The sequence below is a fragment of the Seriola aureovittata genome, chromosome 18, assembly GCF_021018895.1.
Source record: "Seriola aureovittata isolate HTS-2021-v1 ecotype China chromosome 18, ASM2101889v1, whole genome shotgun sequence".
Lineage (NCBI taxonomy): Eukaryota > Metazoa > Chordata > Actinopteri > Carangiformes > Carangidae > Seriola > Seriola aureovittata.
Window position 1 is genome coordinate 8,767,859 of NC_079381.1, and position 144,179 is coordinate 8,912,037.

The following is a 144,179-nucleotide window of genomic DNA, read 5'->3' on the forward strand; positions in this document are numbered from 1 at the left end:
AGTAAAAGTGACTTTTGTGTGTACTCTATTTCTGTCTCTCTGTCACTGTGCCTTTTGGTGTGAGTGTGTGTAAAGGTGTGTGTATGTGTGGAGCACTGTGGTCTAAGTGATCTCAAGGTGCTATCATGTTTGTTTGATGGAGGATAATCAAATAGGTAATAGAAACCAGCCTGCTCTCATCACTATTGATTCATTTGCTGCACACATGGATGCAAACAAACACACACACACACACACACACACACACACACACACACACACACACACACACACACACACACGCGCGCCCGATACTCTAAAGCCCCTGGTCTCTAAGAGGAGATGTGTGATACTCCCACATCAGCTATCAACAACCTTTCATGTTTTAATGGGTCTGTTTAACCTAATCCACACTAGCCTCCATCCTTCAGCCCCACCCCCACAAATTCTTGACATCAGTGGCAGTCCAAATCCATACGCTGAGTCCTTCCCTGGAAAGTGTTTGTTTGATGAAAATCAAACCAATAATCCTACAAAAGACCCATCCTCCACCACAAGCTTTCTCTATTCTCTAAATCCATGAATCTGAAGCTAAGCCAAACCATAAAGAGGTGATTGAGACAGAGAGGGAGGAACACACAACAAGACTTTCACTCCAAATTAAACTATGACAACAACTCTGAATAATCAGATGAATTTATTTATTTTTTATGGGCTGCTTTTGATGGGGCTGAGCAAATGTCAGTGTTTATCGGTGAGAGCAGACATGTCTCACAGATTTCTCATTGTAGTAAACCCAAAACATAATGATGGATAACCAGCCAGTCATCACTGCGATGATGGAAAAAAAAAAAAAAAAAAGCCAATGATTATTTTTGGAGACACTGGCTATTTTGAGTCCTTCCATTATTCCCAGATCCACAAGGCATGATCACTTGTTGTGTTATTGAATTTAATGTGGACTGAACACTGTGTAACAGGTGCTTCTGAGAGAGGAAAAGAAGGAAAATTGCTATTAAGCTTTTTCAATACAAAATCTTAACATGAAAATTTAAGTAGCACAAAAAACCCTGCTTGGGTGGCAACAGAAGTTTCCGAACATATCTACATGTCTCGATGCCTCTGATGTGCTTTTTGTTGATTTGGATGAACTGACCTTTTAATGATTTTAGCCCCAGATTCGCTTTTCCTCCGAGCGCAGTGTTAATGTTTTACTCTATGTACCATGTTTCCCACAGTTTAGCTGACAAGAACCCCTGAACACACAAACATTTATTTGCATTTTACATCTATACATTTTGCATGTGTCATCTGTTCATGTGACGAAGTAAAGCGCCTGTTGTGTTTCTCTTTTCAAAGCGCATCATTTAATTTTACACGAGCGTCATGTTTCCCTGCTCCATGTGCGCCTTTGTTCCCTACATGCGTGTGCCTTTGTTCTCTGTAATGTGTATTGTTTATCCGTGTATCTGTATGACAATGATTAGCTGTGATGGATGATAGTGACCCAATAATTGTGACAAGGACACAACATTAACATTGAAGCAGGGACAATGGCAGTGCAGCTGCGTGGCCACTGCATTATTCAGACAGGATGGATGGATGGAGAAGAAGGGGAAGGGGAGAAAATGGGGGAGTGGGAACGAGAGGAGACAGGAAGGAAGGATGAGATGAGTTGGGATGGGAGTGGAGCTACATATAGAGCGATTTATGGAAAGAAGTAGAGAAGGGGAGGGAGGGAGGGCAGATGGATGAATAGAGCAGAGGGGTGTTTGTAATGGAGGAAGCAGAGAAGGAAAGATTTGGGATGGACCAACAAAAACAACAGGGAGGTGGATATGTCTGCAAGGGTTGTGTTGTATCTGAGTGGCATCAGTGCGGGTTAACTGAAAGCATTGGATAAATGGAGGAAAAGGTGCCACATACTGTATATCTGAAGAAGTTTACTTAAATAGTGTATATGACTAAAATGTATCAAACAATTGATTCTGTGAATGTTTGGGCAACAATGGGCTTAATCTACTTCCTACGGTTTATGGTTTTGACCATAAAACAATCTGATATTTATAGGATACAAAAACTGCACACCATGTGATTAAACCAAAGAAAATAAGACAAAACTTAGTATGGTTGTCATAGTGATTTTGTAGATGCAGGATCTGACAAAACTACACATTTTTGGTTATTGTCTAAAATGAAGGGAAGTCAGTTTTCAAAGTTGCGTATTTCCTTTTTTAAAAAAATACACCTGCTCTGATTTTGTGTCACTGTCAGATTCTCAGACAAAGAAAAGGACTCGTTGGTGTGATGAGCTACGGCCACTCTGGCAACTCATTATTTCACCTATTCACCAGCGGTTGGCCGACACCTCAGGAGATGTATTAAGACCACCACACACACACATACCACCCAGCCCCGCACCTTCCCTCCCATAGAAACTATTAGGAGAAACACTATGGGGACACATACATAAAGGCTCTCATTGCCAGAGTACTGATCTGTAATCACCGCTGTCTTTTAACAAGGAATAAGACAAACAGGGCCCCGAGGACTGGTTTATTGATCGTAAAGCAGTATCTGTTCACGTTACTCTGCAGCGGCAGGAAAAGTTTGAGCTGAATGTAAAATATCATGTTTACATTGCTGTCTGGAATTCAATTTTATGTGTTTTTATCTGTTTAAATGGCCAAAAGAGACTAAGTTTACATGATATCTGGGAGAGAATTATAAGTAGTCAAACATGCTTATAAAATGGCTAACAGTTACTTACTTTTTGGTGTTATGGACAAGGTTAGAGGAGTTTTGGCCAAGGAGGTCAGGAGGTTCAATATTGCAGCTCCTGTTTTTGGTCCTATCATGGTCTATTTTAAGTTTTGCTCTGTGTTAAAATTTGTTCCGTCTTGCCTTTGGTGTCAGCGAGCTGATAAAATATGCATGGTTTGGACTTTTCACCTTTCCGATTTTTATTCCTTGTATAAATCAAAGGAAAATGGAGCCTTTTATGGTTGGAGCTCATCCATGTTTGATGTGCAGCCAGGAGGGAGACCTAGATAATAGAAGCTATCAGAGACATACAGCGCTCTGAGTGTGTGTGTATATGTGCGTGGGCGTGTGTGTGCGCATGTGCATGCATATGTGTGTGTGTGTGTGTGTCCTTTTCCAGATTCTGTTTCATTCCCAGGCATTAATGGACTTGAATGTATTACGACATACACTTTCAGAAGGTCTGACACTGAGCTAAATGGGTTCACACGCACATGCACACACATCTACACGTGTGTATTTAACGACCGTATTAAAAAATTTGACTGCAGTAAAATGCAACAACATGAGAGAGAATCAGCCACTGCACCAAATGAGGTCAAGCTGTCAAGAATTTCTTTTTCCATGTCAGACAGATGTTAAAAAGCAGAAAGACATTTGAAATGTGCTCTGAAAAGTACTTGTCTCAACCTTATACATCATTCATTCATTCCTTATCCATTCAGACAAATTCCTCCATTCAAAGTAATTCAAACATTCATTGATTTTTCTGCCAGGGAAAACTACAAAATAAGACAAAATATACGTACCTCTAGGGGGAACATCACTAAGGGAGATGCAAAAAGTGATCAAAGTACAACCAAGTGATTCATCATGAGCTGTGGATGATGACTGATCATCTGCAGGGATTGTCTTTATAGAAACTTCACTCATATTTCCCTATGTGCATTTCGTCGTGGCCTTTGGCAGCTCGATCTCGCTGTGGGAGAAAATCAATAGTCGTTTTAGGAACATGACTTAATAATGGCTTATTACATACTTAATGAGCCCTTCTGGTGGAGAGAAGGTCAGTCTAAGAAACCCTTCCTTGGAGATTAATGTTCATTTGCAACTATTTTGCATTAGCTAAATACCTTTTGCCACCTCGGGTAATTTTTTAACCAACATAACAGCGAAATCTTCTGCAAACTGTTTTGAAATGTTATTTAATTAAGACTTTGGTGTTGACCCTGTCACTTAAAGATATATATATATATATATATATATATATATAGGGATAGAGCCTATGAATAGCAGCATATCTGATATTCCTGAGGGAACCTTAAACGGGGCCTTGACACCAAAGGTGGTGGGGTGGTGGAGGAGGCGAGGTTGTGAGCGGCAAAGACTGCAATGACAGAAGAGAGTGACAACATTGATAAAGTGGTTTGAATATTATTCAACTAAGATGATCGTTGGATGACAGGAAACCACAGTGTGATGACGAGATAAGGCTGACAGTTGTCTTCCTGCTTGAACTTGTGCTAGAAACTTAATTTCCTTCCTTACAATATCTGCTTGGGGTAACTAGAGTATTGTTAAGGTAGTTAAGGAAATTGTCTTCTATCTTTGAGATTTCTGATGGCATCCAAAAATAATGGAGGTGAATAGAATAGCATGCTGTGTTGCTCAAAGCATTGAAAAATTATATTTGACCTCACTGTCAACAGTTTGTAGTCTGACTGTTTCTTTGGTAGAATGTATTTGCAATTAAAACAGCATTAATACCAGAAAGGTACTCAGGAAGCACAGACCTCCAAGGCCAGTGTGAATTACATAAACAAGACTTCACAGAACAAAAATTCAAATTCAAAGTGAATGATCTGGATTTAATGGGGTCTTCCCTGGCCCATACCCAATCCCTCCGACAAGTGCGGTGGAAATCTGTTCAGTACCTTTTGTGTAATCCTGCTGACAATCAAACAAACCAACAAAAACACAACCTCCTTGGCAAAGGTAATAATAGTACCTCCTTTAAACTACTGTGGTGACAGACTTTCAGATGTGGATCTGCATGAGTAGATGCTTCTAGGGATAATGAATCTTGAATATAGAAAAACTCAATGTTGACTTTAAGTATAAAATGAAACATGAACACAAGCCTCAGATGTTAAAGTGAAACACTTAGTATGTCCAGCTATGTCCAGTATGTTGTTCACATATTACGCTACATGATGTCATACCACTGTGCACACTGTACATTGGCCAGTAAATGTACCCTGCAATTCAAATTCAATGTATAGACATGAAAATCCAAGGAGACAGGGGTTTAAATGAAAGCCATTTCATTACACATATACATGTATGATGCATTACACGTATGTGCTATTAACAAATGTGCAACAGACATACAGGGACACTGACTGAGGGAGAAAAATTGTCACATGCTCAAATGGTAGACACACACACATACACATACACACACACACACACACACACACACACACACACACACGCACACACTTTTACTGTATATTGAAATACAATATCCAGGTGATGCATTGCAGTCATTAGTTTGTCTATGCAGAGCACAGTGAATATTATGACAAATGGGCTGTTTTTCACAGACACCATGACATTCTCACAGCCATTAGCTCCAGTTTATACATATCTGAGGAAAACCCCAAATTGTACTTCACTACAAAAAGTGGTGGAATTGCAACCGAACATTTTTTCCGCTCTGTTGTGAGGTGATGAATTTTGACTGAACTCAAATGTGAAAACGTGAGCCTAATCATCTTCACTACCAACACTTTCTGGGATCAAACATCTTGTTAACCACTGAGATGATTTGAAATGAACTAAATTACATTGAACTGATTGGATTGTAATGAACAGAAATGAACCTATTACACTCCACCAAATTTAACTGAGCTGATCTAAACTAAAATGAATTGAATTAATTAAATTTGCAGATTTAAATCTTCTGAATGATAAAAATAAATAAATTAACTACTTAAAAGGGCTGTGCATTTCTAAACAGGCAAAAAAAAAAAAATTAACTTCACAAATCAGAACTGTTGCGTCTCGATCAAACTGTGAGAAACATCTGGCGCTGCTGTCCCTCTGGACTTTTTCACTGTGGGCTGCCGCTGCTTTGCATTACTGTATTCTACATGTTAAACCCAGTCAGAATTATGAGTAGGTAAACTGTGCAAACATCACTGCGCGGTACAAGGTTAATAAACAATCTTATGTGGTTCGGCATGCGGAAGCAGCAGTGTTGCCATGGATCTGATATAAAGAAAAAGGAATCTCTAATGAAGCCTTCAGTCCAGTTATTTGTAGGTGTTTTAGTCATTTTTATTCCTCACATGCTGAAACAGAAGATCCTGCATCCAGGACCAGTGTTGCCACACTGCAGCACTATGGCCACTATTCATAGGCACATATAAGTGCCTTAATCATTATAAATAATAATAATAATAATATATAAATAAGAGATTACATTAATTAGTGACACCCCCCATTACATTGTGTTTGCATTACATAAAACAATTGTGCTAGTGTAATTTTTGGTTATTAACTCAATTAATTTTGCAGCTGTCAAAGTAAAGCAGTTCTTTGTGTTTTCAACATAAATAATTAAGCATTAAGAACTGTGGTCTGAGTTACAGAATTTGATCAGTAACTGTAATACGATTATTGAAACTGAACCATGCATCTTTATTACAGCAAAAAATAAAGTGGCTGCGGTTCATTTGTAACATGTTATCCCCAACACTGTTACACACACATTTTTTACTCATGCACAAGTGCATGCACAAATGTATCCATGCATGGCGGGGCTGATTATGGAGAATGTATGGCAAGCAGACGCTGCTGAGGATAATTCAGTTCCAGCTCTCAGTGGGTAATGTCAAAATAATTATCAGAAGAGACAGCTCAGTGGGCAGGCAGCACCTCTTCATTATGGAGCAAGGTTGAGGGGGCTAACAACCTCCAAAATGTGGCACTGCACACCATACAAGGTTTGACGTGAAACTCCTCAAATCATTTTTCACTTTTATCCTTAGTTTTTGCTGCTCTTCTTTTTTTTTCTTGCACTTCTCTTCCATGATCCTTTCATGCAAAGTATTATGTCACAGCAGTAGAGCTCGGTCTCTTCGACTTTTCCTGGAGCGTTCACTGTAAGTGTGGATTTTTGTTTGTTCACCAGGTACAGTCAGTGCTGTTGAAACAAAGGCGTCACCATGTAAAATTGATATGTGTATGTGAACAAGGCTCTAGGACTTTTTAAAGATTCAAATACAGATAATTCTTTCAACATATTCTTAATAAAATCTAACCAATTTCTATGTATATTTTGGAGCTATGTATAGGGACCAAATGATGAGCTCATGGACTAATAAATGTTGTGAAAATCCTGTTTTAAAGAATCTTGGTTAACAAAGGATAACACTGACCGACTGGATCATGTGATAGAAGGATATTTAAATATGATACACATTATATATCTTTAAATTTTAAATAAATATTAAATCCATCTGACTTTGTCTGAGTCTTTTTTGACATGTTAGCAATAATTATGACATATTCTTCTCTACATCATAGAACATGCATTTTCATAAGGTCATTGCAGTTGATTTCATCACTAAACATGGAAAATGGGTTTGTGAACATTCAAGAGAATCATGAATGAACTTGTGTTGGATAAAGATGCTTGAGAAAATAGGAACAAAGAGTGTATGCCAAGTGAAGTCATTTAACATATGTGTGTGTGTGTGTGTGTGTGTGTGTGTGTGTGTGTCTGTCAGAGTGACAGACCTCATTAGACCAGAGAAATGGCTACTGAATGTGTGTGTGTGTGTGTGTGTGTGTGTGTGTGTGTGTGTGTGTGTGTGTATGTGTGTCTGCAGTGTGTGCAATGTATTGTAGTTGTTATTAATATATTACCTCCCTGTGTCTCAGGTTAACTGCATTTTCATCTCACCTTGACCAACCTTCCACACACACATGCATGGATGCACCTACACAAACTTAAACACACACATAGAACCATTGCACCAGAGGGATTTCACATTAGGGACATTTCTGCTCACATGATTGACTGCTTCGAATAAAGGACCTTGGAAAAACATCTGGGCAAGTGACAAATACGTCCCTCTGGCTGCTTTTAAGGAGACGCAGAGAGAGAGAGAGAGAGAGGGAGGGAGGGAGTGAGAGAGAGAGAGAGAGAGAGAGAGAGGAGAGAGAGAGAGAGAGAGAGAGAGAGAGAGAGAGAGAGAGAGAGAGAGAGACAAAGACATAAGCCAATGTGTGTGTTGTGTTATCTCCAGTCCTACACAAAGACCTGCCAGACTGCTACCGCTGGCGAGGTTTCTCTCTCTCTCTCTCTCTCTCTGCGTGTGTGTGTCCTTGCCAGCCACTTGACATCACACAGCCCTCTCATGGCAGGCTTCTCGGATCAGTAGCAGAATGGATAAGGCTATTTACCAGCAGCTTATTTGGTCCGGGTCAGACCTCTAGTAGCGGTTTAATGGGTGTTGAGGGTGGCTGCTGCACGGAGAGAGGACGGCTTTATCTGTCCATGTGCACCTGGAGCTCACATCTGCATGAATAGTGATTTAAAAAATTACAAACTAGGAGGCAAGGAAGCGGACGTAAGAAAAACATAATTCCAGGAGAACATGAGGAAAGATTAGTTTTTTTTTCATCTTGAAAGTGAAAATTCGAACTTATATGAATATCAATATCATCTCCTAAAACCTGCCCACACTGAGACTCATTTAAAATTGACAGATTTCATTTTCTTCAACTCATCATATGCTTCAGTGAACATGCTACATAAACATTTTCTGTGTCTCAATTTGCATACTACTATTACTGCACTCACATGTAGTGTAGCTGCTACTGCTGCTGTGCAGTTGCCAGAAATGACGATCGCAAGATGTTACTGTGATTGTTATTTGACAAGATTTCCGCCGGCTTCGTTGAGCACGTGACTTAAATATAAATGTTTTTCTTTCCTGTGCTTGCCCCCGTTTCATACCACCTGCACTGACGGTGTGTCCACCTGCACTGATGGTGTGTCCACCTGCATCAGCCGCCATTTTTCACAAGTTTGAAAATACGTTGGTGGTCCCTCCCGTTCTGCTACGTTGCCAAGGTGGTGACTGTTGAGGTTGAGAAGTGTCGAGCATTGCACACTCAACGTTTTGGCCATTTTGAGTGCATTTAGGTTCTTAAAGTGTGACTTCGCTTATCCACTCAAAACAGCAAATATGTCAGTATGGAGGTATGTGAATTGAGATACAGCAATTGTTGAAACACTGCTGGGAAGTAAGTGGTGTAAGATAAATAAATATATCCCAATATTTCCCAAGTATGTACTGTAATTGAGATTTTAATTCAAGGAAATTATTCTAACCAAACCAAATTTTTTTTAATTTTATATATTTTTTTATAATAGTCTACACAATATCCAAGCATGAACTCTCAGGATAATTCCTTCTTGGAAAACGCAATAAAAATGTGAGGTGGCTGTAACCCCATGAAGTTTGTAATTTCCCTGCAAGTTTAAAAGGGCTAGGTCAAATCTGCTTTACAACAGCAGTGCCATTTTGAACACCCAGCCCACTAGAAAATCTGCTCCAGCTTTTTGACTCTAGCTTTTATGTTGGGCTCTTATGACAATTTCTTTCTACAGACAAACCAACTTCATAGAAAAAATATAATAATCAGCACACCTAAAACAAACATCCAAACACACAGTACTACAGTACAGTCCAAACACATAGAGAGAGAGAAATGCATGCATATACCCACAGACATTCCTACATTCTCACATGCTTACACAAAAAACCCATAGATTCCCAGACGGCCACACAATTGCACCTAAACTGACAGTTAAGGTTCTGCTGAAGGTCATTCATAATGATTAAAGAGGCGTCTCTGCAATGATTTTCAAATGACCCTTGGGATGCCTCGACCACTGACACCTCTTCAAAAGAAAATTACTTTATTGTGCCCTGGGATACCTGACTTTAGACTGACATAGTGACAGTCTAATAGACAGCGAGAGAGTAAAGAGTGGCAGACTGGGAGAGAGATGCAAAGGCAAAGCCAGACAGGAAGACCTAATAGAGTCGCAGACTCAATGCCATGCAGATATGGAGATGTACGGTACAAGCGTGTAACAGCCAAGCAGACGGAGCCGGTCAAAGCAAAGAGAGGAAAACAAGAAGGCGGGTATGTGAAGACACACATTCATACATACAGAGAGACAGCCAGGCTAGCCCGAAGCCAGAAACCTGTCCATCCATCCAAGAACAATCCCAGTCAGCACCAGTGGGAGTATGGCCCCGATGCAATCTCAAAACACACACACAACCACACACACACACAGACACACACACACACACACACACACAAACATGCACTCACACACCCTGCAGCTCTTTTCTTCAAGCCGCTGATACAGAGGTTTTGGTAATAGCCACGGTGATGGTGTGATGGCTAATTTCACCTTCATACACTTTATGTGTGTGTGTGTGTGTGTGTGTGTGTGTGTGTGTGTCAGTGTAGTAATCACCTTGAGCCACGCAGGCAGTGGATTCCCCCAGAGATCAGATAGGCCTGATTTGACATCATCACACACATACACACAAATACACCCATTCGGTTAGGATATTTACATACAAACTACTGTAGCAGCGGAAGAACTGAGCGTCACCTTCACACATGATTCAAGGTTATTGAGAGAATGATGAAAAGATGTGTGAATTAGGTGGTTTTTTTTATGTATTGCACACGGGATTAAGCAGATGATTTTCTATTTTGAAGCCTCTCTTTTAAAGAAGAAATACTAATGAATGTTCACTACATTCTGTGCATGTTTTCTGTCAACAATAGTCTTTTATAACACACTAATTGTTAGCAAGGCTCTGACATTATTGACTCTTTTGTATAAACATGGTCACACAATAATATGAGCTGCTGACATCAGCAACTAATTTCACTTCATCTGACAGACGCATCATTGCCAGGGCTTGCATCATCTGGTTTTAAAACATCATGCATTTTACAGAACCTCACTGCTCATTATCACTATAACCCAGCAATGAACTGTAGTCTACTTGTATTCAGGCGCGATGCACCACTGACAATGAGTTTTACCAGTTAGCTCAGCACAAGAATGGGAACACTGTTATTCGGGGCGACTTTCTTTTCTTTTCTCCCTAGATCAAAAACTGTCTCTGTGTTCATTTAGCCCATCCATCTGTCTCCATCTATTCCTCCCTCCCTCTTTCTATCAGGACAAAGAGAAAAACTGCTAACTAGCTCCCTTGTTACCCTGACAATTGGTATCTCAACCAATAAACCATGTCTAATTGCATTGCTGGGAAACATCTTTTAGCAATTAAATTGTTTGGCTAAAGTAGCTCATTACATAGAACCAACAAGGGATATAAACATAGACAAAAACAAACAAATTTTTACAAAGTACATTACAATGAAGTTCACAGCTTGTAGTTTGTTGTGGTAACTGGTGAAGACAAACAGCACACAGCTGTTTGGATAAGACATGTCATTACTAACTGAAATATATTATTTCATCCTTGTAAAATTAGAAAGTTTGCGCTCTGATATTTGTCACTCAGGAAAACTCAAACATGCATGGCAAAACATGCAAGGACATGAAAAAACGCCAGCCATGCTTGCAGCGTTTTGAGTTAAATGCTAATGTCAACATGCTAACATGCCCATGAAGACAACAGTATACAGATGTTTAGCAGATGGAGTTAACCGTGTTAAAATCATCTTACTGTGTTAGCGTGCTAACATTTGCTGATTAGCACTGGTGTTGGGAGGTTTGAAGGTCGTTTTGTGAAGCGTCGAGGGCAACGAGTCTGTACGAGGGCGGGTGTCAACAGTAGCTGAGTCGAGTTGAGTTTGTACATGTTCATGGCTTTGAAGTACTCAACGGTGTCAGCAGCTAGTGGATACAGCTACGGTTTCCTGAGAGGAAAACACGCCAGTCAACACTTGCACTGCTTAAGGCAAGCCAGTACTGAGGTGAATTTGTAACACTATGTAGCCCTAGGTTGTTTTAATACACCCTGGCCTTATTGTAATAATAATTTGAGATGGTAAAAGTTCATATTGTGTTTCAAGATGAGTGTATTTTGATTGAGGTTTTGAGTTTGATATGAAGAATGAGTGTATCACTTTAAATAGATAGGTTGCAGAGTAAATACATGTGCTTCTGTGTGTTACCTTGTGGGGGAGAGAGCACAACTTACCTTGTTTATTTTATTTTAAAGGTGATTGGCTGTTTGTAAAGTCATGTGATTTTGCTGTGTTGTAATTGGAAAAGGGGCGGGACAAATAGAAAAAAGGGAGCGAGAGCGCAAAAGAGACGAGGAGCAGGAGGAGAGCTGTAGCGGCAGAAAAAGAAGAAACGGGATGTAAAAAGAGTTGTAAAAGTATAAGTTTTGGAGTTGTCGTAACAGTTGAGGCTGTAGAAAATAGAGTCTAAAACTGAGAGACAATTGTTCATGTGAAGCGCCGGAGGAAAAAAGGTATTTCTCCTGCTAGCTGCAAAAGTTCGTCTTCAGGAGGAGCTTTAGGAGTCCACCTGCGGCCATGTCTGTTTCCCGAGGGAGAAAGGACATTTTTCTTCATGTCAGCTAAGGACCACTAGTGGAGGGAGCGAGACGGTTTGGTCTGCCTGGTTGGTGGATCTGGAGCATGCAACCTGCGAGTTTTCAGCTCGGCTACTGCTTCAACTCGGCTAGTGTTTCTGCACATCATTCTCTTCCCGCCACCCTACAGACACTGTGACTCGAACTCTGCTATAAACTGTGAGTATTCGCCATTGTTTTTGCTCGGCTAGAGTGAAGCGGCTACCTGTTTTGGCCTCTACGATCCCGAGTTCCTACAGGCCTGCAACGTGGGGTTATTTCTTTACTTGACATTTTTGCCGGCTTGTGTGAATGTGAGAGTGTGAGTGTGTGGGCCCATTAGTCTAACCTATTATATTTCACTGTTAAACAAAAGGTATTTCATAGATATGTGTGTTATAGGTTGAATTAAAAACAAAGGAAATATTTCATTATACTGAGATAAGAATTGTTAAAAGAGTAAAGGTCATTTAAAAGTTGTGAAAGTATATCCTCCTGGAGGGTCGTTATTTTCGTTTTAGTTAATAAATGTATCTAATGTGAGAGAAGTTGTTTGTGATACCTAGTAGTTATAATACATAATTTATGGTAAGAAGTCCAGGTAAAAAGGAAAAGAGTTTAATTTTGAGTCACTGATTTTAAAGGGCTTAATTAAAAAACACAAGGGGGAAATAAAAGTAATGAACACAGGCCCTGCCTATGGTAAAGGTAAAGAAAGGGTTACATAAAATGGAGGCACCGCTGGGATATTTCCCTGTAATTTTTGCCCTTTAAAGTAGTATTTTTCTGACTAGAAAGAATAAACATAAGTAATATTGACAATGAGCGCTCCTGTTGATACCCAGTTGGCATCTGAGCTTAGTAGCTGGTGCAGTGATGCAGGCTTAGACTCAAACCATGCTTTTGTATTACATGACGTACCTAATGACGCTGACAAATCAGCTATTGAAGGTGCTGCTCTCATGGTGAAGGCTTTCGGAAGAGTGAGAGTGAAAGACAAACTAAGTGACACGAAGACAGGCACCAGCCTAGTGCTCTGTGAATGCAGTGAATATATAAAGCCCGACAGCATACCTCCCTATTTGAAACCAGAAAATGGAGGTTCATGGAAAGTCACTCTCTTTACTGCACCTGAGAGCCCTGATGATGATTTCCTAGACAAACTCAACAAACTAATGGCATCTCAGGGAAAAAATCTAAAGGATATTCATGCTTTGATACCTCCAGAGTCTCCAAATGAGAATTCACCGGAATCTATCATCCGAGCTGTAGGAGACCTGCTTGGAAAGACCATGAAACCAACAAATGAGAACAATGCATTTCGACGCCTTCGGATGTTCTCTGGTAACCTTCCCACACCTGCTGGTGAGGAGAGTCTTGATCACTGGCTTGAACAAGCCCGCCTGATGATTGAGGAGTGCGACTGCTCAGCTAGGGAGAAACGAAAGAGGATTGTTGAGAGCCTAAAGGGACCGGCTTTGGAAATAATTCAGGCTGTTCGGCTAAACGACCCAGATGCTGGTCCAGAATGCTGTATTGAGGCTTTAGAAAGTGCTTTTGGAACACCTGAGTCTGGTGAAGATTTGTACTTTGCTTTCAGGAGCATGTATCAGCAGCCAAGTGAAAAGTTGTCAGACTTTCTGAGAAGGCTTGAACGCTCACTGACGAAAGTAGTACAAAAAGGAGGTCTTCTTCCCCAGAGAGCAGACCGCGCACGCATTGACCAAGTCATCAGAGGTGCTACAGAATCAGATATAATGCTATTAAATCTGAGACTGAGAGAACGGAAAGAGAAACCCCCCACATTCTTAAAGCTACTAAGTGAGATTCGTGAGGAGGAAGAATATGAGATTGCACGACGCAAGCTAAACACCACAGTAAGACAGGTAAAAACCTGTGAAGAAATGACACCCAAAGCTACTGACATCCAAGCCCTAAAAGCAGAAGTCAAAGAGCTACGTGCTGAACTTGGTGGGTTAAGGAACAAGCAGCAAGAGGCATCCACTGAGTTAAAGTCACACTCAAATAAGAAAGCTGCAGACTCCAAAACCGACTCTGGAGAGGTGCAGATGTTAAGGCAGCAGGTGCAACAGTTGCAACACCAGTTGACTGTATTGTCTGTGTCTCACAGTTCAGGGACAGCTGATCCTAAACACAAAAATGGGAGAGCCAGCAGAGCAGAAAAACCTAATGCAACAAAAGACTCAGAAAGCTACTTTTGCTATAGATGTGGAGGAGATGGTCACATTGCCACACGCTGCATGGCTCCTGAGAACCACTCCAAAGTAATTCAGAAATTACTCAGTGCTCTTCGTAAAAGTAAGGAGGAAAAAGGGACACCGAAGGGTTCAGCTGAAGCCAAGGAGGTTGTTTCAATCAGGAAAGGTTCAGTTGACACTTCTCAATTGAGTGGCTTACCAGAAGGGCTGGTTGGTCCAGCTCAGATGACTACAGTGAAAATTGAGGGACAACCAAGCAGAGTCCTCTTAGATAGTGGCTCTAGAGTCACAATCATATTTGAGAGCTGGTATTCCCAGTTCCTCTCCCATGTCCCCATCCAGCCACTCACAAACCTCGCTATATGGGGCTTGAGTAATGACAACTACCCCTACAAAGGTTATGTGGCAGTTGAGCTGGAGCTCCCCCTTAAATCTAGGGGAGTGGAAGAGAAGGTCTCCGTGTTGGCTTTAATATGCCCAGATCCACAGAGCCCCGATCCAGTTCCTGTCATCATTGGCACCAACTGTAAGAAATTACGTGCCTTACAAAAACATTGTGATGAAATTGACCAAGGCTGTGTGCACACTCTGAGAATAAACACTCTCCCAACAAAAAAGCCCCCATCATCTTTAACCTCCCCAGCGGACATTGTTGGTCAAGTCAAGTGGCAAGGACCTGGGCCTCTCACAATCCCACCCGGAGGTGTGCACTATGCCACATGCAAAGTGGAGCAGTATCATCCTATGGAAAAGAGTATTCTCATGGTGGAGGCTGATGAAACAACAGGCCTTCCAAACGGTGTGCTGGTGCCGCCGGTTGTACTGCCACCTTCTGCCATGGACGTCAATGGTTTCTCATTACTGCTGAGGAATGAAACTGAAAAAGAGACAACTCTCCCCTCTGGAACGGTGCTTGCTCAAGTGTACCTTGTGGACAGTGTCACTGAATTAAAGAAGAACTCGACTCACACAAATTCCATTGACCCCAAGCTTTTCAGTTTTGGAGAGTCACCCATCCCTGAAGCATATAAGACTCGGTTGGCCACAAAGCTTGCGGAGAGAGTTAATGTCTTCTCGCTGGAGGAGTGGGATGTGGGTCTAGCAAAAGGTGTCACACATAGCATTCGATTAAGAGATCCTCGTCCATTTAGAGAAAGATCTCGCAGAATTGCGCCAGGTGACATTGAAGATGTTCGGTGTCATCTACAAGAACTCCTGGCAGCTGGCATAATCCAAGAATCACGTAGTCCGTATGCATCTCCTATTGTCATTGTACGAAAAAAGAATGGCAAGGTGAGAATGTGCATTGACTACCGACTGCTGAACTCCCGAACCATTCCAGACCAGTACACTATGCCGCGTATAGATGATGTGCTTGACTGTCTAACAGGGAGCAAATGGTTCTCTGTGCTGGATTTGAGAAGCGGTTACTACCAGGTGGAAATGGCTGAAGAAGACAAGGAAAAAACAGCCTTCCTTTGTCCCCTGGGTTTTTTCCAGTTTGAGAGAATGCCTCAAGGTATCACGGGTGCTCCAGCAACCTTCCAGAGGTTAATGGAGAAAGCTGTTGGGGACATGAACCTGATGCAGGTTCTTGTGTACCTTGATGACCTCATAGTGTTTGGAAAAACACTGGAGGAGCATGAGGAACGCCTCCTCAAGGTCCTGGATCGGTTGGAGGAATTTGGTCTCAAGCTCTCCATTGACAAGTGCCTCCTTTGCCAACCCCAGGTTAAGTTTTTAGGACACATAGTCTCTGCCTCTGGTGTGGCGACAGATTCTGAGAAGGTATGCGCAGTCACCCAGTGGAAAAAACCAGCGGACCTAAAGTCCCTACAGTCCTTTCTGGGTTTCTGTGGATACTATCGACGGTTCATTCAGAATTACTCTGCAATAGTCCGCCCACTTACAGAACTAACCAAAGGATACCCCCCCACGCAACAAAAAAAGAAAGATATCAACCAGAAAAACTATTTCAAAGTTTCTGAGCCGTTCAAAGAACGCTGGACCTCTGCGTGTGATGATGCTTTCCACCTAATCATTGAGAAACTTACAAACGCACCAGTCCTGGCTTTTGCAGATCCAACCAAGCCCTACGTTCTGCATGTCGATGCAAGTCTAAACGGGCTTGGGGCAGTGCTGAACCAAGATTATCCGGAAGGGCTACGCCCAGTTGCCTTCGCCAGCCGCAAATTGAGCCCATCTGAGCGCAACTATCCTATTCACCAGCTAGAATTTCTAGCATTGAAATGGGCAATAGTCAATAAGTTTCATGACTACTTGTATGGGGCCCAATTCACAGTACGCACAGATAATAATCCGCTCACTTATGTATTGACAACCGCCAGGCTTAATGCTGTGGGATACCGGTGGCTAGCTGATCTCTCCACTTATAACTTCAGTGTTCAGTACAAGCCGGGTCGTGAAAATATTGATGCTGACTTGCTCTCAAGACATCAGCGGGAGACCGAGGATGGATGGGTAGATATCCCACCCTCGGGAGTCAAAGCTCTTTGTCGTCTGGTTAATGTGAGTGACACATACGAGCACACCCTTAGATGTGTTGACCAGCTGGGTGTTTCCCCTGAAGCCATTCCAGATACCTATGCCTACCTCACTCAAATAGAAATAAGTCCGCTTGAACAGCTGTCCATCAAAGAGCTGATAGCGGCGCAGAGCTCAGACCCGGACATCAGTGTGGTAAAGGAGCAAATCGAGAAGGGCAAAGATGTTCTATCCTCTAAACATTCAAACTCCAATGTTTCTCTGATGTTAAGAGAAGGCGCTAAACTCAAGTTAAAGCGTGGCCTCTTGTTTAGAGTCATTAAAAGATCGTCAGGAAAAGATGTGAGCCAGCTGGTTTTGCCTGCTCAATACCGACCTATGGTATTTAGGGCCATGCATGATGACATTGGTCATCTCGGCATGGAGCGAACCACAGAGCTTATCAAGGACCGTTTTTATTGGCCTAAAATGGCCTCGGACATTGCCATGTACATCCAGAACTGTGGAAGGTGTGTAGCAAGGAAGTCAATCCCAAAAAGAGCTGCCCCTTTACAGCAAATTACAAGTACTGGTCCTTTAGATTTGCTCTGTATGGACTTTCTTGCCATCGAGCCTGATTCCAAGGGCATAGCAAATGTGCTGGTCGTCACTGATCATTACACTAGGTATGCTCAGGCATTTCCTACAAAAGATCAGAAAGCTCTAACTGTAGCAAAAGTCCTTGTTGAAAAGTTCTTCGTACACTATGGACTGCCAGCTCGCATCCACTCCGATCAAGGTCGGGATTTTGAGAGTAAGGTCATAAAAGAGCTCTTAACTATGCTTGGCATCCGCAAATCAAGAACCTCGCCATATCATCCTCAGGGTGACCCTCAGCCTGAAAGATTCAATCGAACTTTATTGTCCATGCTAGGGACCCTTGATCCAGCCAAGAAGTCAAAATGGAGCCAACATGTAAGCTTGCTAGTGCATGCTTATAACAGCACAAGAAATGACGCCACAGGGTACTCGCCCTATTTTCTAATGTATGGCAGAGAGGCCAGACTTCCAGTCGACTTGTGCTTTGGTGTTGGATCAGAGGATGTTGATGGTCTACAGCATCACCACTATGTGGCTAACATGAGAGAAGAACTAAGGAAAGCTTACCAGCTAGCAGTTGATGCAGCATCCAAAAACCATGAACGAAATAAGAGACTGTATGATATGAGAGTCAGAAATCAGATCCTGGAGAAAGGTGATCGGGTTCTGGTTCGGAATCTTGGCATCACCGGAAAACACAAGCTGCAGGACAGATGGAATTCACTCCCCTATGTAGTCCTGGCCCAGTTACCCAATCTCCCTGTGTATCGTGTAAAACCAGAGAGGGGGACAGGCATTGTGAAGACTATGCATAGAGACCACTTGCTGCCTATTGGTTACTTAGTGAGGATGTCCACTCTACCCGAGAGGAAAGCACAAATGAGTAAACCAGTGACTCGGGCACAGAAAGCAAGCAAGGACAGTGAAAGTCAGACACAAAGATCAGAGCCTCTCAGTCCAGAGGACTGGAATTCAGAGTCTGAAGGAGAAGAAGGATATTACTTGCCCCAGTGGACGCTTGATAACTGCATGGGAACGCAAGGTCTGGAATTTGAGCAAAGAGATGTTGTAGTCTCACAAGACACTGCTGTTAGTGCTGATTCCAGTATTCATGAGTTACCTGCAGAGGAGGACACTGTAGTTGAATCTCAGGAAGCAACAGAGCAATTGAGAGAATGTTCACCTTCACTCCGAGACTCTGTGGTGGACACAGAGCTAGGAGAGGGAGACGTCCCTGTACCTAGCACCTCGGCTGTGAGTGTTGATTCCTCCCTTGACTCCCGTGCTAGAAGAGAGGTGAAACCTGTCCTACGCCTCAGCTATGACCAACTCGGAGAGCCTACAGACAGACCTGTGACTATAACTTATAAAGGCATGGTGATTCAAATTAGCTTTGATACATAAACTAATTGGAACACTACAAGTAACTTTTCCACACTACTCCTAAATTCCATTTTGGAAGTCATACACATAATTCTAGTATTTAAAAGCATTGTTGATAAGTCTTATGAGGACATTCAGACGTTTAAATGGGGGAGGATGTAGCCCTAGGTTGTTTTAATACACCCTGGCCTTATTGTAATAATAATTTGAGATGGTAAAAGTTCATATTGTGTTTCAAGATGAGTGTATTTTGATTGAGGTTTTGAGTTTGATATGAAGAATGAGTGTATCACTTTAAATAGATAGGTTGCAGAGTAAATACATGTGCTTCTGTGTGTTACCTTGTGGGGGAGAGAGCACAACTTACCTTGTTTATTTTATTTTAAAGGTGATTGGCTGTTTGTAAAGTCATGTGATTTTGCTGTGTTGTAATTGGAAAAGGGGCGGGACAAATAGAAAAAAGGGAGCGAGAGCGCAAAAGAGACGAGGAGCAGGAGGAGAGCTGTAGCGGCAGAAAAAGAAGAAACGGGATGTAAAAAGAGTTGTAAAAGTATAAGTTTTGGAGTTGTCGTAACAGTTGAGGCTGTAGAAAATAGAGTCTAAAACTGAGAGACAATTGTTCATGTGAAGCGCCGGAGGAAAAAAGGTATTTCTCCTGCTAGCTGCAAAAGTTCGTCTTCAGGAGGAGCTTTAGGAGTCCACCTGCGGCCATGTCTGTTTCCCGAGGGAGAAAGGACATTTTTCTTCATGTCAGCTAAGGACCACTAGTGGAGGGAGCGAGACGGTTTGGTCTGCCTGGTTGGTGGATCTGGAGCATGCAACCTGCGAGTTTTCAGCTCGGCTACTGCTTCAACTCGGCTAGTGTTTCTGCACATCATTCTCTTCCCGCCACCCTACAGACACTGTGACTCGAACTCTGCTATAAACTGTGAGTATTCGCCATTGTTTTTGCTCGGCTAGAGTGAAGCGGCTACCTGTTTTGGCCTCTACGATCCCGAGTTCCTACAGGCCTGCAACGTGGGGTTATTTCTTTACTTGACATTTTTGCCGGCTTGTGTGAATGTGAGAGTGTGAGTGTGTGGGCCCATTAGTCTAACCTATTATATTTCACTGTTAAACAAAAGGTATTTCATAGATATGTGTGTTATAGGTTGAATTAAAAACAAAGGAAATATTTCATTATACTGAGATAAGAATTGTTAAAAGAGTAAAGGTCATTTAAAAGTTGTGAAAGTATATCCTCCTGGAGGGTCGTTATTTTCGTTTTAGTTAATAAATGTATCTAATGTGAGAGAAGTTGTTTGTGATACCTAGTAGTTATAATACATAATTTATGGTAAGAAGTCCAGGTAAAAAGGAAAAGAGTTTAATTTTGAGTCACTGATTTTAAAGGGCTTAATTAAAAAACACAAGGGGGAAATAAAAGTAATGAACACAGGGCCCTGCCTATGGTAAAGGTAAAGAAAGGGTTACAACTATTTATACTATTTATACATATACGACAGGCATTTATTTCGGTAACATATAAAAGCCCAGTAGATGGGAGATTGCAAGAGCTTTTGTGATGTTGGACTACAGAGTGCAGGTATACAGCCGTTTCCTAGAGGCAGTATGTACCAGTGTAAACTCAGTTCATATTAAACTTGCAAAAGCCATCAGGGGGACAGATGGCCAGCATTAACTATTACCAAAGTAGCCTACAGCTGTGATTGAAAGGAATATTGTATTGTAAAAAAAATAAATCCAACAAAGAAATAAAAATAAATGAATGAAAAAGAAATTAAATATATGACCTGATAATTACATTGAATAAAAAAAATTAGTTCATCACCAAAGTTATTTCAATTCAACCTGAGGAAGTTTGAAAATTACATAGCAACCCCTCCAACAGCTGTGCAAATGTCAGCCTCAATGAGGTGCTAAACGAAAAGTCAGAGAATCACCAAAGTCATGGATTCAACCTCTGGTGACCATCCATTCGTTGCTGAGATATTTCCCTCTGGACTAAAGGGGTAGAACAGTGACCAACAGACTAACCTTACCACCACTAAAGGCATGATGTTAACATGCTAAAATGGCCGAAGACATTGTGTAGTGCATTTTTTTGCTGTATGTTCTGTCTCATGCACTGGCACTGCTACTTAGGTAATCAGATAATCTGACATCAGGAGTTGATTTTTTAAAAGTTTTATTGCAAAAATATAGAATTTGATAACACACTACAAAAACATCAACACAAACATAATACATGACAGTCTCAAAGACAAACCAATAGCACATCAATAGCTAAGTATTTTTACTGTGCTTTCAATGAATCACAAAACAGTTATTCAATTGTTTAAAACCTTATGTGTGAGTTACCGATAAAATGATCATCGTCTTTGACATGGGGAAAACCTAATAACTGCATACCTGCTTTTGTATGTTGACACTTTGAGTGAAAACTGCATGTTTTTTTCCCTAAGACCACATGTGTCATGTCCCAATGAATGTACCTATTTTCCACTTCCTGAGAAGTTAACTATGCAGTTGCAAAGTGGGCGGAGCCATTGGTAACAGAAGTATCTTTCCCATTGCAAATTTGCATTTGAAAGTTTACTTTTTACAAAAAGGGTTTATTTGCCTCAATGTGATTTGTCAAATGGCACACAATATTACAATTCCCACACACCTCATTGTTATGATGAAGATGTCGGCTAAAGATCAGTTCAAACGTATTCCAAACATCCTGGGGCAACCAGGAACAAGACTGTGGATGTAGAAAGTCTTGTAACATTATCTTTATCTGCACATTTGCTCTTTGAGCTGATGATTCAACTGACAAAAAAAAAACCAAAAAAACCATATGATCTAAGTATCTGAAATTCTCAGACTGCTAGTTAAAATTATTATCACTGACTAAAGAAAACATTAGGACTGTTGCTATTGAACCCTGGCCCAACATATAACCCCGCCCACTTCTCTGCTTTATTCCTGGAGTTTTTCAAAGACACCAAAAACATGTTTTTCATCACGATTAAGTGTCTTCAAACCAAAATATCAGGTATCGGGTATTGCTTTTGTACATTTACTAGAATTCAGTCAAACCAACGATTTATGCAGTGCTTTGATGGAGCCAATTTCAACAAACCCCAATGTAATACGCAAGAACTCTCTGTGTATATTGGTGTAAATGAATGAGATTCCCTTCTTCTGAAAATCCATTTCAAAGAACAAAGTTGTTGGTTCAAATGTTACACCAAATGTGTCATGTATTTTAATTTGACTTTACAAAAACCGTTCCTGCATACACACTTCACTGCATGGCTAATGGAGTTCCAGCTGACAGTCATTGTAGAGTAACAACACATCAATAAATCTTTGCAAGTCTTTGCTGGTTTGCTGTGCTTTGTTTCTTCCTGCTAAATGAGAATTACTTTATAAGACATGGCCAGGATAAAATCATGCCATTTCAAAGGTGAAACAAATCAATACCTGTTTTTAATTTTTTTTTTTTACTCATCAGTGGTAATGCTGAAACGCCACAAATACTGTCAAGACAAAATGTCTGACGGAAGTTTGTTGACATCGAGGGCTAGTGCTATTGACCTCCTGTATAAAATCTTATCATCTGCTCACTGTCCTAAAAGATTCCTGTAAAACCCTGTGCTTGCGTTCTGAAGGTGTATAGTTGTGCCGTACACGAGGAAATGGTGCTCTACATCAGTGATGCTTTAGTTTTCCATATATATAGCTTTGATTTGTTTTTAAAAATATTACCAATGCCTTGTGCTTAACTGTCAAATTTTACACCATGGGAAGCATTGAGAAAATGTAGTGATATAATCTGCATCAGGGCACACATTAATTATGGCAAGTATATAGTAAATTATTAAGAAAAACTTTGACGCTAAAAAGTTAGTCATCTATAGACATTTTAGTCAAACAAAAGGGCAACAGATTTCTCATAAAGTGCAAATTAAATTAGTTCCAACATACACATTGTCTGACATTCTTCTTATTGCCTGTAGATATTGTTGGCAAAAAGTAAATACATACTGTAGAAAGTTGGGGCACGACAGGGGCATAGCATTTTGGCGGGGAAGGAAATAACGGTGCTCAAAAGATGAGAGGCACTTATAAGGGTGTACTTTTCACCAATTGTTCATGCCCCAGGCATAGTTTTTTAAGTTAAAAGTTTAACTGAAAAGAGTGGTTGTAAAAAGCCAATAACATGAAATTTTGGAAGGATCAAAACACTGTGAAACATCATCAAATGCCTGTGGTATTCATACGACTGAGGAAACTTTAATTGAAAACATGCTGGGTAGTAAATTAAAAGCACCCAGTCCAATTACTTTCGCTGTACATGCCTTATATTGTCTACTATAAAAAGTGCACCATATTACTGATGCATTTCCCCCCAAAATTACAGATCTGCATAGCCACAATAGTCCACATATATACATGTTTTACTGCCAAAAGAATGTGTTGCAGTTTTTCAGACAAAAATAAGAGCTGCTTCAATAAAAAAAGTATGCTGTGGTTCAAAAAAAGGTACAAAACCACAGATTGAATGTTCCAAATGGCAACTGTTCTACAATATAGCATATTAATACTTGAGCCGAGCCTGCAAAGTGATAAATGTAGACTAAAGAGACTATGCAGATATTTATCTGACAAGCAAATCTTCACTCTGTTAGAACACTTTGACTTTTAAAAACACATACTTGTGGTGAATATCAATTGTGACCATTCCCCACTCGCATTCTTTTATGAAACCAGTCAAGAAGTATGATCTTGATCTTGACACCATGCGGGAAAAGCTTGAGCGCCAAGTGAGACGACTTTCTACCAGCAGATAACCAGGCCTTTCACTTACTTACTAGTTGAACTCAGAGGGAGGTCTGAGTGTTTAAAAGACAAACATGTTCTCTAAAAATAGTGAAATACCCCTTTAAAACCTTACATTCTTCTTGTGTGCTTTTCTATGCTTTTCATACAGTCAGGTGATGCCACCTCTTATAAAACTAACTTTACAATCTCATTTCATTTCCGCTCTTAACGCCACAGCACTAGCAGTACACTGTGTATAACCAAGAAAAATATTAGCATGTCATCTGAAAAGAGGATATATATCTAATGTCAGAACTCAGTTTCTGCTTTAGGTGAACACAATGGTGAAAAGGGTCAAGTTTTAGCAATAAAGCACTGAGTAGTGATGTATAACATACCATACCAAAGAGAAGTAAAGCAAGGGCTTGATCATTGACATCATTGTATAAATTTAAACCATACCATACACCAGAGGTTCATATATCAATCCCTGTGCATACTGCTCCTGCTTTTGGAGAGGCCCACTGAAAATATGTATAGGTCTTCACCAAAACTTGAAATGAAACACAATCACCAACAACATAATATGAATATTTGATCTGTCTGCATACCCATTCGGGCCTTCTTAGTTGGAGACAGATGTGCTGGTTGCCCCCACCTGACAGTGGCCCATGTCCAAGTAGCAGGAATGCTGATTTAGAATAATTGTCACTATTTACTAATGTATACTACTCTGAGATGCTTGATCAATACCAACCTGTCCACGTGATGGTGGACAGAAGAACGATGCTCCCTGCTTTAAATATATAATACATTATATACATGAAAGACGTGTAGGCTGAGCTGCTCAGTAGTCCAAGAGAGTATTATGACGAAACACAAACGGTTTACATCATTTTTGCTCATTTCTTTAAACAGGTATAAATAAATAAATGATTATCAAGTTGATCAATATTGCCTCCTTATTTTCAGCAGTCCTGTTAGAGTGAGGTTTATTGTGGTGTGGCAGATGTGTGGGGCAGGCAGACTCTGCAGCATGGTGAACTGAACAGACTGTTGAGGGTTCTCTGCGGTACCTGAAGGTTATTGGTTCTAAGTGAAGGCTCCATGAAGATCTGAGTGCACTCTTGAGTGAAGGCTGCATTGGAATCCTAGTAGAGGTTTCTGGAGAATCTGAGTGAAGGTTCCATTAGAATATCAGTAAATAGTCCCATTCCTTTCCACGAGAATCTAAGTAGCAGTTCCATTAAAAGGTTCCACCAGGATCGACTGAATTCTCTTGGACTTCCATCGGATTGAATATTTCATCAATCCTGCTAAATGTGCCTTTGAAAATGATGTGATATTTCCATTGGAACCTGTGTGACTGTTCAGTATAGATGTCCGATGTTGCCCGTTAGAACCTGGGTGAAGGTTCATCGGAATCTTAATGAAGGTTCTCCGGTATCTGGGTGAAGGATGCAATAATGTCTGAAAAGAAGGTTCCAGTTGAATCTCAGTAAACAGTTCTGCTAGACTCTCAGTGAAGCTGTGCGACTGATCTGCGATGTTGCTAGAACCTACATGAAGGTTCCTCAGAATCGGACCGACATTTCCATGAAAACATAAGTGAAACATCAAGTATAAGAAGGAATGGTCTGAGTGAGTTCTGTAGGAACTCATCAAGATCTTCGTGGAGATTTGTACAGATTTTACAGAAAAAAAAAAAAAAAAAAGACCAGCTGAGACTCTTATACAATCTGCAGCTTCATTCAGAAGCTGGTTTTAAGGAGCAGAATGGTTCTATTGCCACATTCTATCCATATTTGACAGCATTTACATATCAAACTATAACAGTTTGATGCTGCGACTGAGCATTGTATTCTCTGTAGTGCTATACATTCAGCCAGAAGAACAGATGTAGAGAGTATCTCAGAGCCTAAAGCCTCGCATCTTTTCACTCTTTTCTTATAGGCTCAAGACCCAATTATTATACAATGAAAGTTGCATTATGTACTCTTGTCTTGCATTGCTTTGAAAGGCTAATGAAGTATATGGTGCTGAATATGAGTCTGGACCTTCCATGAGTTGTGTAGCTGGATTACACCAGTCTTGTGGCATGTAGACCTGCCTGAGACAGGAAAACAAAGCCCTAAGCACATCAACATGGCAAAGCAAAAATTGAAACTAAAGATTTTGCTCTTGAGCCATTATTACATGTTTACACTGCCTGAGAGTGGTGTTCATTTCAATGACGCCTGACGGAACTGTACTTCCAGAGAAAACTGCCAGAGAATAAGCCAGTCCTGTTCAGATCCGCTGGGCTCAGATCTCCTGAGACAGGCTGAAAAATTTCAGTTTGAGCCCGCTGCATGAAACTCCCGTGTTTGTGATACAGCCAAAAAGTGCTGGTTGCTCTCAGAGCCAGATCTGCAGTCTATGTTTCACGCCCGATCTGAGAGAATCCAAACAGTGCACAAGATATCAGAATCCCCAAGATTCACACAAATGGAATAATTAGAATGAAAAGTCTTCACTTGGGTTTAATGCAGTTCGGTTGATTTATCTCACCACCATCTTCCCTTCGTCTAGCACCACTCAGTTCAGTTCAGTTTGGTTTTAGCGCTGCAATGTCAAATATCCCGAGTGACACCACAACCGAACTCCACACACAAGAACCACAAAAATGTGGATCCTCCAGCTCAGATCCATAAACACTCGGTGTCCTTGTCCGTAGAAAGTGCTAAGCCGCTCTAGGTCCAACAGTAAATCGTCACATACTAGGTCCATATATTGTGTGCATGTGTATATGTGTGCGTGTGAGTGTGAGTGTGGGTGTGCGTGTGGGTGTGTGCGTGCCTGTACAAAATGCGTCAGATGTTTACAGTAGAGTTGGTGTTGTTCATATGGACTCTCATCTCCTGAATACTTGTGATGATTTTTTTCTGATGTCCGGCCAGATTGACGCCTACTCTCCGCAAATCCCTGGAAAACAGAAAACAAACAACAGACCCTTATTTATCAAACAGTCACCTACCAAACACAGAAATGTATGGTTGCACTTAAACTTTCTTTAAAAAGATGCTTCTATATAAGGTCTGTTTGTATCGTCACAAACCTCAGTCTGATTAAAGCACTTAAAAAAACTGTTAGAATACTAATATAGTAGTGTTTGTCATACTCCCTGGGTTAAGTATTTTTTGCAGCTATCTCTGTCTTTACTCAGCTTCCCAGTTCTATTAAGAGTGCTGGATTTTTAGAACATTTTTCACAGGCTTGCAACCCTGCGATAAATCCTGCATTCTCATTTTTGCTTTGCTCTTCACGACATTTAGTGACAATATTCATTGCTCTTCAAACTGAAAAAGAAAAACACTTATAATAATGACAATCAGTTCAGTTTTGTATGTGCTACAGGGAGGGCCATTAAAACTATGTTGCATATTTGACTGTTGCCATTTGAGTCTGGGTCAGGTTATTTTACTACATTTTGAACTTTAACTGGTCAGACCACCCAAAGTATTTGTAAGGATGACATTCTAGTGAAGAAATAGTCTACAAAAAATGCTGACAGTGAGGTCTGTGGCTTATCCTGAGTAACAGGAAGATTTTGCTGTTGAAATGTTTTTTAATATAATGTTGCACTCCTGTTAGCGCTACGAACAAAATCCCATTTGCTGTTATTGCATAAGGGTGAGAAATCTTACAGATTGCAAATCTGAGGGGATAAAACCAAAGTTATCTGCGTGGATACATGTTGTGACGCCTGCACACGTTTGCATACAAGTGGCCTTACTCTGATGTCATCTGAGCCACTGTCTCCAGCGAAGAGTAACCTCCTTCAATGAAGAGCTCAGTGTAACGACCCATCTTGATGGAGTCAAGCCACTCCCCTACAGTCTTTGTCCGGGTGCTGCAGTCCCCCTCCACACTGGCATGCTCCACTAACAGGTTGGAAACCCTGTTACGTGGAGAGAGAAAAAGAACAGTACAAAACAGAGTGGGACAGCGATCAGATTAACGTGCAAGATTATACGTGTATTTTCTCAAACACTATCCCTCATTGTTGGTGTGTTTCACATCATTATCAGAAATGTAAAGAAATGGGATTCACTGGGAGATCGACTGCATTTTGAAGCTCAGTGTTTAGCTCCTGACAGCTTCCAGTGAGGCTTCATAATGCTAGTTATGCACCATCACGCAAAGCTCTTTGTCATTCAGCTCACTTTTCATGCTAAAAAATAGAGCTCTCCATGCTATCAAGCAGAAATGTTCATGCTAGCAAACAATATTCTCCACGCTATAGCTAGAATGGACTGTCATGTGGGACAAGAGCTGTTGGTGTCCCTTTAATCTGAATAACTGTCATATGTTATTGCATGGGCTGTTAGATATGGCAATGATTCATTAAGTGGGTTCCTGTGTGTGCTGGTGTGTGTGTAAGTGGAAAAGAGAGAGGAGAACGAAACATCTCACATTATTTCATTATCTCTGCAAAGAAAATAAGCTAATGACGGTGTCTGACTAAACGTGTGCTTCAGAGCACTTAAAACAATTTCAAGCCATTATACACTAACGCAATGAATGTGCATAGTGGGCAAATACTAACTGAATGTTCAAATGTTAGGATAATCAAAGGAGACCCCACTGAATACAATTCAGACTAATGTGCAATTTTAAGAAATTCAAACCACTTTCATTTATTTCTCTGCTCTTCTTTGCTGGTATGCAGCTGTCAGAAACGACGTCCTTCCTGATTTAATTATGCGTCCACACACTGAACGATGATGAGTCTATTAGCTTGCTGTGCTGGGTTTGATTTACTTAAGAAAGAATGGGTCAATTAAAACACAATGCATTTTCAAGACTGAAAAAATGTCGCTGAAGGTTTCATGTCCTTGGTCGACACACGTCTAAATTTAAGAAAATGTTCATATTCATGCGTAACTGACGGTCATCTATTCTTTACATCCAAAAATATCAGCTTCTGTGTTGGCCTTCAAAATCAACATCGGTCAATTCTGGAAGTAGATTTTCTTTAAAAAAAAAAAAAAAAAAGTAGCGAGTTCAAACTGTCCAAACACATACGTTGTTTGTTCTGTGGTGTGAGTTCCCACCTGTGTGAAGAGTTGACCAGCTTTTTTAATGAGCTTGGGTTGCGAATGAGTTTGTCTAGTAGACAGACAATCTCATCAAACTTGGGGCGGTTGCTGCGTTCTCGCTGCCAGCAGTCCATCATTAGGTGGTACAGAGACTCAGGGCAGTCCATAGGACCCGGCAACCTATAGCTCTCCTCTATTGCTTTTATTACCTGCAGATAGATAAAGGGAGAAGTCAGTCTTGTCAAAAGCCATGACGGGGTACAACACCTCAGGAACAGTCTGAGGGACCCAAAAATCCTTACTTTAGGAGTAGTAGTAGTAGTAGTAAAAAAAGGAGGGAGATGGAGGGAAAGAGTGACAGAGTAATGCCCAATTAACACTGGCAGTATGAAAGAGTGAGGGTTAGCAGCTGGAGACCAGTGACAGCAGAACACAAAACACAGGACATACAGACTTAAAACATAATAAAACACATTACAAATAAGATGCAAACCATTGGCTAAAACCATTGGCTTAAACCTGATATACAGGCTCACATAAAACAATGTACATCAGCAACAGCATAACACTGAACCTGCAACCATCATCACCCCATTAATGGTTAAAACAATATTGTCATCATCACCATCTCACCCACCAATATTACACGGAAGACTCATCATCAGCTGAGTCCTCCTGAGCATTTAACCCTTTGCTGGCATAAGAGCCCGAACAGCTCATATAAACTGAATATCTGAAGCATGTATTAAAAAGTGGAGTTACCGAGTCTTGCTTAATGATTCGAGCTGCTTTGACAACGAGAGAATGACGAAAGTGTGAAAGTGACAATGAGACAGGGTGTGGAGAGGACACAACTTTGCTTTGACACCTAGACAAGTAATAACTTTTCCACAACGGCACCGTGACAAATTCAGCTCGGCAATGTTACTTCTATTTTGACGACTCCAGAGTGAGATCCTGAATTCTGATACTCGATCCAGGGATGCTCCTGCTCTCTATCTGACCCTAGACTACTAACCTCCATGAAACTGGCGCACAAAAACGAACCCCCTCGCGAGGATAAACAAAGTAAAAAGCTTTATTTGTTTACTTAATATGCTGCATAGCCCAGTTAATCATTTCCTCAAGTAACAAGATGCAGCACTGAATCACAGAAATATATTTTTTTTGGGGGTGTGTGTGTGTGTGTTTGTGTGTGTGTTAGTTAGATGAATAATAAATAAACCCCGGCTCTTCTCTGTCGGACCCTGCAGTGGAAAGCAGGCTCGAGTTTTCAGCCTAGTTCTGCCAGTGCAAGACACTGCAGGGAATTGATTTGTTGAGTTCACGACAGCCTTTACTTGTGTCAAATTCACACAAAAGACAGACGTGATAGTGCTCCAGTACACATGCGTGCATGAAAGCACACGTACGCACACCAAAGAGAGTAGCGCAGCATCAAATCATTGCAGGGTGCTGAGAGGGAGAAGAACTACACATAGCAGACTGGCAGGGAGGAGAGATCAGAGGAAGAAAATGAGACCTGAGAGAAGGAGAAGGCGAACGAGAGGCAAGAAAGAGTACAGAGATTGCATTTTTGAGAGACAAAAGAGAGGACGGGAGAAAGAAGTGAGGAGGAAAGGGAGAGAAATGGGAAACAGAAGGAGAGAGCTTTGAGAAAGAGTGTGAGAGCCTGCACTTTCTTGCGCAGATCAGAGAAAATCCAGCATAACGCTTTCAATTAAACATCAAACGCCTTCTCCTCTCCTCTCATCCTCCTCTCCTCTCCACTCCTCCCTGTCTCTAGCCTTCTCGAGACAGACAGCCTAATAACCAAAAGGAGGAGGGAGGGGTCTGAAGCAGGGGATGAAGAGGTCACTGGAGGGCTGTGCGTGCATATGTTTCCTGTGTGTGTGTGTGTGTGTGTGCGTCTGTGGGTGGGAAGCGAGTGCATGTGTGTGGTGTCGGAATCAAATGCTACATTCTCACTCATCGCCATGTGACACGATTGCAGATCTCTCCATTAAAATGACCTCCAGGCCGCACTATAAAAGAGGTGCTACCCTCTCCTTCTGTTTTCATCACCCTCATCTTCTCCAACTAACTTTTTCTCCCTCTCCTCTCCAATGAACAGATGCATGCAGGTCATTTTGGTACTTGCTGAGTAGAGCTAACTCACACTTATGTATAAGTTAACAATTTTATATTTGGCCAAATATTTAAAAAATTACAAAAATAAAGGTGTAATTGGGAAATCAACGTTTGCATTTTGTTCAGAGGTGAACTAAAAACTTTAAAGACTTATGGGTAATCTATAGCTGAGGCAAGCTGGTTATTTTCCCTGCCACATTTTTCTGCTTAGCACTGCACCTCCATGTGTATTCATCTGTTTCACTGTTTTGCTTATGCACACCTTTCTCTACATCCCACCGTGTTCACTGTTATTGTCCACACTTTGCAGTAATAGATTTACAATAATAGGCTTCCTACAGAGCCTTCTCTATCACAAGTCCATTCAGCTTCCTGACACGTATGTTTCCCAACATGTATATTTTGCCTACATGTCTTTTTCTTTTGATGTCACCATCTCTCTAAATACTTACCTTATACTTAAATGACAAAAATATCAGTGATTTTATGCTGTTAAAGTATAGACCTACATTTACAGTATTTTATTCATCGTGTTAATTGTGACATATGTATGGCATACCTCTATACTCTTAAAAACAGTAGATTACACAGAAATGCTTTAAATAGGTAAACATGAAACAAATATCAAGATACCCATCATCAGAAATCTATCATGGGCTGTGTTAACATACTGTCTACTTATTCTCAGGCTGGCCGAAGGTTGATGATGATATTTATCATAAAGCTGCTGTCTGCTAAAAATGAAGCTAGTAGCTGGGTAGCTTAGCTTGCCTCAAAGACAAAGTAAACAGTGAGAAACAGCTCTGCTGTGAGAAAATCCACCTGTCAGCACCTCTAAAGCTCACTAATTAACGAATTAACTCTCATTTATTTAATCCATACAAAGACAAACTAATAAAAACCTGTGTAAAAGTGTACAAACAACAATTTGCTGTTTTTGAGCGTTAATGTGCTGGACTATTTCTTGGGTCTGGGCAGTTGCCAGGCAACCAGTCCAGGAAGTTACTGGTTGCAGCCAAGAAATAATCTGGCGCATAACCCCTTCCCAATGTAAAAACGGCTAATAGGCTAGTCGTTTTCACACCTTGTGTACACCTTTATACAAATTAAACAAACGGTATAATATGAGACAAACAAAGTATTAAAAATATCTACAATACCATGACAACTGAGCAAACTCCACCCACTGATGAAGATAATGTGAAATGATCAGGCTCCAGAGCAACAACTACATTTACACTGCATAATTTGCATGAAAAACATAGTTTCACTTGGTGGTTGAATTGTGAATAAATCAAAACAAGACAAAAGTTATAGGATGGACAAAAGTGATTTCATAACAATGTCACTTCAGACTTACATCTTGATTGGACATCTCCCAGTAGGGCCTCTCTCCATATGACATCACTTCCCACATGACAATCCCGTAACTCCACACATCGCTGGCTGATGTGAACTTCCTGTATGCGATCGCCTCTGGAGCTGTCCAGCGAATGGGAATCTTCCCGCCCTGTGACAAAATAAAAGAACATTTAAGAGGTGACAGTGGATTCAAAGAAATCTGGTGTAGAAAATTTAAACTCTGTGAAGGCTGAAATACTTTCCACATGTTGAGCAGCTATAGAGCAGATATAAATAACCTTGATATGTTTACTTCGACAACAGCTCAGTGCCACACTTGTGCAAATGACCTTCCGGTGTATAGATACAGCTGCAGTCATTCAGAAATTTTACTTTTGTTACACAAAGACGGAAACCAAGAACAGACCTTAATTGAGACACTTCTGCCACATGTGGTCCAACCCACAATTACACTAATGAACACCAATTTAGCAACACATTCATTATACCAAGTTTCACTTTCTCTTACAAATTTCCTGCCCTAACTGTCGGGGGGCCTGAGATTCCTCTTCGCCTTTTCCCCGTCTTCATTATTGCGCTTTCATTGCAAAGATAGTAAAGTTCACAGGATGACTGCTGAGTTCCAGAGGAAAATGTGTTTTCAGCTGATGAGTTGCGAAATTAGCTTGATGCAGTATTGATGAACACAGCAGCAGGATATCTCAGGGTCTGATTATTTGAAGGGTGTGAATTATGTTATTCTCACTGCTCTGTCAGGGAAAGAGAGCCAGGCAGCACGACAGAGAGAGGGAGAGAGAGCGAGAAGTGATGTGGCCTGGCAGTGAGAGGTGAGTGACAGGATATTTGGCGCTAAGGCAGCAAGACTCGGTGCTAATTGAGTGTTGCGGAAACTGAGCCGAGTACTAATTGGCCCTCCTCCTGCAGGAAGCAGCCCGTCTCTGGTTGACAGGACGCCACTCAGCTTGGGACACACAGCTCAATTTAAAACCCACTGCTGACGTCTGTGCGTGTGTGTGTATGCAAGAATGTGTATTTGGTTTGAGCAAGACTCTGTTGTGTAACACTTTCCCATTTAATCCAAAGTTTAAAATACCACTATCGCTGTGCACACAGAGAGATACACACTGGATTAAATATAAATGCCTTCAAAGACACAACAGCTTGTCCTCTAGATGTACCTTCCTCTTTCTCTCTCACTCCAGTTCTGAATCACAATAAGTTGATTAATCGCTTATAGCTGATTGAAAATTGATGACAATTGATTGATTACTTAAGTCATTTATGAAGCAGAATTGCCAAACTTACTACTTCAAGCTTTTAAATATGAGAAATTGCAGATTTTCTCTGTTTTTATATCATTGTAAATTGAATATCTTTGGGACAAAACAATTGCTTACACACAAACATGTGCAGTCTTACCCGTGTGGTGTACGCAGCCTCCGGGTCATCCTCCAGGACTCGGGACAAGCCGAAATCAGACACTTTACATACAAGGTTACTGTTGACCAGGATGTTACGAGCTGCTAGATCACGGTGGACATAACCCATGTCAGACAGGTACCTGAATTTGTCAGCACAGAGGAGACGATTAAACACTTTGCCCTAATGATGTGCTCAGTAATGCATTGTGTGTTTGTGTGGACTGGTATGTATACCTCATGCCTGATGCGATGCCACGCAGCATACCAACCAACTGAATTACAGTGAACTGACCATCATTCTTCTAAAGATACAAAAAGATAAACAGGAGAAAGACATTATAGACATTTATACAGTCGATGTGAACAGTGAAAATAGGAGGATGGGGACAGAATGGGAGATAAAATATCACATATCAGGTAAAAATAATATAGCAATATAAATATGAAACCATATATGACTAAAAAAGATATAATTATTATAATTTCACCCATATTTGACATAGGATCTTAATCTGCTTTGGTTGATAGCCAAAAACACCCAATATAACTGTTGTTGATCCATGACGGCCTTTATGCGCTTTCACCTATGTAGGCAATGCAGTGGTTACCCTTAGTGTCTACACTGCATTACAATTATGTATTATGTATGGGGTACTTCTGCAATGTTGTTTGGCATTAAAAATGTCTGGAAAGTTTTTTACTGAAAATGTGGCTCAGGATAGTTAAAGGAGCTATTTGTAAGTTTTGCTATTGCTACATAACCAACGTTAGCTTTAACAGCTATCTACTTACCACTCTGGAAGAAACATAAGGAAGAAAGAAACGTTATTTGCCCAGAGCTGTCTCCAGTGGTTGGAAGCAACCTTCTTCTGTAGTTTCCATTTCTATCACTTCTTTTCTTCTACTGAAGTTAGCATGCTAACCAGCTAACCTCGGCCTAGTCGGCCCATCTTGCCACTTTCCGATACCGAGTCAGTGTAGTGTGCAGTCTGTCCTGAAGAAGTAGCGCTGTTCAGAGGATGTATTATAACCTCTTGTATTATAAACGCAAAGATGGATGAAGCTCTTGACGAGTTGGGTTAGTAAACAGCTGTTAACGCTAACATTGGCTATGTAGCAATAGCAAAACCTACAAATAGCTCCTTTAATGATACTTCAAGATGAAAGTTCAAGACATATAACTTAGTGTTCATCCTTTAAGGTGTGGAGCCTGCTAAACTAGGTCAGCTTGCAGGATAATACAGAAAAGCAAAAGTGAGAAGATATGTATGACCTCTGCAGCGAGGTCGCTGCAGAAGTCATACATATAGCTGAGCATTCTGCTAATGGTCGCTGAAAAGTTGTCCTGTAGCATGAAAGCCACACAGCCCCTGACAGCCAAAAAGCCAATTACTGTAACCTACAGTGTAGCAACAAAAACACAACTGTGCACACCCAACTATGTCAGTTTTGTGTCAGTGGTGGATTTTGAGGCTAAGCACATTATCACACCTTACTCTGATTTACTTCTAATTGCAGGAAATATAATTTCCAGCTAATTATCACTTATGTCTACAGTTTCCTCAATCTAATATCAGTAATGATGGTCATCCAATTATTGTTCTCCCTGTCCTGTATCACCTGTGCAGCTTCGTACCTCAGGTCATCCCTCCCATGCATTCACATGTGTTCTTGTCGGTGGATCTCGTGATGCACAGACCCAAACCGAAATTGAGGATTCCCCTAATTCAAACCACGGCTCTCTGCTGCTCTGTGTCACACCATGTTTTATGAAACCACTGTCTCTGCTACAGACTCCAGCACAGCCGTTACTCCCTCGAGCAAGTCACAGCCACTTTCTCATTCTTTGCTCCTAGCCCTGACTCAACCATCTCTTGTGGGACCTTCAAATTTCCATACCCCTATATTCATAATTAGGTCTTTCAATATCCAACACAAAAATTATGTTAAGGCAAAGGTACTTTGCCAAGGACAGACTCTTGTTTCTCTCCACCATTGCATGCTGATCAGTAGGTAGCCCCTTGAAAACCGGCCAAACTTGATTCAAATCACAACACTGACCAACCAGCCCATAGTGTACAGTTTTTATACAATGTAAAGATTCAGCGCCAGTGCAGGACATAACGTATGCAGTTTGCATCCCATCACAGACGAACAACTTCAAAAAAATAGAATACATGCCAAAATCATGATAATCCCCACCTTTAACCACACCATAACCATGCTGTGGTTGCCATGCACAAATGTAAAAATTTAATTGGTGATAAGGTATATGTGTACTCTTGCTTTTGTGGTGCATAAACAGCTACCAAAGGCTGAATTTTAATGAAAAAAGAGAAGGTGTTGTTGACTCAGAACAGTAACTAGCTTTTTACAATGCTAATGAAAAAAGTAAAACATAGTGAGCGCTTTTTCCCTGCTATTGAAAACCCCTTCCACTGTGGTCCCTCTTAGTTTTCTCCGGATGACAGCTCTCACTGTTAGTTTAAGCCTCAGCTCCTTCCAATCCAAGTGCAAACTATCCAATCTTCCTGTCATCCTTTCTCTATATTTCCACAGGAAGACATGTACTATAGATGTAGCTGTACACTTCTCTACCTCTCATGGTTTCAACCTCAGTTTCCATCAATGCTACAGCTAATTTTCCCATCCATCCACAGCAGAACATCCCACTTACATGTGAAATGAGATGTTAAGCCAAAGATGTGCGTTATGAGCCTTACGGAGCATTGTCCATAGCTGTGACGCCTAATCCAGGAGCCAGTCCTGCCCCTGGTTTTCTCATGACTGTGTCATTTATACCGGCCTCAGTACACCAGCCATCCATGTAATTACTTCACAGGGTTTTCTGTGCTGCTCCGCCTGATGGTCCCCTAGCTCCTCTGCCTCCCCTTTGCCATCCACGATCACTCCCCGAAGCACAGAGGACAGTCATGTCAGCAGTTTCCACAGATGATATAGCATATCTCATCCCTCCTTCCTCTGTCTTTTGTCTCACAGCATCCTTTCATTCCACACAGTCTGGGTGAGAACATCCTGTGCGGGTTTTTGATCTTTTCCAGTCTGCATCACCTTTCAAGCATGCCTTTACCTCCAAATACTATCATATTGCTCTCCCCTTTCCCAAACTTCTATAACTTCTTTTCTGAAACATGCTTTCACCATCTTGCACCTGTGTGACCTTACTTTCTTTCATCTCTCCATTAGCCATCTGCTGCAGGAGTTTGGCCCTTTTTTCATGCAGGATTTAGCCAACTGAGCATCATGCCATTGTAAGCAGTGAAGAGAATGAAGTGCTCTGGAGAGGCATCACTTAATTCACAGATTTGCCAGCTTCCCTCTTCATTACAGTCCACCTTCTAGTGAAGTCCAGATTGTCTAGACTGTGCAGAGATGATTCAAGCCCCGAGTGCTCAGATGTCTTTCATATTTTCTGTCAAACGATCTGTCACAGAGCCGGGGCTACTCAACATTTCAAAATATGAAATTTTAAAATCTCAACCACGTAGACACACTCAGAACAGAGCCCTTTTGATTATTCTGTATTATTCATTGCTGCTCCCCTCAGTGTTTTATATCATGTATTGAGTAACTTTGCTTTCCCCTTGAGCGATGTCCGTGTAACACCACCCAAGATTTTACACAAACACTCATAACTATCACATATTGTTCTTTGGCTAATTTCTGCTTGAATGTGTAGAATGATGAGCTATTGAATTGGAATAATAACAGGGTTGGTGGACATATCCTGATCCTCTTTGCCCACAGTCGTGTATCTCCATTACAAACAGCTCTGAAAAATGTATTTTCCCTTTCCAGAAGATTAAATGTTTTTCCACCTCTATGATAATTGTCCTCTCAGTTTGGCATATCAGCAAGTAGCAGCTCTCCACTCTTGTCTGTTTGCCACTTACTTCAGTCCACAGAAGTAATTCAGTACAACAATGATCTATGTTTGAGAGCTCACTCCATTTCCTTTTAATAAAGCCAAACATCCAGTTTAAACATTCCCTTTGATTGATTTTTTTTCTTCTTCTTTTCCCCTCCCAACCCATCGCTCCTGTTCTTGTCCCCCTCCTGTCCTACCTTGAGAAATGTGTCCAGTGATCCATTCTCCATGTATTCAGTGATTATCATCACTGGCTTGCCTGAGAAGCAAAACATAAGAACACGCTTTACAACAAAAACTAGAATACGCATTAATAGACACATCTGAGGATTATATTGAACAATAACTTGGACGTTACCTAAACAGAGGGTAAAAGGGGGAACTCAAGTTATAAGCTTTTATAAAATCTAATCAAACATACAGAATATTACAAAATTTGTTAACACTATAACAATGACTGGCATAAAGAAGTGTGATCTAAGTGTAACAATGGCAAATCAGACAAGATAAATTCCAATGCAAGCAAAGAATATAAAGCGATATGGCCTTCTTGGGTCTCATCTTTTCAAACTTAGTCCTGCTTTCATCACTCTACTACTCTCACAATCAGCTGCACTAACTGTTATTTTCATTACTGATTAATCTGATGATTATTTCGAGTTATCAGAGTTCTAGTAGACAAGTTTGGTCTACCAAAATAAGTAAAAGTGTCCACAACAATTTTCATGTTTGTTTTGTCCAACAAACTGTCCATTTGGCATTTTTGCATAAAAAATGACTTGATTAGTAGAAAACAAAGAAACATCCGTCAGTATATTGCAATACAACTCAGAAGTTGAATTTTCTATACAATCAACAAAAATGAGCATTATAAAATTCATTAATGTAGTACTTATGATAGGACAGTTGTAGTAGATTGTATCAGTTTCAGCTGGTGTAGCTAATAAACTGGGAACTATGAATAAATATAAATATAAATATTATTCTCATTACAAGTCCTGATAGCCAGTTTGTTATATGGCTGTAAAATACTAATTAAAACAGCACTGCTGTAGGATCTGGTTATCTTGGACGATGAACCTGGCTGATGTGAGGCTGTTGTATGCTTTTCAGACACGTCCTTATGAGCTGATTATTGCCAAATGAAACATATTGGAGATTTCTGAAAAATATGAGACTATTGTGTTATTGTAGCACTTGAATGATGACTCAACTGTATGTGCAAGTCAGGAAAAAAAAATCTGAACAAGGTCAAAGTACAACTCAAAGCAGAAGTGAGCTTGATAAACCTCAACTGAAGCTGTCAAAGCTCATGTGAATCTAATTGATGGCATATAGCTGAGTTTGATGGATGTTGAAAAATTCTGACAAAGTGCAGCTTTCAGACTGAAGAAATCAGTCTGACAAGTTGACTTGAACTTGACAAGTTGAGCTTGAGATTCCTGAATATGTTCACAGCAAACCTGCCATATGAGTAGTAATCTGCAATGTGACATGTTACAAATCCTATGGGAAGTACTTTGAACTCTAGACAAAGAGCTAAAACACAAGTGCCAAATCTGACTAGATACAGACACGCTGATGACTCACTCTTGGTGACCACGCCCTCCAGACGGATGATGTTGGGATGGTTAAACTGGCCCATGATTGATGCTTCCCAAAGGAAGTCGCGTCTCTGCTGCTCTGTGTAGCCTGCTTTCAAGGTCTTAATGGCAACCTGGATCTCTCTTTTCCCAGGCAGCCTCAGTGGTCCGCTGCACACCTCTCCAAACTCCCCTGAGGTGAAAAGACAGAGCTTGAGTTTGGCCTCAACACCTTGACCTGCGAAATTCTTGTTGAATGGTAAAATAACCCTGAATAGATCATAGTGTTTTTCTATTTGCAACGTTTCTCTGCTGCCAAACGTGGTTTCTTGCCGGTAGCAGGTGGTGGTGATTGTCGCTTGCAATCACTGTCTTTATAATAAAAGAGGTTATAATACGCCCTCTGACCAGCGCTACGTTTTCAGGGCAGATTGGAGGCGACAGTGAGTTGCCATCGGAAAAGTGAAGTGGAAGAGGCCAGGGCTAGCTGTTTAGCATGCTAACTACAGCAGAATAAAATAAGTAATAGAAACAAGAGTAAACATTGGTGTTGCTTTCCTCCACTGGAGACAGCTCTTGGTGAATAAAGGAATAAAGTTTGATGCTGAACAGTGTTTCTTTTAGTCTATTAAGTAAACAGCTGTTAATGCTAATGCTAGTTGTTGATCTATGACTTAAGTGTTGATCTATGACTTAATATACTTATCTTACCTGACAGAGAATATTTTTACTTTGAACACCTGCTGCCTTTGGTTCTGCATATTTGGATCAATGTATGTATAAATAGTGGGCAAGCATCACTCAACTCAATACTCAGTGCTCATTATCACAATATATAAGTAGCTACAAACCATAAAGAGATGTCAGAATGAAGGGCCTATGTCATTGCTGCACAGCTAGAGCGTTTGTGAGGCTAACAAATGCTGCAAATCAACATGTTTGTCAGCAGAGCACAAACACCATGTATAGCTGTGTGAATTTTCTGGCACAGTGTTTGGCTTGATTGACTGTTTGTAAGCGTGCCTCTACAAAATGTCATGCAATTATGAATGTGACAGATATATGCAGGTTGAAGAAATTATGAGGCACTATGGCAGAGGTAATGAGATAAATGGTTAAATCACATACAATATATCAGAATTAGTCTCGACTCATTACTGTTGTTATTGTATACCGAGTGTGTTCTCACAAAGGATTTTACCTGAGCATGCTTGACTGAACAACTTCACTTCAGTGGTTCAGAGCAGAGCGAACAATAATGAATTCTGTGATACATTATTTTGTCCAAATCAGCCTCAAACTGATGCTCAGCATAAGAATGAAGAGTGTCTCTTTAAAGCAGGCACAGTGAGTTGACTCACCGGCGCCGATGATCCTCTCGATGGAGATGAACGAGACGTCAATCTCCTGGGCAAATTCATGCACCGCCTGGTTGGGATCTTCATAGGTGAGGGGGTCAATGTAGGTGCGCACCCCCGGGAACTTAACTGCAGAGGCATATGCATGACATCATTACCATTTAGATGTCATTTTAACATATTAGCATCTAGTCAGTCTTGTATGCACAGTGCAATGTATGCATGCAAAACAACTTAAAACTATTAGTGGTCTCATTCTCTATAGCTACCTGGAAATGTTACAAATTCTGCTACAGTATATTTAATCATTAGTGAGACAATGGAAATTTGACAATTGTTTTTGTACATGCTCTCAACTGTTTTTCTAAGGAATTTACAGGATTATTTTCCATCAGTGTGATAAAACACCTTGTTCAATCTCATCTGGTCATTCACTTTATCTACAAACAGGCTTTCAAGTAAATTTCTAGAAATCTTTCTGTATAATGATACACAGTGGCTTCAGAAAATATTCAGACTTCACTTTTTGCATAGTTTCCTGTGTTGTAGATGTAATTGTAAATGGATGAAATTTGCCCACCTATTTACTCAATAACCCATTATGACAAAGTGAAAATATGTTTTTTAGATTTTTTTGAAAATGTATTCAAAATAAAATGTCAACTTTTATACATATACTGTATATTAAACCTACAACATAATAAAGTATACAAAAAGGGGGTCTGAATACTTTCTAAAGCAACTGTATGTAAATAATATTATGTATACCATAATGGAAGATTTTATTCAAATTTTCAAGCCATAATCAACATCATTTCTGAATTTCTATATTAACACAACAGCAATTATAGTTGTTAATTATGTTGCTGTTATTATTCACTTAATTAGTCACTTAAATTGTTGTTGCTGATATGATTAAATACATTGAACCCCTGAGGCCTTTATGATTATTCTACCTTTTAAAAAACATCACCCCTACTGAGAGTACTTAACAAATCTACTGCTTCTTAAGAACAAAACACAATGATTCATTCCTTTAAATATCCTAAAAAGACGATGCCATTAAGTCACTTTTGTGTTCATAAAGTAAAATTAAAAACATATTTTTTTCAAAAATATCTTCTTTCATGGTATAAATCAGTACGACAGTATGCCACGCATACTGGCAAACTTGGTATTTCTGCTGACTTCCCAGCAGCTGATGTTTCCGTCAAGGTCGGCTCCGGTGCCAACAGATGGATAGCAAAACTGTGGCCAAATATATAAAGCTGTCACAGCCTATAAATCATCAGCGTCCTCTACCAAACTTGCTGCCATGGAGAAGGTTTGTAAGTGTGTCATTCAAAGAGTAGCTCCCAGTACAAAACACTGTCAGCGGCACTGGTTTACACACACATGCACGTGGACCCTACAGGGATGGACAAACTCATACAGACGTGACCGCTGCCTGAACCCTCTGCTGTAAATGTAGTGTAAACTTTGGATGAACTTGCCCACACACACACACACACACACATATATATATGCATACACATAAACAGAATAGTTTTGAGCTTTCTAAACTTACTGTGACCATTGTGGAAGTGCATCTTCTCCTCTTCAGGATCCTGTTTTGCTTTGCTGTAGCCGCAGCGCCTGAGAGGGAGGAGACCAAAACACATTACTATCAGTATCATGCCACAGTATTGTTATATGTTGTGTATTTTTTGCAGAACATCTTACAAATACACTTTCTTCAATCACACAAACTGATGACTTTCACTGCTAAAAATGTGGAACAAATTAGGCTGAATCGCAGTTCTGGTGATCAGAACCCTTATTTTTTCTTAACATTCTGACACATGCATTATTTAGCAAAGACTGTAAATAATTTTCCAATTTTTAGCACAAAGTAGCAAAAAATATTTTATGGCCTTTTGCATTTTATCTAAAAAAGAATCAAGCGGTGACATTTACGAACAGAGACAAGAAAAGGTGGCAGGCAGAGATCATGGTAAAGATACCATAGAATGGTATGGACACAGTAAAGCAAACGGCGGCCAACACAAGACATAATCACAGTTGGATCGAAGTGCAAGATAAGCTTTTTATTTCCTCATAGGATCTGTTAACTTACATTTCAAGGTTTTCAAAAAAATATTGCTGAAAATGCTGAAAACCACCAGCCTTTAAGATGAAAGCAAAGGGCTGCAGTTTTCAAATAGTATCATTTTCCAAGAAAGCACTTGTCAACAGATCAACTCTGACTTCTGACACGCGAGAAAACAGTCTTGCACTTTTCGATAAAGGCCATATCCAAAATGAAATATTTTTTGTCAAGTTGCTACAAAAAGAAAAAAGACCTAAGAGAAAATTCTTTAAACTACTGGATTTTGTATATATCAGCATCAAATCCTATTCTCTTATGTGCATCTGAGCAAGCGTATTTGTGTTTCCCCTTATGGCCAGAACATGTGTTATGCTGTATATTGTGTGGATGTGTGTGAGTCTAGGCCGTGGTGTATGTCTGCATATGTATGGGCTCAAAAAGCTTCTGTATGTCAATATTTAGACGAGGAGCATCAGAGGTAATCACAGATAACCCAGATTAAACGGGGGGATTGATTTAAAACTTGATCCTATATGAAAGCAAACACACACACACACACACACACACACACACACACACACACACAGTCAGAGCAGACAGATACAAACAAAGACACAAATGACTATTTTTTTCTGAGCGGTAAAAACACAGATTTAGTAGGAGTCAATAATTTTTCAGTTCTTGAAGACAAAAAGTGCATCGAAACATGAAAAAACACACACACACACGCGCACACACACACACACGCACGCACGCACACGCACACACACACACACACACACACACACACACACACACACACACACACACACACACACACACACACACACACACAGGAGTCATGTCCAAGTCTTTCTCATCATGGTTCTCTGTAGGAAAGCCAGGCTTGGCTAGAGGGGTTTGGTATGGGCAGCTGGATCGTCAGGGGGAGGGGAGTCTGTCTGTGTGTGTGTGCGTGTGTGTGTGTGTTTTGCACATGTGTGTCTGCCTGAGGGTGTTTAGTTTTGCCGGATCTGTTGAGTCAAGAGGTTTGAGCACGCTCAGTGCCCAGCCGGCCCTCCAACTTCCTGCATGTGTGCGTCTGTGTGTGTGTGTGTGTGTTAACTCATGCATACATGCATCAATGCGTATGTGTGTGTGTGTGTCTACATGTGTGCTGCGTTTGGATGTCTATGCATGCTGGCGTAGTCTGGAGGGTCATGCAGTAGGAGGGGAGGTGGGAATACAGTGGATGGAGGGGGTTGCTGCGCTTGTGTCCCAAATCGACCACTGGAAAATTTGGCCTTCCTCCATCTCTCCTCCCCCACACAACACCAGAGTGATCCTCCACCCTCATCCGTGTTGGGTTAAACCAAAATCACCACCGTCTTTTTCTGATTTGCTTTTTAATCCTTAAACCTCACCAGTGCTCCCACTGTCTGTTCATGAGCTCAAGAGCTACATATTCACCGTCTTTGTGAATACATTTTTAATTAAGGATGAACTAAATTACTAAAATTAAGCCCTAATAGTTGAAGGGATGTACAGTTCAGTGAGTGAAGACGCAACAAAATGTGTGTATGGATGAATGAAGATGATTAAACAGATCCATGGATGGATGGATGTAAGCATTATTACAAATATGTAAATGGGGGGTTGGTACAAGGACAGACATCAGAACATGGATATGAATCTGAATTCACACTGAGCTTTATGAAGCTGCTCTCAGCTTTGTTAATTATGGTTCAGTAAAAGGACATGGACATGGAGTATATAGCCTGTAATTAACTTAATGAGATATGTTTCTTAGGGAAAAGTGTTTAACAGAGTGAAAATCAGGTCGAGTTCAAGAGTCCAAGAAACTTTTACAGACAAATAAAAGAGTTGAAGGGACAAAAAAATCTTATAAGAGGCTGAATATTTGCTCAACAACTAAGGCCAGGGAATACGTGCTTTGCATGTATTTGAATTCTTTCTTACTATATATTTACATTTGTGTATGGCTGTGTGTGAAAGTGGTATCAGGAAATTGGTTGTACCAATTACAACTCAAGGTGATGTGAAGGTCATATGAGCCCAGAAGCATGTGAATACAGTGTATACCAGTCTTGCCAAGAGTTTCAGCCATCATTGAATATACAATAGAGGTTATCATACACTCTCTGACCAACGCTACTCCTTCAGGACAGACTGGATGCAAGAGACTTGGTATCGCAAAGTGATGAGACGGGCCGATGGATTTCTGCTAGACTGACAGCTGCTGCTCACATTGGCTATGTAGCAATAGCAAGGACCTACAAAAAGCTCCTTTAAGGAGAATCCACTGACCTGAATGCATCAACCCTAAAGCTATAATCTAAAAAGCAACCCTTAATAATGACCTATTACAAAACTCTAACCTCAAGCCATGAGTCTAATCCCATAGTGCTGCTCAACAACACAGAAATATATGGGTCAGGAATGGGATTTGATATTTGTCATTTTTGTTAGTCAGCAATAGGTCAGAGAAGGATAAGGTGAAGTCCTCATACTAAGCTAAGATATCCATCCACTTTTATACAGATACACACGACTGATGTGCTTTACAAAATGATAATAATTTGAAAATAGAATACAAAATCTTAGTTTCACACATAGAGCATATTTTTCTCTTGTACAGAACGGTTCCTAAATAAATCATGTTGGAAACTCCTGTCTTTGTTGAATGTAGTTTGTTGTTATTCCCTTGGATTGTGCAATTAATCTCATTAAACTTTAATCTCACGGCCCAATAATAACATACTTACCCAAAACATGAGAGGATGAGGGATGTCACCATTCACACATCAATGTCTTCCAATAATTCCCAGTCAGAACCAAAGATATACAACTGCTCATATGTTCTCTACTCATGTACCGTCAGATCAGTAACCCAGTAATTTAATTTAAATCATTCCAATGACACTTATAATTCAACATTATAAGTGTTGCATTAGTATTTAGTAGAAATTAGTATTTCAGTGTGCTCGCTCATCCGCCCATTTTTACTTTATGTTGGCGCAGTTGGTGGCATTTAATGTACTGTGGATACCCACCTGAGTTCTCACAGCAGAAAGATGTGTGTAGGCATAGAGTATGCACCTGCATGCGTCTCTATATGCTCTACGTGTGTTCCTGGTTGTGTTTATGTTCTTTCAGGTGTGTATCTATTTCTTACCGTCCACTGAGCAGGAATCCAGCTACCACTGCCAGTAGGACCAGCGCCAGTGTGATGGCCACCGCTACTATCAAAGCCTGAGCACGCTCACTGGTAGCAGTTACTGCCAAAGAAAAGCGATAAATAAAGAGTTAGACACACACAAACACACACACATAGTGTACATGCACACACACAAAAACACACCTGGCATCTGTTGTTGATGCAGCCTCCAAAAGCAGGTGGGAGTCACAAACAAGCTGAAACTTTGTTGTAAATGTAATGCTCTCTCACACTCTCTCAGGCGTACTCACAGTAAGGGCTGGTCTGGAATTCAAAACGCCGGCTAAATGCGCCGTAGCCTGCCGAGGTCCTGGCTCGCACCTGTAATACATCATTCATATATAAATCACATCTACAATGAATATCACATCATATGTTTAAACACATTCATATGTTACACAAGACTTTGATTCGGCAGCTTCTTTGTCTTTTTTCCTCTTTTAAAACTCAGAACACACTGAAGTCCTTTTTTATTATTCCCACAATCTTATTTGGATATCCCCATATCCCCATTTGAGCCCATGTTTCACCTGGAAGATGTAGACTGAAGAGGGCTTCAGGCCCTCCACCACCATCTCGGTCTCCTTTGATTTTATGATAGTGTAACTGGAGTCCTGCTCCTGTAGTAAGAGAAAGGGAGAGAGGGTTACTGCAATTCATTCACATGCTTTACATATGTTTTTGTTGCCTTGATTGGACTAGTTTTGTTGCTGCAGTAATCATTCTGCCAAACTTCGTTCGCGTGTGTGATCTCTTGCCTGCGTCTGTGTGTGCACTTGCATTTTTCTTTTTTCTTCTGCACATTTCTGCCGCTTAGCTACCTGCAGCCTAGTGTGTGTGTGTGTGTGTGTGTGTGTGAGTGTGCGCAAGTGCATGTGTGTGGATCAGGTTTAAACACAGCTAAATGCCCCTTTCCATTAGCCAGAGGCCATTAGCTAACCACTGACCACAAACGCCGCTCTGCTCTCCTGTATACTTTTATTCTGACCTTCCCAGAAAAGAACACATCAGAAGATCAAGGAGAGAAAAGAGGAAGGGCATGAGAACAATGATCTGAATACAAGCATCAAATTGCTGCATCTATCCAATTCCAACTTAGAAAAAAACAAAAAAACCAAACAGATAAAGCTCTGTCATATGAGAGAGTCATGTAGAAGGAGTGGATCTGATTTAAAAGGCCACAGTTCTTTAAGGCAAACTGAATTTATATTCAGCTGTATCTCTGAGGGTCAATTTAAACAATGTTGGTCAAAAAATTTCTGCAAATGCAATAAATTAAATATGTGGAGCTGGAATGAGGCAAAAATCAATTACTGGTAGTGGTCCCTTTAGCATCATCAAATTCTCAAATGCATGGAGATATAGATTTCCAGAAGATTTAAAATGCAAATCAATGATGTTTGTAAAAAAATGTGTCAAGTTTACCAGAGGCCTTAAAATAAAAACTTTCATATGCAGCATTTGTTGCATTAATACAGTTGCTCAGTAATCATAATCTTCACAATTAAATTGCAAAATTTGAAATTGCATGATTTGTAGATCAATACAGTATAATTTCTGTTCTGTATATCAAATACACCTAAAACAATACACACAAATTAGTAAAAGATTGCATGCAAAATTACTACCTCTATGCCAAAAAAACATACAGTATATTCTATATATACTAAATATATATATATATATATATATTTTTTTTTTTACCTTTTCAAAATACTTGATCTCGTACTCCAGGATGATACCGTTGGGACGATCAGGCTCTGCCCAGGAAAGGGCAATGCTGCTCTTCTCTGTGTGACCTTTCCTCACCACACTCACTGGGGACGGGGCTGCGCGCACACACACACACACACACGCACGCACGCACGCACGCACGCACGCACGCACGCACGCACGCACGCACGCACGCACACACACACACACACACACACACACACACACACACACACACAAAGACATAGACACAGTACAATTTCAATCTACATTGATTTACTTGAAAAGTAACAGCAGTTAAACATAATGCAACCCAGTGCACCTCTTTAACTGCAGTATTTACCATGACTGACATGAGATCCTAATAAACAGTGATTGAACACTGGGGAAATGGTTGTTGTAAAGTCTGCTGGCTACAATCAGCATCTATGAGACAGCCGTCTTTTGATGACACCTCATCCTTTGATGTTAACATGTACACAGCTGACTGTAATGCTTGCTGTGATTGTTGTATGTTATGAAATATTAAAGTGGAGATGAATTGTCAAGGAAGAACCCCCCCACCCCCCAAAAAAAAAGACCAAAACTGGTTTTAAAGATGGTGATGTGGAGAGGTGGTTTACCACATTAGAATTCCCACTGTTTGTTTACATTGGTCTTTGCTGTCGTGTTATTCCTGTAATGCTGGGTAAGGAAAAATAATAATAACAATCTGACATTTTTTTCTGTTATATTTTCCCCGGGGTTTCCTTTTTGGAATTCAAGTTTGTTTCTTACAAAAGTTCCTCTGAGGTTGTTTGGCTCAGTCCACTGAGCTTTCATTCCACAAGTGAGACTATTTTTGATTCCAAAGCAGCTCTGCCTCTGAAAAAATGTCTACAATCTGGCAATAAGGTGCAAAACTGTTGTTGATTATTACTATAGTGTGATTATACATATTAACACCTGGGAGAGCAACCACCATTCCTTTAAACTTTCTCCCTTCAAAGTTTTCATGTTTGGCTCTATGTCTGAAAACTTCATCTTTGGTCTTAGGGTGTTGTTTGGCACTTAGTAAAGTTTCTATTATTATTCTAGTGTTTTTTGTAATTTATTCTATAAGTCCTGAAGTCAAGTGAGCTCTGTTGTGTGAGTTCGCATCAATCATCGAACCATCCTGTTGTAACCTGAGCTCTTGGCCCATCTCTCAGAGGCACAGTTGGAGAGTCTCTGACACATAAAGAGCTTTTAACCAGGCAAAATGCTCCCTCAGGCAATTCTGTGTGTGAGTGTAAGCCTCTATTGCAAATGCTAAACACCGTTTAGGTTTCAATAGCCTCAGCAGAACTCCACAGGGAATAAATCATCGCTACAAACACAGTAACTGTATCCTGAGTGGATGGTCGCACAGAAGTGTTATCTGCAACATCTTAAAAGCCTGAAACCAGAGACCGAATCACACTCTCTCACACACACACACACACACACACACACACACACACACACAACACACACACACACACACACACACACACACACACACCACACACACACACACACACACACACACACACACACACACACACACACACACACCACACACACACACACACACACACACACACCACACACACACACACACACACACACACACACACACACACACACACACACACACACACACACACACACACACACACACACACACTCAATGCTTAAATGGTATAAAGGCTGGGATGTGATGATAAAAGAGTGGACCTCTTTTCCCAGCAGCTTAACGGGTAACAATACACAAAACTCTAAGTTTAAATCCTCCAAAAATGGCTGCAGTTTGCCATGCTATATTTAATTAAAAGTTTGAGGGTGTCATATGAGGTTTTACAGATTGTAAAGCCCTCTAGTGTATGAATTCTGGGTTATATAAGTGAACTTAATATGACATTCCACGAGTAAACATATTTATAATATTTGAACTAGGGCTCTAGCTATAAAATATATCTTAGAACTAATTAATCTGCTCTTTTAATTAATGATTGTCCATAAAAAAAAAAAACACTGATCATAATCCCAAGCTGATGTCTTCAAATTGCTTGTTTTGCACACTGCAGTCTGTATTCATCTTGCAGTGATTAAAGAATAGAGGAAACCAGGAAGTTATATTATATATATATATCGGAGAAGCTGAATTTTTTTCTTGATGAATGACTTGGAATTCCAGTGTAACTCTGCCGTTTCCCATACATCTAACACACGAGTCAAGTCACTTTATAAACGTCACTTTACAAAGTAGAGCACATTTAAAAGCAACCAATGCCGACGGACTGATTTCCTCTGGTTCCTTCTCAGCCTTTACCCTCACTTTTCACCAAACACCACAATCTCATATATATATATATATATATATATATATATGAGATTGTGGTATATATATACTGTATGCCCATATAGCTTACATGAACACCCAAAGTGGCACCCTTCACATTCCTAAACGGTGTGCAACTCAGCTGATGAGACTGAGCAAACAAGTCTTTTAAAAACCTGACAGGTCTGAAAAACGCCAAACGCTGGGAGAGAATGGGAGGTGATGAGGAGAGGCAAGGGGTGCTGAAGGAGGAGGAAGAGGAGGAGGGGATGGAAGACAAGCGGATGGGTTGATAAAAATGGAAAAAAAAAAGTGAGAGATGAAATATGAGAGAGAGGGGGAGACATGTGAAGGAGTGTAGACAGGGACCCAGCAACACTTTCATTTTAGCAACAGTGTAGACATGCAGTGGAATCACAGTTCCCAGTTTAAACACTTCCAGTGTGTGTGTTAAATCGGTTAATGAAGACCTATATAACAGTAACACAGAGCACGAATGAACATAAACGTCTGATAATTTCCGTCTCTAAGGCCTTTGCCTGTTTTATCCATCAATCTGTAGCCGAGGAACATCTTCTATTTCAAGAGGAGAGAGGTCAGAGAAGGTTGTTAAAGATGTTCAGTGGACGAGTGCAGCCCTTCAGTGTAAAGACCCTGGACTCAGATAATACCAATGCTATCACAGTGTAGAACATAAGCTTCTCAGACCGCTATCTGTCCGAACCATCACCAGAATCAATACACGCCTTCAACTATCTGGTTTTATTATCCTTTAACCACCCTCAGAGAATAACAGAAAGATAGACCACTATGTGAGAGAGGAGAGGAGGCAGACAAGAAAGAGATGGCTTTATTAAGGTTGTAAACTACCAAACCTTCTCCCATTTTTCTTTGTTTGCAACTTATCATCCCCACCTGCCGGCGCCATTACATGTCATTCTCAAACCCTTCCTACATTTTCAACAGGGACAGCTGTTCGGCTGCTTAACGAGGAGCCCATCAAGCACCAACATACAATGTGTTGCATTCCTATCAGTTAAACAAACTCATATTTCACTTCATAAAAGTCATGACAGGGATAATGTAGAAAGTACAGGGCGTCACCGTGGCCTAGGGCGTTGATCAGGAATATGTCCAGCTGGGGACCTTTGTTGTCCTGTCATCTCTGCACTGTCTTCTGACCACTGAATGCATACAATTCATAAAAACACCTTTAAAAGAATAATGAATGCACACATTCAACCAGGTGGAAGGAAATCTTCGTAGAACATTATATTATTGTGAAGTGAAAAAAAATTATCTTTCCTTCTTTCTTTTTAATAAATCATATTTTTTGTTACTTTACTTAACTATGATCCCCTTGCATATGATGAGTTCCTTTCGTTCTCCGTTGTTCCACATGACAAGTTTAAATGTTTCGGTTTCTTCTGATAGCTATCCAGGACTGTGATACATCAACGGTCTTAACTCAGGGCCATTGACAGCCATTCTAGATGCCACCAAACCTAAAAATGAAGTCCATGACGATATTCTTCCCAGCCCGCTTTCTGTATCCTCTCTCCTCTGATCTACTAAACGTCTCTTCCTCTTCAACCCACTCCAGGTTCAACCTCCACTCCAGCAACCTCCCTATTTCTGTACAGCATCTGTGCCTAAAAACAAAAGTAAGACACACAGCCTCAGCGCCAGGCTGTGCACTTTACCACCCACAAGGTAATGTAGTACGATTCATTTGATTAATAGCCAACAACAGCAAAAAAACAATGTGTGGGAGCATTTAGTGTGCCGTTACCTCGCAGCGCTCCCACACTGTGAACACCAGAAAAAAAAAATCAACGACCAGGACTATAGACATAATAGAGCTGAGCGATCACAGAAACACATTTAATGAATATATTATCATAAAGCTTGGGCTCAGTGTTGTGTGATTATTGACCATTAATAGTCAATTCAAGCCTTCACAGTGGTAAATGAGCAAATACTTAAAATGTGGACGCCTTTGGATTGAGGGGATGGTTCTGTAGTGAGTTTGGTGATTTCATTTTCATTTATGAATACATTTCTTCAACTTCATAGTGGTTTTGTAGCGAGCTATCTCATCAAAATTATATGCATTGGTGTGAAAGGCAACATCAAAGCAGTGTGAAATACATGACTTGCCGTTTTAAAAAACTGTTGCTGCACCAGACTGTGAGCGTTTCTGAACTTCCAGCCTCTCTCTGAGCCTCACCTCATTCCTTTACTTCTCAAAACCTCTGCATCATTTCTCTTCCACCGCCTGTCTTCTCTACCTCCGTCCTGTTGTTCCATCTTTCCCTTTCCTCCTTCTCGCCTGCCTTTCACCTCTCCTCCTCACGAGTACCAACACTTCATTATTCAGCAGGGCTTCACAGGGACACTGTGAAATCACCTTTTTCACGGATCCCTTATCAAGTGTGACACTTCCCACACATCAAACGGCAGATCCTCTGACTCCTTTCTCTCAGTCTCCGTCTATCTGAGTCTCCCCGTTGCCCCCGTCCCTCTGTACTTTTGTTTCGGTATCTTGTCTTTGCCTTTTTTTACCCTCACAAGCAGAAGCACGGTCATAATACACAGTCACGTACAAGCGCAACACAACAAAAAAAGGCAAAAACACAGATGCTTTCAAAGCTGATCAAAGTCCTCATTGGATAATTACATCTGCAATGCAGAGGAGAGACCGGATCAGAGCATATTAAGCTGTTCATTACAATTATGGCTTCAGGATTATTGTTAGAATGATTCTCCTCGTTACTTTGTTAAGTCAATTTACATATATGACCTGCAGTGGGTGAAGTTCTCCCCATGCTGCAGTGAACACAACCCGATGGGAGACACAGGCTGTAAACAGTCAAGTAAACTGAGTGCAGTTTAAGTGCCACATTACATAAACAGTGGTTGCTTAAATGTTGCATAAAGAAGCCACAGCTCAGGCTTTTTCTTAACTGTTTGGCATTAGGAGCCCTTTCAAATTGAGCAGCTGCTACTTGAAACCCATTGTCACATGTTGCATATGCCAGTAGTGGTGAGGAGAGTGATTTCCTCCTCTCAGACTATTTCAGATGAATCAATTTTGGAGGCCAAAAGAGGGAGAAGTATCTGGTGCTGCAAAGATTTGGGAAAAATGAGAGAACAATGAATATGTAGTGTTTTTTTTTCGTCTTGACACTTCCTTCATAGATGTGGTTTGTTGAACCAATGGGATCGAGCAAGTGCTTCTTCATAGTATATAAAAATAACTATTCAATTCAATAATCACATAGAGTTCACATTTAGACTTGGGTAAGTTCCTATGAAAACCTTCAGTACCTTCTTTTATTTCAGCTGATAATAACCCAGGTAAGAGATCTAGTCTTGCAGCTGTAGTTCTTTGATGGTGAACTACTTTACTGCATATCTTTGTCAATATGATCTCTAGAGTTTACTGTAAATGAAAAATTTGTAATTTGGTTCATTTGAATACTTAACACATTTTCATGTGAACACTCATGCTTGCACATATGTTATGCAATCTGCACTCCAGACATTTTTAACCGCCATCACTGCTGTTACATCTGCTTCAAAACCTGTAAATCTTACCAATATTTAGTGGTTATTCTCCTCTCACTTTTTTTCACTGAATTGATGCATTAGCTTTAATTACGTCTTTGATCGATCGCTTGTCTGTCCGTCTTGGGAGAGGAATCCTTCCTGAGTTGCTCTTCTTGTTGTTTTTTTTCCCCAATGTTTTTCCCTGTTCAATAGTTCTTGGGGAAGATTTTCCTCATCTGATTGTAGGGTCTAAGGACAGAGGGTGTCATATGCTGTACAGATTGCAAAGCCCCTTGAGGCAAATTTGTGATCTGTGATATTTAAATGTAATTTGACTTGCTGCTCTTAAAACAACCTGACCTTTAAATATGAGTCATACATTTTTCGAGAAAACTCAAGTGATTTTAGAGATAAAAAAAAAAAAAAAAATGTCCCCACTAATTTTCCCCGTTAATTAAGCCATTCAAGGTCATCAGTAGCTCAATGGCAGAGAGTTCAAATTAGTTCGAAATAAATGAAGCTGTTAACTAAGCACGCTGTTCTAAAGTTTGCTTTTTCAGTCACGGTTCCCAAATCCAGGAAAATAAATCTTATTTGCATTTTTTAAATTCTACTTTGTGTACATTTGTTTCCCAGTTTTTCTTATGCAACATACTTCTACTGGTCTATTAGTCTAATTAGTACAGCACTTCAAAATAGCTTTATAAGTAAGTGAAGTTTTGGTTTATTGATCTGCTGATTTCTTGCTTTTTGCGCTAGTATCTGCTCTCAACATGTGCTGGATTTCCAAATTAAAATAAAACGCACAGCCTGTGCCACATCCATGCCAAAGAGCAGCACATTTTTATCTGCCCGCGCCTCTGCCAGTCATGTGTAATCTATCGTAATCCCTAATCTCCACTTGGTCCAGTGACTGTCTAACTTTAATCCAGCTACAACTCCAATAAACTGAATGCGAGTTGTGTAGTCTGGTGTAATCCACTCAGTCTGCTGACAGCAACAGTGACAATACAACTGAAGGACCATCAGCGCTCGCAACTGTCAGACAACCATCTGCCTCTCTCTCTTTCTCTCTCCTACACAAACTGTACCCGTACTATTATTATTACTACTACTACGACGACTTCCTACTATTCCTTGACTGCCAGTGAACCATCTGTTCAACAAATCGGAACAAACGCGCTCCTTCAAAACTGTTTTTCCTCTAGCCTTCCCTCCAGATGGAACCCTTAGGGAGGAGCACATTAATCTCATATTTTTCTTCTCATTTCATTACGCTGTGTGCTACCCATTTCATTACAAGCAAATAAAATAAACTACACAAGCACATACCTCCCGTAAATATAAAAATGGGCTCCCAAAGCAGATATGAATTCTAATCCCCATTTAAAGAGAAGCTAACAAAGCATCACATATTTACAGCTATGGGGTGTAGTGGGGCTCTTTCATTGTCCAATATTAGAGCGGTCTTTTATGTTTGGCCGCTGTGCTGCTCGCTTTGGTGCTGTTGGTTTAGTGTCTTGCTCGAGCGTAATTTACAGTTCCTCACACATATCCTCTCAAATGTAAAAAAAAAAAACCACACCTTTTTCCTTTTTCATTCATAGTCAAAAATAGTACTTCCCAGCTTAAAATGAAAAACATGTAAACTTGCACGTCTTCAGCCTGATTCATCACTGATAAGCTTGCGGAACAACACCTGCTACCACACAAGACATCCGTCTCACAACAGCCTGAAAATCAAGAGCTTTCATTCTGTCACAGATTCCTGCAAATCTTGTTGATGAAGAATACTGCCTAATTGAGGGGACCAAGCTGCTTTTTCAATGACATTATCTGGATGCAAAGGCAAAATAAATAAATAAATAAATAAATAAATAATTAATTTAAAAAAAAGCCTTTCCACTGAGCAATGTCCCTCATTCACTGCAGGGATGGCGCATGAGTGAAAATTAATACAGCGACAGATTTGTTGGACAAATACTGTGATGATTTGATCATCTGGTGTGTTTGGTATCAAACCCAAATATTCGCGCCTGGTATCCAAGGTGCAGGTTTGTCTGTGGCAGTTTCAATAAGGAGGGAAGGAAAAGTGGTGACAAAATGGTGGTGATTCCTGCTGTTGGGAACATTCAGAATAAGTTTGAATACTGTGGGGGGAAAACAAGAAGACAGCTGTGACAGGACAGCTGTGGCGCTGATTGGAGCACACATTGGGAGACTGTGATTGATAAAAAAAAAAAAAAGAAAAGAAAGCTTTTATTGACATTTGTGACACATCTGGTGCAACATACCTGCCTGATTGGTTGTCACATTAAGTGACACGTACTGCTTCGCGTGGTCTTTGGCCAGCTCTGACACCCCGTTGACAGCCTCCAGCAGGAAGCTGTAGTTGGTGTGCGACTGCAGGTCGGCCACCATCACCGAGGTGTTTGACAGGCCGACGCGGCGTGGCAGAAAACGTACGCTGGGGCCACATTCCTCTAAGCCCCTTCCGTCTGGCAAGACCTGTCGGCACAGGATGTTGTAACGCACATCCTTCCTGCCACCTGTCTCCATGGGGACAGACCACTCCAAGAATACGCTGGTCTCATTGACATTGGATATGGCGTTACGTGGAGCAGAAGGAGGGCCTGAAAGATACGGAGAATGGTTACAAATACATGTAGTGACATCCTACAACAGCATCTTGATGACTGAAAAAAAAAAAAGGTATATCCTCACGTGTGCAGGCCATATTGGGAGGGTCAGAGTCAATCTTATAGTATCCGTCCTCACAGCTGCAAGAAGTGGCTCCCGTCTGCCTGGCCACACTGTGAGGCGGACATTTACTGCACGCCAGAGACTCCAGCAGCGAGCGGTAAAACCCCACTTTGCAGACTGAAAGAAGGGGAGGAGGGTGAGGATGGGGGTTGGATAAAGAAGAGATGAGATGATAAGAGGAGACGTAGCAACAGGAAAGGGAAGGGGGTCATGGGGAGAGAGGTGAAAAAAAATAAAAAAAATGGGGGAGAGAAAAAGCAGGACAGCATGGTTAGTACCCTTAAAAAAAAAAAAAAAAAAAAAAGGAGGTCAACATCACAGCGGTAGAAAAATTTCCCTGGGTGGCTGTGGTTGTTTTGAGGTTCTTCATCAGAGATACTACTGTAGTTGCAGAGTTGGAATTAAAAGAAGCATTTGTTGCCTAGTTTTTGTCATACATTTGTATTTTTTTTCTGCTTCTTTTGAAGTCTGATTTTTCTTCTTTTATCCCTCTTGGGATTATTTCTTTTATCCAGCCAGTACAACCCTGCTCTCTTCTTCATGTTTCCTTATCTCTACCAAAAAAAAAAAAAAAAAGAAGCTTGCTTCTTCCTGTTGTGGGGGGTTTCCTTCTTATTCATAGTCTTCCTTCAATTCAATTCAGTGATCTGTAACCAGCACCTGATTGAGAGTTTGCACTTGCACCTGCTGCACAGTATTGTAACCCACCCAGCCCCATATGTGCATCACCATAAACAAACAAATACAGCAAGCACAGAAACAGATGTAATCTCTCTTCCTCACACACAGACGTGGACTCAGGCGGCTGATCTAAGTGGGGCAGGTAGACAGGAGGGTGGCACACTCAGAATGTTAACGCGCAAAAATACATCACAACCTCTGTCACCATGGCTGCGCCCCCAAGCCAACCAATCATTTACTTATCACAGTATCATTTTTGCCCTGAATTCGCTGCTGCACTCAGACAGATACAAACAGACACGTGCAATAGGGAATAATGGGATATTGGACTTTCGATAAGCACAGATCCATAGATGGTTGAGTCCAAAGACAAATTTCTGTTATTTATTGTTAAGGAGATGAAAAGAGAGGAGAGAAATAATGGATACGAGGAGAAGTGAGGACACCAGAGAGTGTAGAACAAAAGAAAGGAGATGTGTTAGGTCTGTGTTTGTCCTCTAAGGGCTCGAAGGTTTGATGCTGTTGTTTTCACCAACTGTTTCTCAACATAGCTGTGGTGAAGCCCATTCTGATTGCAACTGTGATTAAGACCGACATAATTAAAACTTCAGGTAAGCGGACAGGGGGATAAAGAACAGGGATGGAGAAAAATACGGGAGTGTAAAAAAAACAACAAAAGGAGATAATATGGGAGAAGGGAAGAGAAAAGGAGGAAGAAAGCAAAGTTTACAAGGCGAGATGGGGAGAGAGGATGAAACAAAGGAGGAGAGGGGGGGAAGATTTGTGTGTGTGTGTGTGTGTTTCAGACGTCGGGCGGCGGTGGCTCTGATTCACCTTGACGGAACCTTGGCCCGTTGTCATGGAACATTAGGCCTGAAAAATTCTCCCTCTGCCCTGGATCGCTCTGTGTCTCACCTCTGCTTCTCACACGCACGCACGCACGCACGCACGCACGCACGCACGCACGCACGCACGCACGCACGCACGCACGCACGCACGCACGCACGCACACACACACACACACACACACACACACACACACACACACACGAAAAAAGCCATACATGAATGTGCTTGGCATGTAGGATGCCGCACAATTATGCCACCTAATTATGAGTTGAGGGCTCAAGACAGATGCTTTTGAGGCATTCATGAATCTGGCCTAGTTTTGACTGAGCAGACTAAAACATCTGATGACATAATTCATGCTCAGCAGAGCACAGACACTAATGTACGCCTTTAGGGTTTATTTTATTCAGATGCGACAAGATGGTAGAATTTTTTATTTTTTTTCCTCCAGTTTCATTTTGTTTGTTCGGTTTTGTTATAAGGGGATAAATGTAGAAATTAGGCTTCATACCTATTTTATCGATGGTTACTAACAAAATCCATGTTTTCTAATGAATTCCGATTGAATTCACTTTACCCGTTGCAGCCTATAACGATGTACTAGTGGCGTATCACACTCTACACGTGGGTTCAGCATTCAGGGCAGTAGGACACACCTGATCCTTTGTCTGCTTCGTACACACAACACATTTCTGGTTGCATACAGATTTATTGCCGTTGTCTGGCGTCTAGCTCTCCTTGACTTCATCTTCCGAACCCCCCACGGCCAAATCGATAAAAATGTGGTGGCAGCTCATTTCACGTATACCGACACACAGGCTCACACGCACAGAGTGAAGTATGGCGGAGACGAGCAGAGAGGCAAGAAGAAGTAGTGGCGAATAAAAACACTGCTTTGGGTATATTAATAACTTCAGATAGTACATTCAGATATGATGCCAGTATAACTATGATATACCTTTATTTATTTATTTGTCTTTTTATTTTTGGTTCTGAGCTCTCACCGCCTGGTGTGCCTGTGCTGCACTCCCCAAAGATCACCCGTCAATCAAACAGTATGGTGTGGGCACAGTGTGGTACTATAATGGCACCTTACTTAGATTTCCTGTTGATCAAGTTTTCAGTTTTTGTGTAGAGACATTTTTTTTTCGGTTTTATTTGTCTGTTGGCCGCAGTCTCTGTCAGCTGTCACTGCTGAGGATAACTGCTCAGCTTTTCTATTTACTCCACACAAACTTGGAACACATATCTGATAATGTTCACTCCAGGATCCAGGAGTTACAAGGCTTTTTGTCAATAAAATAGAAAACATATGAACTTTACTTTGGCATTTGTAATATGCAAAATAAAACTGTATTTATTAGCTGAAAAAAGGTTGCTGTAACCTAGGTGGAAAGACAGACAGCGAGCGAGCCAACAGACATGAACATTTGCATAGACAGACAGGCATTTGCTGAAAATGTGGCGTCAAAGATTAGATGAAGTGTTTTGATTAAATTAAAATAATGCATGGAAATGTCTTCCCCCCTTGAAGTTGCAAATGATTATGAGAATGATATAAACATTTGCAATTAAAATGCGCAAATTGGTGTGAACAAAAAAAAAAAAAAAAAAAAAAAAAAAATCCATTGCATACCACTTTAATGAAAGTCAATTCCAGTTGACTAATAAGCACCAACAGTGTAGATGGTAAGGTATTTATTATCATTAATTCAAGCTCATTTCCATTTAGGATAAATAGATTATCCATGCTCCATGCTCTACATTCATGCTCATCAGGAAAAGTGAACACGCAGAACATGTGGGAATTAACTACATGCATGTATTGTTAGATATAACATGGCAGCATGAGTGCAAATGACTACTTAGTTATATCATGTTGCGTTTTTGACTGTTGTTGCTTAATTATGTGTCTAAGGATATTATCACACGCATGCGAAAGAGGCCATGAAGGTCAGGGCAGCCAGCTGAAGGCTGGAACTGCGATAAAGCGATTAAAATGCCACAGAGAGGAAACAAGAACATGTATGTTCAGTGTGGAATCGTAGAGCAAACCACAACTTGAGGGCAGCCTGTAAATCCAACGATGTGGCTCAAGACAAGAGCAAAAAAACATGCATGTTGACTGAATGTCATTTAAATGCCAACTGGATTATGTACATGGGATTTGGTGTTTGTTGCTTTTATTTAAACTATAAAATCTCTGGTTTATTACCATAGTGACACTTACATTTTTACAAACCTATGCACCCTTACAACATGACCAATGGCCAAGACGAACAATGAACATAAAGCTATTTGAGGAAACTAGATATTTTACAGACAAAACAGTTATATTTAGTGATTTATGATGTTGTATATTAGCCATGCTAGTGGTATGGCTCTACTGAGGGTGAACCCTGGTGGTGATTTGTCTGGTACCTGCAATTGTAATGAAATTCCCCTCAGCCTCACCTCAACCAAGAAGCGAACATGATAACCATTACCTGCTAAACATCAGCATGTTAGCATTTCACTGTCTCACTGTGAGTATGTTAGCATACTGATGTTAGCATTTAGCCAAAAACAGCACAAAGCCTAAGTCCAGCCTTGAGCAAGACTGTAGACTCTTAGTCTTGTTTAAAGATTAAACAATGAACATAATGTCACATTTTCTTCCCCAAATCACATGGAGCAACTATGGTCAAATATGTGCTCTTAATGGACAATTTTCAATTTCATGCATAATATTCACGTTTCTAGATTTTTGGTAAAATGTGAAGTCTAGCTCTAAGTGTGGTCAGGAGTATGGCCGGTACCCTACACCACAACTTTTAAGTCCACACAGGTGATCGCTCACTTAATGATATACATGCAATTTATTCGGTTATTAATTTTTTACATTTGATTTAAGAATCATTCTTCTTCATTTGTCTTGTTAGTTGCTCTCCAAAGAAGACAGGCATGTGGATAGATGTGCGGATCAGGTGCTTTAATGGTTTAATTGTCTTGGAGGGGCACACCCACTCATGAATACATCGTTATAACCGATTACACACACATACACAGTCAGACACTCAGACACACACACACACACACACTTCCTGTGGTGAGATTAGTTATGGTCATGGCTGGCTGACTGAAATGGCTCATTCCTCATTGTGAATGCAACCTGAATAGACGGCGTTGGTGGTATTAGAATGTGTGTGTGTGTGTGTGTGTGTGTGTGTGTGTGTTGCCCTTGGGCGAGCTGTCTTTCTGATGCCACGCAGCTCTTAATGCACAGCACAAAGGGTAAAAGGTAATTAATATGCAATACACACTAATGTGCCCATATGCAATTGTGTGTGTGTGTGTTTGTGTGTGAGGTTAATACGTAATTAATATGCATCACACACTGGCATCCCAGGCAATTAAGGATCCAGCGGTGTCCGCTGATGCTTCTTAACGAGCGTCCTCTTTAATTGGAAACATTTCACTGTAAACATGTTGATTTATATGACTGGCTGTCGTTTGGTGGGATTAAAGGGAGTAAGCGATTAAGGCAGAGGGAGAGATTCATCCTCGTTTGGGGGGGTGGGGAGTTCGGGGACGGTAACCACCACATACTCTGTAACAAGAGAACATTGAAATTTGTTTCTATGGCCATAGACACAGGATCCAAATATTAAAATACATTCCTACTGATAAGACTCATAAAACTCAGAGGATCAATAGTCAATTATCACCGTGGGAGATCTCTTACAAAAGAAATGTGATGGAAAACTCAAAATGGAGTAGTTTTACATTGTGTTATTGCCACATTTGTTTCACATTTCCAGCACAATGTACTCAAAGTATCAAATCCACACGTGCACACATTATTATTACCATAGATCCAGAATGTCAAAGAGAACTTCAATATTCAGACAAAGTAAGAAGAAAAAGCCCAGCGGCTCACACTGTTGGTTGCACGTGACATCCACTTATATCTTCATCTTTCCTGTCACTCTTCCAACTGTACACAGATTCAGCAGGATTGACATAAATGTAAACTTTGACAGAAGAAACACAAAAAATGGTGAGGCTGATTTTCAATACTATGCCTGTGTTGTTAACAGATACTATTGTGAACTAATAAACCAGCCGAGGAAACACGGAAAATATCCTGTTCCTGTATTTGTCCCACAGCGAGCTACTGGCCTAAGGAAGATAAACACTCTGTGTGTGTGTGTGTGTGTGTGTGTGTGTGTGTGTGTGTGTGTGTGTGTGTGTGTGTGTGTGTGTGTGTGTGTGTGTGTGCGTGCATGTATGAGGGTTTCATACCTTCAAGTATTATGTTTGCATTACTGTGTTTGTGTGCATGCCTCTTTATGTGTGCATGTGTATGTGCTGATGCATGCTCATATTTGTGTATGCTTGTGTGTGAACACAAACAAAGTCGAATGATAATACCATAATAATATACAATCAAGTGAATGGGGGTTTCCTGTCTGCTGGATGACAGTGGAGGTCATTGTCTAGCACCCATTTATTCTCACAATCAGACCACAAGCAGAAACCAGCAGGTCAAGAAGGTCACAACAGCGGTCCTTCATAAACCAATTTATTGGACCAGTGAAAGTCTAGAGGGGAAAATTCAACATTAGCAATACATCATAAAGATAAATCAAGTGTCAAGTTATGCTGACCATATGTGTTGGGAAATAATTCAACCAAGTGAATAACTATGACACAAGACTACATATTATATTCCTATTCAGCATTTAGTTGACACTCATTTACTTGGAGTCCCCAGCAATGGAGCAACAATTGTGACCAAAAAATGCAAGCACCCACAAATTAGGTGCGCAAGGGTCAGGATCCGAGTGCTATTACAATACTCCTGAGACATGTGATCTCAGCTAAAGGTGCAATAGGAGACATGAAGTGATTGTGCATGAAATTGGTTGTAAATCTAATAACATTTCTTCTGAGCGATTTAAATACACGTATGCATGGAAGAACATTCACGTGTCTGTGTGCACATTCATGTACGTTTTCTGATGCACGAGCTGTGACAGTAAAAGTCCGACTTTAAATTACCCAGATACATGCTGATACACTTCTGTATGAACTTAAATCCCATTCCCAAGGGAACATTGTTTTGATTGTTCTTTTTAATCAGTCAGACATTACAAATAATTATCATCAGGTAATTAGTTCATTTATTTAATTAACAGTTGTTTTTCCAGGGCTCATCTGCATTGTATTTCTGAGAGAAATGTATGGATAATCCTGGTGTGTGTGTCCCTGAAGCAAAGTACCTAAATGTCAAAGTTTGACTTTGTAAATGTGTGTGCATCCAAAAATGTATCTTTTTTTTCTAAAATGAAGAAGGTGTCAGTCAGGTCTACAACATATGTATAATGCATATATGCACAGTTTTGTTAATACCAGTATCTGTGGGATTAGAGACAGCAGGGAGATGTGAAAATTCATCTCTGATCTCATGTATTTCTCCACTACCACTTTTTTTTAGTACAACAAAAAAAAAAAACATGTCAACAATATGCACCTGTCGTTAAACTGCTATTGTTCTGTAAACTGCATCATATGGGAAAATCATCACCTGACCTACATGCACTAGAAGTGTCCATATCTACCAGCACAACCAGTCATACAAGACACTGCTGACTGGGCCACTGGAGACGACCAGGCTTTCATGGAAAGAAGCTGGCTCTGCTGAATGAAGCATTTTATGAATATTTCACCAACTGCAGGATTGTGTGTGTGTGTGTGTGTGTGTGTGTGTGTGTGTGTGTTTTCTTCTACTTCTATCTCTGTGAGGACATTGAGAAGGGTGTGAGGGTTTCGACTTGGTTTTCGGGTTCAGAATCAGAATCACTCAGACTCAGATTTGAGTTCATGTTGGGGCAGTAAATGGGGTTATGCATCTATTTATGATGGTTGTGGCTGGAGTTAAGAGTCAGGTGTTGCACTGTGTCATTAAGGGTCCTCACAAGTATAGAAAAGAAGACGCGAGTGTGTGTGTGTGTGTGTGTGTGTGTGTGTGTGTGTGTGTGTGTACGTTAGCAGGGGGAAGGGTAAAATGGAGGAAGCACTTCTGGGAAAGTCAGTTTACCCAACAAGCACTCAGGAAGCACTTTAGTTGTCATGACAGCATCACCACGTTGAGATGATGGGGTGATGGAGAGGGGGTGGGGAGAAAGATGGAGAAAGGGAGAGATGCAGGAGGAGGGTACAGAGTGAGAGAGTGTAGAGAAAGAAGCCTGTAGCAGTTTCCAACTGAACAAGATCTAAAAAGATGAATTGTCCGGTCGATTCGTATTTCGGGGGATGATGGAATCAGAAAGGCTTCCTGCCACTTTTCAGCACCATCATTCACCGTGATGTTCTGTCTCAGGAGCAATTCAGGGATGCCAAAACATCTATATTTGTAAGGGTAACTGAATACTGTTTAAGTCCAACGGTAAAAATTTAAAAGACACATAATAGTTAAAGGGGTGCAAATATCTTGACGTGTGATGCCATTGGATCTTTTAGGTCCGGTGAGTTGTGAGGAAAATTTTGAGTCTATGGTTTTTGCCGATTTTTGCTGATGTTGTATAGCTAATAATAAATTCAATATATACAGCCAAAAAGATACATGATATAATCATTATGACATAATGAGAAGAATGGCATGAAAAAAATGTGTCACATCCATGACATACAAAATTATTATTATTGTTTTTTTTTTTACTGTAAATTCTGTAAAATGTTATGTAGCAAGGTAAAAGAAAAACATTCTTTAATACAATGATGATGCACATTCTGAGTTGGCTATTCTCTAAATTAGCTATTTAGAAAAAGGTTCAGAGAGGATTTAAAAAACGTTTGGTATTAAGAGCAAAAAGATTTTTCAAACCTGGTTTCTCTTCAACCTTTTTATTTAAAACTTTGTAGAGAAACATTGAACATTAGGATTAGGAACAAGGTTTTCTTCTGGTTTTGAATATATGTTACAGGATGATGTCTTCTGTTTTTAATATTTTACTTGTAACACCGTTTTGTAAATCCCATACGAGTTGGGCCAAATGTTTGTCATGACACGAAAATACAAATGAACTAAACTAAACAAATGAATGAATGAACGAATCCAACCAACAGCAAGGCGTCGGTGCAACTCAGATCCTTATTCTCACATGTTAATCATGGATAATCATGTCGAAGTGGCAGATACCAGCACGATCATGTGTGTATCTCTGTGTTATGCAAGTGACTGTAATACCCTTGTCAGAATACCATCACCCACAAGCCCCGCACTGCAAAGTGTGAGCCTCTCGTTCGCTATCCCATAATTCCCTGGAGGGAGAAGGCAGAAAGCTTCCTCACATTACAACACCAGTGAGTCAGTTTCTGATGGCAGCACCACCAGCGTGACCAGATCGAGTTTGACATATGCTGCAGTGACGTCTGACAGGCAGGCAAACACAGAGGAACATCAGGGGAGCCCTGGCACTGTAACAAAGTATCGTCAAGGGAAATCCAGCTGTACCCATGACACACTTAGACGACGCTCGCTGAATGAAATGCTCTGCGGTTTTATTGTTCTACGAGTAAGCGGCACTTTATCGTCCCAAGCGTTTCTTTTAATTGATAATACCAACAGTCGTCCTCGTTTTCATTTGCACTCATCTCCTGTCATTCTTTTTCCTCTTCTCTGCCGACTCCTACCCTCCCCCCAGCTCCCCCCCCCCCTCTTCCTTTGGCTTCGCTGCCCATCTTGTACCTCCAAGTCTTTTTTTCTTTTGTCACGTGAATTCAGTGCAGCTTGAATCTTGCCTGAAAGCTGTCAATCTCATGATTCCATTCAGCCTTTAATTCATCTTCTCAACATGGCATTCAGCTCTTATCCTGTCATTCCAACGTCCAATTTACTCTTCATTTCATTATTCCAGCACTGAATACAGCCCTTATTCCATTATTCCATCATCCCGGTATGTCATTTAGCTCTTTTACTATCATTACAATATTACACTCAGCTCAAATGACATTATTCCAACATTCAAGGGGAACTCCTATTGCACCCAACATCCCATTCGGCCTTTAATATATCATTTCAACGATTCATTTAGTCCTCATTCCATCAAAGAAACATTATTTTATCCCAAAATCCCATCATTTAAAACAATCATTTCAACCCTTCTTCCACCAATGCTTCCAATTCCACTCAGCTATTCTGCCGTTAAGTGTGTTTACACTTAGAGGAGTATTCTGGTTGTGATAAAGCTTTTGGAGTGTCCTTTTTGTGTGTTTGCACATGCAAACATTATATACTGGTTCCAAATACCCAGACAAGCGCTCATCCCAGTTATGAAAAACCTGACTATGCTTGAATACACCGTGCAAAAACCTTACTCTCTTACTTCTGATAAATCTGGTGCACGTGCATCCTCGACCAAGACGCTTAGAAGTCAGTAAAATAAAACCAAAGAAAAGAGATAAAATACAAATGAAAAAAATGATTGCCGCACAGTCTTGACAGCCACTTTACAAACTGGGTTCATCCTAATGAGCTATAATAAAAGGTTGCTCCATGCTCCATATAAATGTCATTTCCTCAACATGATCCAAACCATGAGGAAACTCAAAACTGGGTTTCTAGTCTGTCTGACGCCCCTCTCATCTCTTCCATAAAAAAAAAAAAACCATTCAACTCAAATATTATTCCAGCGCTCCATTCAGCCATTATTCCTACATTCCTTCTTCTTCATTCAGCCTAAGTCACATCTGTGAGGCTGAAGTCAATCTACAACCCCCCACCCCCCTTTCCTCCTCATCTCTCTCTTCATCCATCTGCCCACTTCTATCCTCAGTTATCCTTCTTCCATCGCCATCACCCCAGAAACAACACTCATCCATCTCCATGTCTCTCTGCCCTCCCATCCTGCGGTGTGAAATCCTCAATTTATCTTGGGTCCCCTTGTTTAGCCATCAATTCTCCTCTCTGTGCTCCATCCATCCTTCCATCTATCTGTTCATCTATCTCCTCTCCTCAGTCTTGCTGGGCTGACAGTGCTGCAGGCGATTACCAATTATCCCAGTTAAAGTTGTGCCTACATCTATACATCTAAAGCAGTCACATACAGAATCTTTAGATGTCATCTGACACAATATTATGCCTGGTATAACAAGACAGGATCACCGCACGTTTTAAATGTAAATATATTTACTTCTTATGCATCTTTCATATGCTGAGCTGACACTTGAAACAAAAGAAAAAAAGAACACATATGACAGTAATATTATTATCTGCAATCCTGTACAGATGTTACTGTACAGTTTTTGTCTTCAGTATTTCCCCAACGTGGAAACCACTCACAGTTCGCTGATGTATTGATGTATTGTGGCTGAATGTTTTCCATAAATAGAGGTATACTTATGAGAGGGATGGGGGGGGGGGGCTGGAGAAGATGGACAGATCTTTAAAAAAATGGGGGGGGTGTAGAGTGAGAGGCACTGGCAAGAGTGTAAAAGACAGGAAAGTGCTAATGTAGTTGGCAGCAATAAAGAAGAAGAGAAAGAGGGAGGGAGATGGATTGACGACGAATGATAGGGGAAAAGGGGAAAAGAAGGAAAGAGGAAGAGTAGCGATGTGAGAATGAGAGCAGCAGAACGAGAGGAAAGAAAGACAAAGAGGATGAGAAAGAGGTGTCCATAATGAGTTCTGTCCTACATTCACAAAGGCTGCGTTAAATCATGCTCCACTAGGCAGCACACGCAGCCAATACAGCCACACAGACTTACGCATTTACTCTCAAATACCCACATTGTACTGTACTCTGACCTGCAACCCACTGATTCACAGTCTACAGTGAGACAAGCATGCTTAAAACATTAACTGAAAAGGCTGAACGGGCGATCAAATAAACTCTGGTTATTACCAAAGCTCCATCTCTTTTTTAAAAAAAAAAAAACCCATCTCTACCCTTTTTAAAAACACACTGACATTCACAGAGAGGGCAAAGAAGACATAATGGGGAGAAAATTAAACCACTACATCCAGCGCAGGTTTTCCAATCCAGCTTGGCAGATGTTCCACATCTGAAAGGCAACCAGAAACCATCCCCCCAAAAAAAGACGACACTGAACACATAACTCCTCGCAGTATGGAGTCCAGGCACTCTTTCAACGTCTCCAAAACAGGATTCAACACTTCATACGCTAATGTGAGTGACTGAAACACACATGAAAAAGTGTTTGCTAAGGCAGCGAACACATATGGTTACAAAGCCGAGAGAGCGGAAGCCCTGCCATGTTTCTCTCTGTAGACCGTTTCAAAGGCTGTCAGTTTAACGGTCTCATCTGCATACGAAAACCACGAGAAAAAAAAGAAAGTCATCCTGTAGCTTAGCTTCATTAAAAGGTGGAATGCTGAAGAAAGACTGTTGATATTTGAACTCAACTGCAAAACAAATACACCCCTCTCTTCAGTGTTCCTTCAGAACATGTGCTCCCCCAAAATAATGGATGTGCATTGCCAAGGCAACAACATAATGATGGAAACCACAACGTCTTATAGCTACGCCGTGAAAGTGGATCCTCTTTCTGGTAGCTGAAGAAAAAACAAATTTGTAATAAAAAATAAAAATAACAAGTAAGTTCACGTTAGCTGACATATCTTTCGAAGATGCATCCAACAGAATAACTGCCTTGCGCTAGCAAACTTGTGTTTTTAGGTCTTTGTGGCTATAAAATCATTCACAAGCTTTATGGACAAATACCATAATACAGAGCAGACAAAGAGACAGCAACAACTGTTCCTCCAGTCTCTGCTGCAAAGCTAACATGCAGAGAGGACAAGACGGTTTCCCTTAACCAACCCACCAGCCGACAAACAGCGACACAACTCTCCTGCTGCTATAGCTAACATCACAGCAACAACACAACTTGGCAAACTAGAAAGTAAGCCGAACGTCCAGGGGCAAGTAGTTTGCAAGTACCTGCTTGCCAACTAACCAGTTGGGTTTAGCTGTTACAAACCTTAGCAAAACTAAAACTATTCTTCCATGCACTCGCCTGAATGTCACTGCCGGTCCCTCGTCTGCAGTCCCCATCAATCCGATTCAAAACTCCTCCCAGTCTGGTAGCAACAGAAGTGTAGACTGCTCCTTTACTGCATTATCCGTTAACATGTCCTCGATTTACCATTTCTCACTCCCACTTTCCCCCCATCTCCTCTCTTCTGTTCATCTTCCCCTTGTCCTGTGCACAAGCGGTGTTGCTGGAATAGTATTATGTGGCTTGGTCTGAGCTACTTTCTTTGTTTTGCATTCATATAGCCATTTTTTTCAGCACACACACAGAACAGACAGCTATCGGACTATGAGGAGATATTCACTGAATTTGACAAAAAGTGAATAGGATTAGGATTGATTACTCCACCTTTAATTTATGAGGAGTACGTTCTACTCTGACAGCTTACTGTTGAGTATGTTCACTTCATTTTGCTCTACATATGACCATGATGATTAAAAAAAAGAAATTCAATCAATTTTATTGTATACACTGGAGGCGCTTTTATTTGGAAATGTTTAACCAATGGCAAAAATTTGCATATCACAAAACTTCATCTTCCTGGAAAGCAAAACACTCTGAAACTCATTAAAATGAAAATCAGTTCTAAAACCCTGAAACTTTGCTCTGCTGCAACACGACAGTGAAAACAGGCCATCAAACACACTGTCAGCTTCTTGCAAGGCATGCTGGTAGGGTCAGATTTTATTACAGTGTCATAAAACACCTTTAACACCCCTTTGTGAATAGGGGCACAAAGGGAACACTACTTTTTGGCTGTGTCTTTTGAGCTCAGTCTACACCAGAACAGACTCAGTTGTGTTTTTTTTATTTATGTTTCTTGAAACAAAAATACAATTTTAATCTTTGCTGCTGTCCTTACCAAGAGTTTTTTGACCCACATTGAAACACATTTCCAATTATATGCTTCTAAAGCTTATGAATAAAAGTATTTTAGCAACCTTTTCTTTCCATTTTGTTTTCGATCTCAGCTGTATGACACACATACAGACAGTATGCACAGTATGCCGAAGACAGAAGGAAAACTTTACAACAAATATTACTTATATATCAATGAGCTGGATTTCATTTTTTTTATTTTTGCACAAAGTTCTAAAACTACAATAGTGCACATTAAGGTCTTTCACATGACGTAGCTGCTGGAGCGATGCAGCTAATGTATGGTAAATTATTTATTGAAAGTATGTTCCTTTAACTTCAAAGAAGAAGAAAATTCTCCTAAGAATAACAAGACTAAATGTCTACAGCCATGCCAGCAGCTCTTTGAGGCTGCTTTGAGCTAAATGCTAACATTAGCATGCTCAAGCTCACAATGAAAATAGTAAGACGCTAATCAGCTCTAAGGTCAATGCACAGGTGAGGCTGATGGGAAAGCCGTTCACTTTGCAGGTAATTAGTCATAAAGTATTGGACAAAGAAAAGGATGATGGCACAAGATGAAACGTTAAGGCATCATCAGAAGGAGACCATCTATACCAAGTTATTATATCACGATCCATCCAGTACTCTTTAAGATATTTCATATTATATTGGACCACAACCTCATGGTGGCACTAAGGGGAAAGTCACTAAAGTCATAAGGATCCATCCTCCGGAGATTTAATGTCTGTATGTCAAAATGGCATCAGAATCCACCCTGTAGTTGTTGAAATACTTCTGTCTGGTGGGTGGGTGGACCGACCAATTAATCTACTAACACCGCCATCCCTAGAGCCTCGCCACTATCATGTTAAAAACTGGAGAAAACAAGCCTGCAGTCTACAGTATTTTGTGTGCAGTAAACATTAACATGCCATCAACTAAAACACAAGTAAAACTAAGAGCGATCTGCCAATAATGATGAAGATACAAGTCCTAGAGCAACAGAATGGAAAAAGAAAAATGCTTACATGGATTTATTCTTGGATGGAACTACTGCACATGGAGTGTACTTCTTAATATTCTCCAGCAGGCTCCGGCTGACCTGACTGGTCAAACCAGATTAGTCAAAAGGCACAAGTCTGTAAAGCATAATTAGCTGCGCCATAACTGGGCAGAAAGCTAATGAGTAGTAATCACAGTAATATTCAGACGCTCAAACATCTTTATTCTTGCACATGTATGTCTCTTCCGAGTTCAGTGTTCCTGTAGTGGTACGCTCATGTGCAGTACATAATATCCTCAGTGCTCTTCCTTTTCTAATATGCATAAACTTTGTTGATACAGAATTAAATGAGCTCCAGGTATTACTGCCGAACACCACAAGGTTTTATCGTCTTGTCAGCCACAGACCTGTAACAGTCTGGGTGACTGCACAGTCTGCTGCAGTATGACTCCAGGCAGGCCAGTGGCCTACTGACAGCTATTTCCTAATGATCTCCCCGCAGAGATTCCATGTCTGATGAAGTAAAGCTCAGGGTGGTTTGTTACATAGCCACTCTGTTTTACCATTTGATTATAATGAACCGATTGAGGTGTTGGACTCTCTGGAGGCATTGCGTGATGAATTCAATAGAAATTCAGATATAGTCTTCCCTGAATCTGCCGCTGCCATGCACACCACTAACCAGCTTCCTCTATGTTCAAGCCAGTTTTCTGATTTGTGCGTCATACAAGGTTTGCGGCGCAGGAATAATACAGTATATCTGGTGTCTCCGTACTTGAGCCGTGGCTAGTTGGACAGGGTTTCAGGCTACAAACCAGTATTCCTGTTTTCAATATAGAGCGTAAAGGAGGACAAAGAATTATTTTCTGCTATGGAGTGGGTTTATATAATTCAGATTTTTTTCTACACCACATACACACAAAATTAGAACAGCAAAAAGTTAGTTCATCATTTGAGACAGAACATTGTGTGAAGAGATGAAACACTCAAGAGCTACCAGATAATCACACATTTCAATTTTCTGTCCCACACAGCTTCATGCCCCCACGATAACCGTTCTCTGGAATTTTTTCTGAAATTTCTCCATGCTACTCAGAGCCGCTCTTGGTTGCACAAGTAGGGTCTAGTGTGCGAGTCTGAAAATTGAGTAATTTAAAGACAGCACAGGGGAAGATTGGAGAGGAGAGAAGGAGAGAAAAATAGAGAGGCCCTGGGTGCCCGTGGAAATGGCAGTTAAGGTCAGCGGTGGGAATGTTTGGGGCTCGAGACGGAGGAGAACAGCGGCTGTATGAGAGCAGCAAAGTGCTGCAGGGCTCAGGGGAATACCCTGCACTAAGCCAGAGAGAGACACACACACACACACACACGCAGACGCACACGTTCACACAGTGAGAATCACTCTTAGTAAAAGAATAAACAGATCCATGCACACACTCTAGCACACAATACTAAAAACAAACATTTGCATGGAAATAAAAAATAAACACACCGGTTGAAGACAGTAACCCAAAGGGAAGCGCACACATGAATGTGCGCTCATATATAACAAGACCAGAGATGTGAACACGGGACAACGATGTGAAAAGTAAAAAGCAAAATATTCCCACATTAGGAAAAAAAACACAAACAAACTCTCCTCTCTCACCTTTACAGGATCCGTTGATTTCCTCAAACCCCGGCTGGCATACGCACTTCCCGATAGGCACCAGCCATTCTCCCTCGGTGCTGCAATGCATCCTGGGGGGCTCGTATAAAGGCAGGGAGTTATTAACGCAGCGGCCCACTACCTCCACCAGCTGCGAGGCCTCTGAGCCCGGGATGGTGTCGGGGAACTCGGCCAGACTCTTCACTAGAAACGGGCAGCGTTTGTAGAAAACCCGCACCGAGACTAAAGCGATGCAGGCGCCCAAATCCTGAAATGCCAGGTAGAAGCCTTTCCGAGTCAGAGGACCTAAATCGCGGACTTCAGTGTTGAGCTTCATCACGCGGTCCCCCAGGTCCAGCTCCGTGAAGCTCTCATCGGCTGCTATGGTGTCAATTTTGATGTACCTGCTTTCTTTCATCGCCCTGTCTTCCTCCTCCGTCATCCCCGTTCCGTCTCTCATCTCTCCTTCCTCCATTTCCTCCTCGTCCCCGTCTGTTTCGTAGTAATACATGTTAAACGTCTCCTTGCAGGTTCCCACCCCGCCGGGCAGGCTGTTGCAGTCTCTCAGGGTGAACTTGAGCTCGATGAAGACCCGCTGGGCGCCCTCGGTCAGGATCCAGTTGGTGTGGAGCCAGTTGTTTTGGTTCTGCTCCATGACCCGGCACACCTGGTAGGTGTGGATGGGGGCGTAGTCCTCGTCTACTTCACCGATCTCTTCCCACTGAGACAGAGAGAAGATGGAGTTTAGTCGAGGGAGGAGGGGAAGAAAGAGTGGAAAGATAAAACAACAACAGGATCACTTCTCTTTAATAACAGGGATGTAGCTGGGTATAGAAGCTTGGTACTTTTTTGTTGATACAAGCAAATTGTATTTAAAGTATCAAAAGTAAAAGTGTAAGTAGCATTTTACTGTTTCAGCTGGTCAAACAGAGCTAGTTTTAACTACTTCAAATACGCTTAGTTTAGTCCAATATTTTCAACCTGGGGATCTGGGCTCTAAACCACATGACGAGATAAATCTGAGGAGTCTGGAGATGATTTATGGGAAAGTGATACACAAAAACAGATACACAAATTTATATTCATATGTTGGACATTTGTTTGTTTGTTTGTTGTGAAACATTAACTTGTGTACAGTACCTGAGTAAATGGACCTTTGTTTAAGGGGTTTTGTGGGAAAACATGGATCAAATCCTCAAAGCACAGAATCAAAAATCTGTGCCAAAACTGAGGTATGCATTTTTGAATGGCTTAAGAGTGGTGAGCGAATTTTAAAGAGGGAGAGAGAGAGATCGAGAAAGAGAGAGAGTGTCTCAGTGTGTATCAGTGTGTCAAGGTATAGATAGAAGAATAATCCTCATCCCTTCCACCTCATTTCCTCTGACAATGAGATAGTGTTATGGGCCATATATGCATTTACCATGAATGAGGGGCGGAGTTCTCGTCAGCGAAAAAAAGAATTAACGTGCACTTATAGGTGTGGTCATCTGTGTGTATTGTATAGCCATACGTCTATTAACTGTGTGTGTGTGTCCATTCCTGCCAGTGTGTGTGGATATATGTAAATGATCCTGTCAGTGTTCAAAGCTTGTGTGTATGTGAGCATCTGCATCCATGCCTGTGTGTGTCAGACAGCAGCATTAATTCCCTCTGCTGGTCTCCTGGGACATGGCTATTATCTGCATCACTAGCACTCTCCCATGGCTAATACAGGCGCTTCATCATGTCACTGTAATATGGCTAGAGGGACCAGACTATGATCCGGTGTTATAGCTTAATAGCCCATATTAATCAATTCTTGCTGTAGCTGTTGTGTACAACCTTCTGTCTTTGTCTTTTCTCTCTCTTCTCTCTGTCTTGTTCACCATCTGTCTTTTTTAAAATTTTTTTATCCCTCCCTGCTTTAATCTATCTCTTGTTTTATGGTTATTATCATGCAGTTCCTGAACCATTTGTGGATGAACGCAGGCATTGTAAAGTGTTATTAGACAGTTATGAGCGTTGTTAACTGCACATGCCTTAGTGTGTGTGTGTGTGTATTTGTAATCTTGTACTTCTATCATTGTGGTGACCATTTTCAGGCTTTGAGTGTGAGGACATTTTTAGAAAGTGAAGGCATTTTCAATATCATCAACTCAATGAGAGACTGTTTGAGGGTTCAGACATGGCTTAAGAGTTAAGGTTGGATTTAGGATAACGTTAAGGGGTTAAATGCATTGTGTTGATGAGGGTCCTCGCAAGTATAGATGAACAAACATATCTGTGCATGCTCGTCTGTGACAGAGTCACTATCTCTCCCAGACTCTAGCCCAGTCAGTCCCAGTGCAGACATTAAGCCTCTTACTGGTTAGATCACACAGATCCACCAGCCTGCTCTGAGCTTTACACAGCTTAACAAACACACAAACACACACACACACTCACACACACACCAATCACTATTGGTAGCCCAGCAGGGAGTTGAACAGATGACCTTCTCTGGTTTTGCTTGGAAACCAAACGGGTTCAGTGTCTGTGGATGACGCGTGGTTGCCATTGTTGCCACTGGAAATTTTCCCACTCTGCAGCTCGACTGTATTAATAGTGTCAGTGATTACTAATGGAAATGGGACACGACACTTGCATAAGCTAACTCTTTAAACTGAGTCATCAAACAATGATTTACCATGAGCCATTAGTTTGCATATAAATACCCTAATATGAAACGAGCTTAGAAACACACACTTCCAATAAAGGTTAGCAGGGTTAGAACCTTTGCTTTCAATTAAATGGTGTCCTCACTTCCCTGATGTGATGTATCAAAACAGAAGGGCTGCAGCTCATGTAAAAAAGTAAAAAAAAAAAAAATGAAGGGCTTTTATTTATGTAGACAAAGACTTGATTGGTAGGACCTTTTTCATTACACCCACTCCTGCACCACGATGTGGCCACTGAGCATGCACGATTTTCCAGGAAGCAGCTGTTTTCTAGCAAGTTCAAGAGCTTATTTCATGGGGTCTTTAAAGACCATAGTACAAGGTATTAAGTGGGCAGGGTCCTCAGAGGTCAAACACAAAGCTCGGTGCACAGAGCAAACACACTCAGGGTCAGGACCACCCATGCTGATAATGTGAGCTGCTATAGAAATCCAAGCATGCACTAAATAGCTGTTACTGTTTTAAAATGTAATTCTGTTTCTGATGCTGCTTTTCATCTCTCAATGATTCTGTGAAGCAGTTCACTGCCCCTTTGTTTTAAAAAAATGTGATAGTATAATCTTCAGTGCACCCACCTCACCTTTCATGCAATTCACACAACCTCTTTTTAAAAAGGGTCAGTTCACTCAAAGTCCAAGAATGAGACTTTTCCCCGCGTATCCCTTGTGGTATCTAGCCATGCAGATACTTTCATAATTACCTGCTGAGGTTTACAGATATATTTCAGAGATTTCTGCTGTTTCTCCTTAAAATAATGTCACTGTAACTCAGAAAACCCCCAGCTTGCTGCACCACAGTTTATATTGCAACCACTACTTTCAAGGATTGAGTTTCTAGAGAAATTGTCGAAAACAAAGACTGAATTATCCTGAGTAACCAGGACACTGTTTCCAAAAAAGAACTGTCTCTCTTGTGGTTTTTAAATGTACGTTTTCCAAAGCTTTGAATAACACCAACCAAATCCCTTGTACTCACATTGTATTAGAGTGTTTTCAGAGGCATAAATCTCACAATGTTGACACAAAACCAAAATGATCTGAATGGCTTCATACCACTGAGAGAATTTGATGCTTTATTGTGAACAATAAAAATTTTTTGAAAAAAACGGTCTGAGAGTTTTGGGTCCCAATGGAGGTAAATGGTCCCAATAATCAGAGGATCATAATTTCAGTCCTTTCAGACCTCATTCACAGCCTTTAGCCTCGACTCTTCTCCGTCTTTTGCCCTTTCCCTTCTTTGCTCCCTACACTGAACGGTCCCCATAGGCATCCTTCTACCTCCTCATTAGTGTGCGTTTGTTTTGTTGACTATCGTGTGTGCGGGTGTGCTCGTGGGTCCACGTGTCACATCCGTCACTGCAGACCCCCTGTGGCTGTGCTGAGTGCCCTCCTGGCTCCAAGTCTATAAAGCTGTCTGCAACTCATTATTACCCCCCATTACCACTGACTGCCATGGCACTATAATAGATCTGTCCTTCTCCCGCCTTACTCATACAATCCCCCCCACCCCCTCCCCCACGATTTCTGCCTCCATCTCATCCACTCCAGCAACCCTCTTCTCATGCCTCATTCCTCTGCCTTTTCATTTCATCCATGTCTATCATCATTTTCTCGGTGTCCTCTATTCTTCCTTTAATTATCCAATCTTAAGTCTAACCCAGAAACGCTGTTCGACCACTTCCCCCACTTCTCCATCTCGCCTCCTTCCACTTGCGGCGTCTGTCTTCTCGTCTTCCTCCTTGTCCCTGATGTCCACTGCTCTCCCTTTCTCCGCTCTTAAACCCCCCCCCCCCTGTCACACTTCTTCTAGTTCATCTCCACCATTCTCTTATCTTTCTCCTCTCCTCTGTCCCTTTTACCTCTCCTTGTCTTCCCTCCTTCACGGTACAGTAATGTGCTGAGGGACAAAGAGAGGCTCCGTTGAATGGCATAAGAGCTGTGGTACGATGAATCTCTAAGCAAACACTCCTTCAACTGTCCAAACAGCCACTCCTCTTCCTCATTAGGGACAGATAGTTCAGAGTCAACTGTTAGCTGTCACTGGGCCATCGTTGAGCGTTGAGTTTTTGCGGTGTGTTCAGCACCTTTGATGCTGGCTTGCCCTTATCTATGGTCAAGTGAGCATGCTGAAAGAGAGCTCTCAAACTGGCTGCTCAGTCTGGCGAATCAGCGAGTAAATCAATTTAGTGTGGTTTCACTTTATTCCCCCCCCCCCTTCGCAGAGGCAAACATACTTTAGGCATCATTTCACATTGACTGTGAAAGACGGATTATTGGTGAACAGAGTTGGTGGAATCTCAAAATTACACTTTCAAACTGTTGTTCCAGCTTATTATTGGAAAAGATCTGAATCAGGACTTCCAGGATTCATATCAGCGAGGCTGTGTGTGTCCTGTCTACTGTATGAAGCTAACATTAACGTTAGCCACTACCAGCGCAGAGCTGTCAGCTGAATCATTAGAGGTTGTCAGTCTGACATCTAAATGTTGTTTGTTTTCTTTTTTGTTTTTCTTTTAGGCTCAGTTTATGTCATAAAACAACATACACATAACGCACGTTTCCCAACCCAGCAGTTTGTCATCATTACTGTAACTGGCCAACTATGTAACCACTTTTCAATGTAATGACTATATTTGAATTTAACTGAATAATAGCAAGGATACCACACATACAGCATCTTAATTGAAAAAAATGCTTAGTTTTTCCTGATGAATATTCACCAATGTTGCTTGAAAGTTGTCCTTTCCGTGTAGAGCACAACTGCAGTATAGAAATGTATAGAAAACTAGAATAACTGCCCAACGGTTTTATGTCTCCACCAGTCAGCCAAGTTGCAGGAAATACTTCCTTGAGCCCATATGAATGTTTGTGCCAGATGTAATGAAATTCCCTCTCGGGGTTCGTGACAGATCACATCCACAAGAACGCGAGGTCACCATGACTTTGAAGTTTGACCTTTTCCCACCTAATAACTTCATCTTCGAGTCCAAGTGAATGTTTGTGCAAGAGTTGAAGAAATTGCCTCGAGGCAGTCTTGAGATATCACAATCAAGAGGCCAAAAACGTGTTTTATGAGGTCACTGTGACCATAACCCTTGACCACCAAAATCTAATCAGTTCATCAGTCCAGTTAAATGTTTCTGGCAATTCCCTCAAGGTGTTACTGAGATGTCGCTTTCACGGGAATGGGACGGTCGGACGGACGGAGAACCCGAAAACATAGTGCCTCAAGCCCTGGCTGTCCCCCGCGCTGAGGCATAATAATCACAATCAATTTAAATCACAATCTCAAAATAATGACTGTAACTAGATACAGTATTTCTATTTTAAATTGATCATTCAAAGACAAAACAATGCTACTCATTTGCAACTTTTTGGCAGACATATTCTCAGCTCGTATCATAACCATTTAAACAGATTCAGTGGTGGGAAAATGGTGGGGTATGTTGGGTTTCATCGTGTTTATGCGATGCCAAGTCTTGGGGTTTTTCTACTTCTTCCTCACTCAGGCTCAGAAGGAGATGCATGTCAGCCATCAGCCACAGCTTTTGTGTTTTCTTCTGATTTAAGTTTTAACAGAAGAACTGAAGTGACGCAAAGCGACACAGAGGTTTTCATCAGTCGGCCTTTGTCAGCGCCAGCTTCTTTGTGGCTGTGGCTTAGTGTGTCAGGGCCGTTACACACCCAGTAACCGTTGCCTATTAATGTTCAGATGAGGACAGCATTAAAATGGTTCTTGGATTTGAAGGACTGATGGGCGGTAATGGAGACAGATGGATTTGACAGCAAAATAATCCATATTAAGAGATATATCCCTTTAATGACACCTTCCTTCCTGATTTTTCTTACTTTATTCTTGTCCATTCATGATGCAGCAGATAAAAGCATCCACCTAATGTCATATGATCGGCAGCCCACCCACCTGCACTCCTCCGAAGCAACAGGAACATGAAGTAATGGAGGTATTAGATGACAAAGGGTTGACAGCCAAATAGTCATAATGGGCAAATTTTTTTTTATCTTCATCTTCAGGTCTTGTCCCCCTGTTTTGTCAAACACTACACTAATATAAATGCTAAGGATTCAAACTTTCATTAGCTAACTGAAATTCCAATTATGAGATTTTTAAATACCAACTAAATGTCTTGTAATATAAGTTTAATGTGGAGTTTTAAATTACTTTTTTGAACTTTGGCATCTGTTTTCTTCCTAATTATCCTGTTTTCTGTGTTAGCACAAAAAAACAACAGCATTTGAATAATGTCCAACATTCTGTCTGTTTCTCAAGTGTTAATTAATTGCACTGAAATCTGTCTACAACTATTTCAATCTATTCTGTATCCTCCATCCAAAACCCTCATCAACCTCATCTGCTGTGCTGCTGTCAGACACCCACAATGAGACATGGGGAGGAGGCAAAAAGTAATTATGCTCTAGAGACACTTTAAATGCCACACATTCTCTCCTCTGCCTTGTCTCTTTCTCCAATTTATCTTTGTCTTCTTGACTCCCCACATGCCCTCTTTCTCTTTTTTCTCTACCTTCAGCACTGATTTTCACTCCTCTACTTCGAAACGGGACGAGACAGAGGACTTGTATTCTCGAGGTCACAGGAAGTCTGGTTTCTCCTCTCTCTCTCTCTCTCTCACACTCCTCGTCTGTCTCGGCCTGTCACGGTCTGACTGTCTGCAGCTCTCCATCTCAATCTGACTTCTCTCCACCTCTGTCTCACACCACATCTGTCTCCACGTTGCCAGATTAACCTGCTAGCGGGCCGCCTCAAGGCAAAATTTTTACTTTGGTCGTCTGCTAGCTGTGATGTCTTCAAGCTGGATCTCCAAATTAGATTTTACTCTACCTGAGAGAGGGAGTAACATTGATGAAATCCTTAACAGAAGAGAAGTACACTAGATATTTAATTTGCAAACGCTGTCCCCCAAAGGACTGAATGATGATATTCCATGGCATGTCCTGATCTGAGAAGTTTAGGGACTTTATAGATCTACCACTCAAGATACTAATAGCTCATACGATTACATACTTTAAATGACTTATGAAAGCTACAAAGCTGCTGTAAATAATCTTGGAAAATAGATTTGATCGTGAATTATCTGTCTATGATTGAAAGACACTCCAAGGGGAGAACAACTGTCCCACACCTGGGCACAGAAGATGGAGCATTATCGATTTAAGATTGTGGTTGTAAGAACTGTTTTAAATACTTCTGATGAAGGTCTAAAGAGACCAACACATTAGGACGATCAATAAATTGTGATTCAGAGCCAGAGCAGTGTGCGGGATATTCTTCTTTTCTTCAAGACGGAAGCGACACTTTCCAACACACATGCATCCAAGACATTTAGATGTGCGAACATCTTCATCGAGCAAATTTAGATTTTACAAAAGGGTGCTTCTTAAGGCCTTTGTAATTTCAGTTTAAATAGTGCTGTGTGTATAAAGAAGAAAATAGGTCTCACCACTGAGAAGAGAAGCCCTTTCAGTGAGATTTAAAAATATCCATGTTTCACAATCAACAGTCTTGAGTTTCAAGTTCCTACATCAGTGTTATTGTCTTCGCTGAATAGTGTTCAAACATTTCATGTTCATCCATCACATTTCAAAGATTTTTTTAAAGGCTTATTTTACCTCATCTCCTCCAAGCTTAAATGCATGTTTCAAGAACTTTGGAAGCATATGGACACTTTGGAAGCAGCACACAAAGGAGCGGGGAGAAGATGGTGAGATAAAAAAAAAAAAAAAATGTAAAAAATGAAAAGCAGATGACAAGAATAAGACGAAAATGGGAGTACAGAGTCAAACAAATGTTTGGAGGGCATGGAAGGATGGGAGGAACAGGGATGAGAGCTGAGCCAGAAAAAAAAAAAAGAGGAGGCGATGATGGGGATTGAAGGGAGGAGGAGAAAATAAGGGATGAAACAAACCATCTGGAGCATGAGACTAAAAAATAGAAGAAGAAACAAACAAACAAAAAAAAAAACCTTCAGTGGCTCCTCAATATCTTATTTAGCTACGGTAGACTGCGGCTGCCAAGTGTGAATGCGTGTGTGTGCGCGTGCAGAAGGTGCGAGAGTATGCTGCAGATTGGGCACAGTCGTATAATTAGCGAACATGATAAGAATTATAATTGCCAACATGTATAACTTCTGTTGCCAAATGGCAAACAGGGAAAAGATTATTTTGTCTGACGAGTTTGTCAATTCAGTGTCAGACAAGTTAAACAGAAAAAAAAAAAGACATTTCAATCACCTGAAACTGTGGCCGAGTAAAAACAAAACGGCTAATAAGAGAGAATGCCACAATGAGATCCTCACCGTTTTTAATTTTCTCTCCCTCCCTGAATGCAGTTATTTATGCAGTTGCATTGTCGAAAGCACACACACACACACACACACACACACACACACACACACACACAGACACACACACCATAATCACATCTTCATTAATATGATTGTGCATACGGCTGCTTTTGTCAGCACTATCTCTCCCATCTACATACAGCCACAGAGTGGGCCGTGATTTGAATACCGGGGAGCTGAGAAAGCGCTAAGGTCAGCACTATCGGTCCGGCGTGTATAGCTCCGTGTTTGCCAACACGAGTTGCGACTATGTGAGGGATTTTTCCATGTGGATCAAATGGATGCACAAATGAATTCCGAACGCAGCACTATCGACCCCCTTGAAGTTAGGGAATTACATTCTTCCAAAGAAAGGTGACAGAGTGGGCTGCGGACTACTGTCTCATGAGGAGATGCAGTCCTGAAACTCCAGGACACATTATTAGATGTTTTTAAACACCACTCCTTTTTCATTAAATTACACTATATCCCACCATGAAATAACTATTTTCCAACTCTAGTAAGTCATTCTCTAATTAGCCATCGTCCTGGGAATACTTGGAAATGGAAATTTACTTCCTGGCTTGAGAATAATATATTCCATGGTGACTTTCAATATCTTATTCATGAATTCAATTTACTCTGATAATGAACTGAGAGTTCTTGGAAATGAAATGACCTTTAACCTTGATAAAACAAATGAAGTACCTGCACTTCAGTGTAAAATCATGAAGTTACCTACGTCTTTCGTCATACCCACAGAAAGTGAGTTTTCCTCCTTAAACTAGCAATAATGTGCGCACAGTGCTGAAGCTGCTCATTCGTTTCAGATGGACACATGATTATTTTTAGATATAGTCAACTACATTTTTGATCATCCTCTATTATTCCACAATTTTGATTATTGCTGATGATGAAGATAATTCAACTGTATATCATTGATGTGTTTTCATGTCATAAGGAGTATTAATGGTTTCAAAAGCCGTGTAGACAACACATCGAAGTTCCTATACACAACAGGAGGAAAAACAACACCTCAATAACAAAAGGCACTGTGATCCACTGACAACTTCAAAATTAAGTAAGAAACATGAAAACAATTTCTGAGCAATGGTCACACTTACCCCATTCTTAGGGTAGGCCACCCATCCTAGGTCCCCCATCACAGAGCGAGAATCCAGCAGGTTCACTGTTAAAAGTCAAAAACACAGTCAGGACACAGTACAGACAAGCGACCAATCAATTCATCAGAAAAAGCACAAAGCTGAAAGCTTTACCTTCTTATCTTAAAAATCCAGCCTCTAACATTCTCTAGAAGTTCACTCATTCACTGAAGATAAAGCCATTTACAGTCACTGTAAGTGTTCGGCTGATGAAGGTCAAGGTTTGGGTGCATCACAAAGGCTGCTCGCTGTGTAGATTCAAATAGGTTTTTTTTTTAAATAAGTATCAAAAATAGAGCGCCTGATCTGTAATGATGTCGTAAATCTTCACACGACTAACAAGATTTCTGTTGGTTTGCAAAACAAATTTCCTATTTCAAATCTAATGAATCCTGGTCTTGGTTTAAAATGTGTCCTAAAGGCTGAATGGAAGAATACAGAGCATTTTCCATTTGTTTAATATAATATAACACCCGACACAGCCTGGAGTGTTGTTTTATGAGCTGTGGCTTTTTTAAACACTCTTTACTTGAAATGCTGTTTTGTGCATCTTGTTCACAAAAACAAAATGCTGCATTGGGGTGCACTACCCACCCATGGCGCAACCCCCAATTACACACCCCTCCAACTCCCAAACTACATTTTACAAGTAAAAAATTTTTTTTTAAAAAGTAAAAGAAAATAAAAATTTGATTACCAATTTGTGTGTCCACTACAACATGTAAAAAGCCATTGGGGATAAAGAGGTAAGTTTTTACAGCTGTGTGTTGATGTGCCGTTTACATAAGAAGCTGGTGGTCCTGAGGAGACTGCACCTCGAGACGTCGCTCAGCCAGAGCTGTGTGAAGCAGGGGTGCTGGAGCAACCCCACCTCTGGGTGCCTGAGGTGTATGTGCATCATTATTCTTATTATTGTACTGTTACGCGTTACTACTCACTCTTTTCTGATGTCAGACAATCAATGTCAACAGACCTGCTCCTTTTTTTCATATCATCGTCAGCAACACAACTTTTCCAGGTGGTTTCCGATATTCTCTGCAGCATCCTGTCGTAATCTGTCTCTGCTGGGACTCAGACAGCTTCTCCAGCCCAGGGAAAATATATTTTCAAATCTAGCTTTCAGCCAACAGCACTACATAAAAAGTGTGGTTTTGTCATGAGTGACAACTCTGTGCTGTCAGTGTAGTTATCATTCCTCTCACATACTGTCATTGTTTTACTGATTTAACATCGTGATACTGTCGAGATTGTGATTTACTATGTTGCAAGGGATTATGAGAGTGTTCTGCATAAAAATGTAGCTGAGTGCAACTGTAATGCTGTGTTTTATTTGCTAAATTGCAAATACACTGTTTGAACTGGTAAAGCAAGAAAAGCAGCACAAAAAACTTAATAGATAATGAATGAATAAATGTATCCCTGAATTATTGAATTCTGAATTCCACTATTGTTAAAGTGGAAATCGAGTATTTTGAGGAGTCATATGTTTGTCCAAGAAGTTTTCTCTGGCAACGTGGCTGAACACAGCTCTCAACTCAAACTGATCCATTAAAAGCCTCCTCTCTTAGCTTCTCAGTTGAAAGCTGTCAAGTACAATTACCTGACCACTGCACTCAGAACATGTTTCCATCTTCTGGTGCAGCACTGGTGACAATAGAGTCTTGAGAATTCTGTCTTATCTCCCCTATCAGTGTGTCCGACTGCTGCTTTGACGAAAAAAAAAAAAGTCACATAAGTTCTTGTTGAGAGAGGCATCTGTGACCTCACAGAGCTGTTTCTGGATATATTTTACAGAAGTCAAAGCATGTGTCTCTTCGCTGCAACCTTTTTATCTGGTGTTTCTGAGCTTTAGAGTCTGGTTCACAATAAGGGTAAATCTTGAGTCCTACAGCATCAACTTGAATCTCAGCTTGAGGCTCATTTTGTTGGAAGCCCGGTCATGACTCTACAGTTGCATAAAGTGAAAAAAAAAAAATTCCTGAACAGCATTTTCACAGACGCCGAACGCAGTAAATCACATCAGTGAATATTGTGGTGTATCTCATTTCAGGCTGCAAGTTGCAACACCTTCAAAACTCGTCTGCGTTTGCCGTGACACGACATGCACGGTCATAAACGCCAGTCAGATTTTGCTCAGGCCGGAGTTCAGTTTTCGTTATCTCATCTATGATAACGTTTGGCTTGCTCTGCATCTGACACGGTGTGTACTCAAACAATAAAAGAGAAAGTCCAACTGAGGGATCCTTTGTCACGCTAACAAAGCTTTCCATTTCCCATGCAATGGGGGCAGGTTAAGATATTTGAGCATTCAACTAATAGAAGCCAAGCAGTATCCATTACATGCAAGTTGGTGGAAAGTTGGGTAGAAGCTTGATTTTTATTCATCTTGTACGTTGATTCTACAGTCGAGGAAAGAGAAAATATGGAGACACAGACGGCTGGATGATGCAGACAGTCTGGTCGGTCTCTCCAGTCCAGACTAAGGTTTTTAGCCAAAAATACAACTCCAATAATATTTCAAAAAGCTCATTACAGTTTATAACAGACAGTAGTCATGTGGGAAATTAGACTTTTAGTGGAACTGCTCAAGCTCCAAGGCAGCTGATCGAAGTTTCTAACATGCCAAAAATCCAAGCGATCGTCCAACAGCCACATCGCAGAGCGTTTATTAATCAGGCATCTTTTACTCCCCTGAATTTTTAGGCCCGATTTAGCAGAAATTCCAAAAACAAGTCTACCTTTGCTGCAGATCATATCATACCATCACTGAGTGCTTCGATAAAAATTCAACAGCTTCTTAGATGCATGCATTTCAGACATTTACTCACGTCAGTATAGCTTGTTCAGGTTAGTCTCTATGCAGATAATCCACAGTGAACCCCTCTGCCAAATGTGATCTAGTCTAACTACGATCAGAAACTTCTCATTAGCTGCATTCTGCATGCTGCCACTTACAGGGGCTCCTCTACTGGAATATACAGTTTTAGCCACTGTCCAATTTAATTTGAAAATATTCAATCTTCTCTGAAGTTAATAGCTACCTGCTTCCTTGGTCGGCCAAGCTGGAAAACCTTGAGATAAAATGTATTCGCATTCACGAGAAAGACACCCAGCATTCAAAAATATTCTTACATGAATATGCAGTGTAATACTTTCTCATGCAATCCTCTTTAAACGTAACATCGTAATGCAAATAACAGGTATCGTCTCTTTCTCCCCGACACTTTTTACTCGATTGGATACGTCGGTTCTTTCCCCAACAGGACCAGACGAATTAAAATGAAGTATGAGTGAGCGCTAAATACTCCACATTATTAGATCTGTTCCTTTTTCTCTTCCCTTGAGTTTAATAAAGACCAGCCAGGTTGGTAAAAGCAGAAAGAAGCACCTTGATGACTTCACCCTGAAAGATTTCTGGGTAGTGAAGTTAAAATATTTCAGAGTTACAGGACTTCTTGCTGTTGTTTGGAGTTAGTTACCAACCATACAAACACTAATCATCCAAAAACGTAATCTTAAACCAGCTGTTGAGTACAATCCCTCCAGTCACAGGGTGTGTGATAAGCCATGTTATAAAACATCTGATCCTCATATCAACCTGCGTCGGTGTCGGCAAAAGGATAAACATCCGCAAAGAGAAGGTGGTGGAAGCTTAACAAAATATGAAGCGTGAGAGTTTGTTCAGGTACTGAGACACACTGGGTGTACAAATCCTCCCCACACACACGCACGCACGCACGCACGCACGCACGCACGCACGCACGCACACACACACACACACACACACACACACACACACACACACACGCACACACACACACACACACACACACACTCCTCTAGTCTTACTGTCTCCACTGCTCTACAGAGAATAATAAAAGATGTCCTTAGGACGCGATTAGACAACTAATTAGGCCATAAAGAAGAGATAAGTGATGCTGAACTAGATCATAAGGGATGTGTTACCTCTTTCACTCTCTCTAAGGATCAAACCACCTTACAAGTTACTGCTCAGCTGTGACAATGATCTACACAACTTATTATTAAAAGTCAGCACCGCTGAATGAATGAAGTGATTTAAAGTCTTGTAGTGACATTACTTCAAGGATACTCCAAGTATTTCAAATATGTTGGGGAGTAAGTGGATTTTCAGCTCAGGGATTACTGATAAAATTCTCCTTGAAATGACAACTGAATATTTCATCTGGAAGGCACAAGGCTGCCAGGGTTTTTATTTTCAATTGCGCATTTTTGGCGCTCGGTGCAGGTGACGGGTTTAAGTGCCAACTTGACCTCAGAGATCCTTCACGCAATCTTGTCAGAGACCGTATCTACCTCTTACCTCTGAAACCAATCTTTAAAGTATAAAAACATGTCATTATCTCAACACATTCGCATCTTTAAGCCCTTTTTTCCCCTCCTGTCTGTGCCTCGTGATATTTGGTTGTGGCATTTACATGCTAGCTCGGATGGCTCCAAGCTTAATGGCCTGCCTTCTTGCTCTCACACTGACACACAGGCAAGATAATCACGCACTTCTTTCAGTCCATTTACTACAATTTGCCCAAATTTACCGTCCTCATTTGAACAACACCATTACCAACGGAAAACAAAGTGATGGCTTTTTTTAAACTCCCTAATGTGTGGGCTCACACACACCCAGGATCACCCTCATTAGTCAGACGTTATTATTAATCGAACACAATAATCCCTAAAACAGATGTGAGGCATCTGGGTCTGCATCCAGATATTCTCAGAAATTGATCAACTTAAATAGGAATGGATTCGTTTCAAGAGAGGAAATAAATCAACTTGGCACAGTGTGCACAGTTTTCTTCAACATCATTCATCAGTGGTGGAGCCCCACCGCAGGAAAACTGTCCCCACCGCCAGAAGAATGATAATATCACAAAGGAGGGATCAGGATTTTTCTCAGTTCATTTTTTTTTTCCCCCTTCAATTAGTCACAGATGAAGAAACAAAGTTGGCACGTAGCAGCAAATTAAATCAAATTGAGTTAAATTAAGGGTTTGAGGAAGCCGGTTGGATGAGGTAGGTCTGCTGTGTGATGTGAGGACACGTTGCCCTGCAGAAGCTCAGCATGTTCCCTGATAGGATGCTCCTCTCATATTAAGGTAAAAAAAACTGAGATGGGCAAGTGGCCAAAATCCCCAGTGACTCCTGGAGGATGTCTGAAGCGAGCCGAAAAATGGTTTAATCTTACTTTCTCAATTGCAATAAATTAGTCCAGTGACAGAATAGCGGCTATTTTAATTACGGGCTTCCTCTCTCCTCTCCAATTATGCATGCAATGGTGTGATTATCCATTGCAATGCAAATATGTGCCAAATTAGCCTAAAATTTGTGTTGAATGGCGGCCTCTGGCAAATGATTCTTGAGGTGTGAGGTGGGGAATAGTTATATTTTATGTGTTTAGTTAAGTAGACATACTTGGTCAAATAGTCAAAATTTGAGAGAGAGGGAGGGAGAGAGAGAGAGAGAGGGGGGTGGGGGGGGGCTTTTAAGGAAACAGGGTTTCGGCGGCGACACCGCAGTGCTCGACAAAGGAAGACGACAAAGACAGCGGATGTCTGACCAATTTTGAGACGTGAAAGATCAAATGTGGATGTTTTTGAGGAGAACTCCCTCTCTCTCTCTCTTTTGCTCGCTCTCTCTTTTTTCACAAGTACAAAGACTTATGATCAGGCTGCCATTGATTCACAAATATTCTCACAGCTTGAAGCTTGGCTTTAACAAAGCTTTGTTTTAAGAAAATGGGAATTCAAGTAAACTGAAGAAAACAAACCTCATTAGTAATTAATGTCGACAGATTTAAAGTATAATACTCCTTTCAGGTGATTTTGGTGAAATGGTAAACGTTTAAGACTTTTTTGTTTTTTTTGGAACAGTTAACATCCGTATAAAGTGTTTTCATTTAATCCACACTACACTGATACAAAGAGGTAACCTACACATCCTCTGTGAACTTTAACTGTTTTATATGTTGCCAAAGGTTTCCCCGCAAACCACTCCGGGACCCAAGAGTGTCCCATGGCCACACATTGGGAACTACTTTTGTGAATCTAAACTTTGACCAAATAAATCTGCCATGTGAAGAATGAGGAGGTTGATGAATGTTCCCTCTTTCCCGGATAATGCTGTCTAATAGCCCCGAACAATGGCATTCATCCCCACCTATTAAAACGTTGCTCAGTCTGCAGACAATAGTGGGAACAATATTAGACACACTCTTTCATAGGCCTGCTTCTCTTTTCTTATTTTTAAACAATGTTACAAATGTCCATGTTGGACTCAGTGAAGAGGAAGTGCAGGTTTGCATCAGTTCAACTGAGATGAAAACTGATTAGTTAACAGTTTGCAACCAACTGCATGCGTATGGAAATAACTGCAGCAAATCATGTGACAACATAAAACTGATAATATCTGACAAGAAATATGACTGACAGACAACTGAACTTACTGGCTGATATGTTACAGAACACAGAGGTTCAAGGATTCAGTCCAGACCTTAACAGACAGAATGCGAGATCAGACTGAACCTGAAATAACCTTAAAAGACAATGAAGAGAGACAAAGCACAAAAAGCAGTCATAAGGGTCCCCGTTATTATAAGAGGTGAAAAAACTATGAGGACAATTAAAACTCCCGGCATACGAGCCAAATAATTGTGCGTTGTATTATATTAAAATGCCACAAATTCCTTCAGGTCATTGTCAACTCAAAACAAGGGGGAGAGGGGGGTGGGGTGGGGAGGGGTGGGGGGTGTGATCCTTTCTCGCTGCACAGGAAAATGTTTCAGATTAAAAGAGAGATTTTCGCAGCGCACTGCGCGTCTGTGGCCGCTGCCAAGTCCTCAAAGGACTGGTTATCTGGAGAGACGCGTGTTCTGATCAAAGGTCCTTCTTTTTTAAATTTCGGAACACACAGTCATTACCGACCTGACGGACACTGATGTCACAAACATTATCTGCTGATATTCATTTTATGGGCGACCTCCTTTTCTGTCTAACGGCGTCGCAAGCGTAAAGGCAGCTCGAAGGAGACCGACGGTCTGGGGGCACCAGAGGCACACAACGGACCTTTAACCGCTCAGACTTGTCAGTGCCAGTTAAACCCCCGTCGTGTACTGAAAGGCTGTGACATTAACCCCAAATTTCTCTCTGTGTGGTTTTACCTTCATTCGCTGGGATGCACCACGCTCCGAGCAAAGCCAGACTCCAAACCCACGTCCATGCCACCAGCCGAATGCCACAACTCCACCAGCGAGATTGCATGGCGCATCCAAATAAAAAAAAAAAAAAAAGAACCACAACCGGTAACGGGGAGGGGGGGGGAAGGAGATTCTTCCTAAACAACAGCAGTTTCGGTCAGCGTAAAGCGGGATACCGTAATGAAACCATCTGTATCGTTGTGCGTCCGCTCGGAGAGATGGGAGCTCATGTTATGCTGGGGGTAGAGGAAGGTACTGAGGAGCCGTGTGCGCTCTGGGTTTGGGGAGGCGGGCGGCGCACCGAGGGGGGGGGCGGAGTGCCGCGCAATGCCCCTCCAATCACAGACCCTCCACAGGTGAACCCCGTTAGTGCTGGACTCGTCTTCTCCGAATGATAATCAATTACTCTCCGCTCGTTACCGCTTCCAAGTGTTACTTCATTCATTTATGGTGCCTATTAACCTGCTCCCTCTCGCGTTGCGTTTCTGCATGAGTGACAGTACACGAGTGGATGTGTGATGAACAGCGCAGGGGCTTGTTACTTATTAAGCTTGTTACCATAATGCTTCAGGGGCGGAAACAAAAAAGCAACCCGGGGATTTGCTGTCAAGCGGCCCCGATTGGATATTGATACAACATCAATTAAAAAAAAAAAGACACACTCTGTTAATTTATATTGTTTGCGTCAGGCTAATATGTTAATTAAAGTTCAAAGTTGAATTAATGTAATAATCACCTGACACCTTGTTTGACTTAATATCCTGCTTTATTATTAGAATTATTTAAAGTGCAAAACAGTGTTTAAACACAGAACTCAATTAGAACCAGCAGACACTATCCACAGGAGCACCGCTATATTCACACTGCAGCAAATGACATTCGCATTAAAGAACACCACATTTACACACTGTACTGACAATGCTTTTTGTTTTGCATGTGGTTTCCTTTTCTGAGGAGCAGAGCGTAAAATGTTGGAGCTTCACATGTCAGAGATTCACAACTGAGAACGCAACAGACCAGATACACACAGATCTCCCCTGCATGTGGCTCAGGTAGCTGTTGGTTACTCATCATTGGATGCTGGACTCTTCCTGTCCATTTGTTTGCCCTAGTTTAGGTCACAGACAAACACACCCACACACAATGTTTTCATACTTGTCAGAATAGTGAAACACAATCTGCTTGTTTACCTGCACTGTCTTGTTCACATAAAATGGGGGTTGTGTGGCATTTCCTTATTTTATATCCACAAAATTCCAAAATAACTGGAGAGGCCTCTTCACCACTGTCCTCATCATCGCCTGTGCACTGCTTAAATGAATCTGTTATCTTAGCAAACTTTGCAGCATCAGCCAGCAAAGACTTTGTCTTTTTAAAATGCACTTTCTCTGCGCTGCTGGCTGCAGCACCGAGGGCTACATGCTAACTACCCAAGTGCTATAGATACTTTCCATTGTAATGGCAACTGCTACCTGCTATTCCGAATTACACCAGTTGTGTTGCTGCAGCGAATATGACTCACTCCATCCATCTGTTATCTATACCGCTTATCCTTGTAGGGTCGTGGGGGGGCTGGAGCCAATCCCATCTAACATTGGGTGAGGGCGGGGTACAACCTGGACAGGTTGCCAGTCTATCACAGGGCTGACATATGGAGACTAACAACCACTTGCGCACAACTTCACACCTATGGGCACTTTAGAGTCACCAATTAACCTAATGTGTATTGCTGTGAGGCGACAGTACTAACCACTGCACCACTGTGCTGCCCAAGGCTAGGGTTGAGAAAAAAAGGCCAGCCCTCACAAGCCATCCCAAAACATCCCAACCTTCCTGATGGCAAGTCTACATCTGATAAACTCAGCCATTAAAAACTTTTTGGACGCCCTCTGGCTACATGATCACACAAGGTGTGAACAATACACCCCTTGTCTTGGCTCACTGTGTAAGTTTTCATACTGTACTCGTCTTTTGATATCCAGCGTTAACAGTTGTAACATTAGCTGTCCAACTGAGCTGAAACCCTACCCTGTCGGGGCGCCTCGGTGGCTCAGCTGGTAGAGCCAAATAGTCCTCCAATCCATACAAGCGTGTTGGTCGTTTGTTCCTACCCTCAAATACGACCCAGAGGAGTGTTTTGTAATATAGCGCCCCTACCAGCTGCAGGAGCAACAAGTCCTCTAACCCTCTGATACGACCCATTGTTCTGTTGTCATGGTTACCATAATAAACAAGCGATTGTACTGAGAGTGGCCGTGGTAACTATAATAACGGTAAAGGTTTGGTTAGGTTTAGGCACAAAAAACTCCTTTGTTAGTGTTGGGAAAAGATCACGATTTGGGTTGGAATAAGTACTTCCTCAACATCAAGCGATCTTTGTTGTCATGGTTACAATAATAACAACGAACGGTCATGGATACTGGAAACAATATAAACTACTGGCTTCACATGGGAATCGAACACCATTCTCCTGTGTCATATTCCTGTGTTTTGTTGACCCACCCATCCATCCAGCCCAAGCTCCTCCTCAGGGGACTTTGTCGCTCTTCATACTGCGTCAACGCACTTTTCCCTTTGCGCCTGTCATAATTACTACGACCACTAGATGTTGCCTAACCAAAAAAACGTAACTATGGGTCGTAATAACCTGCTGCACAAACGACCTGATGTGCAATGACTCTTCTGCTAGGTCTGGCCACGGAGGATCCACCCGTTGGAGCCTTTGTTGCCCAGGAAAAGAAGGGCCATACGGCCCAAATATGCCCATAAAGGCCCCTTTACTAAGAACCCTCAGAACAGTGAAGGTGCACCACTGTATTAACCATACACGGCCAGCTCAAACATACACATATACCCTCTGCCGACTCTTCACACTGAAGCTGTGAACGACAATTTATTCTTTGTCTGCTTTCTAGTTAAATGTCTTTAAGTAAAATATTCTTGCCACAGATTCTTTGCTGTGAGGCTCCACTTGTAGTTTTAAAGCTGTAAATCAGAGTTGTATCATCATGATTCTTCAAAGTGTGTTAAATTAATTTTTATTTATGGGATCATAAAAGTGTAAAATGCTGTTTGATGATTTTGTAATGGCATCTTGGCTTTTATCTCTGTTTCTCTTCAATCCTCCCTTTATCTCATATCTCACCATCTAACTCAGTCTCACTTTTCCCACTGTTACCTACAAGCAAATACACACTGCACTTCTGTCTGTTTTTCTTTCTCTCTCCCCAAGTCTTTCTCTCTTGTTAATCTCGCTATTTGTCTTACTCATGCTCACCGTTTGTGCTATTTTTTCCATCTTTTCTCGCTCTCACTGGTGCATTTAGATTCTTTGATCACTGAGGAATTCTAGGTGATATTCCTGTGGCTAACCCTGCTGATACCTCCCACGCTCACAAAGAAACATACACACACACACACACACACACACACACACACACACACACACACATACATACATGCATGCATACATGCATACAGCACTAATTCATTCCTCGCTCACCCAAAGTAGAAACATGTATTCAGACTTTCAGCGACCCTGCTATGACCTTATACCTCAATCGAAGCACTGATCGCCACCTCCTGTTTGTGCCACAAATTTTAGCAACAAATCAGAAATATCACCCCTTTTACAGTAAATGATCTACATTGTTTGCCAGGCGCAACCATAACTGTAGGTGTAATGCCAGGGTGGTGGTGGTGGTGTATTGTAGACGTGAAGGGGTCTGATCAGCACTGACAGCGGGTGTGGAGGTGGTTCTGGATGCCAGAAAACGTTGTTGTCTCCCGGAGGTGTCGTCGGTTTAATTCTAGAAAATGTCTGCGGAGGAAAGTGCAAGAAAAATCCACCCCCTAACCGTCAGCTATGGTGATGTAGCTTCTCTTTGTGTGGCTTGGGGATGCATTTTTCTTGTTCCCCCGGGCGGTTGGTAAATGTGTGGATGAGGTGAGGTCAGTTTGAGAAATTCCCAGATCAGCTACAATGGAGTTTGAGAATATTAGTAGCGAATGCACTTCGAGGGAAGGTAGAAGAAAGGCTGGGAAGGCAGGAAACTTACTAAGAAATAGACAATGCAGGATGTGGGGAGAAGATACATCAGAAAACCAAGCTGCAACATATTATGTCTTCTAAACAATTAAACATGAAAAACTGCCAAAGATTATATGTTTTATCAGAAATCCTATTTTTCATTTGCAGTAAATTTTTCCATGTCATACACATTGTCGACATAACGTCCTCTCTAATCTATTTCGTACTGGTTATCCCTACAATAATAATATGGACACTGAAACTCATTGGTAAAACCCATTGGTTAAGGTAAGGGAAACGTACTCATTATAAAAAATTTAAAAATAAAACATCCAATTGTGAGGCTGGTTTTGGAGCCAGATGCTTATGTTCACATTTACTACCCAGCTCTCCATCCTGTTACACCAAAACTGACAATCTCACCATGTATAATAATTAACACACACCAACTGTGCAATATTAGCCTACTTATCGGCTGCTGTTTTTTTGCTATATTTGCTATATTTTTTATTTATCTAAATATTTGACTTGTACATATCATTATTATGATCGATTATTTATTTATTTTTTATCTATTTATTTTTGTATTTGTTATTGACATTTTTTGTACCGTCCACTCTGCTTCTGTAACACTGTAAACTTCCCCACTGTGGGTCTAATAAAGGACTATCTTATGTGTTACTGTTTAACATCACACAAATTCTCTGCTGTGATATCTAATGCTGTGCTCCATCAAACTAGCACTACGGGTTGTGACGTTACATCATGTACGGAGGCAAATACACATCAAACTGAAACACCAACGATCTGATGTAAAAGGTCAAAATGCAGCAGCATATTACAGCAGTTTCCAAAAGCCATGGTTTGGTGCAGTCAGATGTGATGATACCTCGGGTGCTGAACAGTCAGCTGTGATTTTGTGTCTGCCCACTCATGACAGTAGGGGAGGGAATGGGAAAGCAAGGTCATGGAGGGTCAGTGGAGCACACACACACACACCCACCCACAGTGTGTGCCTCTCTCACACACACAAATTTTGCAGCAGGGAGCTTCTTGTTGGAACAGTAAAGAGACCTTTGTCTGTTGCAGAAGTCAAAACTGACTCAGTCTTCCAAATGAGAAAATCTCACCTCACAATCACACACACACACACACAGACAAAAAGATGGTGTACCTGAGAATTACTTTCCACAGATAATTATTTTCTGTCACTTGTCAGTAAAGCAAATGTAACACAATGAGTATATTCTTGTATTTACTGTGATTACTGAAATTTTATTTTAGATTTCAAACTCCATTAAAGTATCTCTCTATCACATTTCCACTTTGTATGTGAGCCAGTGCTGAAAATATTTCCGCTATAATACAATTAAATATCAGTGATAGTAACATTTGCCTCTTTAAGTTGAAGGTCTTTTCTTAATCCCCTCCGATCCGTTCACCCTCTCGTGTCGGTGGGCCATGTTCAAGCAAAAACTCCTACCGTTATCGTTTCTATAACCGCAGATATATTTTTTTTAAAGCAACTGTTTTCATCAGTGCATGTTCTTTGTTGCAAATTGCTCTGTATTATTATTTGATGCCATTTCTTTCTTTTTTTTTTCATAAGTGCGGAAAAATAAAAATAAAAGCAGGTGATTTTCCACAAACATGACATTTCTAAGTATTTCGTTAGCTTGTTTCCTTTTGATCGGCTTCAGACTAACCCTGGGGAGAAATAGGCCTCAAGATATAGTTGAAGGCACCCCCCCCCTCCTCCCCACACACATGCCCACACTGCACCCCCATTCTCAAAATAATCAGCTTTGGGGCTTGACCAGCTGGCCTCTGATCCAAGGAACTTTGGGATTTTCCAGAATGCCATGACAATATGTGGTGAGACATTGCACCACATTTGGCCTCCAGAGCAACATTTACAGTAATTCATGTGGTTTAGATGCGTTTCCCTCTGGGGCTCTAGATCACGCCAACATGAGGTTCAAGCTGTTAAACTGAAGTTCATGTTGCTAATCATGTCTTATTCATCTTTATTATTTATGAATTTGGTGGATATGTCAACTTTATGTAATGAAAACAGCTGTCAATGTTTGAAGAAAATGTACATTTTAATTCTGTTTTCCTGCTTTGAACCTGAATTAATGAGTTATGTTTGGTTGGCATAGCATATATATATATATATATATATATATATATATACATACAAACCTGATTTAAGGTGATCCAAAGAGGATGATGGGCCCTTTTTCTTTTTCATGACAGACATTCTGGCACTTCTATAGCATGAAAAGCATGTGTCTAATTACTAACATGAATGATGGCTTCATTCCATTTAGATGTCCCAATTCCAGGGCCCTGCTATTGTGCATGCTGGCTCCCTGGCATGGCTTACTGGAGCACTTAAATGAGAAAGAGCCATCATTAATGTTGCTACCTGCTTTTTCTGACAAGTGAAAATATGTGCAATGATAAAGTTCTAGTTGCAGATGGGCGAGTCGGACGGAGATCATTGTCCAGATAGATGCACTGGCAACTGGAGATGATCTCGGGGGATGGTGTGAGCCTCATTATCTGTTCAGATCTCATGGCGAAACGGCTCCTTGTCAGTGTGTCATGACTCTGTAGCAAGAATCAGCTGCTTTGATGAGGCAATACAACAAGAATCTTATAGCACCATACCGCCTAAAAGACACAGCTACGCGTATCAACTGTTCTGCAAGCAGAGACCACCACAACTTGCAGGGAGAGAACACATATTAAACTTTTTTTCTTTCTTCCGTCCATTTAAAACAACCTGCACCCACTTAGACAGTTTACCAACTACTTGACAAGTTGCAAACCCTCAAACAAAGTTCTGGTTTTTAGATGCTCTGGCCTTTATTTGACCCCGAAACATGGAGCTCTTGTTTTGGGCTTACAAAGAAGGAAAGCACAGATAGAAATACACTCACACACTCTGACACGCACATACACACACATACACAACCCCCTGGGCATCGTTAAGCCCTGCTTAGCAGCTCAGTGAGGCTGGCAGGCAGTGCTGCTGATATTCTCTCTCTATTTTGGCTGCTCCCCTCTGCACGCTGCTCCAAATCCTACTGCTCTCTTTTCACACATTTTATCTCGCAACTCAGGACCTACACAGAATATATACTTTATATAAAAAATAGAGTGCAGGGGCTGAGGGATAACTTATCCTGAGTGCAATCCACCGAGAAAACAATGCCAAAAGGATCGAAGATGAGCTGTAGCATAAACACTCAAAAACACACTCGGGCTTTGATTTACATTCCTTCTCTATGCAACACAATAAACATTTATGTTTTTCTTATAGTTTATGTACCGTTACAAACATATAATTATCCATGTTCAGACGATAACAGTGCACAAAATTAGACAAGGATATGAACTGTATCAACTGAAAAAGCATAAAAACAATGATAGAAAAAAAGAAATAAAACACTGATTTGTTTCTTTATGTGGTTCTCAATTAGTATCATTAATGTGAGGTTATAGTACATTAGACTATAATGCACTAAAATCATATTATATCAAGTAAATGGTTGTGAGTACAGGTCCTCCAGAGCAACCATTCATTAGCATCCATAAAGAATGTGTGGGCAGGGAATTATGTTGAATGTTGTTTGTTCAGTCTGAAAAATAACAAAATACAAACAATGGAGCAAAGAAATATATATACACAGGAGCAAATCTCCAGAGCTGGATTCCAATGGAAACAAACAAACAAACAAAAATCAGATTTTATACTCAATCCCTCTACATAGCTGATGGACAAGTGGGATCAAACTGATCCTATTAGAGATGCTTCTGACCCCTCATCGCGCAATATTTACCATGTTGAAATCCCTCAGTGCAGCCATGTTGACTTGTCAGCCATGCTTTTTTTCCTTTTTTTTTTTTTGACATTTTTGGGATGCATAAACAATGCTTCAGCTTCCCCTCAGGTTCATGCGGCTCCATTCACGGGAGACAGCGTCTGCGGTTTGATTACACGCACGTCAACTCGGAGGAGAGATGCTACAGAATTCTGATTATCCCACAATTCACGGCTGCCATTTTGGAGTTATATAACACAACCCCCCCCCCCCCCCCCCCCCCCCCCCCCCCCCAACACTTTGGCATCTTTTTCTATCGATTGCTTCCATTTCCCAGAGGCATGCCATGTTCCCCCATCCTTTTTATCTGTTTCATCCTTTTTGTCTTCTCCAATCTAGCCCCCCCACCCACCCACCCCCCACAACTCCATGCTCAGCCAGCCCCCACCTCCCCCACATCCATCCTTGCACTTTTCTGTCACTTCGCTTTTTCTCTCCCTCAGCGTTTTCTCCAGGAAGACTTGCAGTATATTCTTGCCCTCTCATCTGTTCTCCCCCTGCTCCTCCACTTTTACATTTATCTGTAAGCACAGTTGAGGTTATGTATCAATTCAGCTAATGTGTTTAAGGCAGAGCCAGCGTTGAGTTCGGTCTTTAAGCCTCAAAACGTACGATTTTATTACTCCGAGGAATCCACTGTACAGCTGCCAAACATTTCTGTCTCTGTAATCAAGCTGTTTAATCAAGCTGAGTGTGAGTTGAGTTGAGTTGAGTCGTACAAATGAAATCACTGGGGCACGCGTACGCCTTGTGAGGACTTTTGGCCCACATAAGTATAGAAGTCCATTCATCTACCCACCCACCCACCCACCCCCACACCCACCCACCCCCCCCCCCCCCCACACACACACACACACACACACACACACACACACACACACACACATCTCTAAACCCTGCTTTTTTCTCTTCCTATTAACCTACAACTTCCACATCATGTTGGCCACACACACACACACACACACCCTGGGGGTTCAGGACAATTCAATCAATTGTTTGTCCAGTTCAGTGCTGTTACCAAAAAAATGCTGGCATCTCTCTTTTTTTTCCCCCATTTTTTGTCCGTCTGTTATCTGTCTATCTCTCTGTCTATCTCTCTGTCTATCTCTCTGTCTATCTCTCGCTCTCTGGGCAAAACAATGACAAACAGCTTACCTTTTTTTTTTTTAACAAAATACAGTCGACACAGTTTCTTATAGTGAAATATCACACACACACACACACACACACACACACACACACACACACACACACACACACACACACACACACACACACACACACACACACAGTATATTTCCTGAGCTTAATGTTTGCAGGTATAAACAGAAAACCTCTGGATTAGCAGATTTATCTATCGTAGTACGATCAAACATCAGAATAATATAAGCTGCATTACTCTGATAGCTCGTTGCAGTTGTCAGTGCTCTTCTTGTTACCCATATGAAATCAATGGGCTATAAGCAGAGCACATTGCATGGCACAATCATTACAGCACCAATAGGATTGATCTTACAACTGAGCTGAGTGACACAACGATAAGTCCCCAAGACAGAACAGTCTTTCCTCTATATCTGATGTGTAGTCCTACTATAACTGGCGCTTAAATTGTAACACTCACACTTACAGCTTGTAAGTGAGAAAGAGTGGGAATCTTCCCCAAATGAGATTGAAGTGGGTGAATGAAGAGGAAGAGGTGGATGCAAAAAAAAACAGCCTCAAGGGGACAAATAACAACTTCAATCACATCATGTATTAGCAGCATGACTACTATCAACAGACATTTTTGGCACAAAATATTGGCTGGAAAAGATTTTCTTTACAAGCTACTTTGACTTAGCAGCTTCATTTATAAATCAACTTCAGCAAGAGTGTGTGTATGTGCACCGAGAGGAAATCCCAAAGAATATCCATAGGGCCAAGGAGGTGTAACCATGTCAATATACATTCCAGATAATATAACGGCAGAGATGTCTGCGGGTGGCATTCATATGTCAAATTAAAACAGTATTGAGATGACAGCAACATGAAATATAAATCCAGCTAATAATGTTCATGACAATTACATCTTAGTAATTAAAGTAATATGTACTTCTTCCCTGTGCTCATGACCGACAATGACTGGAGTCATTTTCCTCTTTAACCACAGGGTGGGTTCATTGACCAATCAGAAGTCAATATTCAGATGTGTAACGTGCAAAATCAATGCATTCCCTCCAGCCAGTGACATTCAAATGTAATAATTGTTTCACGAAGCTCAGACTCCTGCTGTATTCACGCAGTATTACCGTTTCCATATTTACTTCCTCCTTCCATTTCCTCCCACTGAGATACCTACCAACCCCCTGCGCACACATGCACATGCTGCTTAATTTCAATGTTACATATGAAAATAAATGGGTCCCTATAGAGCAATAATAGACTGGATGGTGTGTGTGTGCAGATGGGCATAAAGTGGGGAGAGTATGGGTAGAGGTTCCCTGGGGAATAAACATATATAATAGTGGTCTTCATGTTCCACACAAAGCAGAAACAGTTACATTCTAGTGCACACTGCGCATTTGTGTGTTTGTATGCATAAAAAAATTTTTGTCTGAGGTTGGGGTCAGGAGAGCTGATGGGAGACACGATGGAGCAGCTGTCACCGCTGATTGAACAAGATGTCACACAGTCAAACCACCCACGCAATCGCTTGTATTCCTGCGTTTCATTTTACATTCATCACCTAACCCTAATTACTCTGCAAGAGAGTCCCACCTTCCACAATAAGCCAAAGGCATGCTCACAACTTCTCCATAATCATTCGGCAGACACCGCTGAAGACACGTAGAACACTTATTAACACTAATATTATGCTAATGCTTGTTTTCTAAGTGGCATGAATTGCAAAGGACACAGGAAACAGAAAAAAAAAGTGTGCAGCAGAATGTCACTAAATCAGATCTTCAGTTGTGTGGGACAGAAAGTCCGGACAGGAAAAGTGAATGAGACGGGTGCCACAGGCCTTAGACATGTAAATATTGGACACTGTATTATATACACTGCAAATCTGACATTACATCACCTATTTTCTTTAATAAAAGAACGCATAAGACTTCACACCCAGTCTTAAACTAAATAACCAACCCATGAAATTTCCCTCAAAGGGTGAATTTGCCGAGCTAGGTGGACGTGCAGTTTGCGTCATGCAGTGAGCCACCTGAGCACAACAGACTAAAATTTGCCACAGTCTGGGATTTAACTGTGGTCTTATACGCCGGATTGTCTGTCGTTTCCACAAGGGAGCCATATTTCTCTGTACCTTGCAAAATTGATTCATCACGCTATTGTATAGCAAAACTGCGCCAATAATTAAGGCTTCTATAGCCAGGTCAGGGGCTATCTTTCTCAGCAGATTGACTTCTTACATTGCTTTTGAAACGTTTTTTTTCTTCTTTCACGTATTATATGTTTGAGCTTTTTTTTTTTTTTATGCGTTGCAGCTTTATTATTTAAATCTACCTTACATTGCCAGAAATAAGAAGGACAAAGGAATCCAGCTTAGTGCTTCAGCACTCAGGTTAAACTGCATTTAAATTTTTTAAGTGATGTGAAAATATTAAACCTCTTCTCGAACTGAGGTGGGACTAGGAAATACAGCTTGTAAAAAAGCTCTCCGTAGCTGCGGAGGAAGCAGCGGTACATTGCCACTTTAAAGGAGGACATATATACTGTGCTGGTGTCGCTGCCTGATGCCCACAGACACAGATGGTTTTGTGACTGTATGCTGCCTGCCAGGAGAGAGCTGGCACAGCTGGTAGACACTGCAGAGGCTCTCTAATAACAGCTTGTGTATGGGCTCACTGGATGTTCACAGCGTATCACTGAAAAATTAAGCCTGTTGTGCTCAATAGGTCATTCATTACTTTCGCATTTACATCTTTTGGCATTCAGCTGCTCTACAGAAAAACTGTTATGTGTCATAGAAAGAAATCTGGTTATTTTATAGGTGGGAACTGGCACAGAAATACCTTACACCAAACTTAATAACAAAACTTAATTTCAGCTCAGATTTCAGCAAGTCCAGCAGTCTCTTCTCAGTGGAAAACAATGACACCCATTGCTTTGTATAGCTGTTTTATTGACCGTGTCAAGGATGCCTGAAGGTCAACATGATACTAATTTTCATGTTTCAGATGTTGCCTATTTGCCATATGCCATGACACATTACATTACCCATATTTTATGTTAAATGCAGCTACTTGGGATGCAAAACAAATTTTTACTTAAAAACCCGACGTTACGACGCGATCCCGTCTCATCAGGCCTCATCATTTACCTGCCAGGGGAGCAGTGGCACAGCTGGCGACGCTGCAGTGGTGCTGGGAGAACAGCTTGCAGCCAGACATATAGGACAGCAATGAAAAGAGACATAAAAAGGCCTTATGGCTTTATGTTTCTTCCATGTGCTGGGAGACACTGTGGCCAAAAAAAATGCTGAAATCACCGATTTCAGTCAAAAACCTTCATTTACTCGGCTGAATTAAGTGACTTTTGTAGAAGAGCTGGTGAAGACAACAGCAGTTATTTAAGGCACAAAGCAAATTAATGGTTAGACATTGCATTAGGAGAAACAAACTTAGCAAAGTAATTAAAGTAACCCAATTAATCTGAAAAAAATGAGGGACAACAAATGAGAGCTCACTGACCTACATCTACTTTTTGGAAAGGCAGCTGAGAGGTTGTCCTTGCACTGAAGTGCAGTTTGTAAAAAAAAAAACAAAAAACAACAAAAAACAACCCCTTTGCACTATTATTAACAGTATTACGAAAGCACAGGGACTGAAACGATGCAAAAAAGAATAATGTCTCAAAGCTACAAGGGTCCGCATCCCTCTCTTAGTGTATTCAAATCCCCTGGATGTAACCTCTTCAGGGATCAGTGCTTGCTATCTGACTAATGCAGGTGTATGAGAGGTGGCTGATGAGCTCGCCTTACAATTTACCATCCAATATTTTCTTAATAAATAACAAAAACAACATAGAAACAAACAAGACATATACAAGGTGATTGTCACTGTGTGTGCATATGTGCTGCTTATGTGTGTGTGTGTCCTGAACAGGATAAGCAGTTTAGAAAATGGACAGATGGATGGAACCCACTTATTCTAATTCAGGGTTCACGTTGGATTGGATTGGAGCGTATCCCAGCATACATTGGACAGATGACAAAACCCCACTCTGAGCATGTTGGCCCTGTTTTAGAGACCCTTACATGTAAAACCAATGGAAAATTGAATTTTGTACCAACTTCCCACATTGTCACAGAAAGAGAGAAGAAGAAGATTGATTGTATGCCTCATCAACAATTCACAACAGTCTGGACCATCTGATGTCTGATTTGTCTTGTGTGACAAATGTGTTCTGCGCTGCAACTTCACAATGCTATCGGAAAACCGGTCAGTTATCCAGAAACCAATGTCCTGTGCTGTCTCTGTAGCACAAAGGGGTTGTTGGACAGGTAAGGGACCTTTAATCAATATTATAAACCATGACAATCAGTGTCGTGATGGCAATACTCTATCACCATTGTCTCAATCGAAACTGGTTAGTTGTAAAATACAAGGCTGAGATACAAATTGTTCATGTCTGGTGTGTTATTATGTACCTTTCAAGTCCAGGATATTAGTATTTGATTAAGAAAATACATGTCCTGAGGCAGTGGAGCCTAAATGACTCATCTGCCTGTGGTCTGCTCATAATATTGATATTACCTACCTGGAATACTGTGGACTTTATCCATGTATTGATTTCTATTCTAATTTTCTTCTTATCACAGTGTAAAGAACTCTTCAATCTTAAATCTGAGAGGATTACCAACCGTCAGGTCTCTGACCTTCATCAAAGACGGACATCCATAAATCTGATTAGAAATCATATAAGAAGGTTCTCCACATAACTTCAGATTTTGTCTCATAATCATCAGATTCAGGGTTTTATTGTCTGATGTTGTCTGTACAGGAATTGCTAGCAGCCAAAGCAGCATGACTTTTCATGATTAGGATTTGCCAAAATGTGAACAAATAAGCCAAAGGCTAAAAACATGGAGGTCTAGATAGTGTTACATTTAATATTCAGACTTCCAGCGAGGTTCATTCTCAATAACTATTCATCAGTTTTTACCAGATTAGTTGTGCAATGCAGGAAAAGGTTGACTGATGTTGTGCAGTTGGTATCTATACCTCAGGTCAGACACTGAAGACTGGAAGTGTGTGACATCATAAATGTGTGACATCATAGACATAAACTGAATTTAGGGACCGTCTCAAAAGTGAATTCAAATGAGCCAAGGGTCCTTTTAGAGATTTTAATCTTAATAATCTTTTATTCGTTTTTCAAAGAAACTTGAGTATAGGCAATATGATGTAATGAGCTTTTTGTGAATAGGTTTTCTATTTTTTTTTTTTATCTTAGACTCTTCAGAAAAACGTTATTTTCACATGGGATCCTTCCCCTTATATTTACATAATTTCCAGACTTTACAGAAAAACAAAACACTCAAAACTCAAAACTTGCCCTACTTTTTCTTTTCATGTACACGATTATATTATTTTGTATTTTTTCTATTTTGTCAAAAAAATTTGATGCATGTATGAGAAAACAATCCAGTACAGGTATATAATAAATATGATAATACAATAATAATAATAATATATACTACGTACAGTGACATTGGATTATAAAATACAACTTGAGTGCAGGCTCAAACTGCAACAAAATGAATGACACTACATTCAGTCTCACTGTCTGTCTACCACAGTCTCTTCCTCTCCCACATGCAGCAAACACAACCAACAAACATGAGGCGAGGGAAATTAAAACTTCAAAGGAGTAAATGCAGGGAGAGATAGAAAAAGAGAGAGAGAAACCCCCCCCCACGGTATAATGACCCCCTAGTGGCTGCCACATCTAGTTAGTTACGCCATTCCATGACAGCTTTGTTTGGGGTTTCTGTGTTTGTGTGCAGGTGTTTGTTTATGTAAAATAGATGTTTCAGAACTATTTTTCTTGTATATTTCACTGTCAGATTATATACTTAGTCTATATGAAGTCTGTGAATGTTTTTGTCTTGGTGCATTCCTACACTTGCTTATGTGCATATATGTCAGCGCTTAGATCCTTGTGTGGATACATTTACAGCAGCATAATAGTAGGTATGTGTCTGTATTTGTCTGACAGCCACATGCTGTTTATCCTGGTGATGCAGCTCTCTCCAGTTGGGGGCATTGAGACTTTTTTTTTTTACCAGAGGATCACAGACAGGCCCTGTCCCTAACAATACACATTCTCATCTCCATAATCCCTCCATTTCTAAAGGGAGGAGAGGGAGAGAGACAGAGTGTCAGGCAGAGGGAAAGAATGCAAGAGATAGAGAGAGAGAGGGAGAGAGAGAGAGAGAGAATGAGAGAGAGAGATATGAAAAGAGAAAGGGAGAAGGAGGAAGAGTAAGAAAGGAAATGAAACACTGAAAATGAGGGATGTAAAGAGGAAGATGACGGGGAGAGGAGGGAATGAGATGGATTAAACTAAAGTGAGGGAGTGATATTAGGAGGCAAAAAGAAACAAAGTGGGAAGAGAGGAAGAATGAGACAAGGGGAGACAAGTGGGTGAATGAAAAATGGGAAAAAAGAAAAATATAGCCGTGAGGTCAAAATAGATAAAAGAAAAAAAAATAAGGGGGGATAACAAAGGAAGTGGGACAGACCATGGTTGATGATGAGGAGAGATGGAGAGAAGTCACTGTGTTTGGTGACAGCTTTACTAAGGGTTGTGTGAGTGTGCAGCACTCATCACTCTGCCAATGGTAGGCTTACACACACACACACACACACACACACACACACATATGCACTCTGCCAGACAGGGAACACTGGTGCACAGGAAGTGTGATGTCAGTTGACCCCAATATAAACAAAGAGCCACCAGAGTCACACACAGACACACATGCGCACACACATCTATATACACACATGCACAAACACCCCTTGGGCACTTGGCAGAGCCTGTGCTTCAAATTGCAAACAGCCTGATACAGGAAACAGCTAACTACGATTAGTGTGTTTAAACACACACATACATTAACACATCCAGTGACATAGTGCCAGTGCACATGCTTCCAAAGGCACACACAGAGACACAGAGAGACAGAGACACAGAGAGACAGAGACACCAAGAGACAGAGACACAGACACACAGAGACACAGAGAGACAGAGAGACAGAGACACAGAGAGACAGAGAGACAGAGACACAGAGAGACAGAGAGACAGAGACACAGACACACAGAGACACAGAGAGACAGAGAGACAGAGACACAGAGAGACAGAGGTATTTCTGAAAACTGAGTCATCATTTGAAATGCTAGGTTACATGAAGTTTTCTCTGAGGGGGTGTCAACCTACTTCTACACAGGGATCAGGGGGGAAAAAAAGAACTGGAAACAGAGAGAAAGAGGCAACAAAGATGGAGAAACCAAGCCGATAATGCAGCAAACAGAAACCCCAACCTGTCAGATGAATTCTAAACCGTCACTAAATAGCTGCAGGCATAAAGTTAGAGTTATGTGATTATTCAAGGCAACTGTGAAGTGATGTGAGGAGGTAAGTTTTGAAACTGAGATTTTCTTTTAGCTACATTTGACTTTTTAAAGGTAACAAATCAATTTTCTCAAAGATGTTGTTTTGGGTGCTACACACACGTCTTATTTGTTGAAATCCCAAAAAATGTGTTTTTTTCTGACATATTGATTGGACAAAGTCAGGCTGGTAAATAAAGTAATTTGTCTCTCATTAAAGCTACAATTGTTCCATTGTCTTAGCAGTTCCTTGATTCATTGTCTACAATTAATCAATGAACATGTCAGTTCAAGGAGTGCAGTCCGTGCAAAGTAATGGATAACAGGTCGTATATGAAGAAAATAAGTATTAGGTGAATCAGAGTTGATTTCTGAGATACTGTGTTTCCTCTCTGAAGTTTTCCTTCATGATGAAATGTTATTCAATGGGCGCTGATGGCACATCCACTAACAACCCTTTTTTTCCCCTTAAGATTCAATTTATTTGTAAAAGGGAATATATTAAAAAAAATGTAGGAAATGAAATTTAATTGCTGGCTGGATTATGTTCGGAGGTATCGTTTCTTTAAAATGAATGAAGCCGAACCTTAAACAGCAAGAGGTGGATGAGGTGGATGATGGGTTTACAAAACACACAGGACTGTCAGTCGTCAGTCGCTAGAGACCGAGTTTCACATCCACATTCCTGCTTGTGGGGAGGTTTAGGCACCAAAAGCACTTTGGCTAAGGATCAGGACAGACTCTGGTTTTGGTTAAATGTTCATAAACATGTTGTTAATGAAGTCTGAAGTCATTATGGAGTGTTTCTGTATTAAACCAGACCACAATCTTTCCCTAACGTTGTGCTGCGAGTGACTAAACATACATAGAAAAGTTAAGTAATGCTGTAGTCACTACAAGCGGATATAGTACAAGATCAGATATCTTGGCAGAAAACAAATGCATTGTCTGGGAACATTTTACCGGAACCTTCAGTATCACTGTATTGCATCATATCTTCATTATGTAACTAAAAAAAGCAATCTGGTCGCAATTATGTTCCCTAAAAAATATATTTGCCATTTACTTGCATATAAATACAATTATGTGTCAGGGTTGCCCCCGAAGGATTCCTTCCAAGAGACCTCGGTGGTTACTCTGCAATGATACAATGGCGAATCTTTTTAAATTAAACTGACCGAGGTTTCCGGAATAACCTCCCCTTTACAGAGCGTATTACATAAAAGCTGTTTTCTCACTGTCTATTAAGTGCAAGACATGCCCTGCTGGGGTAAGACCCTGCAGCAGAGTCTGGAGGACGGCCAACTCTATTCTACAACCCATGTAATTACTGGAAGTCACATTTCCAGTTCATTTGTTATTGGCCATAGAAGATGTAACAGAAAACATATTTCCCTCCTGAGGTCTGAGAATATGTGCTGCTCTAAAAACAGCCTGTAATGTATGCGTATATTTCAAACAATGAGAATTCCCATAAATGTCCCTAATTGTCATAAGTGTGTCATTGGTAATTTTGTGTCATTATTTGTTATTATTTTTATATATTCTCTGTACATCCTGACAAAATAACAAAAGGAGTGGGCAACCCAACTTAAAAGAAGACCTCACCAAAACCCTTCCATTAAGTGCCACTATTGATCTTTAAAGGGGCAGTGTCTCCTGCTATTGATTTTAAAAGGGTGTGTTGGTAGCCAGAGGATCCTCTAAAGTTTCAGCTGAGTGCGAATCTGAGGGTTTTAAGTAAAGGATGGAAGAAACAGTGCTTCTAAAATGACACGAGAGAAAAAAAGTGAAGGTTGGAGCGTTCCTTGTGACCCTGGGTGCCCTCTGTTTCACTGTGTGACCTTTTCTAGCAATCCATGACCCATGATGACCCCCGCTGTCTCTCTTACAGATGATATACAGTACAGTAAGTTTGTCTTTTGTGGATGTATTTATAGACAGACTGAGGAAAGCACTTCTTTTTTTCTTTTTTTTACCAGAAGTAACAGTCAGTGAAAGCCAGTGTGGCCCATAATGCTTTTAGAATTTTAATAAATCAAATCAAGACTGTCCCGTCAATAGAAAACGACCCCATAGGTCATTTGTGCAAGAAGCGTATTATGACCCAGAATTACATTTTACTGTTAAGTGGCATAGAGGTCGTGTCAGACAGCATCAGTTCTTTCAACAAAAGCCGCAAAACAACACTGACATTCCCGTGACAAAGCCCTCTAGTGGCCGCCGTATTTATGACGGGAGCAAAGAGGGAAGTAGGATGACATGGTTTTATTGCTACAAAGTTTGAGTAGGAAGGAGGAGAGGTTGGAAGGAGAGGTTGACAAAACACTGGGCTTTAAAATTGGAGACCACAGTTTTTTTCCCTTTTCAAACCAATCAGTTGGTGTTGTTTCTTTTAATCATGATTACGGTCGTTCAATAACCTTATTATTGGAACCACAAAGAAGGTCAAACCATAACAAAATATTTATTTTAAACCATACTATCTCGCCCTGAATCTATGTTGTTCTTGTGCCTGAACCCAACAAAGATATTGGCGGCATAAATTATCTCCTATCAGGATGCTAATTCAAGAGACACTCCTTTGGCTCGTATCAGAGGGCGGTGTCAAACGACCTCTATGATCTTATCACAATTTAGAGAAATGATGTCACTCCTCTGGCAGATACCTTCACTCATTTAAAGAAAATGGCTAAATCAAAATGAAACACAAGATTGCTAAAAACTTGTCGGATATTAAAATGTATATCATGTATGTTTCCCAATGCATCACAGATTATTGGATTTCCTGGCAGGATTATTGATCACAGTGATTCTTGTTTGCAATGCTATAATGACATCAGCATTTAGAGAGGCCACCAGACAGTCTGAGAACTGCTGAGGACTATTACATGTAACTCACACTGTAATATGAGAGAGAAACACAGTGCTCTTTCCCTAAGTGCTCCACTGTGTCTCAGACACACACTCATATAAAAATACAGCTACAGTGAAAAAAATGTTCAAATACAAAAAGTTGCAAATGGATAAAAGCTTTTTTATGCATACATACAGTATTGCTATATATATGCAGAGATATGTGCGCATGCAATCATACTAAATATACCGAGCATGGAGCCAATAACACAAAAATGTACACATACACACACATTTAGGCAAAATGAGAAAGAGATGGGCAGAAAAGGAAACTGAAATATAAACCGATCAATCAGGAAGCTTTTGTAAACCACAGAAATGTGCTTATGGGATTTTTAGTGCGAGTGACTTACTAAGCAAATCTTAGTGAGATGACAAAAACAAAATGAATGATGTAATGTATCTAAGTGAAGATGAAAAAAAAACAAAAAACACTATAGCATGATGCAATTATTCTGCATTTAGTAACGGCTCTGCTGTGCTTGCTGTTGTGCACTCAAGAGGAAAAAAAGTATGTTTTTGAAACTACTTGTTCTTGTACAATCCTGTCTACAGTTCTTCACACAAAAGAAAAAAAAACACTTTTTTTGAGGGAAGGATATGTATAGGAACAGTGACAGGAATTGACCCAAGACATGAGCTGATGAGGGTCAAAATACCTACGCCAGGACGCTCAAAAGTCAAAAATGTCTTGGTGTATGTACCTTTGAGTAAATTCTGAGTTCTGGTTTCGTTTTCTGAAGCTCTTTGTTTACTGGAATACTGGCGTGACTGTCTGGAAGCAGGTGCCAAGATGCTTAGCCTTGTTCCAACTCTATTTGTGGTCACCTTGTCCTGCCCTACACTCGCACCTCTTCCAAGTGTGGTTGCTGTGCGGGTGTGTTCGTGCGTGTTCGCGTGTTTGCGTGCGCACCGGAGTTGTGTGTCATTGTCACAATTCAGCATTCTACTTTTTTTATGCCCTCAGCTCCCAAAGGAATACTGTCCCCCTTACGCTTACACCCACCCATCCTCTAGCCCCTCCCAACCCCCTCCAACCAAACACAAACACACATTAACACTAACACACACTCACAAATGCTCCATCTCAGTCAAAAAGTCATTGGCATTCAGAACATGTTCTGTACTTTGGGGTCGTGACTTTCTGCTGTGTACATGGCCCAGAGCTATATAGCAGGGGAGAAAGTGCACAGTCTCTCTGTGATCTCTCTCTCTTTCTGTCTGTCTGTCTGTCGATCCCTCTATCTCTCTCTCTCTCTCAAACACACATGCACACACCCAGCCTCTGAATGACATTTGAATTTTGATCTTTTTCGCTCCCAGCACCAGACCACAGAAATGAGGTCCAAACTTTTACCTCCATGTCTCACCTCCTCAACCAGAGAATTACACCCGTCTCTGTCGTCAGTCAAATCCCTCCTCTTTCTTTCTTTCTTTCTTTCTTTCTTTCTTTCTTTCTTTCAGGTTTCAGCAGCATACCTCACAGGTGGAAGGGACTGAACTGTTTCATACCAAACATTTATCTTAATTGAGCCGTGCACGCTGCCGTTCTGAAGAAAAACATTTTAATACAATTGCTATGAGGAGAATTTCCCTAAAAAAAAAAATTAAAAAAAAAGTCTGCTAGAAAATCAAGAGGGTCGTTTGGTCGGAGTTAATGCTTTTATCACTAGTACATTTGTAAGATGGATTCTCTCCGCTGTGGCTATAGATTCTATGGGAAAAAGAAAGAAAGAAAAAAAAAACCATTTGCCTCCTCACCAGGCAGCACAGTTAAGCTTGAACAAATGTATTCTCCTCTCTCTTTGGTAAAACAAAGGACCAATGATAAACTTCTCTCTTTACTGCAGACTCCTCCCCCCTACCGCCTGATAGAGATGTCTGTCACATCGGCTAGACGCAACTCCAACCCCCTCCCCTGTTTTAAGCTCGCTCTCTCTCTCTCTTACTCTCTTCCTCTTCCCTCTCTTTCTTGCTCCTTCTCCTCTATTTTTTCCAGCATTTCTCTGTTTCTCTTTCTCGTGCCTTTAATCTCCCAATTTCCATCTCTTTCCCTCTCCGTGGTGAACTTAGCCTCTGCAGCATCTACCCCCTCCATTCTACTTCGTCTCTGTAAACCCAAATCCTGTTGCCTCTCTCCTCTTCTTCTCTCTCACCTTCTCATCCTGACACTCTCTCCGTCTTCATCCTTTTTGTCACCCTGTTCCTCACTCAGCCCTCTCATCCTTCCTCCCCCTCCCTAACCCCCCCCCCTTTCTCTGCCTGTATCTCACTCTGTCCTAGTTTCCACAGCCTGCGTTATGAATTATGTGCAACTCGCTTGCCTCATGAAAGAATCATCTTGGCCGATGAATAATAGATGTTGAGGAGAATAGAAGTGTAGGTTACAAACTGTGTTTACCCTCACTGCCTCATCCACTGCCTCATTAATTTCACCATCGTTAAACAAATGACTGACTGACTGATCTTATCGAGTTAGAAAACAGGCAACCACTGTGGTCTGAAATCTGCCATAGATGGGAAGAACAAGTATACTGGGTCACTGCCGCATGCTGCTTTATTAATTTCATCATACAAAAGACGGACTGATTTTATTACGTTTGTAGCCTGTTAAAACTACAATCAGTAGTATTATGTTAGATAACCCTGTGCCTATAAAAACAGTCTTACACAGTTTGTGGTGCAGAATGCCTAAGTATCTATGAGCAAGGCACTGACCCTACCCCGAATTACCATCCATAGATATAGGCCAGCACCGTGCAGGGCAGCTGTCTGTGATCAGTGAGTGAATGGTTGGATGACAGGTAAATTGTTCCTCTTGCTTAAAGTTTATAGCTTCAGAGAACTGCAGGAGATTACATTTGCTCAAAAAACAAAACAAACTTACTTGCACGCATTTGTTTTTTTTCCTCTTTCTTAGTTGTGCAACCTGACAGGACCATCAGCATGAGAGAATATCTACAATATCTGCTACGCTGTAGTTGTAAAAGGAATAATGGCAAAAGTTATTGTTATGGTTAGGTAACTAAAACACTTGGCAAATTCTAATTGCAGGTGTGTGAAAGGATACACATACAAAGTCTGACGTTCTTCATGCAAATCCAACAGCCCAACCACATAGGCTACTTAAATTCTGTTACTACTTCCTGCTTTGGCACTGAATGTACTGGATGTAAACTGTAGGATGCAAGAATGTGAATGTAAGGATATTGAGCTGCTATTTGCAGTTCATGTACTTTTATGATATTACTTATGTATGCTTAACAGCTTAAAACAGAACCCCATTGCACTAACCCTGTAACACTGTTGAACTCACACTGGACAGATAAAATTGATGAGGCAGAACCAGAGCCAGCGTCTTTTTTATTCTACGCATTCCTCCTCCGTGTCAAAACCTGGCACATACTTCACCCACAATGCAACTCAACCGCTGACAGTTTGGTCAAAGTGTCAGGTGTTTTACTCCAGCAATGGCTAATGTAGCCTTGAGCTGCTAGCCTCCAGCAGAGGTGATGTGCAGGCTATAGAGCTCTGGTAAACTCACTTCCTTCTGACTCCACAGCCCTAGATTTTTTTTTTTTTGTTTGTTTAATTTTCAGGCTTGTAAATCGACACTGCCTCCAGTGACATCACATCAGTTTATCAGATTGTGTGCAGTGTGTTCATGCTGAAGCCTTTTTTGGCAATAGTATCCCCCCCAACGCATGTTAACAGACTCTGATGTGTTTAATCATTACGGCTCCCCTTTAATACCACAGGCCAATTATCTATGACCTGACAGCTGCGACAGCTGGACAGTCTTGGCTTTTCTTTATTTCTAATCTCTACCCTGAAACACAGACAGCAAAAGATGTGAACTGAGAAAAGACAAAACTCAAGAAGATGCAAATGTAACCAAATGTTTCAACTTCAGCAAAAAAAAAAAAAAAATCCCCCAGAAATGTGCTGTAACACCCGAGCTGTCAAATCTGAGAGGCAAGAGAGGCAAATACGTGCCTTGCACACATTATGAGGTTAATAAGCGAGTATGCCATGACTAGACAATGAGCAAGCATGAAAGAGGAAGGCTCATGTGTAACCGTCAAAAAATTTGTGAGTTAACATGAAAGACATCTTAGATGGCTGAATGGCACATTTGCATATATGCATTTTTAGCATCCTTTTTCACAGCTGCTATTGTAGAATATCTGTGATGCTCAGTGATCCCTGGTATCCACCGAATCACCTGTTATCAAGGAGAAAAGATGTGCTGTTAGACATCATACACCCAATGCTTTCTTCATGGCTCATCCAATATATAGGTCATACAATCATGCATATGTCATACGGTGTGTTCAACATCCTCCATTCAATATCTCAGTGATTCTCGTGTTTTTTTACACAAACGGGACAAGACTGTTGTCAGAAAAAAAAAATGTTTAAATGATGATGTATGTATCCTGTGTACGTTGTGAGACCGGCTGGCAAGCAAGCGAGGAAAAAGAGAGCCAGGGGTAGAGAGAGTTGTGTGGTAATTATAGATCAAGAGGATGGTAATTCTACTGAGTCTCTATCCCTATAGGGTGGGGGTGGGGGGGTGGGGTGGAAGGGAGGGAGGGAGGGAAAAGACTCAGGGGGAGAGAGAGAGAGATGGGAAGAGAGCGAGACTGAGGGAGAGAAACAGAAAGGAAGGAGGAACAGAGAGAGGAAGGGGAATCGAGAGAGGGAAAGAAAGAGCGGTAAAAAAAAAAGAGAAGGAGGGGAAAGTGAGAAGAGAGGGGAGAGAGAGACAGGAAAAAGGAAGTGAGGCAAATGGAGAGAGAGAAAAGAGAAAGAATTTTAAAATTGAAATAGTCCTTTAGTGATATCGTCATAGGTTGGGATGAGCGTTTACTCTACTGCATCCCACAGTAAATCAAGAACAATAAAAAAAAAAAAAATCATGAGAAGATAAGGATTCAAATGTCCTTATATGGTTATTGTTTTCAACTTGTAATATCTATCACTGCTATCATTAACTTGTACATGATGTAACCAAGTATGCACAGGAAGTGATGTACATGCAAGCACCTGGCAGCACCTTCTAATTATCTATAATCAAAGGTGCAACAGATAGCAGCTGCACCGTCTGACCTTCTGTCCAGGATATCACTAATGTTCCAAGTTATAAAGTCATAAAGAGCTTTCGTTCGCTATCATCTCAGAGAGTAGACGGCAACATTAATGTTCTGCAGGATAATGTGTTAGTCTGGTGTGTTCGCTAGCAGGCGCTCTGGGTCAAACAGCTGGCAGCGTAGTGTTCGTAGAGGAAAACAAGGCTACGGGAGACTTGCGGTTTCTGTTGAATCTCACTTCATTAAGCATGAATAGCGCTGCATTAGATCAGTTTCACTAAACTAACTTGTGACTTCTCCAGCTGGCCCAATGGAGTCAGCCTTGTCAGTCAAATTACATGCACATGCAAATGATTATAAACAGGCAAAGTAGAAGAAAACAGAATTCAAATCATCGGCGGCGAAGAGCACGACAAAAGAACACGCTGTGGCCTTCGTGGTCACGGAACTAGCGCTGATAAAGCAGTTGTGTAAAGATTACTAGAAGTGTATTGAAGTTCAACAATGAGGCTCATGTGGCCATTCACTCTGGTACCATCCCTCCTCTCTACTTTTACCTCCCAATTCATCCCATTAATTCAATCACTGCATGTGTTGAGGCCCTCTATAGTACCTCCCATCAATAAACCAGTCGCTTTCTCATCAGGCCCCCTCCGAAAGAACAATCCTCTCCACCCTCGGTTCTCAAAGGCTTTAGAATCTGAGTGAATCGCATGTGTTAAGTCTCCTCTAGTGACCAAAAAGGCAGAAGAGCTATATCCTAATCAACTAATGTCCTAATCTAATCACATTACATGACGCTCATGTCTTTCAGACTATCAGATTCAGAGCGAAATGATTTTCACTTACAAACGTGAGACAGGTCCATACCAAAAGGTGTAGTTTAAGCTTTCCTAAAGTGCCACACAAACATATTTATAGATCTTTTTTATATATTTACATATACTTTTTAAAAATAATTTTCTGTTTATTTATAGTATAGTTTTAAAGTTGCTTTTTTGGCTTCAAAAAGAAACCAACTAACTTCCGTGTAGCAGTAAGTGTTCTGACAAACTTTTCATTGTGCCTAGAAAGCAATACTCAGCTCTCCCTGACTGAATTAATTTGCAGCTTGCATAACTCACTGCTTCGAGACAATGGTCCGACTATAGACAGATTGCCATATTTTGTGTCTTCAGCTTCACTGTTTCCCTGATTTTCAGTAACAGGAGGTTCAGACACCTGCTGGTGTCGGCTGACTGACTGGGCTCAGTTTGCCGTCCTGGGCAATAAGTCTTGAGATTAAAAGTCTTATTTTGGGCTTTATGATGGCATTTAACTCGTGCTCTCCATTGTACAAGAAGAAGAAGAAAGAAGAATGGAAAACAAAGAAAGAAATGGCGGAGCAAAGAGAGAGAGAGAGCACACAAGAAAAGGAGCGGGGTGTCCATAATGAGTGAACGGAAGGAGACGAATGGACAAATCAGAAGGGGAGACAGAGGGATAGTGAGAAAGAAACAGGCACAGGTCCAGGTGAGCGGGAGGTGATAGAGGTGAGCAACAGTGAGACAGATGGAAAAAAGTAAGTGAGAGAGTAGTGATACAGAAAGAAGAAGGAAAGAAAGAGAAAGAAGTAAAAGAGACATAAGGTGGGAGGAAAAAAGAGACAAGAGATGGAGAAGCCTCCTCTCTTGTCTCTTTAAGATATTGAGAGATATCTCAATATTGACACAGCTCACTACACACAGCACAGTCTCCTTGGTCGGAGTCAGGAGAATACAGGCACAGGCTGCATCCACACTTAAAAGCTCCAGCGCCTCATTGATGTTTCTATCCCCCGCAAGGATCGACATCAGGACAAAGCTTGGAGTCCTGCTCTTCTTCAAACCGAATATCAAAACTTTTTTTTTATGTGATCTGAATATGAAGATCAGATCAGACATCTGTTCTTCACCCCCCCCCCCTTCCTTAGCAGCAACAACAGTAACAGAAAGAGTTGTGTTATTTCTTCACACTTAACTAAAATCTGACTTTCAACACTTTAATGGTGGAGAACGAGCTGCAGCGTTAAGAAGGGGAGGTGTGTTCTCAAGTTTAAACAGATAATACTCAAATATATTTCCTGAAGAACACCTTTTTTTGTATTTCGAAGTAGTAGCTACACAAAGGTTTTGGTAAACTGAGACAATCTAAGTTGTATTTAGCAGGTAATGAGTAATTCAGATAAGCTTTTTTTTTTTTTAAATCAAACATTCAGAATAAATGAATGAATAAAATGTATAGTGATAATGTAGATGTTTATGATCACGAATCTGATGAATAATGAGATACAGCCGTCTTATCTTGGCTGAGATGGCTCAGGAGATCGGCGTCTTTTGTCTTTGTCTTTTCCTACTATAGAAATGTTCTATATATTTTTTTCTTTTTTCAGGAAATTCAATCAAATGTTTCAATATTCTCACGTGACTGAGAATTCAATTGTAAGTCAGCGGTTCGGTTTATGTTTGAACGTTTGCACAACTGAACTCTGACTTTGAGAAGGAAAAAAATAAAAAAATAAATAAAGAATTGTATTTAATCCTTTGTCTCCATGGTGCAACCAACTAAACAAAGGTGTTATTGCCATCCTATTTTCTACAGACTTCTTATCGATCAAACACATGTTCACTGCTACCAGCGGCTGATTTCCTTCACCTCCTCCCTGCTCCCAATGCCTCTCCTCACTTCTCCCCTTTGACTGGTCAATGCATCACCTCTAATCCGATGGCTTCATTAAATGATAAAGAATGCCTTTAATGAGCAACCCTGTCCATTCACAGAGAGGTGAGAAAGAAAAAGAAAGGGGGCCATACAGAAAGAAGCAAAGGGGAAGAAAGGGAAAGAAAGGGAAAGTAAAAAGAGAGGTGGCTTCAGAGTGAGAGAAAGAGATGAAGGAAAAAGGGTACAGCGGTTAGGAGGTAGCTGTTAGGTAGCCTATATACAAGTCCTATTCCACCCATCGAAATATAATGAATAAGATAACTATTAATAAATTCGATGACCTAAAATGTTCAAACTTGAATTATGATCAGGAAACTGCCTCTGTACTCTCTGCTCTGGCTTAATTTGCGTCTGAGCATCCAGCTCATAAAGGTCTGCAAACGTCTATCCACGCTTGATGTCCCCCCCAGCCAGACCATGAAATACCCCAATAGTCTGGATCTAAAGTGATAACACACTCATTAATATAAATCCAATTCTCATTGTCAATACTAATTAGCAAAGTTTGGCAGAACTGTTACAGGGCACAGAGCTTTAAACTTGAGCAAGGCAAAGGATTTCTGTGGCTAGAGGGGTCCCAAGTTTGTTGGGTTGTGTGTGTTGTCTGCATATATGCATACCCATACAAGCCTGTATACTTTATACACTAAGGGTTTTTTGACAAAGCTCATACTCAAACACGCACTTACTGTAAGTTGGAAGAACATAGACTTCAAAAATAAAATGAAACTTCACAGTTACTCATGTGAAGCACAAGCTGTTAACGTGTCACAGAAGTATTAATTAAAACTGAAGCAAATCGGCGTAAAATACAAGTGAGATGGAAAATGTGAGATGAAAATGTGGCTGGAACACGTCTGGTGTAGACAGGGTGCGACTGTCATAACTAACTGGCTGAAGGTTCTCAAAACTTTCTACAATATGAATTAAAGTCGGGCACATGGGTGGAGCAGGGGAAACACACTCCTACTAGCACCAACAAACACAGCTGACTATGTGGGAAGCCAGTGAGGGATCACATCCTTGTCACTGCACTTGCAGCTCATCAGAGCTTGAGCATAGAGGAGATGGGTTGAGGGGGAGGGTGAACTGCTGTCTCCTAAACCTTCCAGTAGAGTTAGCAGCCCATATATGGAGCATTTGGTAAATTGAGAGGAAAGTGAACACGATGGCCCTCGAGCTGCTCTGGGAGTCATGGTATCGTTGCCAGAAAAAAAAACAAAAAAACTCTTGTCACTCTCTCTGGGCTCCTCAGAAATTCATGCTCCAGGACTTTCTGGGGCAGCTCCATCCCTGACAATAAATAGTATGAGCGACAACAGGGAGGAGCTCAAGAGCAAACACATCTGGTGACACCTGGAGGTTATTCTCTATTGGGTCCGGTTCTGGCACGGATTGCTCCAAGGTGGTCCAATCCATTAGAGTTGAGCTTCAAGCTGGACGTGAAGTAAGTGGGAACAGTTGGTTGAATTTCCCACTTTTGGCAGGATGCAGACAGACAGTTGGACATACAGGAGGCAGCTGTAAAGACTAGTGGAGGGTTAAAGATTGAGGAGATGGAATTATTGGCAAAGGAAATGGAGATAAAAGATAGGGCCACAAAGCAATGTGAAAAAAAGACAGTAATCAAATAAAACAACACAAAAAACCAAAACTGTTAGATGAAGTTCAACAGCTACTCAAAAGGATGCTTTACATTTACTTTGAGCCCAAACTTTGTCACAACCCATCAGCCCTTAATGCTTTGAATCTGAACACTGAAAAGTTGTCAGTCGAGGCTGGCAAAATAATTTGGATTTATTATATTTTCCTATAGTTAGATTCAAATTGTCCATTTGGTACTGGTGGGACGGTCTCATATACAAGCCTTAGTCAGTAGCTGCAATGCGTGTGTGTGTGTGTGTGTGTGTGTGTGTGTGTGTGTGTGTGTATGTCGTGTGTGCCCTCTGATCCTCCGCTGTGCTGAGATGCCCACTTAAAGCCTTTCAGCCTGAAGAACTTTCACATGAATGAAGTTTGTTGCTGTCACTTGATGCACCAACAAACAAGCCTGCTGCACCAACAGTTCCCACGTTCGACCGACACGCACACACTCCCATGTGGGAACCACTCTTTCTCTCTCTATCTCTCTCTCTCTCTTACACGTGTCACTCTTCCTCAGTCTTCTTCCTCCCCTTCCTTGTTGGGGGTAGGAGTGACGGAAAGGTCTTGAAAGATCAGGCCAGGATATAAAAGGACAAACGGTGCTCATCAATTAAACATACCCAACAGTCAAATCGGCTTCAGTGATGATGGGCAGGGAATACATGGGGTGCGCTTGATTCACTGGATGACAGAGCAGCTGGCCTGAGGTAACTCCCGTGGCCGCCATGTTTGCGTGCAAACTTCCACTTAGTGTTGATGTTCACAGCAGTGTAAACGCACAAGCCGAGGCAGGCCTCAGTGTGTGTGCAAACCTGCGGGTTAGCGTGAGTGTTTGTTAGGCTGTGTGTATGCCGGGGCTCATATTTTATTGACGTATACTCCTCTGAGGGCGGCTAAAGCTGGCACTGTGTGTGCCTTCAGAGAGCTGTGTGTTTTGGCTGAGGGGAACTGTAGCAATCACACACAGATAAAAACATCACAATACAGAGAACAAGGATACCTCAACATAGGAACAGAGGGGGGGAAGAGGGCTCGGAAGGAGTGGCGAGGGTGCACACATGCACATGCACATGCGCACGCACGCACGCACGCACGCGCGCGCGCGCGCACACACACACACACACACACACACACACACACACACACACACACACACACACACACACACACACACACAGGCCGGATATAAACACTTTTGTGTGTATACGTGATTTTACAGATAAGCTCTTACAGAAGGATGAACATGTGCATACAGTATAGTCACACACACACACACACACACACACACACACACACATATTTAGGGATGCAAACACACACACGCACTTACCCATAAGGAAGGGCATCTTCCTTTTAAAGAGATGCAAGCACACGGACACTCAGTATTTATGTATGAGCACAGACACAATAAATAACATTCATACCCATACATTCTTTATGTGGCATGTCTGACTTAAATAAATCCTTTGGCTGCATGGATGAGAAGTTTCATGAATCTCTCCTCCCCTCTCTTCTCTCCTTCTCTCCTCTCCTCTAACATCTGTGATAGCAGCTGGGTGCAGATTCTTTCCTGAAATAGCTGCCTAATATAATCACAGCTAATAGCATTATACTTCACACTATTTACATACTGGCTGAATAAATTATCCCGCTCCAATCCCTTATCATAACCCTCCTACACCTGTACTTGCTACCTCCGTCTCTCTATCTGTTCCTCACATCTCCAGTCCACCGTCACTCCTTTCCTCTTTTATTTATTGCCACTTTCTTCCCTCTCGCTCTTTGTCTGTTCTCAATATTTGAGCTGCCAAACCGAAAGGGGTGGGAGAAAATATGAATTAATTAGATTAGATCAGTCAATCCACTCATTAATGTTTGCTGTCTCCTCGTCGTTTCAGGCACAACTACACACAAATGAGCGCATATGTACACACACACACACACACACATACACACCAGAGTTGAGAGTTTTGCTTCTCTCAGCAGTGTTATACAGCTGTCATCAGCAAGACACAACCAGTAGGTAATCGGGGTTACAGGACGGGAGGTGAATGTGCATATTTGTCTGTGTGTGTGTGTGTGTGTGTGTGTGTGTGTGTGTGTGTGTGTGTGTGTGTGTGTGTGTGTGTGTGTGTGTGTGTGTGTGTGTGTGTGTGTTGCGCACACATGTGTCCTTGTCATCCTAACCTAGTGAATCAAAGAGCTGTTGGTGGCTCTAAAGCTAAAGGCACACACATGTACGGGGATTAAGATCATTTCAAAGTCACTCCATTAGCCAGGGGGACAAAGACTAAACTTTTAAAGGGAAAATAGGTAAAGTTTTTAATGCTCAAAAAAAAAAGAAAAAGTTTCCCAAGCTTTGATGGAAGAACACACATCTTCAAATGGGCTCACACTCAGTGTTGACATAGTTTTGATAGATTATTTGTGCTTCCTTTGTGAATTTTTGATGTTGAAAACTTCTGAATATTTAAACAATGAAGGTAACTGTGGGAAGTGATTCCAAGCAGTTCTGTGGCTCAGTTTTCGATGACTATGTATTTCTTTAATAAGGTACAACCTCTGAGTGGAGAAATAAATGCTACACTGGAAGCACTTACAAGAACACTCTGAAAGCATGTGGCAACATTATTTGCAAATATTATCTCACAAACAGCTTTGTTTTTTTTTAAAGACCCCCTCTGATGAAAATCAAGTTTTTTATCCTTGATAAAAATGTCCAAATGATGTTTTTTATATGACACAAGATATATCATGAGCGAAATAAGCAGTCAATACCCTGGCTGCGTATTCCCACCTTGAAATTGCAATGAATCAATGACAGACAGACAGGGCTTCATACATCATATACCTAAGGAACCAATCCCGTCAACTTGCGGTGACGGAGGACTGGCAAAATAAACCCGAAAACCTTGTCAGTACAGAGGGGGAGGGTTTGCATTAGCACAACCACTAACACTGTGTCAACCACTGCCAGTCGCGAGCTAACAAACAACATACACAAATAAAAGACGCTACCAGCTCTGATACGTCTGCTAGTCACTGATTTTGGTCACAGCAGACTCCTTATCTGAATCTGGGTCTGACTGAGGCTCAAACATGTGGGGGAGTCTTTCCTCTAATGCTAACCATCTTGATTCTCTCTGCTGCTTCACCGGTCAACCTAATGCAAGCAGCAGTGGTGGGCGGGGCACAACGCCTGATCCAGAATTTCTCAGTGAGGAAGTAAGTGTAGATGTGCTTCCCTGTTTTCCTTTTTTTTCACTTTTTATATGGGAAAACAATGTTGAACAAAATATTAATCAAAACAGAGTATTTTTCCATAGTTTAAAACATGTCCGGAGCAGAACTCTAAATATTGAAAGTCTCTGGGTTGGTGCAAGAACTGATGGTGTGGTATGTGACATTTAAAATGGAAATGATACCCATATAAATAAGTGTTTACTACTCTAAACAATATATACTGTAAGAGTAAACACTGCAATGTATAATAATATAATTTGCTGCGGTTGTGATTCTAGAGATGTCAGTAAACGGAAATTACACATGAATTCGTATTCAACACTGCATGAACTGCATGCACTTGTAAAACAAGCAATTCGATTGTGCTCCCAAAAACGTAAATCCTTACAAAATCATGTTAAAATTCTATCCTTCATAAATCCAAAAAAAGTTGCTCTCATGTCTCTGTCATCTGGAATGTTAAGGATGTAATGGTAAGGGTTTTTTTATGACATGATTCAAGGGCACAGCTGCACTTTTGTAAGAGAGCTGTCTACAGTGGCCTTTCTTGGGAGTTGTCTTTAAAGGCAGCGCTATGTAAAAAATAGATGGAGCAACGGGTTACCTACGTAAGCTGAATAACCAAGCACCGAACTGGCAAATGTTTCCTATATCAAAAATGCTTTTTGAAAATCCTCTCATCTCACCTCAGACTTTGGTTATTTTCTCACAAGAACGCGAGACAGATGCAGAATAGATAAATTATGAGAACCTTCACAATGGGAGCCATTGTAGCAAAGCAGCTAGAGCCAGCTCCGCTGTCAAATTATCTGCTATGATAAATAATATCTTCATTAATCATAATAATGGCCTTTACCACCTGAGACAAACAGGGCAGCTGGTAGGCCAGACATGAGCCAGTCTGACCAATAAGAGCTGTTTATACTGAAGAGGCCAGGGAGCAGCCAATCCTCAACTGTAATTATTCTCAATAGAAATCTCATCTCTCAGCACCATGACCTGACCTCCATCCTGACGCTGTGTGTGTCTCTGCCTGTGTGTGTGTGTGTGTGTGTGTTTGTGTTTGTGTGTGTGTGTGTGTGTGTGTTATAGAGAGAGAGAGAGAGAGAGAGAGAGAGAGAGAGAGAGAGTGCAGCACTGGAGAGTTACAGCACAAGAGATGGATTTGGAAGATGACGTGAATGGATGAGGCATGAATGGACGTCCCAGGGTGTGAGAGAGACATGACACCTCATTATTCAGGTCTTGGGGTGTGTGTGTGTGTGTTTGTATGTGTGTGTATGTTGAGATAGAGGGCAGGGGGTTCAGGGATGCCAGATGTCTCATGAATTCAACAGAAACACACAAGCACACCCTCGAACCCCCTGGCCAACATGTTTGTTCACACACTGATCTTCTTCATGATTCCTAAATGTTATTGCATGGTTTGCATGATGTTCGCAGCTGCTCAGTTTGGCATCATAGGCCTAGATTTTCTGCCTATGGAAACATCTTGAAACACAAGCGTCTTACAGCGTCATGCCTACAGTATATCTTGTATTATTATGTCATTTTGAACCGTATATAATCAAATCTCAACTGTATCGCTTGATACCAAAAAAGAAACCTTGTATTGGCCTTGTTTACTCTTAAGAGCACCATTAAAATGTGTTGTTGATGCAAATTTATGACACTGCATGAATATACAACCGCTTGTGCTTGCAGAGACAGGTGTGAAACCATCTGGATTTGTCAAAAAATATTAGCTTTACATCAGTCAGCAAACACAGCTGCTTAGAATCTCAATAGCATTCATGTTACTTCCGTGCTGAATTACTGGAAAGGACAGAGGTTGGAAATTTCAAGTGGGTATTTGAAGAATTTATTCATCGCCTCATTTCGAGTCCGGGCGATGATTGAGGTTGGACTGTCTTGCTTGTGTGCACTTACAGTATATGTCTGTACAAGCAGGGGCTATTAAATCTCATAGTTAACACCGTGATTTGTACGATCATCCATCTGGTGTGGAGCGTCAGAAAATAGACCTCAGGTTCCAGAAATAATACAGACATTTGCTCGCTGTGTCGTACTCAATAACAATTTTAAATCAAAGCTTAATTTATGCTTCATTGGCACAGATATTGACGTATGATACATTACCAAAAACAAAAAAGAAATACTTATACCAGAAGAAAAAACAAAAGCAACCGTTCCCTCTTCCCTTCTTTATATACAGGACATAAACCTGATCCTCAGACAGTCTGGAGTGTCTGCATCCATACCAATAAAATGGCCTAATCAATAATTGACTTCGGTTGCACCACCTCCTGGCCTCTTTGACAGCACTTGACCTTACGTCTCAGCTCTGTGCTACTTATAGATGAATAAAGACAGCTCCTGCACACTTGAGAGGTGTCAGAGTAACCGGCGTGGAGGAGAAGTCGGACAAGACAGTCCACAAAAAAATGAAAAAAAGAAGAAGTCATTTTGTCATCATCTCTAGAATAGGCTAATAAATCTGAAAAAAGCTAAATATGTGGCATTTAAACCAAATGATGTCTTGTAAAGAAAAATGGTGGCACTTGCATCCTTGTGTGCGTAACATGTGCGTGCTCATGCACAACACGAACACAACAGGGAGCCACTCATAAACTCATTGCTCCGTAGCGTTATTCCACAGGGTGCCTTTAATGTCCAGGGGTTTATCATTGCCTCAGCTTGATTTAAAAGAAATATTTGACCCACCTTTTATTAATGTTACATATGTGGCTTATCCATAATATTCATTTATTTTGCCAAGAGGAAACTAACTACACCACCTCTTCAAAGCTGTTATTTTTGCACATGATGATACCTGAATAGGATTTGTCTTGACAAATTGAAGTAATAGTAATTGATATTATGTTTAAAAAAAAAAAATCACTGAAACATTTAGACTTCTAGACATTAGCAGACTCTCTTAACATACACCGGACCTAACCTGATACAAATCTGGTGTAACCCAGGTAAAGAGGGTGATGAAACAGACTCCACTCTCAGCTCAGGTCTGTTTCTAAGCAAACCAGATCACCTCAGGGGCAAAGCAGATGAGGCAACCTGATCCATTATTAATTAGCCAGCAGGTCAGTCAGTGTTGGATCGATTAAAGGTTCTGTTTTTACAGTGCAGCAGGCATTCAGACCAAGCTGGTAAATATACCCAAGAGAGAGGTTACGAAAAGGGTTTGATGACCGGAGAGAAACCAGAGAAACAGACGACGTAAAAGGAAAGAAATCTGACATTTTAATCTAAGTGGTTCGTACCTTGTTGCATGGGGAACTCTTTTGTTGTCATGACTTCAGTCTTGTGTGAAAGAATTACTGCAGCTCAAACAAACAGTGTGACGAGTGCAGTGTTTCATTGCCCTCTGCAGGCTAATAAAGCTAACTTTTAATTCAAAAACAAACAGAGTGTAATGTGGTTTTGGGCAGGATTTAGAAGCATTATTTAGACACTGTGTTACTGTGGATGATTATCATTTTCCAATGGAGATCTTCATTAGAGATTAGGGAATGGAGAATGATGACTCTCTGAGGAATGATCAAAGACCTCAACACACACGCGCGCGCGCGCACACACACACACACACACGCACACAGTCGCTGTCCCTTTATTCCTCTCCAAGTCATATCAGCTTGCCAGCTTTGTGTGCTACACATCTCACCGTATGCCCCGCCATCTGGGGACGTTTTCTCCTCCCTTTGTTTCATCCTTCTGTTCTCCCTCTCCCTGTCTCTCGCTCCACTTTTTTTTCCTTTCATCCCCTAACTTCCTCTGTTTCTCTACCCTCGTTTCCTCATTTCCTGTCATCTCAGAAGAAGAGTGTGAACTATGAATTTCCTCCACAGTATGTTGCGCTGGGTCTCAGGTGAGCGCTGTCTCCTTCTGCGGGCTTGGCAGTTGTCTATAAGCTATCACTTTCCTTTCCTTTGTAAGGCTCTCTCCGTCTCTCTCTGGGAACATGTTAATTGCTTCTGGACACTGATCTGTGTTCATTAAATAGGCCTGTATTCAGCATAACAGATGCTCATCCACAGTGTACCAATTGTTGCTTTTGTTTTTTCTTCTAAGAATGCTACCTATGGGAAGCTGAGGAGGCCACACATGTAATTGCGTCTTATTTAGCATTTGTTTTCTTGCATTTAAGCCAACATATACTTATTATTCTAATACAATTACTTCAACCTCAAGAAGACAAGCTCGTTATGTGAAGATAATGAAGTAATGAAAAATGTTCTTTTTTTGTGATCTAAAGAAAATTAGTTTGTTATACTTGAAATATCTCTCATTAGGGAATGTGATAAAAAAAGAAGGTCTGCAATTATGTTCTCTGGCCTTCTGTACATCAAAACATATATGACAACAACATCTTATTCTTGTTTGTTAGGATAAAGGAATATATTAAAACCTGAGCATATATGAGGCATCTGTACATGCAGCTGTGTAACTGAACTGTCACCAATTCCTTTCATTTCATTCCACAACAAATGATCACTTTTTTGTGTTACTTCGGATGGCATCGAATTAAGAGTGTGCATAATTGATGTTATGCTTCATCTCGGGGCTTTTTGTCTCTGTACACAATGCCATCATTCCATGATGACCCGAGATGCATTTCCTTGACGACAGCAAAGACCTGGATAATGATGACTGATGATATGACATTGTGGTGTGGTTGTCAGGGTGACGAGCCAAACCGTCTAATGAAGGCTAATGCAAAGTCTACGGATCGAAATATTGTGGATGGCATCAAACGTTGTGTGTTTGTAGATGGTGACTTTGGAAAACATGATAGCAATCAATGAGCTACTTTGCATGTCATTAGAGTCACACACGCTGATACTGTAATTACAGAAGTGTAATCTTGCTCGGGTTAGTGCCTTACACTGGTGATGTTGGTCTGTCTGTTGGTCTAGCACAAGCAAGGGAGTCATGGATTTCATAAATTTGGTATATTCATGATCCTCTGTGAGAGCCATGCACTCTTCATATTCAGCAATATGATTGTGTTCCATGTGATTAAACAAATTGGTGGTGTTTACCTTTGGTCGCTCCGGGTTCGAGTCCCGGCTCGGCCGTGGGATCTTTCTGTGTGGAGTTTGCATGTTCTCCCCGTGCCAGTGTGGGTTCTCTCCGGGTACTCCGGCTTCCTCCCACAGTCCAAAGACATGCAAATGGGGACTAGGCTAATTGGATACTCTAAATTGACCAAAGGTGTGGCTGTGAGTGTGAATGGTTGTCTGTCTCTATGTGTTTGCCCTGCGATGGACTGGCGACCTGTCCAGGGCGTACCCCGCCTCTTGCCCGAAAAGATGCTGGGATAGGCTCCAGCCCCCCCGCGACCCTACTAGAGGATAAGCGGTAGAAAATGGATGGACCTTTGGTCGCTAGCCATGTTGCATTCACCAATGATGGAGGAGGTGAGGCGGGTGTCTGTTTCATCGTTCCCGAAAGATTTCAAACTAAAAACGGGTCCAGCCGTGTTTCCAAAAGTCTCAATTTCAGTGCTTGAAAACCTATGGAGAAGTGTGGACACCAAACGTGGCAAAAGTGATGCATTTTTAAACTAAATTGTGTTAATGTCATTCATATCGCCAGCTTCGCTTTGAGTGAACGCGGACTAATGTCAGTTGGACAGGGCGCGAGCACGTGACTGAACACAGGGTAGTGTTTTTTTTAAGGGGACAGTATCACCGGAATTAACCGTCATGACGCAAGACGCGAGAGGTTCTAAATGATCTGGGTGTACCTCTTGACATTTCCTCAAGTGCTACCATCGGGACATATGCTCTATTCATGGTCGACTTTGGACATACCTCACAATGTAATGGGTAGACTGTCATTAACACACTGATGCTTCTTCATACAATTTTTGACTTTAATAACTCCATGGTTGAAGTTAAATGAATATCATCTACGATCAAGGTGAGAATTTGAGGTTGGATCTACAGCTTCAGGGACATGAAGGTGTGAATTTCAGAATCCATCTAATTGGGAGGATTGGGGTTGAATGTTTGACTCAAAACCACAAAGGTGAACCTCATGGTAGTGATCGTGTGGGGATCATCAAAGTCATTAAGATTCATCCTCTAGCAATCTGTTTAGACCAAGGTGTCACTGTCCAGGCTGTGACTCTTTGACCGTCTCTATATGTGTCTGGTGAGAGGCGCTCTTCTCTCACCCTCTCTCTCTCTCTCTCTCTCTCTCTCTCTCTCTCTCTGTTACCTGTTTGCCAGCCAGCACACCTGCAATTCATCAGCTCATCAGTAGCAGCAGTATTGTGTATATTTCCTGGGCTGCAGTCGAAAGATCAAAATATTCTCCTTTCCTGAACACTTTTCCTTGATCTCGGTGGATAATATCACGTGGACAAGGAAACATAAGGCAGAATTCACGAGGACTTAGGAAAAGAGAGAATCCAAATTAGGCTTTTTCTTAAACCAATGTTATTTATAACACATGGATGATAAATACCCCTTTCCTAACCAACTGAACTGAAATGTTGAAATAAAATACCATGAAAGACATTTACAATTAGAAAGTTTCATTAAAATAGACAACATATATTTGTTCAATATGCTTGCTCTTCACGACAACTACTAACAGGATTTGAAGGATAAGAAATCTATATTCATGAATTTGGAGCTCTGCCAATCATGTAGAATTTCCATAAGCTTTGGATAGTGTCGATTCTACATTTATGTTCAGTGTTTCCTACGCTAAAGGAGATAAGATAAGAAACATTGAAGCTCATTTCCTTATCATTTAGAGAATTTGATGCTCTTATCATGGCTGCCACTTAGATACTTCCAGGGTGATTTCACTCAGGAACCTTCCTAAGTGAAAAAAGACTTTGACCGCAGCGCTCGTCCTACAGCCACTCTTCGCCCGATCGATGTTTTCACCAGTCTGTGAGCTTATGCTCAGGCTGCTTTGCATTTACATTCTAAAATTTACTCCAGTGTTTCCTCCCTTGTGCTAACCTCTGTTTCCTCGTGCCCAGAACCACTGCCTGCCTGCTCATCAGTCAGAGTGCCACGCTCCAGACAGCCTGCTTCGCGTTTGCCAGTCCCCAGACCCCTTCAGCCTGCCCGCTCATCTGCTCATTCCCCGGCCAATCAAGACAGCCCGACACTTCGCGCTCCATTTTGCTCCGACTCTCCCGGCCTGCAGTCTGCTCGCCTCTGCCCCTCACCCAAAACCCTCTCTCTCCCCTCAAGGTCACCCTTCCTGAGGCTAAGCATTAAACTCAGCCTTATTCATTTGAACTCTGACTAAGTGTCCTGCATTTGGGGTTCCTCTGTCTCAAAGTCGTGGAATGACCAACTGAACAACCAACAAATAAAAGAACAAGCTACAAGCTTCACCCATTGCTGCTGTTTGGGAGTGTTTAATATTGTGAGACATATTGTGTATAACAGCTTCACCGCAGTCCGTGGCCAATGCACTGGTCATTCACATAAAAAATGGATAAGCTATATAACATCCTAAGGGCAGTAACAATGTGTATGTGCAGGAATCACGCTGAGGACTGCAAGTCTGAAACTAAACTCAACTCCAGTGAAGAAAACTTTGTCCATCCACTCTTAATGATATTCTATAAAGATACCTTCGTTTCTGGGTCAATTCCATTAAGAGTTCAGACTGACGGGCTCATCAACCGATGATGAGACCAACGTCTGATAACTGAAGTCGTGTCCAGGTAGGATATATTATATTAGTGTGATATCTGGCTCTGAGTGGCCGCAGTCATTAATGTCCTGATACCCAAAGGGTTGGATTTCTCTTTCTGTGCCTCTCTTCCCATTCTTCCATCCACTGTGCGATCCCCCACTCCCAATCACATTGTCCATCAGCAAAGGCATAATTATCTTTTAACCCCTCAGGATTGTCAGACAGAGGAACAGGTAAGAACATATCATATTCAAGGTATATTAATAGGTAGATATTATAACAGGTTTTCTTCATTTATCATGCAGTCCCATATCCCATGTCTCTAAGCTCATGATGAATGCCCTGTTTTCTTTTTTCTTCTTCTTCCAACATGGATGGTGAGATTGTCCATGTTGCAGAACAAAGAGACAGATGTATGTCTAAGGATACAATTTCCTATAAATTTGAAATATATCTATACGGTGTGTGTGTGTGTGTGTGTGTGTTTGTGTGTGTGTGTGTTTAAGACACTCAGACAACTGGGTAGTAATTAGCCTGCTTAATCACATGTATCACACACACACACTCAAATGCAAGGAAATAGCCTACTGGCTCATCTGTCATTCAACCAGATGGAGCTCTTAACTGGGGCTTTTAACTGTCACTTGAAACCATAAACACATGGGCACACTCTCACTCTCACACACAGACACAAACACACTATCAACGCACAGCCAAAGAGTAAAATATCTTCGAGAGCACAATGACAGTCATTTTCTGTACAAATGCTTTGAGAGTCCACATGACCGTTATTTAGCAAGCACTGCTTAATTACCCCGGCCACGGAGGTTATGTTTTCACCACTGTCTGTTTGTTTGTTTGTTTGTCGGTTTGTTTGCCCTCAGGATTATGATAAAAAATGCTGAACCGATTTAAACCGAATTTGGTGGAGACATGGGGCCTGAGCCAGGGAAGAGCCTATTACACTTTGGGGCAGATCCAGATCATTTATTATGAATTTGATTTTCTTTTCTATGACGTCTGGTGTATGTTGTTTTGTATTTGCCCTGGTAGAGGTCTGCACTCTCTGAGTAATATAACTATTTGAATATCCTTTAAGCTGTAAATAGCAAAATAAATCGGTAAAACTAACAATAAACCCTTTTTTAAAAATGAAACAAAATCAACCATAATCATTGCTAGTCAAGTTATAGATTGAGATATGTTCAGCCTGAATTGAAGTGTCAGTGGGTTTACATTGACGTGTGTTTGTTGAAACCACAGAAAAGCAGATGTAAGCACTGCATTTATGAAATATGAGGCGACCACTTGACACACTTTTACTACAAGGGCCCTGCACACTCACACAGGTGTTTTTAGTTACAGCTGATTAGACATCTGCCCGGGTCGCCCCAACCAATAAAAATGATAAAAGTGGAAGTTATCCCTAAGAGGTGCAGAAGGAGAGTACGAGAGATTTCAATCCAGACCTGAAAAGGGAAAATAGGTGACACCATCTAAATGTGTCATGGGTATTTTGGGCCTTGAAGCTCAGAGCAAAAAAATGCTTAAATCACAGATGCAGCAGCAACATGACATCAGAGGAGCCATATTAAGATGTCACAGAATTAATTAATTACATAATTTTCATTAGTGCTCTGCCAGCTGAACAGATACAGTAGCTTATTGCATATTGTTTGGGGATGGGATTTTGAATTCAGATTCTGTTATAGTGCACCTCAGGGGGCAGGAGGGAGGGGGAGCCAGCCGCAGAAAGATTGTTGATCAGACAGATCTTTCAAGATTAATTAGATTTTACAGTTTTTCAATGTCATGAAAGATTATACAAGTTACTTTAGGATCTGTTGGATTCCACATACAACCTTGTTGGCTTTTTGCCATATGTTTAATTCATATAAAGCTCCAATTAGATGTAAATATAATTGAATGATTCTATAAAACCACTATGCGATGTACCATAAGAACAGCTCTCTTGAGAACATTAACCCAGTGCTGATCATTGTCCATGTCAATTGTTCACTGATCTGCTTTTAACCATAAAATACTAATTAGAGCCATTAATTAGCCCAGTCCAGTGAGATTCATGGCCATAAAATGGTCTGTCTACTCTAGAGTGTTGGATATATGTGTCATATAGGTCTCATTTTAATCTAATGTACATTACAATGGGTTTATTTTCTTATATTCAACGCTAATTATAATATATAATACAGCCAAATATAATATAATAAAATATAATATAACATAATATAATATAACATAATATAATGTTACTTTGTCAAAACATACCTTAATTGTAATATTTGACTTGCAATACGTCAGTGATTGCTGAGCAATACGATGGCAGGAGGGTTGATGGAAGAGGGTGTTGATAGTGTCAGACAGGAGACAGATCAGTCTTCTCTCCTATAAACACTGCACCTCTATTTGATGCCATATGTAGATGAACTGATATGCGGTGTGACAACCATTCATTACTGAGATAGATTTTTGGAAGATACATGTTTATATTTATATTGTACATTCAATGAGCCTCCTCAATGAGTGACAGGAGAAAGAGCCTGTGGGGAGATAGGGCATTAAAAGATGTGGGACTAGCCCCCCCTTCTGGTGAGATGATACGTTATACAGTTAAATGTATTACTGTGCCATATGAAAAATAAAGATGGATTTTTTTTATGGTTATCATTTTGTCATATGGAAAATTCATTATAGAAAATGCTATTTGGAGTGGAGATCCTGTCTATTTTATGTCTATTTTATGTTAAAAAAAAGGGTAAATATGCCAAGTTCTTGAGAGCGTATATAACATATTAAAAACAGCCAAGCTAAAACTGTACAAGTGCATGAGAGCATATAAGAATGAACAAATAGCCTACTGCAATATGATATGACTAAATCATTTTTTCTGTGTGCCAGGTACATAAAGTATCTAAAGCTAATACCCTTATCTTTATCTTCATGGCACTGACATGCCTTTGACATGTTTTACTATAATTTTTAAACCATAAAATGTCATGTAATCAGAACAGAGTTTCCTCCTAGGACTAAAGAAGTTCATGGCACATTACCAACAGCTGTCGACATGCATTGCTGACCTCTGTAACCAGAAAAAATGTCTATCCTGTCACCCACATGTTCAGATTATACATGTGTGGACTGTATTGTCCCGTAGTCTTTTAATTCTGTTGAGACTTTAAAAAAAAAAAAATCTTGATTCCCCTTTAAAGAGCACCTTCTATCAATTTTGTTGAAGTACCCCTCTAAGCTCCCATCTTTAATTACCCTGCTGCCTTCTCTGGTGAGTTACAGTGATGTATTTTAAGTGGCCCTGCTGCCAAGCTTAAAAAAGGCATGCTAACTAAATTTAGTTCATGTATCAAGTATTGTGACACTAATTCATTTTTACCCAATTATGCCTCAGAGGAAACTCATTTTGAACCTGCCTTGCTGTCACTATAAATGGGCACATTCTTTGAAGCCCTGTTTATTTTTTATACCATTTTACAGGAGCTTAGGGAACTTTCACTGATAAGGAGACTTCAATGTATAGATGCGATCCACTATCTAACTCATTTGTAGGAGACAATGTTAAGTCCTTAGAGAACATGATGTGACAAATTGCTTCTTTAGCTTCACCCTGCACTCACAGTGTTAGAAGTTTCCAAAAGATCTGTGGGGACATTCTGATCCAGTTGGCTTGATCTTCAGAGAGGCTCTCCACTCTCTTTGCTCGCAGTTCATAATAAAACAATCACATTTCAACAGAACTGCTGAAATATGTAGGAGACATTGAAAGCGCTCAAGTTGAATGTTCAAAAAAAAAAAAACGGACAATCCTACAGAAAGGAATGTAACTTTAAGAATAAAAAAAAGATTTTTTTCTGTCAGACTCCAGAGGTTCCTTTCAGAACTAGCATTACAGACATCATACCACATGAAGAACATACCGTACAAAGGTTAAAGCTTCTTTGCTGAACAATTCTTTAAGGGCTTGTGGAAGTAATGATGTACTGTTCCATCCATTCATTCTTTATCTGTGTTTTGTTCCCCTTAGCCACATTCTCCATCCTTTCTGGGGCGATCGGAGGCATTTCCAGACCAGACAGGATATGTTGTTGTTGTGCTGTTCAGGGCAACAGTTCCTGGTAGGGCCACCCAAGACAAATTGGTCTGAGGCGATGGGTCAGACTAAAGGCAATTTCAAAACAGCTGTGCAATGTCATCTTCTGGAAAAATCTACCTTGCCCAAAACAGGGAGACTGAGGCTCTTTCCTGGGGCCAAGCCTATAGGTGGGGTGGTCGGTCCTATACCCATGAGGCCCATAAGGCTCAGCCCACAGGGACACTTCGCCAGTGTTGGCCCACAGCTTACGAGGCTAGACGTAAGGATGGGAGTCATTTCCAGCTGGGTGACAGATGTAGGTGGGGGCCTTGACGCGCCGAGGCAACAAAAACTGGAGTTCAAAATTAAACAATTTAATAAAGTTTCCAAATGAATCCCTTTAGTGTGAAGTTTTCAGACAGGATTTCGCCAGAAGCCCAAAAGGACAAACAACCTCATATAGTTCTAGTTACTTCCTCCAAGAATGTAGCCATATCCTGGACCACGAACTGCTGAGCCCCATACACCATTTCTAAAACTCAACCTCGTCCCTAACAAAAGAACAGGACCCTGACACAGTATGTTTCAGGTTGGTAAATAACACAACTCAGTAATATTTTGTTGCCTTTTAAATTTGCATTGTACTTGTTGTCGCAGTGCAGCACTTGTCCGTGAGATCCGTTCTGAGTTTTTTTGTGCTGTATAGTACAGGATGAATATTCCAGCAGAACAAAGGTGGTTTTCCTTAGATCTCTTTTCCTCCATAACAGCTCCGCCGCCACACATCCATTCAAATATTAATTTATCCATCACTTTGTTGTCAGTCGTTCAACCTATTACTGTTTCTACTGTTCAACTACAGCACCTTCAAAACACAGCAGACATCACAATGTAACTGCTCATTTCACCACTAGATGTCACAGTCTGCCAATCTATGAACCGGGCAGGGCGGACCAAACATTGGCCTGGTTTCCATCAGGGACTTCAAGGACTAGCCCAGGCTAACTCATTATTCATGACACCCAATTCCCCTCAAGAAATCAATTCACTGCCTCCATCCTATTTGGAATGTATTTATGTTAATTTCTCAGAATGACTGTGCTTGCCCGGCACAAAACACACAATTTGGTTTTGATTACACAACATGTGCAAAGGCAAATTTTGTATTTGTATGCATTGGAGAGGGGAGTCCTGGTGGGATTAACTCCAGAGGGTTTCACATGTAAAGGATTATGCTGGTCAGTTATATAGCACTTGTGGACTTGTGGAGAATGTGAAAGCTACGAGTATCACAAATAAAGAAAGGAAGGAAAGGCAGGGGGAGTTGATTTAATTAGTTAAAATATAAGAATTGGAATAGAGGAGGGGAAAGAAGAGAAAAGACAGTGGAAGATAGAAAAACCTTTTTTTTCTCAAAACACTAAAATATTCTGAACAATCATTTAGTGCGATTTTGTAAACGAAACATCTGAGAACAATTGATGATTCTAGCTAAAGGGAAAATACCATGTCATTATCATCGCAGGGTTCTTGCAGGGTTATATGTTATAGGAATCGCAAGGTTTATGTTCACATGTTACTGATGTGCCTGTTAGAGCACTGCTTTACTGTGTCTGCGAAGCTTTAATGTGACTTCTTCATTTCCGTCAAATTCATACGGTTATGATTTATGCTACAATTAATTTGGCATGATCAACTAAAAGTTGTTTACAACATTTCTTTGAAAAAGCTTTTTTTTTGGCCGCTCTACTAAACATAATAGTAAACTCCACATCTGTTGCTCATTAGTTTTTGTGAACACCATTACTCACAACAATGGGTACAGTATCTTTGGAAACACTGGTAATACCAGAATTTCAAAGGCACATCAGTGGGACTGAAAAAGGCTTCCCCGCATTTGTAATCTAATGATACACTCACCAAAACATGGCAAGTATTTGAAAAGGTTAATCTGTGGGGGGGGGGGGGTTGCCGCACTACCTTACTGACCCCGTGTCCTGACCAGAACACACACTCAGAATTACACATTTAGAAACACTCTCTCAATGATCCGCAGGTGCAAGCTCACAAAAGTAGAGATCCGGATACAGCAGTGCAACATTTTCTTCAGTGACAAGTCAACTCTCATTAACCAGTGTGCTAGGTCCATCAGTCACCAGCCGGCAATGGCTGCAGAAGCCAAACCACTAACTGCTAAGTCAATGCAACAACTGTTTTACACAGATGGTGGCAAGCTAGAACTAAGACCCTCATGCTTTTTTCAAACAAGGCAGCATTTATTTTTCAAATGATTCATCTCCAAAGTGGCGCATCAAATCTTCCTTGAAATGTCAGTATCTGTGAAGATTAAGGGTTTTATCTGTTAAAGTGTTGTGTTGGCAATTAAAGGTGCACAATTTGTTTAAATTCATCATTTGTTTTAATTGAAGCCATCAATCACAGTGTAAGAGTTTTCTGTGAAATGTAAATCTCATTTATGAAAAAAAAAAAAATATATACAGTATGTTCCCCCTTTTAATCTCATGCTGCCTTGCTCCGCTTTGCTGCCTCTCTCACTTTCCGTCAGTCTCAGGTCCTAAAGGTCAAGGAGGTATAATGTCATGTGATGCGGAAAACTTGATGACATTACTCATTTCATCATAGGAATCAATTATCCTCAAGCTGTCTGCTCTGCATTTAATCAATCAAGCCTGACATATTACAACACCAATCAGCATGTTTCAGAGCATTTTCTGCTCAGCTCTCTCGCAACACTAATGTACAGTATGTTGTGTGTGTGTCTGCCTATGGCTCATCATTGTTGGTTTTCACTCATTTATATTGAAAAATACCAAAATTTCTTTTAAACAGAGCAAATCTGTTAAAAAGAATGTTCACTCAACGGGATTAGCATTGCACTTTAGTAAATAAAAATACAGATGATATCTAAGAGAAAACCGCTGATTGGCCATAACAGTTATTCGAAGTAATGAAAAAAAAAAAAAAACTTAACTCAACCAATAAAGAAAAGAAACTCAACAAGATACATAATATTTGCTCAATATTTGGCAGGTTACAGCTCATTAATTATTCAAGTAATTAGTGACATTACATATTACGTTACTTTCATTACTCAAAACAGCTCCGACAAAGGCGCCTTTAAACAAATTTGGCGGCTTGATATTACGTATGAAATGTGGTTTAACAAGCAGTAAGCCTGCGGTTTGGAGGTACTTACACAGCAGCTAGCTTAATGTTAGCCTCACTGGCTGCATGCAGCTCTTCACAAGTCCAGTCCTCACAGTGAAGTTGCGTTATTCACACCCCCATCATGCACAGAGATGAAATCAATATCAACCCTTAGTCATTGTGTTTGTAAGACAGCAAATAAGCTGAAACCTGAATAGTTGAAGTCACCTGTTTTACTAGGATTAATGACTGTGCTGTAATTACTGAATGTCACAATGTAGTTCTTTTCACTACTATCACATAACTGTAACATTTTTACCAAGTATTGCATTACTGACCAATACTGTGCTGTACATTTTATGGGGTTTTCACATTTGTTTTATCTTTTAAAAAACAACTTATTTAAATTGTAAAACACCAGACGGATATATTCTTACATTTATATGACGAGAGGAGTAAAAACCAAAAGGATTTCCTCAATATGTAACACAGTATTTGTGTTCACACATCCAATCACACACCTACACAAGTCTCGGGTGCTTTCACACCTGTACTCTGAGCCATCTACTTGCGATCAGACCCCCCCAAAACAAATCTTAATGCCAGGTCTGAACACGGCCAAGGAAACATACGCGTACTTCCCAGTAAGAGTTTAAACATGTCATGTAAGTGAAATGTCGCTGTTGCAAGGGAAGAAGAGGACTTTGGAGGAGGGAGGCAACATCACAGAGGGTAGCAGAGACTGAGATCTTGTGACAACTAACAAACCCCGAAGTTTGATCAGTGACTCAGAGGAAACTTTGGAGCGCCACACACCGAGGGACCGCATGTGTTCGAATGGCTCACACTCAAGGGAACACAGGAAAAAGGAAGAAAGAAAGAATGATTGCTGTATAACCGAGCTTGACTGCCACAACTTTTTTTTTTTTTTTTGTTATCAAACTCTGTGGATTAAAGACATATTTCAACAGTATCCCAAACTGCAAATCAAAGCTGTTTTTTCCTGAAACAAAGTCAACTTCATCAGCATGTACCACACAAGCAGCGGTGTTCGGGGGGGTGCAGGCACAGGGGAGGAGAGCTGAACTAAGTGTTACAAAGAGCTGTAATGAATATTTACCGAGAGAGAATGTAACAGAGGGAAACAGATGCAGAGAGAGGTGGATAGAAAGAGCTGAAAAGGCTCATGCTCCTTGTACGCACGCACGCACGCACGCACACACACACACGTCCACACTCCTCCAATACAAATACTTGTGTGCATGCGCAGAGTTTTTAGTGACTCCTTCTAATCGTATTTCTGTTGACATATTAATATTTAAACTGTGCTCTGCTCCTGTCTCGACACTTATTGAGCGTCTCAACATGAAAAAAACGTCAGCTGAGTTAACGGTTGCAATATTTCAGATTACAGAACATTGTAAACGCAGCACTTTTGAGTACCGAGGTGAATTAGATTTTGTTTGTGCATCTGAGTGAGTCTGCCTTTTTACTGAACTCTAAGTATGTGAGTTTACAGTATATAGATGTGCTGGACTGCCAAGGAACCCACATGACAGTAATTAATCTGGATTTACACTGGAGGTGCGTCAGCAGAAGAAACCAAGTGTCTCATTGAGGTGATGACACCTCCTGCGGTGAGGATGAACGCCAGTCCAGTGGAATATGAAACAGGTATTGTCACGATAGATTGTCATGGTGTGTGTGTGCGAGAGAGAGAGAGAGAGAGAGAGAGAGCTACAGTAGTTTACAGTAGGAGGCCTTTAAACTATGATCTGTGTATGTGCGTGTCATGTGTTTGTGTGCATGCACATTTGTGTTCTAGTAAGCTCGATTACACCTTTATTGATGTGTGTGTATGTGTGTTTCTGTGTGACATATTTTCCAGTTGTTACTTTTCTGTTGGCCAGTGGGATTCTACATCTCTCTGTAATCTAACACTTTTCTGTCCTTTTGACTCACGGTGACCTCACAAAACATGGTTTTAGCCTTTTGAACGCAATATCTGAGTAACACCCTTGGGGTGAATTCTTCAAATTCACTTGTACATCTTGGTACACCCCCTTAACACCACGGACGTGTGTTCATTTCCAAACACGGGGCTGACCCGTGTGCATCCATGTCTACATTACACTGGGCTGTGCCACTTCCACAGTTCACTGGTCTATTTTGGCATAAAAAAGTACCTGTTTAGGTTTAGGAAATGATCCTGGTTTGGGTTTAAATCAGACAGTCTATGACGAGTACTTCTTCAAGATCAACCTCCTCTTAACATGGAATCTGTCACATGATTACCTTCTTATACGGCCGTTATACGTCGCCTGATGATAAACCATAACTATAAGTTGTGATAGTTTCACAGACGATCTGTGGGGTTGTTTTTTTTTTTCTTTTACAGTCTCTATCATTTTATTTTGATAGGAAATGTTCTTGGCAAACTGTGAACCAGTTCGTCTCTGCAATATTGTAGTATGAATCTCGTGCAGCTTTTTCCAGCAGCAATATGATAATCAATAAAATGTCTCATGGCCATTGAAATGAAAGTATTTTAATACACCATGTTACTTACAATCATGATGAAAAAAGAAATTTGATGTCATATGACAGACATGAGCACTTTTGAACTGTGACATTTGCCTCCACCAGCAGCAGGGGCTCAGGTGTGTTTCCATTTGTCTCCAGGCTATTGGATCATGTGTTGCTATGACAGCTGTGCTTCTCCTCTTATGTGGCAGGTGCTGCAGTACATGCAGGAGTGACGTTTAAAAAATCTGTGTCTGTTTTGGACAGAATGACTAAAGAAATGTCAGAGTTTCAGATCGGGAGTTCTGCAGAGAAGAATGGCAGAACTCCTCAGATCCAGGTGTGCAGAGCTTGTCAGCGTGATATTTCAGTTTTTCTTTTTTAATAAATTTGCAAAAAAAAAATATGAAATGCACTGTTTCCATCACTTGTCCTACATCAACCTTTCTTTCCTTCCCGTAGTGTGTTCACTTGCACTTATGCAACTGGAAATTGTTTGATTTTAACCAGAAAAAAACATAAAAGTCATTTCATATTATCGACTGCTATTTTCAATTTATGTTCATTTATTTATTTATCAGAAACAGTACAAATTATTCAACCTTAATAAAAATGTAAATGTGCCGTGTGAGTTAGCCGAGACTGACCAATTTTCATCTCCCATCCTTTGGCAGAATGTTAACGTGGTCGTTGCCGCAAAGATGGAGCATCTCACATATTGATTACATTTAGCCATATTACATTAACACTGCACAAGACCGCAGCCGGGATGAGGCAAATTTGCAACAAATCCTCACACTGAATTAACAAACGACACTCCATATATCCATTCCCGACACAATTCTTTTTTTTTTTTTTTGGTCTAGCACTCAAACAATTAGTTTTTCTTTCAGGCAATAAACAGCATCGCGTTACAGTAAGCTACCACACATTGTTTCAGACATTAACTCGATTGCCAGTGTTTAAACAACTCATCTTTGTCCCTTTATTTCTGTGTCATTCCCTGTTTATTTCCCTCCTACTCTTTCTAAACTTGTGTCTCACGGTGTTTCTGCATCTCCCATGTTCTCTGTGTCTCTGTCACTTTCACTCTGTCTCTGATGAGTTCTCCTTTCTCTAATTCTTTGTGCTTTAACCACTTTTTGAAGTTGTTTGTGATGAGAGATGTTTCATCCACCCCCACCCTCCAACTCCCCCAACCCTGCCATGTTCTCTCAATTATATATATATATGTATATATATATATATATATATGTTTTTTTTATTTATTTTTTTATTAAATAATAATGTCAGTTTGTGTCTGATGTGCTGTCACAATAAATCTCCCTGATGACCCGTACGATGTGTTCACACTGGTGTTGAACAGTTTCTGAACTTTACTGTTTCCTCCTTTTGATCAGTTTGTTTGACCAACTGAGAATAACGAAATTTGAACTGCGATGGGAGCAAAGAATGGCACTGAAACTGTCGCAGGAGAAATATCATAACAACATCAAAGTCCTTTGTTCGAAATGAGAACAAAATGTGAATCCGCTGTAGGCCTCCAAATAGGGGTAAGGAAAGTTTATATAACTGTGATTAGATGTTTTGCATCTGAATGAATGTAAATGCAAAATGAAGTCAGTGGGAGATGTTGGCAGGACGCCCCTGATGTCCCAAGACATGTATTGGTACTTTGCTAAAGAGCAGAACATTTTCGAGACTTAAAATTCGGAGCCTGCTGTCATATGACAATAAGCACTGGTTACTTCCAACACGTTCAAAATGTGTAATTTTCATAACCCCCAAAACAATATTATTCTTTAATGTGGATGTCACTATGATATACACATTCGCAAGATGGGTTACAGCCCTGCTTGACCTTTCTCCAAGGGCAAGAACACCAGACGAGGACTGACTACTTCAAATGATACAGAGAGCATTTATTAACTTCACTGTGATGACTTTCTTCACGACAGGGTGACGCCGACTTTATGTGGTAGCCTATATAACAGCACCAATTGCCAATAAATGTGAATGTCTGTCCTCCAAAGGAGCTTTCACACCCAACTTGTTTGCTGCCTTTGCCAGTTTAAACTGGTATAAACTGGTATGTCAATCAAACTCAGTTGTAGACTAAACGGCCAGACCGAGACCACCTCGAAAAGAGGGTTTCATTTCCGAGAAGTCTGACGCTAAATGAATAGAATATGTAGCAAACTGCTGCATGAGATTCACGCTCACAGAGGTTTTTTTTTTAATGAGACTTTGATGAGCCGCGGGTCTCCACGCCGGCGCACTGATTGTCAATACCGCGGATAAAATGACTAAACTGAAACCATTATGTGTTCATATGTGCCTTTCTATGTGTGTGTGTGTGTGTATTTGTTTATGCATGGCCAAGTGTCTACATCTATTATTACTGACATAAAAGGTTGCTCACTTTTCATTTATTCAGCTGAGCTTGTGCGTGTGTGTGAGAGAGTTTATCATTTTATTGTCCTAGCCTGCACACCACCCCATCCACTCTATCTACAGTCTCTATCTGCCATAAGGGGGAATTATGTCCACTATGCTTCGAGTGTTTGCGTTTATTTAGTTTTTATGTAGTATACAGTACATGCACTGCAGGGGTGTACTGCTATTTGTTTAAGTACTGGAGAGAATCTATGAGGACCTGCGCAGAGTACATACATTAGTGAACTGTAACTGACTGTAGGATCAAATGTTGGACTGTCTTTCTCACCAGTTCATGAAGTCCTCATGTTGCAACTCATTTATTTACAAAAAGAACAGGTTACACTGATATTCTCATAGAGGTTTCTGTCCATATTGTCTCAGTATCTTGTTAAATGACTTTATATGGCAGACCGCGAGGCCGATAATGAAGCCACTTTTGTAAACAAGTGAATTGCAACACAGCTTTGTTAGACCCCAACACAGATGGACTGGAGCATTAATTATAATGAATCTGATATAAATAAAGGCTTATTATTAGTATGATTTTGTAATTATTGTAAGTAGGGTAGTAGAAGTAATTTTAATGAATGCTGATGCACTATCGTCTATGATATTTTATATAATAAATCAAAAATAAAGAAATACTGAAAACAACTGGCCTGTTTAAAATAGTAAAACACCGCAGTTGAAAAATTCTCACTAAAATTCAGCAAATTGAACCTTAAAGAAAAACTATGAACAGAGGGTGAGAAGGGCAGCTCTGTTCAATACAGTTAAATAGTCAGTGACCATTCAGTTTTATTTCACTGGCTCTCTTGCACGATATATACTTAAAAAAGTATATTCAAAAAATGTATATAAAATGTAAATTCTTGGAGAGAAAAACAGTGGGTGAGCATTGTTCCGGTGCACACCGGCAGCACTACACCTCCAATGCACTGCGTCTAAGTTTGTAAGATGGGCTTTTATATGTTTGTGTGAGTTTGCTTGTGGTTGTGTGAATGTGCGAGTGTGTGTGTGTGTGTGTACGCGTGCATGTGTGCCTGTGTGCGTATGTGCTCTGCGATCTAAATCATTCCTCATTCTGCTGCTCTGCACACCAGTCCACCTGTCAATCCAGCGCCAAGGTTTTCTTTCTCCCATGAGGCAATTATCTACAGTCTGGTTCATGTGTTTATTATCTTATCTTTGTGTGTGTGTGTGTGTGTGTGTGTGTGTGTGTGTGTGTGTGTGTGTGTGTAAGACAGAGAGAGAGAGAGAGAGAGAGAGAGAGAGACAGAGACAGAGAAGAAATGCATCAGTAGTAAATAGGAGATGAGGATTTTCTCCTGACTTTGTATTTCCTTTGGGATCAGTCCCCCACATATTCCCTTTCTCCTGACATCTGTTTCCCCTCTTTTGTACCAACCTTTTCCCCTTCTCTCACTCTTCTCCCTGCTATTCCCCACCTACCCTCCTCCCTTTTTCCAGTCTTCCTTTCTGCAGCTTTTTCTCTCTGCTTCCCCTTCTATTGTTGCCCTCTTTCTGTCTCTTCCTATACCGTAACCTCACTTCTTTACCTTTCCTCTCACATCCAGTCTCTCGATCCCTCTCACCTTCTCTTTGAATTTCCTTCTCGTCATCCCTCCCTCCACCTCTCCGTCTACCTTTCCACATCCCTTCGTCTTGACTTTAGGGTGGTATATATTAGTTGGCCAGAAGGAATCTGGGTTTCAGATCAGCAGAGAGGTGAGACTTCAGACTTGAAACACGCTGGTAGAACATGAACATCTGCTTGTTCCTGCACACCTGCCAGATTACACTCATCTTCCTCAATGGATTACAGTATTTTTTCTTTCACCTGCTCTGACCCTCATATCGAATTCCTTCCATGCTGTTTACATTCCTCTCCACGCTGTTTCTCAGCTCACTTCTTGTCTCGGGCTTGTCACTGATTTTGTCATTTGTCAGTCATTTTAAGCAGCTGTTCCAGGCTGGTAAAGAACATGCACATTCACGCATTTACACAGATGCACACATGCAAAAACCCAAATCGTCCACGTGCATAAACACACTTAAGCAGATTGCACTGCGATGCATAGTACGGCATGACTCAACACATCATACAGTGTGTCGCCACACACAGCAACAGTGCGTCTCTGCACCTCT

General features: G+C 40.9%; 1 protein-coding gene across 1 annotated transcript; it reads right to left on the reverse strand.

Moving 5' to 3' along the window:
* Window positions 1–21,264: 21,264 nt before the first annotated feature.
* On the reverse strand, window positions 21,265–90,339 carry LOC130186849 (ephrin type-A receptor 5). The gene is made up of 19 exons (XM_056404151.1): window positions 89,899–90,339; window positions 82,665–82,729; window positions 72,487–73,207; window positions 56,369–56,524; window positions 55,939–56,277; window positions 47,743–47,867; window positions 46,569–46,658; window positions 46,290–46,359; window positions 45,997–46,099; window positions 42,300–42,367; window positions 40,736–40,861; window positions 39,382–39,567; window positions 37,989–38,050; window positions 34,137–34,204; window positions 33,901–34,042; window positions 32,480–32,629; window positions 29,005–29,198; window positions 27,684–27,848; window positions 21,265–26,872 (listed from the first exon to the last, which is right to left on the reverse strand). Exons 1-19 carry the CDS (start codon window positions 89,996–89,998, stop codon window positions 26,761–26,763), a joined length of 3,042 nt encoding a protein of 1,013 aa, XP_056260126.1. The 5' UTR covers window positions 89,999–90,339; the 3' UTR covers window positions 21,265–26,760.
* Window positions 90,340–144,179: the final 53,840 nt, after the last annotated feature.

Bases quoted from the DNA above. Each gene is read 5' to 3' on its own strand.
- LOC130186849 (XM_056404151.1), bottom strand. From the start codon at position 89,998: ATGCAATCTCGCTGGTGGAGTTGTGGCATTCGGCTGGTGGCATGGACG. The intron at 82,730-89,898 runs GTAAAACCACAC...GACTTTTAACAG, and splicing joins GTGCATCCCAGCGAATGAAG to TGAACCTGCTGGATTCTCGC. The intron at 47,868-55,938 runs GTATGTTGCACC...GTGTGCGCGCAG, and splicing joins TGTGACAACCAATCAGGCAG to CCCCGTCCCCAGTGAGTGTG.